The 130441-nt window shown below is 42.8% G+C and overlaps 1 protein-coding gene across 1 annotated transcript; it reads right to left on the reverse strand.

The window, feature by feature from the left end:
• Nucleotides 1–16789: 16789 nt before the first annotated feature.
• Nucleotides 16790–117135, reverse strand: cpne4a (copine IVa). The gene is made up of 16 exons (XM_030749479.1): nucleotides 116969–117135; nucleotides 96665–96856; nucleotides 73682–73861; nucleotides 68150–68221; nucleotides 64114–64188; nucleotides 61146–61229; nucleotides 59699–59788; nucleotides 52045–52143; nucleotides 43235–43321; nucleotides 41100–41159; nucleotides 31316–31449; nucleotides 30113–30167; nucleotides 28821–28872; nucleotides 23834–23967; nucleotides 22203–22439; nucleotides 16790–17896 (listed from the first exon to the last, which is right to left on the reverse strand). Exons 2-16 carry the CDS (start codon nucleotides 96833–96835, stop codon nucleotides 17765–17767), a joined length of 1662 nt encoding a protein of 553 aa, XP_030605339.1. The 5' UTR covers nucleotides 96836–96856; nucleotides 116969–117135; the 3' UTR covers nucleotides 16790–17764.
• Between the last annotated feature and the right edge of the window lie 13306 nt (nucleotides 117136–130441).

Genomic DNA, 130441 nt, shown 5'->3' on the forward strand with positions numbered 1-130441 from the left:
TTTCCCTCTCTGTGTGTCAGCAGTGGTGGTGGCGTTTAGCTGCATATGATAATGAGTTTCCTCTGAGGAACACTGAGCTGTCAGTCAGCCTGACTCTCATCCTGTTCCAGCATCAGCAGCTGCCAGCAAACACCACACCGTTCACCTCATCACAGCTGAAAACATTCATGTCATCTCCAGAGAAAGAGAAAGTCTGTGGACCCCAAGTTTGCATATTTTTCCTTGATTTCAGAATATTTCCCAGCACTGATCCTTGAAACATGAACCGTGTTTACTCGCGGTGATTCCCATCCCCGTACTTCAGCTGGGAAAGAAAGTGATACCAGCAATCATTAAAGGCTTACTGTAAACTGTTCTTGCAAAGTCATCTGGATATGATGATAAAAACAACAGCTAAAAACATTTAGTGGACATGACAGGACAAACAATTTTACCCAGATTTTTATTTTTAAATGATCAGCAGCAGATATTAAATTAGTCATCTTTTTTAAAAAATTCAATTCAATTTGATTGATATAGCACCAAATCACAACACACAGTTGTCTCAAGGAGCTTTATACTGTAAGGTAAAGACCCTACAATAATAGAGAGTAAACCCAACAATCAGATGACCCCTTATGAAAAAGCACCTGGTGACAGTGGGAAGGAAAAACTCCTTTTTAAGAGGAAGAAACCTCCAGCAGAACCAGACTCAGGGAGGGGCAGTCATCTGCTGAGACCGGCTGTGGGTGAGGCGGAGAGAGACAGGACAAAAGACACTGTGGAAGAGATTAATAATAACTAATGATTAAACGCAGAGTGGGGTATAAACACAGAGAGTGTTTTGACTGCTGATTTCAGGGTCGCCACAGCAGAACCATCAGCAGAACCTCATTCTTGATGATTTGTATATTTGATTTGTCAAAGCTCTGATGTCCTTCCTGACACAGTCCTCTCCATTTACCCCAGCTATGGACAGTCATTTTAATATTTGGACAGTTTACCAAGAATGAAATACCAAATCCAAAATGTTTATTTTGTTCAGCCATATTTATTATAATGAAGAACTAAAGCAGAAACATTATTTTATCATCACTGATCACTTCACACCAGTGTTCAGTTGTTCATACCCCCTCTAAGGTCTGACAGACAAACCACAAAAATGCTCCAGATTTGTTTTTTTTTTTCCTGCAAGCTGTTATGAAGCGGGAAAAAGTTATCAAATCCAAACAAATGCTTTATCTTGTTCTATCAAATGATGCTGTTGAAACAAATTATTATGCCTTTGGGTACAACATGCCACCTTTACAATTTACTATAAAATCATGTGTGTCTTCAGATGCACACATTCACAAAAACTGGCAGAGAACTCTGCCAAGGTTTGAGTCTCAACTTATAAAATCCTAGAATCAATCTGCACTTACATGTAAACAGCATTTGCTTCTCACACTGTTCTAAAGAACTGCACAGTGAATACTAAGTGCATCCAATGATCATCCTGCTCTGTGTGTGAGGGCTTCAATAATTTTGCTGCATGAATTCTGAGGTGAAACTAAAAAGTCATTAGCAGAGCTCTCTCCATTATTGCTTTGTGCATCTAAAGCCATTAAAAATGCATATGAAGTTAAAGTGAACAAATTACATTGGGCCCTAAATGCCTAAATTTTAATCTGCAATCAAAACTCAGTAAGACTAAAGTAGAAATCAGTGTTTAGCTTTACTTTCATGACATTCACATCAGTCATTTCTTCATCTGAAACCACTCATGTAAGCATGTGTTAAACAAGGTTTTCAGACTGACAGAGGTCCCATTAAGAGGACGCAGCTGTTGTGATGGAATATTTCAATTTCTTTTAGCTAAAATAGACCTTTCAACGTAAAATACATGTTTAAAACAAACAAGAACTGCTGTGATTAATGAAAGTGTAAAATAAATGTAGAAATTAGGATAAGATTCAGCCCCATTTCATAACAGAAAACCCTTCGGCAGACATATCAGCCCAACAGAGCACTTCGCTCTCAAACTGCTGGCTTACTTGTGGTTCCTCGGATACTTAAGAGTAGAATGGGAGGCAGAGCCTTCAGCTTTCAGGCCCCTCTTCTGTGGAACCAGCTCCCAGCTTGGATTCAGGAGACAGACACCCTCTCTATTTTTAAGATTAGGCTTAAAACTTAAATCAAGCTTATAGTTAGAACTGGATCAGGTGACCCTGAACCATCTCTTAGTTATGCTGCTATAGACCTAGGCTGCTGGGGGGTTCCCATGATGTACTGTTTCCTTTCACATCTGTTCACTCTGTTTATACACCACACTACATTTAATCATTAGCATGTCTTTTGTCCTGTCTCTCTCCCCCCTTTAATACCCATGCTGGATATAACTGATCATGGTGACCATGGGCCTGTAGTCTTGCCTTGGTCATTGAGTTTTTATTGTTGTTTGCTTATGAACCCTTTGCTCAGCTGTTTCAAAATAAATAAATGATAACAATAACAAATTGTGTTTTTTTTCTGGGTTTTTTTTAATCTTTACTATTAAATTCAGAATCTAGTGAGTAAAATTTGCAGTGGTGCTAAAAGGCGGCTGTATGAGTCAGCCAACAAACCTTTGAAGGAACATGCTGTCATGGTCCTGGGCCGTCTGCCCAGCGTTTTGTGTTTGGTTTTATTTTCCCTGAGTTTTGTTATTTCCCAGTTTGTTTTGATACTCTTGTTCCCTTCGTCTCTGTCTCCCCTGCTGCATGGTCTTGTCTGTTTTGTCATTTTGTCTTGACCCTGACCTCCTGTGTTTTCTTATTGAGTTTTATTTCTAGTGTTGTGACTAGTCTTCGTCTCTGTCCCGTGTCTGTGTGCCAGTCCCCTGTATTTAGTCTGCGTGTACTTTGGTTAGTCACTTCCTGTTTTATTTTGCCAGTCTTGCGTTCCCTGTGTTTTGTATTTAGTTTTGCTTCCCCTGTGTTATTAGTTTCATTTGCTTCACCTGCTGTGCCCTGCTGTTTTCTCTTGCCCTGATTACCTCTTGTGTATTTAAGCCCTCAGTTTTCTTTTGCCCTTTGTTGTGTTGTCATCATTGCTCCCTATTCTGTGTGTCTCCCTGTTCCTCCCCAGTTTTGGTCTAGCGTCTGTCCCAGTGTAGGTTCGTTTTTGTTTTCTGCTTCATCAGCCAAATAAACCACTTTAAGTTTACCCTCTGCTGGGTCCTGCATTTTGGGTCTAACCCCTCCAGCCACACAGCCCGACATAACACATATTCATGCCATATGTATACCTTATGTAAATTTACTTCACTGAGAAATTTGTTTTAGACTAGAAGATAAACATAACTGATTAAAATACACAAGTACATAATGTTTGGTTTCAGCCAAGAGCAGTTTGTTCAGGTATGTCTCTAACAGATTATCCATAACAGACGCAAGTACTCCGTCTCGGCTGGAGACTATATAAATGATAGAAATGGAGGCTTCGAGGTCATCTGAATATCCAGCTGTTGAAATTCTCTGTTTTGTATATGATGTAACCAAGATTGATAAGCTGTGACTATATGAAACTGTAAGCTGAAAAAGAATGGGCCAGCACTTCATGTCATATTCAAACGCATGGCATGTAGTCCTGGCCCGGATTAATCTGTAAAACTGTTTGAAATGGCTCAATTAAATTTAATAATTGGACTCCTTATTCTGTTGTTTGTGTCATTCCTGTTTGATAAACGAACACGCAGAAACCTAAAGGCTTAAGCAGCAACACTCTTATTATTTACATTCCTTCACCTTATATCAGTATGTTCATTTTAACCCTTCAGTTTTTTTTAATGACATATGCTCCACAGTACTGAAGACTGTGGTGTAGTCTCATTCTGGTGTGCTTCAGCGGCAGTTGCATCTCTGCTCTTTTCTCATTAGATTAACTGAAACACAGAGAAATGCTCCCAAAAGGATGAGTGTCAGATTATTTCCTGAAGTGTTTGCTGTCCCCTGAGAGCTTCACTGGAATGAATCCTGTAAAACTCTGACTATAACGTGTAAAATGAACGACTGAGGGACTTGTGTATTTGTACTCTGTCGGTGTGATGTCATTGTTTGGAGTGCCGGTCATTCTGTTTATAGCATAGAGCAGCACGCTAGCTTCCAATTGGCTGCTCCTCATTAACCTCCTCCTTAGTGTGGAGCTTCTTCCTGCACATGTGTGCTGAGGTAATTAAAGACCTGCTGAACCTGTTTTAATTAAACTGTTTAAATAAAGACCTCTGTAGGTCAGAGTGTTTCTGAGAGGCAACATGTAGAGAATCAGCAGCTGAAGGTCCTGACATTAATCAGCAGAGGGAAATTTCTGCTGAGTCATGACAGGAATGAACAACCAACTTTAATTTGGAAAGTTTAATCAAACCTTAATCCATAATTTTCAGGTTTTTAGTGGTACAGTTTGTGAAATACAACAACCTTCTCTCAGACTGCAATGTGTACAAGCTGAAGGTCTCAAGTCACTCCCCTGTTATACTCTGCAGTGGGGTTCCTCAGGGTTCAGTAGTGGGCAGTGTTAATTTCGTTGACGAACTATTTTCTTCATGGTTTTCGTCAACGGCCCTTTTTTTCATGACCATAACGAGACGATAACTGAATAAAAACTACCTAAAAGGATAAAAATATTGAAATTAATTGAATCTTTCGTCAACGAATGAAAACGAGACGAAAATTCTTGGCGGGGACTAAATCCAATTAGAACTTATTTAATTTTGTGAAGGTAGGAAAACATCCAATCAAACGCACAGTTGCACAAATTTGCTCTAAACCCGGGAAGGACAAACTAGCCTGTGAGTTTTCTTTAATACCCATAAAAGTTATGTAAACAATATCAGCAGGGAGAAAGAGAAGAGCCGATGTAGGGACTCATTTGTCCTTTGATACCGTGACAAACAAAACGATGTTTAAGGTTTTTACCCGAGATAGTCGCCCCACATGGTTTACACATCTGCAAACCAGTCACCCAGATCTCCATGCAAAGTTCAGTATTTTAATGTCATGCAGGGTAAAGTGTTTTTCCCAGTTTAGCGTTTGTGTTTAGAGAAAATCTCCACACCGCGGTGGATTAGCCTTTCCTAATCGTAGTCCTGAACACTGCCCTGTACCTTTCAGAGCGTCCTGCTGTAAAACGCTTTATAGTAAAACTAGACTAAAAACTAAAACTATTCAGATGACTAAATTATGACTAAAACTAAATTACATTTTTGCCAAAAGACTAGTATGAATAAAACTAAATAAAAATTTGCTGTCAGAATTAACACTGGTAGTGAGACCTTTGATGGTTTGTGATTGTATAAATAATCTGCAGCTCCAAAATGGGAGTGGGCCTGTCCAATTTAGTTAAATTACAACAGAGATTCAATAGTAAAAATAAAAATAAATCACTTTATGGACCTAATGTACTGTACTTTCAGGTGTTACCTACATGAGGATGAAAAAAGCAATGCAAATATGATGTAGTTTAACTGCCAGAAAGCTACTAAAAAATGTGGTTAAACTGCACATTTAACTATGCTGTAAGAGTGGACTTTGTTAATACATTTCCTGAATTACAGAATCTCAGTTGTTCCATCAAAACTATGTTTTTATTCACTTAAACTTTCCTCTGTGTGTAAAAAAATTAAATAAAAGCAGTGATGGACAGAATTAATAAACTATATACTGAGCTTCATCAGAGCTGAGGGAGAGTGTCAGTCCTGCAGAGAAATGGAATGTGAAATATCAGATTTCAGCTTTATATGGAACAAACAGTCTGACAGTCTCAGGAAGTCCACTAATTAGTTTCTCCTCTAAGTTAAGATGACAGTTTCGAAGCTCACAGCTCTGCAGCTCCATTATATTTAAAATTTACTGAAACTTTGAATGCGAAGGGTCAAATAAGAAAACGAAAACAGCAACAACAAAAAAACCCTTTAAAACTTTCCTGCATCTAATATGACAAAACCTGCCTGTTAGAAATGAAAATGTGGACATAAATGAATTTTATGTCCTCATTTTCAATTCTAAATCAATCAAATCCCTGTTGTAGTTACAGAAAGGCTTTGTTAATTGATGCAATGAAATATGAATTTCATATTTTTTGTTTGTTTTTCCATCTAATCTAAGAGAAAATAAATTTGTGTTGAAAGAAATTTGATGCACTGGTTTGACTCATATTTATCTGATAGACTCCAGTTTCTCCAGTTTAGACAAGACCATAATGTGCAAAATGTCGTATTTCATAGGACATGAAAATATTTAAGAAGATCTTGTCAGGAGAGTGATTAGATCAAGTGAGAAGAAGAGTTTTTTCATAATATGAATGATGTCTCAGCTTTCTTTTGTTTTTAATGTTGTCATGGATCGGTGTGCTGTGGCTTTGTTTTTCTGTTTTCTTCATTTCAGGGGGTTGGCAGGCTGTTTTCTCCTCCTCTTTGGGCGGGGCTGGAGGCTGCAGGCTCTGCACACCTGTAGTGAGTCATTCATCAGGATGATATTTAAGGGTCTGCTCTGGCCTCCTGTCCTTGCCAGAGTGTCTGCAAATGCCCGGGGTAAAATGTCTTCATCAACCCTCTAAACACCAGCAGTTCTATGAGGACTGTTTTTGTGCTTGAGTTTGGTACTGGACGCTCTGTGCGTAACCGTGGAGTGTTGTTCATTTTCTCTGCAGAAATCATCTCGTTCCCTAGCCTGCCTGCCTGCCTGCCTGCCCTCCTGAAGAAAACATCACACTGCTCCAGCCATCTGCCTCCCCTCAGGACTTTGTCATATTGCTCCCCACGTAAGCCTCCTCCTCTGCATTCCCCCCCCCAAATTCCTTTCATGTAATGCTTACTACAGTCCCTAACGCATCTCTCCCTCTCCCTCTGTCTAGACCGACCCCTCGGCAGTCACACCCCCTCCCGCAGTTTCTTAAGAGTTGGTGTACAGTGTTAAGAGAACCTCTGAGAGTCATCCCTTGGTTTATGGTGTTTTTAGTGATAATAAATTGCGTAACCCACTATAGTCTTGCCTCAGTCCGTGTCTGCAATTGGGTCCTCCTTTGCTGCACACCTGGTTGTGAAAAATGTACCATTTTTACCACTTATCTGTTTAGATGGCCTTTTACTGACAGATAACCGTATTTTTAGGTATGTACTATAAAATGTATAAACTACAGTGTAATAGGTGACATGTGCAGTGTTCTTATTGAGGTGTCAGTTGCTCTTATATTCATGCACATATTTTGCAGGTACCCTAAGACAGCCCAAACGCATCATTAGTGTTAATATGGACCCTACAATCTACTGAAAAAGCGCTTTTAATGCCCATCGGCTCCATGATGTCCTGCTTTGACTGCCTGGGGTCAAGCCTGATTTGCATGTATGTAACTGCTTGCAGGGCTTTTATATATTGTTTGCATGTAGAAACATTCACATGCAAAATAATATGACTGAGACAGTGTGTGTTTTTGTCATGATAAAACTCCCACAAAGTAATATGTTGCTGTGATGATACAATCACAAGAAAGGATATAGCAAATGCATAAAGTTGATATCACTTGTTAATAATTTCATGACTCCATATTAAAAAAAAATGTTTTCAGTCTCCCAAGGTTGTACAGTATCAACACTATTGAGTAAATCTGATGGAAGTAGTGTGACTAAAAATACTCTTATTAAAGGTCTTTAGAGCCTTCGCAAAGAGATAAAAAGTGGATTTAATTACCAAGGACAAAACACAAAAACGGTTGAGTTATCTATTTGGAATTTGCAGGGGGGAAAGTACAATCTATTGGCTGTCAAAGATGTTTTTTTTTTCTTGTCCACAGGTAAGGCTCTTATTTCACACATTAAAAGGTGACAGTGTAATGCAAATGATGTGCATTGGTGAGCAGCAAGCACTGACATAGTAAAAGTAACAATCACCAATGTCCTCCTAAGCAAAGGAAAATACAAGTTATTTCAAAGGAGTATTTTAATGCTAGCAGTTGCAAATTATCTTCTACCCGTTAGTTTATTGTCCTCTCTAAAAGGACAATAAACTAACTTCACACCCATGGAACACATGGAGAGGGATGTTTGTGAGAAGGGTTGGAAATCGTGGTCTGTGGGGGCTGGGACAACTGTTTGCATGGAAGACTGGGTTGAATGCTAATAACGTCACATTGAGTTTGAATGTACCATGTTCTGCACCTCCATCGTTGAGGCCAGGGTTATTATAGTTAACGAAAACGAACGAAATAACGAAAACTGAAATTGAAAAAACATTGTCGTTAACTGAAATAAATAAAAACTATAATTAAAAGGAAAAAACGATAACTAATTAAAACTGAATTGTGAGTTTACAAAACTAACTAAAACTAACTGAAATAATCGATAAACTTACTTTCATTTACTTGTTTTTTTGGGGGGTTTTTTAAGCCTTGTGGATTGATATGAAATCATTGTTTCCGCTCTCCGAGTTTAAGCTGGGAGCGCCACAGGACAACTGTGTGAGTGCGCATGTGCGTGCGCTCACCGCGCTGGTCCGCAAAGTAATGGCTGCGGTCTGCCGAGTCCCGTATGGAGGTTCTTTGAGTACAAACACCTGCACACGACCACAAGGTAATTAACACTCACAATCCAGCTACACAAGCATAAATGCGGACATGAGGTCGGCAACTTCTGTAGGTTGTGTACAGAGGCCGCAAAGACCCTGCAGGTTTAATTAGCGAGCATCTAACCAAGCTAGCTCCAAAACAGAAGCAGCTTCAGGTGGTGAGAACATCAGGATGCAGCTGGATTTGAGCTTTGACTCCTTCAAAGAGTTTGTTTTTGTTTAACACCACATGTAGGCGTTATTAATCTGCTGCACTGATGCTGAACTTTATTGTGGAGTTTATTGTAGAATTTATTGAGTTTGGGAGTTCATGTTTTTCTTTGTTTCTCCCTGTTGATGCTCATGTGTGTCCTTAATATTACACAAATTTAGCATGTCTTGTGAACAGTTGGTTGTTGACTATATTTCTTTAAACTGTATCTTTTGTCAAGTTTTCATTACACAATAGTCACTTTTGCGCCTTGAATCTTGCACCTGATCAGGTATGAAAATACTAAAACTAATACTGAAACTAACTGAAACTAACTAAAACTAAGCATGAAACCAAAAATAAAAACTAATAAAAACGAGCAAAACCACTCTGAAAACTAATTAAAACTAACTGAATTAGAGAAAAAAAAGTAAAAACTAACTAAAACTAAACTATAATGTAAAATCCAAAACTATTATAACCCTGGTTGAGGCTGCTACATGGAGCTGTGGCTGCAAGGTGATTGGTGCCTGTTGCGGTAGTAATCCTTGAACCAGATGGTGGACACCAGAGGTGAAGGGAGGCATCAAACTTAAGAAGTCCCATTAAGCTTGGCTACCCTGCGGGACTCTGGAGGCAGCTGATGGGTACTGGCAGGCCAAGGCAGTGGACGGAGCAAAAGTGTAGGAGGAGTTCAGTGAGACCATCGAAAAAGAATTTTGGTCTGTCTCGAAGTGATTCTGGCAAACCATCAGGCAACTCAAGAGAGGAAAGCAGTGCTCTACTCACACAGTTTATAGTGCAGGTGGAGCATTGCTGACTTCAACTGAGGATAAGTCTGGGCAGAGGAAGGAATACTTCAAGAACCTCCTTAATCCCGCTGACAAGTCTTCTGTAGAGTAAGCAGTTTCTGGGGACGAGGGAGACGACTCACCCATCATCCAAGATGAGGTCACAGGTAGTTAAGCAACTCCTTGGTGGCAGGGCCCCTGGGGTGGGTTAGATTCGCACTGAGTTCCTGAAGGCTCTGGATGTTGTAGAGCTGCCTTGGTTGACACGCCTCTGCAATGTTGCGTGGAGATCTGGAGTGGTGCATCTAGATTGGCAGACTGGGGTGGTGTTTCCATTTTCAACAAGGGGGACTGCAGGGTGTACTCAAACTATCACTCCAACTGCACTCCTCATCATCCCTGGGAAGGTCTATGGTGCTGGAAAGGTGAGTTCATCTGTTAATCGAACCTCAGATTCAAGAGGAACAATGCGGTTTACATTCTGGTCATGGAACTTTAGACCAGCTCTTTATCGTCTCAAGGATATTCGAGTGTGCGTGGCAGTTTGTCTGTTAGATAAATTAAAAAAACTTATTAAACACCAGGATTCACAGATCAGACTCCGGCAAGGGTCTTTGATTTCTTGCAAGAAATAGGAGCAAATGATATCGGCATCCTCAGTGAGCCCCTCTCTCTGAGCCACTCTTATACACATGGTATACAGGAAGGAGCATAGGCGATAGACAAAGTAACAGAAACACTTTAACGTCTGCAAGGGTTCCGCTTCAGTGCAGCCCCTAAAGGTCTTCGTCTCAAATGGACGAAGACCTTTAGACCTTTACTGTAGCTAAAACTAAACACATGACACTAATATAACCTTTCACATCTATCAAACTTCTTGGTGACTAAGTACACACACATGAACCTCAGACAGGTCAAAGGTAGGTTTCCATACAGTGTTTAGACTTCTGTTTTACACTTCTAGTTATTTCAAAAGGAACGCACTCTGTACAAAAAGGTCATACAAAGGTTTTCCTCTTCATGTAGGCATAATACAGTTGTTTCAATGAGCGTATATACATGAGCACAATTCTTATAAAGAGCTTATTTTTCCAACATTGTCCATTCAGTCAATGGAGATGGTTTCATTATTTTGTGGCCGTTATGTTATGCAATCAAAATTTTCATCATAAGTTCAAGGAGAGTATTTTTTAATTGCCAGTTTTGGTATGTAATTAAAATTTTTAATGACAGGTGTTACTATCTTTAGGAATTTGAACTAATGGTAACATGGTACACAGAGTGTTAATGTGGCTGACATGTTTTCTAAGTGAACTGTTTTCATACATCAGCTTGGTGTTAAACATGTTAAAGTCTGTCTGCGTTTAATCAGGTAGATCGTTTGCCTCCATGTTCATACTGGGATGTTTGAGTCTTGCTTCTTTGAACCTCCACACTGAGCAGCTTCATGTTTCTTGTGTTCACGGTGACAGCAGCTTTGTGTTGAGTCAGTGGCATCTTGCTGCTTTTCTTTTGTCCTGCTGACAGAACTAATGGCCTCTTTTCATCTTTCTCCTCCTCCCATGAACCGGTCACGCCTCCAAACAAACCGCCGAGTGGTTTAATTACTGCTGCCATCATTGTTTGGGATCCACACAGAGGATGTTGGGACAGCTGGGAAATTCTCCTTCATTTCCCCTTTACTTTCACAGGGTCTCACACTTCGACACACAGTGGGAGACTATATAAATACATGCCAACCTCTTACAAAGGAAAATAATAATAGAATGTCAAAGAAATATTAATGTGTTCAGCATGACTTGAAAAGCCGCTGTTGTTGATGAGCATTCTGTACCTCATGCATGTAGTTGGTTAGTGAACTGAGCATCGCCCAATAAAGCAATCACATACACAAAACTGTCCTGCATTATTATGTTGCACTATTTTATGTACAGTGGCTGAGAGACCAGTGCATAAGACCACAGCAGATAATCTGCCTCTATCTCTATATCTCCATATCCCTAATATCCTCCTCCGTCACACCAGCTCTCTGCATGTCCTCCTTCACTACATCCATGAACCTCTTCTGTGGTCTTCCTATTTTCCTCCTGTTTGGCAGCTACATCTTAAAATCCTTCATGTACTCCCAGTGCCTGAGTAAATGGGAGGGTTGTGTCAGGAAGGGCATCCGGCATAAAATCTATGCTAAACCAAACATGTGGATCCATCTGCTCTGGAAATAAGGGAGCGGCCTAAAGTGCCTTCTTTCATTAGAGTCAATTCAGACTGAATAAAAAGTTCCTGATACATTAAAAAAGTTACATCAAGCACATTCAAACAATGTGCTTGATTGTCACTAATAATAAGACACACAGCGCTTACTGATAAAACTTTTATTATCGTAAGTCAGTTTTTCATTGTTTTGCACACAATACTGCATGTTAACACAACAATAAGTCATGTGACTCAACACCCGTCCTCCACCAGAAACCAGTGTCATTAATAACCACAAATTTTTAATCAGTAAAATATAAAGGCGTCACTGCAGCAGCTCGAGCTAATATTCCTTATAAGAAGGCAATATGTAAAACATAAGGAATTTTACATTAAGCTCAGTTCTTAATATTACAGCTTGTGTACGACGTGGTGATAGTGGGGTGGGAATTTGCTAATTAAAAGGTCTTAACTGAGCAAATACCATAGAATTACAACAATACAATAATATGGGTTTAAATATAACATTAATATCAAATTAGAGTCAAGCGGTTTAGAGTTTAACAGAGTTTATCAGCCATGATTCATGATTATTACACAGAAACAAGTGTTTCCAGGGGAACAGTCACAGCGTGCCTAATGAAGTTTTTACATTAGTCTTTAAAACAATAATGTTTCAAAAATAAATGTTTCATTCCATTATAACTTGGTAATTATGGATTTGAACTTCTAATATTAAAAAATTAGATTTTAAAAGTATCGGGTTTAAGTAACCCAAAAAATATACATAAACTTATATTACTTCATCATTATCAGTTTATTAACTCATTAATATCCCCATATTATCATTTTTTAATCCATATTTTGCTGCTATTTAATTATCAGGAGGTTAACATATTTTTGCCAAAATATTACAAACCTATTTCCTACTATTACCCTCTGTTTCTCGCACAAACGTTATACTTTGTAGTAGTCTTTGGAATTACAGGTGGTGGTCATACAATTAGAATATCAAGAAAAAGTTGATTTATTTAAGTAATTCTATTCAAAACGTGAAACTTGTATATTATATTCATTCATTACACACAGACTGATACATTTCAAATGTTTATTTCTTTTAATTTTGATGATTATAACTGACAACTAATGAAAACCCCAAATTCAGGATCTCAGAAAATGAGAATATTGTGAAAAGGTTCAATATTGAAGACACCTGGTGCAACACTCTAATCAGCTAATTAACTCCAAAGGCCTTTAAATGCAAAGGCCTTTAAATGGTCTCTCAGTCTAGTTCTGTAGGCTACACAATCATGGAGAAGACTGCTGACTTGACAGTTGTCCAAAAGATGACCTTTGACACCTTGCACAAGGAGGGCAAGACACAAAAGGTCATTACTAAAGAGGCTGGCTGTTCACAGAGCTCTGTGTCCAAGCACATTAATGGAGACGCGAAGGGAAGGAAAAAATGTGGTAGAAAAAAGTGTAGAAGCAATAGTGATAACTGCACCCTGGAGAGGACTGTGGAACAAAACCCACTCAAAAATGTGGGGGAGATTCACAAAGAGTGGACTGCAGCTGGAGTCTTCAAGAACCACCACACACAGACGTATGCAGACATGGGTTTCAGCTGTCGCAGTCCTCGTGTCGAGCAGCTCTTGAACAAGAGACGGCGTCAAAAGCGTCTCGCCTGGACTAAAGACAAAAAGGACTGGACTGCTGCTGAGTGCTCCAATGTTATGTTCTCTGATCAAAGTCAATTTAGCATTTCCTCTGGAAATCAAGGTCCCAGAGTCTGGAGGAAGAGAGGAGAGGCACAGAATCCATGTTGGCTGAGGTCCAGTGTAAAGTTTCCACAGTCAGTGATGGTTTGGGGTGCCATGTCATCTGCTGGTGTTGGTCCACTGTGTTTTCTGAGGTCCAAGGTCAACGCAGCCGTCTATCAGGAAGTTTTAGAGCACTTCATGCTTCCTGCTGCTGACCAACTTTATGGAGATGCAGATTTCATTTTCCAACAGGACTTGGCACCTGCACACAGTACCAAAGCTACCAGTACCTGCTTTAAGGACCAGGGTATCCCTGTTCTTAATTGGCCAGCAAACTCACCTGACTTTAAACCCCATAGATAATCTATGGGCTATTGTGAAGAGGAAGATGCAACACACCAGACCCAACAATTCAGAAGAGCTGAAGGCCACTATCAGAGCAACCTGGGCTCTCATAACACCTGAGCAGTGCCACAGATTGATCGACTCTGTGCCACACCGCATTGCTGCAGTAATCCAGGCAAAAGGAGCACCAACTAAGTACTGAGTGCTGTAGATGTTAATACTTTTCATGTTCATACTTTTCACTTGGCCAACATTTCTAAAAATCCTTTTTTTGTATTGGTCTTAAGTAATACTCTAATTTATGAGATACTGAGTTTGGGGTTTTCATTAGTTGTCAGTTATAATCATCAAAATTAAAAGAAATGAACATTTGAAATATATCAGTCTGTGTGTAATGAATGAATATAACAAGTTTCACTTTTTGAATGGAATTACTGAAATAAATCAACTTTTTCATGATATTCTAATTTTATTACCAGGACCTGTATATCATGAAATTATTACCCAATAAATACCATGTTGTTCATGAGCTGTAATATAAAGACAAACATGCTAAATGAACTTGAAAGATGTGTGTGTAAAAATGAAGGTTTACTGATCACATGTGACTGCTTGGCTAATAAACACTTGCAGCCGCCCTCTGAACTTCACAAACTAAAACCAAGAAGCACACTGACGATACCCTACAAAGGACTGAAATTACATGTGAATGTTCCAGTTACTTAATAAAAGAAAACGAGCCTTTTTCTGACATGAAGACAAGTGGACAGGTGTTGTGACACAATGTGACCAAAATCTATCACCATAATCTATAAATTTCTTCAAAGACACTCAGTTTGTGCTTTTCAATCTACTCACACATTTTCATTTACATGTGAACATGCTTGAGAGTAGAACAGCCCCATCACTGGGCACATTGTAAACATCATTATTACTCATATTATTCACTACCAGGAAACAGAAACCACAAGGACTGCAGAGTCCTGCATGGAGATTTGCATGCAAAACAACAGTTCATGCATCTGCCTCAACTTTGGATAAAAACTGTGGAGGATGCAGACGTCTGTGAAGGCAGCTTGCTTGTTCATCTGGCAGAGATCAAAATGCTTTACAACATACGAACCTTACGAAATTTAGCAAAATCTCGATAAACTCTTATAAAAACAAACCAGGTGGGGGTGGGGTGGGGTCATACATTCTTTCAGCAACTGTTTCCCCGCCTGTCATGCTGTCTGCGGGGAAGCAGCGTTTAATTGGTCAGAGTTGCTCGTTTGTGTGCTTTTCCATTTAAAATACTCCTGAACACTACGCTCCGCTCAGCCTTTGTAGACCCTGCATGCACAGCGGATGCTAAAGGTGCTACGGTTAGCATTTTTAGGCATGAAAGTTGAGATGTGATGAATTCCTTCCTGACCTTTGATGCTAGACTTCCATCACAGGAATTTTCCCTTTGGGACTAACCCAGTTCTTCCACCATTTTTCACTTGTTCCTCTGCAGGTCTAAATTAAGTTTCAGAAGGTTCCAGCTTTTACTTTGTTAAAGAATGTTTTAGGGTGGCTTGCTGAACACTGTTTGGCTTTTTTTGTTCAACAATACAAAACCAAAGAATGCCAACCAAGTCCAGGTCTTTTCAAACATTTTTGCTGTCATTATTTTACATTGCTATATGCCCAAAAAGATAAGTCAATGAATTCACTGAATCTTCACAGAAATTAGTGAATGAAAGTTTGTTGAAAAGTTCCTTTTTGAACTCTCTGCTGTCCATGCGGTGATCATGCCATGGGGGATTTAAAGCAACAAAAACTACCCAACGACTGTGATGACGTCCGAACTGTCGGCTCCACCATTCATGTCCTGGTCACTGTATAAAGTGGCACCTCAAACTGTCCACGAGAAAGCTTGGTGATGCAGTGACAGGACCAACGCTTTTGCTAAACAGGCAACAGGTAATCATTTTGTTTAATACTAGTTAGTGTACACAACAGGGAAAGATCATGCTATTCTCTATATTCACTGGACAATGTGTTAGCTTTCTCCTTTTGAGACTGTTCCCTATCACAAATGATAGGAAATCACAAATGATGACAGCGTAATCTATCACTCCACCTTAAAAAACCTATATGATAATTTGACTGATCTCCTCTTCAAGGTCGTGTCCCTGGGCTACTTTTAGATGGCTCCCTGGAAGTCACGCTTTACCCATTTGCAGTTGTGTTTCTGTGATGCATGCTGAGTCTTCTCTAGTGTGCCAAAAAAGCATTCAGCATGAATTTCATTTTAGTCGTAAGGAGACAGATCTGAGAGTAGGGCCGTGTTGAGCACCAATTGTGTTGGCAGATCAAACTTAGCAAAGGGATGCACCATAGTTTAGGTGGTCTTTGTCTCTGATAACCCACAACTTACAATAGAATGCTGGACAGACAGACCCTGACAAACAAATTCAAAGTACAGAAAACAGAACACGTAAGCCCGCCTGCACTGCTGGCCTGATGCGGCGTCTGTGGGCTTGGACACTGTGGACTCTGAGACTGAACTGTAGTCAGACACCCACCCCTCAGTGCCATAAAAAGCTGGTTAATTTGACAAAAAAAAGTTGGTAGTTGTTTTCTGCATGACTTTCAGGTCCATGGTGAAATCACAGGTCTGAATATGAATGTTGTTAGGACAGGACGTCCAGAGAGCGATCTAGAGACAACAGCAGTAACGGAGGAGGTGCAGAGATGCACAGAGAGTTGACCCTGAAGAAGAGATTGGTCAGACTTAATAAATCAGGTATATTGTTTATTCATTTTTTTTATTTATTTATTTTTTTGTTCTGGCAGTCAAAGAACTTTTTGAATCCACGGCATGCTACACAACTCTAACCTCCACTACAGCTCTGCATGAGTTTTCTTTATATCCTCAACCAAATGCTGATGTGAACACAAAACACAAAAGGTCATTTAAAGCCAACATATTTGAAACATGTTAGCCTTTAAGGCTAATAAGAATTATAACTTCAATGTCAAGATAAACAGTGGTAACAGATATTTACAGCAGCTCTAAAGTCTGACAGCAAGACTCGGCCTTTGGTTCCTTGCTCATCCCATATCTGACAATTTCCCCCCATGAGAGCATACTAACTAAAACTTGTGTCATCCAAAGCTACAGTGGGGAGTGGAGGTCTTTACAGCTACACAACAAGCTTCAGTTATATTTCACCCTTTTTGACCCAAGCACAGCCAGACCTGACCCCACCAGACCCGAGGTACCCACAATGCAGTTGACCTGGACCGACACTAAGACAGAGAAGACAACCACCAGCAGCAGGATGGTTGATTACACTGATCAACCAACAACAAAGAGCAGCAATGTGAGAAGAATATTCCACCAGCTAATGGAAACTAAATAATTAGTAGACCTGCCTCAGACTGAAAGTCCCCTTTCTTCCTATTGCACACAAAATAAAAGCAGGTATAAATAAAAACTTGACTTTGGGCCATGATTTGCATAAAAGTGGAACAAGCAGCTGATGCCAGCAAGTTTTCTATTAACTTGAGAACAGCTCCACTTTTCCTTTAACTTCTACTCCTACCTGGATTAAAACACATCTTTTTTTTCCCAGGCAGTAAACGTGGTGATGGATGATGGCACCCTCGGGTAGAAGACAGTATCAGTATAACAACACCTGACCCGATTTAGACTGGTAGAATTTAGAACCAGCGCCTTGGTCCCCCAAGACTAAGTCGACATATGAAGACTTCTACAGCAGAAGCTGATGTTGTTTGCCCACTTTGGGTGCTGGGGTCTAAAGTGAACCACGTTTTAATGATAAAACACTGTGTGTAGCACCTTCATCATCCGCATTAACAATGAACAAAAGACAGTAAACATTTTTCTCAGTCCAGGAGAGGTTGTGCTGTCCAGGGGCAGCTGTGGCAGTAGGCTCATGGGCCAAACGGCCTGGAAGACTGGTACTCGCTGGGCACTTTGGGCTTGATGCCCTTGCTGTTGTAGTAGTCAACCACCTGGTTGGGCACTTCTGCTAGCACGCTCTTAGCCAGAGCAGCTGGAGATGCCTGAGGAGGAGAGAGAAGAAGCATCAGTAATGCAGTGCAAATACACAGGCTGCAGAGGGAAGTGTTGGTCTTTTAACATTTAAGACATAGTACATGTCATGGTTCTGGGTTTAGGACCCAGTGTTTTCTGGTTTTGGATTTTCAGGTTCTGTTTTGTTGCTGTTTGTTTGAATTCTGAGTTCAGTTCTGTGTCATGGTTTTTGCCTTTACCTGACAGGTTACAATTTTTTCTTTTTTTCTTTTTTAAGCAATTTTTTCCACACATCATTTGGAAACTGCAAAATTATTTCAAATGCAAAATCGACACCCTGATGGTTTGTTGAAAATTAGAATCTGGAATAAAATGATGGTTCAGCCACACTACAGTAAAAACAAGCAGCAACCTCTTTGTTACTATTAAAAATTGGTGGTTTCCCAGCCGGAAAAAGGTGGAGTGCCCACTCCGGGTCAGGGAAGAGTTGCTGCCCCAGGTGAAGGAGTTTAAGTATCTCAGGGTCTTTTTCATGAGTGAGGACGCCTCACGCTTCTTCCTGATCAATGTATTCTGGCCATGTCCTACTGGGAGGAGGACCTGGGGCAGACCCAGGACACGCTGGAGAGATTATATCTCTCAGCTGGCCTGGGAACAGCTCAATTTTCCACTGGATAAGTTGGAGGAGGTGGTTGGAGAGAGAGAGGTCTGTGTTTCTCTCCTTCAGCTGCCTCCCCTGCAACCCCCAGATAAGTGGAAGAAGATGGATGGATGGATGCTGTCTAATTATAAACACAGACAGACTGCCAACACATTGCAATCAATCTGAGTCAGTCTGCACCGATGAGCACTCATTTGCACTAGGAAATTCAACTCAACTGGTTGCCAACTGACTCCATCTTATTGCTGTGTTATTGCAGTCTTGATGCACCCGAGTTGCTTTGAAGATGTTAACTGACGGTGAGTGGTTGCACGCCTGGTCCCCATCTTTGAAGCAACCATTTCAAAGGCAACGAGACAGCAAATTAATTGCACACAGTCTCAATCATCTTGGTCGTGCAGTGGTTTCCAGCTGCTGTTTCCCGCAGTGTGACTGCAGCATTAAAGAGCTCAAACAGCAGCTCGAACCATAAACAAACCTTACCCTTGAATACATGTACAGTTATACTGCAGATGAAATTGAATCTGATGTTCTATTTTGTGGAAGGCAGAACAACTTAAAACATGGTTTTAAAATTTCATTTCAGTGTCTTCCCCTTGGGAAAAATCCCAGACGGCAGCGGTAATTGTTGGAAGGAGCGTCAGTCACAGCTGCTCGTCTCTGCCTCGTTCTGCTGCTGTCAAATGAAAATTGCTTCTTATGGGCCAAAGACAGAAACTCGCATTCATCACACAGATTAAACACGGGAGGAAAAAAATGTACCCGGCATCTGTAAAGTTAGTCCAAACTGTGCAGATAAATCTCGCAATACTGTACTGTCAGAGCACTCAGACTTGGAAAAGACTGAACATTCATTTGAGTGAAATAAAGAATTTTCCACTTGAGATTGGCTGGCAGATTGCCATCCCATTTCCCTTCTTATAGTGTGAAAACTGATTTTTTTCAATAACTTCACAGCCTCTCATCTTGTCCTTCTCCACTTCCAATACGCTCTGATCATAAATTTAAAATCACTTCCTCCTCTCCTCTTCTTGGTTTATTGCTTTCCCATCACTTCCCCGTCATCCACTGTTATTTTAGGGTCACACGCAATTATATTTAAACACAGCATCCACTATCAACAAGAGAGTTTTCAAATTAACACACCATCTGGTGCCCATATAGAGAGGTTTTTAGCTGCTGAACAACAGAGAAAGTGTTTATAATAATTTATACTGCACTGCTTGAAAGAACACAAAAAATGCTTCACAATAACAAACAACAGATTCAAGCATGATTACAAATGCATGTGGGAAAAAAAGCTAAATTACAAAGTGAGGTTAATGGAAGAGTGCAGGTTTGTGAACAACAGGGAAGATGTAAGAAAAAATAGAGTTACAGTGCATTTTTATTTCTTACTACATAAATAATATGTTGCAGTTAAAAATATATGTAATGTCAAATTGTATTTTTATTATAGTAGATTTTTCAGCCGTTCTGCTGGAGATTTGCTGCTGTGCTTGGGATCATTGTCCTGTAGATGACCCAGTTTAGGCCAAGCTTTAGCTGTGGGACAGACGGCCTCATGTTTCCATGAGCAATTACAGTAACTTTTTTTTTTTAACCAACTCCAAACACAGTTGCAAGCTGGCTGGTGTGGTGTTCATCATGTTGTTATATCTCTATAAAAAAAACAAGCTGTCAGCCTGTGTCACCGTCCCCAGTGTGTTATTAATATGCATTTTGCTTGGATCTTACTGTCATGGTTGTGGGTTTATGACCTAGTGTTTTTAGTTTTAGGCTTTCATTTTTCACTTTATATTGTTTAATGTTACTCTTTGATTCCTAGTTTATTGTGTTTTTGCAGTTTTGAATTTTTGTCTTTTTCTGCTAATTCCTGGTTGGTTTCATTGTTTCTATCCTCAGGCTCCTTAATCCTGTTTCAGTTCTCAGGCTTCCCGTGTTCCCGGTTCTGTTTGGTGTTTTATTGTTTCTGGTTTGTTCTCCTGTTAAGTTAATTTAGACCTGGTCTCTGTTCATTGTGCTGCAGTTTTAAGGCCTCCTCTTGTGTTTAGTTACCTGTTATGATCTTTTAACAGCATAATAACATATTTCCCACACTTTTTGTAGCACTGGGCCCAATTGCTGACCATTTCTGTTCAATATTATACCTTTGATGCTGAGCAATTCTGTATGCTGAATAATTATTATTTACATATTGCAACTGGCTTATTTACTAGTCTGTAATTAGGTGCATAAATCACGTATTTCCTAAAAAGCCTATGCCCTCTAGATTGGATATGGCATGCATTGATACTTGTCCCACTCTCCTCAATATTATAGACATGACATAGTTTTACTATGTGTATCATGCTGAAATACAGCTTTATATCCATGAAGCCAGATGACACACATCAATTAGTTAAACTGCAAGAATGTCTTAAAGACATTAAGGCCTGGATGACCTCTAATTTCCTGCTTCTAAATTCAGATAAAACTGAAGTTCTTGTACTCAGCCCCACAAATCTTAGAAACATGGTGTCTAACCAGATACTTACTCTGGATGGCATTACTTTGGCCTCCAGTAACACTGTGAGAAATCTTGGAGTCATTTTTGACCAGGATATGTCCTTCAATGCACATATTCAACAAATATGTAGGACCGCTTTTTTGCATTTGTGCAATATTTCTAAAATTAGAAACATCCTTTCTCAAACTGATGCTGAAAAGCTAATTCATGCATTTATTACTTCTAGGCTGGACTATTGTAATTCATTATTATCAGGCTGTCCTAAAAGCTCCCTGAAAAGCCTTCAGCTGATCCAAAATGCTGCAGCTAGAGTACTGACAGGGACTAGAAAGAGAGAGCAGATTTCTCCCATATTGGCTTCTCTTCATTGGCTTCCTGTTAAATCTAGAATAGAATTTAAAATCCTCCTCCTCACATACAAGGTCTTGAATAATCAGGCCCCATCTTATCTCAAAGACCTCATAGTACTGTATCACCCCAATAGAGCACTTTGCTCTCAGACTGCTGGCTTACTTGTGGTTCCTAGGATACTTAAGAGTAGAATGGGAGGCAGAGCCTTCAGCTTTCAGGCCCCTCTTCTGAGGAACCAGCTCCCAGCTTGGATTCAGGAGACAGACACCCTCTCTATTTTTAAGATTAGGCTGACTATTGGGTTTTCTCTGTAATTATTGTAGGGTCTTTACCTTACAGTGTAAAGTGCCTTAAAGCGACTGTTTGTTGTGAGTTGGTGCTGTATAAATAAAATTGAATTGAAACAGCTGAAACAGTAATGCAACCCTCCAGCATTAATAACGGTTAAGTTCAGGGGACAATGAAGTGGCATGAAGGGGGCCCCAAATCAAACCTTGCCTAGGGCCCCTTCAAGGCTTGGGCCGGCTCTGCTGCTGTGCACTATGGAACAACATCTACGGTGGACTTAGCTTTAGACAGGATTGCACAGAGTCCTGTGGAAGCTTTCTTTTACACATTATCCTAATAAAAATATACCACACAAAGATGTAACTTGGCAGGAGTTACACATGGTCACATTAGCCACTTACACTGCTATAGTTAACAAGCACATTCAGTGTGTGAGTATGATATTGATCTGACTGCAGGATGGTTTCCATTCTTCGTCATGTTTTGTTTCCATTGCTCAAACTCTTTTGAATTATGATGGACTCACGTGTTTGAAGTTGCGGAAAGGGACAAACTGAACGATGTCCCGGAGGACGGGTTCTCCTTTGGGTGACCGCAGGATCCCGTCGTCACCGTCCAGCATCTGCATGTCACTGAAGTCAGCGTTCCCGACCCCGACGATGATGATGGACATGGGGAGGTGGGAAGCCTGAACAATGGCCTCCCTCGTGTCGGCCATGTCGGTGATGACGCCGTCTGTCAGGATCAGCAGGATGAAGTATTGCTGGAGGATTGCACATGAAGAGAGCCAGTCAAACTAGCTTCTCTCACCGCAAGTCGTTATTCAGCCAGTTTGTTTCAGTGAGTTTAAATCTAGCTGCCCAGATGGGTTTTAAGAGAAGCAGTGGCAGCATTTCAAAACATATTCCGCTTCCAGATTTGACTATAAACTTTAGCCAAACATCAGACCAAAAAGAATCAAGTAATGAAAGTATATATATACATTTTTTATGGTTAATTTATGTTTTCTGGGAGAGTGTGGCAGAAGTGGTACACGATTGTGTGACTGAAAGTGGATGAAGAGAAACTGGAGAAGAAATCCCAGCAGAGTTATTATTGCAGCCTCGTTAGTGACTGAACTGGTGTCTCAAAAGCCCTTTCTTCCCATTTCTAATTGCGCAGTCTTTTAACACTCCTCTGCAAGGAGTGTTTGTCAAATAAGTTTGGTTCATTTTATTATTATTAGGTTTATTTTATTTGAAGATCAAACAATGAGTGAAAGTATTGAATTTCCAGCTTGCCCGCTTCACTGGCAGCCTTTCCCTGAGCTCAGTGTTTTGATCTGGGTAGCTAAGGGGTTAGAGGAGCGAGGCTTTGAAGTGTAGTTTCTGGTTGCAGTTAAGGAAGCCGGCTTTCTTTCCTCAGACGTCAAATCCAATCATTTTGTCAAATCCATCAACGTGAGATGGATTTGACAAGCTGAAAGTGAGAGCTGTCTCACTTTCAGCTCGTAAATGGTAAATGGACTGGTACTTATATAGCGTCTTTCTATTCAGTTTGAGCACCCAAAGTGCTTTAAACAGCAAGTCTCACTCACCCCATCACACACATTCATATAGTGCTATCTATACCTAAACACTTCTATCCAACATTCACACACACTCACACTCTGATGGATGCATCAGAACTCGGGGTTCAGTATCTTCCCAAGATCGCTTCAAGACATGGATTGATCCACTGATTGGTAGACGACCTGCTCTACCACCTGAGCCACAGCCGCCCGTGGTGGGAACTCTTTTGCACCATCTTAGAAGTAGCGGGGTTAATGTTTTAAACGGGCGTTCTTTTTCCTAAACCTAACCAACAGGTTTTGGTGCTTAAGGCTAACTAAGCATCAGTCAAATAAAGGAAAACAGTTGACTGTTGGCAGTCTCATTTTACACAACCATCACCCCTACAGCCTCCATATGCAGATTTGGTCGCTTTTTAAAACTGGACTGTGCTCTTAGGGGCAAATATCGTTGTGGCTGGGTTGTCATGCACATCCCTGAGATACTAGCACCTTTAACTTCTGGGCAGGATTTGACGGCCCGAGAAAGAAAACAGGGGTCAGTGCAAAAGCAAAAATCTTTCCTGCCTCAACGTTTTATTAAAATGTGAAGGTAAACCCTGTCTCACCATGGCCTCTTTGGTGTGGACCTCCTGTGAGGCAGACTTGGCGACCTTCTGGATGATGGGGGCAATGTTGGTGGGGCCATAGAGCTGCAGCTTTGGTAGGCAGGCCTGGTAGGCCTCTACCACACCCTGGATGCCTGGCAGGACACAAAAACACAAGTTTTAATCAGAGGCAGTGTTCTGAGGTTTCACAGCTGCTGGTTTGTTCCTAAAAACTAGAATCAGGCAAATTCAGGTCTGTCGGGTGTAAGAAAGGACTGTCAGGTTATGGCAAGATTTGCAAAAAAAAAAAAGGGGGGGGGGGCGTCCATGTGTTACCACTTGTTCTCATTAACTTTTTCAAATTTGTCTAAGATTTTTGACTGAGATAAGCGACCAATGACATCCTGACAGTAAATCAACTCTGAGCACAGGTCAGCAGTTTATAACCAGAACAAGCTGCTGGTTGATGGACATGTTTGTTTTATTACAAGAACTGGTGATAATGGGTGTTGGTTGAAAAAAGTCTTTATGTGTAGGTTTCAGTGGCATTAACCATGGATAGTTTCCCTCTTCATAACACCTGCGTGGTGGTGAGCTTTTTGCAATAACTCCTCCTGGGGTTAAAAAAGTAAGGCGTAGTTGGGAGCATGGTTGCTTTAATGGGCAGTTCTGCCACTGGCAGGCAGTTGCTGTAGATCACTGTCTGCTTCATAAGCTTTGATATTTCAAATTGAACAATTTGGTGGTTATCAGTCACCTCACAGCAAAAAGATTCTGGGTTTGAATCTCCCTCCTTCACTCCAAAGACGTGCATGTTCAGTTAACTGGTGGTCCTGAACTGGTTGTTAAGAAAATGACTGGATCAATGGATGAACTGGACCTCTGGATGATGTTTGTGATGTTGGAGGCTTTTTGAGCATTTTTAATGCAATTATCTGACTAATAATATGACTGCTGGCTGCTTCATTGGACTAACAGACCGTCCAAGACGGCTGAGCTCCAGTTTGGTGAGAGAATTTGAGGATTTTGGATGTTACTGAGCGCTAATCAGCAGGTAACTGTGTCTGAGTGACGCACCTGTACAGTCTATGGATGAAGTTTGCTAACCATGTTTGCTAACATTAGCTGCACCTTCTTGACTAAATATGGTCACTTTCTGCTCCAATAAAACAAAACAAAACAACAACAAGGAGACAACACTGAGACCAGTGAGGTCCTTTTGATGCCTCAACATTGATTCTTCAATATGTGATGTCACGGTGCTTGTGTCCATCTTTCATATACAGTCTATAGTCTTAAGGCGTACTTGAAATCTAAATCTTTAGATTTTTTTCAGCCATAAATTCTAAGCAAAGCACATCCTGGTCCCCAGCTGATCACTTGCAGTTGTTCACTTATGTTTTATGTACAGTTTTCATCTGATCTTAATCTGTTCCTTTTGACAGCTTTTTTAAAAATTGTTTATGCATCGCTTTCATTTTTGCGTGTCCTGATTTTTTTAATGTTTAACTTAACTTTAACTCTTTTATTATCATTTATTTAATATTCTGACTGATTTGTGTTTTGCAGTTTTGTTTCATGTTTCCTGCTCGGCCTCTCTTAACATTGTGTATTGTCTTGTTGCTGGTTACTTATGGTTTTCTGGTTACTTTTAGTGCTCATTAACAGGATGCTGTGTCTACAGTGTCTCTCCCTCTGTGGACACACAGTGTGGACACACAGTGGAAAGTGTCATATGGAGGTGTCATGCCCGAAGCTTGTTTGCAGTTCTTCCACCCCACTTCTTTTGCATCAGGATACTACTGGACGTGTGGTCTGAGCTTCTTTCATCCCACTCCTTTTTACTTGAGCTTTCATCTGCTGTAAGTGATTACACTCCAATCTATATTTATCACATGCTGACAAGCTCAGCTCATCTCAGTGATAGAAATCAGACCCATCAAATGTATTCTGTGAAGTGAATTTTCAGCATTATATTTTAAACCTGTCAGTAAATTTATTTAAATTGAGTTTTCTAATTAAATGGACAGTCCGGCATGCATTAACCATGTTCTGCATGACTTCACACAGCAGGGGGGGGGGGCTGCAGAGAGAGAAACCTGTTGTTCATTAATTACATAATCTTAATAATCATGATCTTTATACATTTAATGCTGTGAGTGTCTTCTTCAGTTTAGTCTTGGTTATATGAGGTTTCTGAGGCCTCATGGCCTCTCTGGGTGCTCTCAGAGGCATCCCAGCATGCCCGGAGGCAACACTGATGTGATTTACTATCTGAAGGTCACTGGGAAGACACACTCAGACTTAATTAAGAACGTCGGGGTTGAAGTGTCTCTGAGCTGATCAATGACCTTTCACAGCCAAGAGGGTGAGAGACCTTTATTTAAACACTTTCTCTCAATCTCTCACCCAAACAAACAAGAGGAAAACAGGAACAGGAAATAGCCGTGAAGCCAGAGCATAAACTACAGCTGTCAACATCTGCAAGGCAGCTTAAAGCAACAGCTCACATGCAGTTCCTCACATTTCCATCTGAAGAAACAGTTAAAACATGACATCTGTCCATCTTTGAGCTGTTGGGAACTTTTTCTTCTTTTGATGCAGATGGTAAACTGGTTTCTTCTCTTTGTGCTAAGCTAAGTCTAACCTGCTCCCTGATTCTCCACAATTAGCTTTATCGACCCTCAGGCAACCAAGCTGTTTATAACATCCATGACTTTTTCAATGGCTCTATTTGTTTATCATACCTGATCTGTCCTTTGTCTGTCACAGATATTCTAAAATGCCTTTTCATCCATCCAACCATTCAACTCCATTCAATTTGATTTATGTAGCACCAAATCCCAACAAACAAACAAATAAACAAACAAACAGACCCTTTTGCAACACAAAAACAACAGACTGAATAACAGATGGACATACAGTACTGTGCAAAAGTCTGGAGTCACCCATCATTTCTTTATATGTTGCTATGAAATTAAATGTTACTTATATAGCACCAAATGAGTCGCCTCAGGGCACTTTATATTGTAGGGTGAAGCCCCTACAATAATTACAGAGAAAACCAATAACCAAAACCCCCTATGAGCAAACACCCCCACAGAAACCTCCAGCAGACACAACCTTCCACAGCAGCTCCTGTAACACACCGAGAAGCCGACAAACTGATGGCAGGAAACATTTTCATGATTAAAACTATCAGAGCGGCACAAAGACTGGACCGAGGTCGTGTGAATGTTACCTGCTAATTCATGCTGAGATGGCTCCTGTGGAAAAGGTGTGTTGTTCTGAAACGCAGGTGTTACTTTTTGGAGGATTTGTTATTGAAAATATGTCATTTTTTGAAAAAAGGAGGCACAGCGGTTAATTCACGCTGCCGCTGTCACTATTGACATGAGCCACAAAGAGGTACACGGTTCATGGTTAACTAATTTAATTTCAAAGCTTTATGATTCACTCTTGTTTTAGGATAACTTTCCACTTCAATCATAAATGAGCACAGAAACATTCTTTAATCTCTGACCAACTTTTTTTTCCTGCTTTCAAATTCAGAAATGAATATTTCAAACATTTAGATGAGGTCAGATATCAGCTGTGAATCCTCAGAGTTCCTGTTTAAGGTTTTAATTCATAAATGCCTGTTGGCCTGTTGGAATATTTGCAGCCTCTGGGCAAATATTCTTTCACTCATTAAATATTGATCAAGGCAAAGAGCCTGGAAAGAGGAGAAAAAGGGGAAAATCTGAATTTTCACATCTTCATTCAGCTGAACCTCTTTTTTCAACACCAGATATGGCAAGATGAATTAAAAAAAATGGGGGGATAAAAATCTGTGAAACCACATGAACCACATGAACCACATGAACCACGGGGGCCAGCAGAATAGGAGACAAATATAGAAGAGAAGTAAAGATTTCTGGTTTCTACATCCCTGCTTCCTGCCTGATCACTACCACTGCTTTAATGGTATTGATCGGGGCTGAGCTCTGATTGGCTCACGGCTCCACTGTCTATGTTCTGACCTCCACGAGTGTTTTTCCACCTGGAGGACGATTCCTACAATTTCAGCCTTTTCAGTGGCCGAGGCCTCGGCTGGCGACCCACTGGTTGACCAGCTGGTGAGCAGCGGTGTCTGGCCATCGTGTTTGTTGCAGCAGTAAGTTTCACATTTCCTTTATTGTCACTGTACAATATGCAGTGAAATTTATTACACTGCTGCTTAAAAACAGCTTTCCTCGTAAGTATAAAGTAAAAGTAATAAAAGAAGAAGGTGGATAAAAAAAAGAAACTAAACAAACATTAATAAAGTAAATAAATAAAATCTCTTACACACAGCCAGTAATTTCAAACTGCCAACATATGCTTTAAAAATAATATAAACTTCATTGTTTAGGTGGCTTCATAGTAACATTCAGGATGCTCAATGTGCTGCTTCATCTGCAGCTTCACCTGGTGACAGCCAGCATTTTTGTACCCCAGGGTCACCAATCCTGTGTAGGCTGTGTCATTGAGGCCTAACACAGCTTGGTTGAGGGTTACTGCAGGTCAGCACTCTGCTCCTGGGTGCACATACTAACAGTCCAATCAGAACCTGCTTAAACAAGAAGATGGCACGGCACAAACACAATTTAAAGCAATCCGATGCTCGTTGGATTATTTCCACCCTGCTCTTTTTCACAGACTAATTTCTCTTTCTATATGCCTTCTATGATCACTTCACCACTACAATGCAAAACAAAAGAAAAAGAAGAAGCCTCTGTACAGTTTAGGAACTAAAATATGCCCTACAGGAGACACAGCACTGTGAATCACTTCCTCCTGCACCTGATCCACCGTCAGCCAATCATCAGAAGCTCCAGATCAGCGGCCTCGTCGCCATCAAACTAATTCTCACATCAAACGTTTCCTCCACTCCAGCTTCTGAGGCTCGCTGTCAAATATTTGAGTCGTTTTTCTCTCTTTTTTTTTTTTTTAATTTTCAAAGACAGCAGGAAATCAAAGTGCCTACCTGCACACTCCGGGTTCTCCTCATTAAAATTCACTGCAAAGTCGTGGGAGACCTGGAGAGGAGAGAGAGGAAAAGGGGGAGGGAGAGGAAATCTGTTTAATCTCTGCAACCAAAAAAAAAAAAAAAACAACCTACAGGAAAACTCCAACAATGAAATCTCTCCACCTTCATCTCTCTTCATCTTTTCCTGCTCTTCTTCTTAACATCTAAGCTGAGTAGTTGCCTGCCTCCCCCCTCTCAGCACACTCACAGGACAGGTGAGTTTCTACTCTGACAGGTGAGGCAACACGGGGGGAAATGAAAGCTTTAAACTTTGTAAAGCAAACTGAAGCCACAGAGAAGCTTCAGTTCCAGCGCAGAGATCACAGATCCACCCCGGCAGTGTGTCAGGGCGTCTCTCTGTTTTTACTCTTTGCAGCAGAAACACGTGTAGTCTGTACAGCACGCAGTGCTGCACCGGGTTACAGCATCGGGGAGACGTTTCACTTGTTCCCATGTTTGTCAGAATCTGTGACAGCTGATTTAAAAGCTGAATTCATTCTATTTTGAAAAATGACTTGAGAGGTTTATGTTAAAAGGTGCATCTGCTTGGCATCAATTCAAACACTATTTGTTATTTTTATTTTGCCTTTATTCTTATGAAATGCTGCCGATGTTTGATTGTTCTCTGGGAGTCCTGTCATACCTCTTTGTATTTGTGTCCCTGACACCCGTCAGCCACTTTCTGCTGCTCCATTATTCACAGAGTCACCACAGCAGGTAACTCCATGTTTGATTTGGCAGATACCCTACCGGGCACAACAACGGCTCTGTGTCACCCCCCAGGATCGAACCAGGGAGCGTTTACTTGTGAGGCAAATGTGTAAACCCCCACACATGAAGCCACTTAAGGAAAATCTCTTAGTTTGTGCTAAAAGCTCCTGATCACATTAGAAAAAGTGGCATTCTATTGCTGATTAATTCAACTTTGTGTAAGCTGAACACTATTAAATATTCTTCTTGATTAATCTTCCCCCTTGTGCATTGCAGCTGAGTATTTTTAGGGGACTGACTCTGAATGGAGCTAATCAGTACTTTGGAAGCTGATTTGAATGCAGCGTCAGACCGGCAGCCAAAGGCCGCTGCATGGGACCGCAGAAAGGAAGTGAGGGGGCGGGCGGAGAAACTATTCAGCCAGCAGCACCCCAAGGCGAACAAAGCCAAGGAGGTGGGAAGGTAATCACAGGGTCAGCCTCACCCTCTGCAGACAGAGTGCATGCTGGGAGAGCCAGCGGGCGCAGCTGTAAAATTACCTTGTAGTCAGGAGGGATCCGAGCTCCGAAGCCAAATGCAGGGAACATTTTGTCACTGAAAGAAAAAAAGACAGGAAAAAAAGTGAAGGTTAAAAAAAAAAACAGAAAAGAGACGCCAGAGGAGGTTTCTGATTGGCTACTTAAGCACAAAGCAAAGAAATGAGTGCTGATAGTCTGAGAGCGATTACTTCCTGTTTGGTTCAAAGGAAGGTAAGGCAGAGGTGAGTTTTCAGGTTTATTTTGGAAAAATCATAATGATGTTAGGAATCTCTGGAGATGACTCATTGCTTGAAGGTGAAATATTTGTGTGTGTGTGTGTGTGTGTGTGTGTGTGTGTGTGTGTGTGTGTGTGTGTGTGTGTGTGTGTGTGTGTGTGTGTGTGTGTGTGTGTGTGTTTTCATGAATGAAATCAAATCAATGTGTTCTCTCTTTGCTTTAAGAGTTAGATGTTTGATCTGCTGACATTGTTAGCATAGCTTCGCTGATAGGGAATGAGGAAGAGCACCACTCTGCACCAAGACGTCTGTAACATCACAGATCCTTCAGCCATCCAATCAGTCCACCTAGTTACTTCTCCTGGATGCCCCTCCCAGCCATGCTTTGCACATATTGCAGCATTCAGTTTGTTAACAGCATTAATAGATGCTGAGGGAGATGAAAAGAGCAGTTAGTCAGTTTTAGTTGGGTTGGTGATGTCCATATTATTGATCAGATCATTGCATTAAAAATGCTCCAAAAGGCTCCAACAGCACAAACGTCTAGTTCAGGGACTCCAGTTAGCTGAGGTGAAGCCAAGTAGACAGCTAGCAGCTACAGCTGCCTGTATCGCCACCCACCTGTCAGTCAAAGAGGCCACGCCCCTAATAATGCAAACTTTAAGCCTTAATCCAATTTAAACAGGTGTTATTAAAAAAAAATACATACAGCTGTTATGAAGGGGGGGGATAATTACAGAGACCAAAGCAGCTTTTGTATCAGGCTCTAAACATGTTTATTTCTGCTGTAAAGTTTTAACATGGGAGTCTGTGGGGACTGACTGACTGATGGCGCCTCTGCTGGACTGCAGGGGAACTGCAGGTTTTTGGCACTTTAAGTGGTAAGAGTGTAACCAGGTGAAATAAGTATAAATATAAGTATATAAAAATAAGTATATTATCCCTTTAATGAATGGAGCTTTGTGATTGGTTGTTGAGTTGAACCAACCTGTCGTAGTCCTGGCAGATTTCTCCCACTGCCACCAGAGCCTTCAGGTACTCGTTGGGTTGGTACGGGTGGATGTAGTGCAGGGAACAGCTGTTACGAGGATCTCCATTTGATGCCGTGAAGTCGATGGCGACCTGCACAGACAACAACCAATCAGGGATCAGAACCTGATTGGTGCATATCCAGCTGTAAAGTTAAGTTCTGGTTGAGTTAAATGGAGAGGGACCCACAGAGAAACACATGTGGACAAACCACATAAGAGCTGGGTTGAAAAGACATAACAGTATATGTGTATCTTATATAAATTCATGTTGTTAAATCCCATTTGCATTGGTGCCATTTCAGAGACAGATGCTTAGAATTCAACATGATTACTGAAATGATCAGATACCACTGTATGTATTAGATTTTTATTGGTTATTCGTGTGAAGTAAGCCTTTGAGGTTGAGGGTTAAAAGATCATGCTACATAAAAGGACGATACAGAACCTGAAACACTGACCATCGTTATGTTTTGCTCAGTTTGGGCCTCAGAGGACACTCGTGAAAAAAATAATTAGTGCACTGATGAAGTGTGAGCTTCCAGAGGAGCAGGTAGTGAATGCTTTTAGTTAACCTTCCTCTGAATCAAACAGATTTACTGGTTTGCTTTTACTGTTTTTCTTCAATGTTCTTTCTATTGTCTCATTGTTTTCTTTTTTTATTTGCTGTGTGTGCAGTGTTTTTCCTTTCATTAGTTTCATTCTGTGTGCTTGCTTGTTTTTTTTCTTATTGTTTTCTCATTTGTTTGAATGTGTGCTCTGTAAAGCAGTTTGGTGCCGTCGGGTTTGAAATGTGCTGTATAAATACATTTGCCTCGCGCTGCCTTGACGGCAGCGGCTCAGCTCGAGAAGAACAGAAGCATTTATGTTCAGAAAGCTGCAGAAAGAGCTCAGAGAGATGTCAGAAGGTTTAAATAATTAATGAGTCGGTGATGATGGCTGCAGACCCTGGAAGATCACCACTGGGCCATAAATGACCACGAAGAAACGCAAAATGACTCGACTGCAAACACACCCCGCCAGATTTCAAATCAGACCCACAGATATGAGCACATATAAAACAGGCAAATGCTGGATCTTGCTGGATAAATGTGTTGAAACAAGTCCTAAAAATAAAGAAATGATATCAAACAAAAAGAGTTAGTAATAGTGACATGAGCCATAAGAGGTTTATAGGGTACACTTTATATAAGATGCCCACCCCGCGCCTCAGTGAGGTTAAGAAGCATGTGGTCATGGCCCAGTGTTGTATAAACTTATAATGTGCATGTTGTAATGTTCTAAAGTACACCGTGCATGTGTTTTTCATGGACACTTCTTGGATTTTTTTTTCATACCACTTACGAGCGAGGAACCAAATATGGCAACTTTTATTTTTTATGTGAAAATTAAACATTTTAAAAAATGTCACAAAAGTAAAAAAGTAATGTCGTCCAGTGAAACTCTAAGGTTGAAATTTTGAATTTCAGATTATTTCACTGAGTGCCCTCAGGGTTAAAAACAGCTCAAATAAAGAGAAAACTGCTCATTAAGAAAAGGTGGGGCCACTAAGTCAAAGATTTCCATTATTAAGAACTGCTGCTGTGAGGAAAGCGCTACCTAAATACACAGCTATTTACCAGCCATTAAGAAAATTCATTCACAAGGTAAGACCAGCTTGACCTTTATTGATTTGGATTATATTATATTTGGTCAGATCTTTAATTTCTGACACACACACACACACACACACACACACACACACACACACACACACACACACACACACACACCCCAGCAACAACAACAAAGTTACCTTAAAACAAAAAAAAAAAGTAAAATGACCATAAACCCATGCATACATGCATTTCTCCATGAGGACACTGGGAAAAGGAGAGTGGAATATACCCGGCTGGTTACGTTATGGATCTGGGAAGACTGTAAAATAATGTCCCTGGCTGCATAATATATTTGGCTTATTGATAACAGGATTTCCTCTGATTGGACTTGGGGGATACCTGATTTATTGTGAAATTTGGAAGTGGAGGTGCGTGCAGGGCAGTACAGACTCAGACTCATCTGCTGGAGCTGACCCGCAGGTTGGATGCGAGTCTTGAGGCTCGCAGGCGGAAGGATTAAATCTTGGAGAAATGTCTGTACCTGTGCGCCGAGAAAGGAACCAAGAAATTCGGATGATTGGAGTTTTCACCATTGAGAGTTTCTAGCAAGACTGCAAGGCTGTCAGCCAATTAATCAGTAACAGCCTGTACCAAAACAATTGTATTTATCTGGAATTTGGCCCCCCAGCCTGGCCTTGGACAGCTGGGAATCTCATTCTCTCCTGGAAGTTATGTAAACAGATGCTCTGTTCACCCCACCATCCCCTGTGTGAACCGGTATCCTAGTGACTGATGAACATTATTCCACCTCTTATCAGTAACTGTTCAGTCGAGGACAGTCGGGAAGGCTCCACAGTATCCTGAACTCACTCGCCTCAGCCGGCTCCCTTCCCCTTGCCTTCTTTCCCTCCCCCTCCCTGCCCATGTACCTGCCCAACCTACCCCTAACCTGCCACAACCCCTGACCCTTCCTACTGCTTTTCCCTGCCTTGAATATGCACTTACTATGCTATGCAGAGGTTTATTTGCAACCTTGTTTTGCGCCCTGTGGGGCTCTGTGGGCCCGCTTGGGGCATAGTACAAGATGAATTTTTTTCACCTCATCTACCCCTTCGTGTGTTCACTATTTTTAATCTTTTTTAACAGCGGTGCCTCTTGGTGATGGCAGCAAGGCCACAAACACATGTCTCCCTGCGTTTGTCTGGTTTGTTTGTCTTTTCTTGGATGAGTGTTCTGTTAACTATCATTTTCCCCATTGTGGGATCAATAAAGTGTCATTCATTCATCCATGTGACCGAAAAAGGAGACACAGCCCACCCAAAAATACACAGAAAAGGACCACAGACACATTAAAAACAAAAGGCCCAAGAATCCACAGCGTTCACAGGACCATCACAGGCCAAAACAAGACTTTCTTCCACTGCCCACTCCTTCATTTTCATCAGGCTTTTTCTGGTGACAGTCTAACCAAAAACTGTGCCAAATTATTGTTCCCCACAGCAACTGCCTCACTGCCACTGCTACCCCAGACCGATGACTGTGACACCTGACTCATCAGGAGGTAGTCAGCTAATGTTAGCTAAGTATCCTTGAATTATTGATCCATCCTGATCAAGAATACTGTTTTGTTACCCTTTCATCCTGGTGGCAGTTTAGAGGTGCAGAGCTTTCCAAGTTACATGGAAGCAGCTGTGAAGTGTGCACTGTAAACCCAGATTTTGATTCCACTTAAAAATACTGAGTTCATATTACTTAAAATTGCCTAGAATGTGAACATTACTTGTTAATGCTGAGTAGACTGTACTTTTGATGGTCTATCTTATTGTAATCATGTGTTTGAGTTCAAACAACTTAATATCATCAAGTGTTGCACCTGCTAAAAATCTACTTTATACCAGTTTAAACAGACTAGATTAATGAGCAGCAGCATGGTGGCATGATGGTCAGCACTGCTGCCTCACAGGTAGAATACCATCTAGAAGGTCTGTGTTCAAGTCTGCCTTGGCCCGGGCCTCTCACTGTGTGGAGTTTGAAATAGTAGATATTTGGTTTTTGTTCACAACTCTCTCTTGTACAGTTTTTTATTGTTCCATGGACAAATATTATTTGTAAATGTTAATGTACCAGCGTTCAGCAGGGCTGAGTTTTATCATGTTTGTTTGTTTACCAAATTTAAACAGACACAGTTCAACACTGTAAAAAATATTTGTATGACCAGGCAGCACGGTGGCGTGGTGGTTAGCACTACTGCCTCACAGCTAGAATAGATATCTAATAGTCTGGGTTCGATTCCACCTTGGGCCGGGCCTCTTGCTGTGTGGATTTTGTATGTTCTTCTTGTGTGGGTTTTCTCCCACAATCTGAAGACGTGCAGTTACTGGGTTAGGTTAATTGTTCACTGTAAATTGCCCACAGGTGTGAATGGTTGTCTGTTAGCCCTGCAACAGGTTGGTGACTTGTACAGGGTGTATTCTGCATCTTACTGCCCTGTCAGCTGGGCATGAAAAGGATAGGGGAATTCAAAAGACATTTTATTTTTCATGAACTATAAAAGATAAGTTTGGTCAATTAGGACATACAATTTAGTTCAATTGGAAATGGAGTAGTGCTTACTGAACAGGCTGAGTTACATAAATGGGTGGTGATTGCTTAAACTAAGTATCTTCAGTTACTGAAACTCTGTTATTAGTACATTCAACTTAGATCTTTCATTCCATTCCAAAATGTCTCGAGTACACTGAACATAGACCCCTGCACTTATTCAACTGTTTCATTACTTAAAAAATTAGGGCAATGAGATACCTTGTTTTTTTTAAGTAGATTCAACTTATCCGGGTTTACAGTGTGGCTGTGGGTGCTGTGAACGGATCACACGTGACCACAACTGAACCGACTCTAAACATTTGTGCTTTGAAACAGATGAAAAATTACCAGGCGAGTCCTGCAGTTCTGTGGAGGCTGTGCTGTGTTTTACTGTTGTTTCTGCTTCCAGGTCTCTACGCTGATCATACAACTGAACACTAGAGATGTTTTTGGCATCTATTTTATTAGATAATAAATGAGGAAAAATAGTCTAGCCTAAAAATAAGAACATTTATTTTATTTTGAACAACAAAACACGCAGGCAGAGCTCACAGACACAAACAAGCTGTTAATGCTGATAACCAGTCGAAGGAAAACACGGGGAGCAAAAAGTAATCCAAGACACAGAAAGACAGCAGGAACAAACACTCAGCTGTGTAGGTGTGAAATCCTGCGGAAAAGAAAGTTTTCACAGGATTCATCCTTAAAAAAACTGAGTCGCACAGCAGCACGTTTGGACAAAACCAAACTCAGCATATCAGCACAAACGCCTCAGACCAGATGTCAGCACGGTGGAGGGATGAGGATTTGGGCGTGTTTTGTGGCCATGGCACATGTAGAGTTAAATGTGAGGCAGCTGAGATGTACATCCAGCACCAGTCAACAGTTCGGACACACCTTCTCATTCAGTGTTTCTTTTTTTTTCCTACATTGTAAATTAATAGTGAAGTCATCCAGACTATGAAGGAACACATAAAGAATCATGTAGTAAACTTTAAAGTGTTAAACAAACCAGAACATGTTTTAGATTTTCAGCTTTGCTCACTCTCTGTGTTCTCTGTCAGCTTCATGAGGTCATCACCTGAAACGGTTCTCCAACAGTCTTGAAGGAGTTCTCAGAGGTGCTGAGCACTTGTTGGCTGCTTTGCCTTCACTCTGCCGTCCAACTCATCCCAAACATCTCAGTTGGGTTTAGATCAGGTGATTGTGGAGGTCAGGTCATCTGACGCAGCCCTCCATCAGCCTCTTTCTTGGTCAAATATCCCTTACAGAGCCTGGAGTGTGTTTGGGGTCATTGTCCTGTTGAAGAACAAATGATGGTTCCACTAAGCTGTAACCAGACGGATGGCACGTTGCTGCAGAATGCTGTGGTAGCCGTGCTGGTTAAGTGAGCCTTGGATTTTGAATAAATACCAACAGTGTCACCAGCAGAGCACCCCCATACATCACACTTCCTCCTCCATACTTCACAGTGGGAAAGCTCAAGTTTGAACTCATCAGACCAAAGGACAGATTTAAACGGGTCTGATGTTCGTTCCTTGTGTTCCTCGGTCTAAGCCGTTCTCTTCCTCTGGTTGTTCTTCCTCAGAAGTGGCTTCTTTGCAGCAGTTTGACCATAAAGTCCAGATTCACGCAGTCTTCTCTGAACAGTTGATGCTGAGATGTATGTGCTAGTTGAACTCTGTGAAGCCTTTAGGTGGACTCTTATCTGGGGTGCTGTTAACTTTCTGAGGCCTCTAACTCTGATGAACTGATCCTGTTACAGAGGGAACTCTTGGTCTTCTTTCCTGGGGCGGTCCTGATGAGAGCCAGTTTCATCATAATGTTTGAAGGTCTTTGTGAGAGCACTCAAGGAAACTTTCAAAGTTCTTGAAATTTTTCAGATTGACTGATCTTCATTTCTTAAAATAATGATGGACTGTTGTTTTTCTTTACTTAGTTGAGCCGTTCTTGCCATAATATGGATTAGAGCATTACTCACATGTGGCTCTTCACTGTATACCAACTCTACCTCTTCAAAACACGACTGATGGTCTCAAACACATTGAGAGGGCAACAAATTCAAGAAATTAAATCTTGACAGGCACAGCTGTTACTGAAACCTATTCCAGGTGACTGCCTCATAAAGCTGATGAGAAAAGGCCAACATGTGCAAAGCTGCCATCCAAGCAAGAGGTGCCTATTCTGAAGAACCTGAAATATTAAACCGTAAACTGGTTTGTTTACTAAATTATTCCATATGGATTTCTTCATAGTTTGGATGACTTTAGTATTAATCTACAATGCAGACAATTTTTAAATAATGAAAAACCACTGAAAGATTAGATTCAGCTCACTGTACACAACGAAATGATGGTTCCAGATCACTCATCCAGAGCCGAGCATCTGCACTCATGCAGCCAGAGACCAGCGCTGCCGTTAGGCAATGTGGTTTAAGTGTCTTGGCCAAGGACACAATGCAGCACAGGGACAGAGGCTTGAACCTGCAACCTTCCAGCTGCAAGGCGAGTGCCTACCCACTGCACCACTGCCACGAAGGTGTGTCCAAACCTTTGACTGGTACTGTAGTTTTTCACAGGACTACATAGTTTCCTGTGAAAACTTTTTTTCACACAACTGTAAACAGACAAAGGAAAGACAGGACAATAAGCGCACACACACACACACACACACACACACTGAGGGCTAATTAGAGAAGAAGAGACAGGCTGGGAACGAGCTGCAACATAAACAAGGCAATCACAAGAGGGAAATAAAACTCAAAGCAAGAAACGAGAAACCATTAAATACGCTGCCCTCTTGGCCAGGTCTCTTTGAAAAAAGAGATTTTAATCTCAGCGAGACTTTTACCTGGATAAATGAAAGTGTAAAACAGGAAATAACAGGTGAATCCAACTAAATACAGAGACAAGAAAACTCCCACCTCAGGGAGGTGAGAACAACGGCGTAAAGACAGCAACCCAAACAGCAATAACATCACAAAACTGAAAAAGCCTCACAGGAATAATAAAACCAACACGAGAATCCAAAGTTCCAACACAGAAACCTTAAATATGTTAACTGAGAAACAGAAACAGGAAACCAGGATCCAAACTGGGAACCGTGACACGACAGCCCGCCCCGCTCTGGTTGTTGCAGCTCATTCATTTTTTTTTGCAACTTCCTGTCACGAAGGTGGAAAGAGAGGAGCGCTGCGCCGGCTGGAGGTGAGTACCTGTGTCACATCTTAAAACTCAACAATTAGCCGACATTGCACTTGAATAAAGCAATATTTTGATAATATTGAATATTCATAACTCGTGCACATGACAACAGCAACACTTAAAATGTCAAGTCAACAACAAGTTGTGCACCTTGCTGCTGAAAAGAACTCAGGAGAGTCACAAAGAAACCACAAACTTGTGGATAATAAGGACGGCGAGAGCACAGCAGCAGCAGTCAGAGTGTGAAGCGGCTGATTGTTCCCAGCGTTCCCGGATCACTGAAATATGTCAAATGTGCCCGTCACACATGGCGTCTTCCTCCACGACACGGTGACTGTGTAAACAAAGAGTTTCCACAGTCACCGCGAGCCTGCAGTCTCCTCCGGAGAAAACCAACAAAGTGCTGATTCGACACACTGCTGCAGAGAAGAGAACACACCTCACTCCTGCCTCACTCTGGCTCCCATTCAGCTCCCTCACTTATTTATATGTTAAGTGAGTGTGTGACAACTCATTTCAAACACACACAGACACCTCAGAGAGGAAGCGCTCGTCTTCTCCTGAGCGGCTCGCAGGCTGCAGAGAACAGCCGAGACTGTGATGATGAAACATTTAAAGTTTGAAGCAGACGCTGAAGGAGGCGCCGCAGCTTTCTTACATGTTTACATGTGTTAACAGCAGCACGACGTCGTGTTTGAGTCTCTGAAGATGTTTAAGGGACTGAAGTCAGTTCTCCTCTGATTTATACAAACATGCAAGAAGGAAACAAAGGAGGAAAAACGTGTTTTCTGTGTTTGGTGTGGATGTGTTGTTCCTCTGTTTGTGGGTGTGAATGGAGATTTTAATCTTCACCCCAGGGCCTGAAACAATACGACACACTCAGACACCTTTATGGTAAAACTGGACGTGCTGAGCAAACTGAGCCAAATCCAAGACAGCCAGATCCTGAAAACCAGGCTGAACCATCACAGTTATCCCTCCAATCAGAGCTGGTAAGACAGTTAGTTCATTTACTTAAAGCACATATTTGTGTTTGGTTATTAATTATGCGTTTAAATGTTTACTTTCTCTGAAACAGTTAAAACCTCTGTGGTTTCCCCACGTTCAGCCTAAGACCTTCTAGCATGCACTGCAGCTCGATGCTTTTAACACTGTTTTTGTATGTTATGACTTCATCTCAGGAGGCTGCAGGACCAACAGCAGCACAAACAGAAGTACCCTTCGGCACACCGACGGTAAACAGCTGCAAGTTGTAAACAACCGTCTGCAAAGCTGTGGACCAACACACAGCCATGCCTGTCCCTGAGGTTACACAACAAATAGTGTTCATACTACTGCAATTCAGAAAGCAGCTGCATTCTTTCTGCTAATATGACCTTTGACTAATTTGGTTACTTGGTTGCGATCTGACAGCTGCACAATGGCCATTTTAAAAAATCTAAACAACATATTTATGCCACTTATGGACATCTGCGTGTGACTTCTGTGCTGCTTTCTTCTCTGGACTCTGATACAAACCTGAAGCCTGCTGCAGTTTGCTCACTGTCTTTATCACTTAGCTCAGTATGGTGAGAAAGGACCGCAGAGTGAGAGGTCTCCTCGTGAGTCAAACGCAAGAACATTTAGTTTATTTAATGGCTGAAAGAAGAACTTCAGACTTTTCTTCTGTGTGAACTTTCTCTTTCTGGAAGGTTCAAGAAGGACATTGTACCAAAAACCACAGATCATTATGAAGCCAGCGCACTGGTCACATAGATATTTCTGATTTTTATGATTGGATAGAAAAGTATTAAAGAGCTTTATACGTAAAATTCCATCTTTTTCAAGACCTCGATGAACCTGAAATCCAGCCTCCTTCAAACCTGCAGACCTGAGGGTTCATTATCAGCACCTCTGAAACTCTCCTCGGTCATTCAGACCGGTTTCACTGGTGAGAGCCCAGTGAGAGCCCAGTGAGAGCCCAGTGAGGTGATAACTGGGACACAGAGGCTCCTGAATGTGTTGCCTTGGTTACTGTTTCCATGGTAACAACAGAGATGCTTCAAGAACTGAGAACATACCAGAGGACAGAAAAAAGAAGGAGGGTGACGACCCGGATACAACCTGAGTGTGTGTGTGTGTGTGTGTGTGTGTGTGTGTGTGTGTGTGTGTGTGTGTGTGTGTGTGTGTGTGTGTGTGTGTGTGTGTGTGTGTGTGCGTGCGTGCGTGTGTGTGTGTGTTTATGTTTGTGAGGATCAATCACAGTTTTAGACCCAAAGAGGACTTTTTACATCGGTCTTCACTTTGAGATGGTCTTTGTTGTTTGGGCCCAAGTTAAGGGTCGTGTGTGTGTGTGTGTGTGTGTGTGCGCGCGCTCTCACAGTGAACTGGATCTGACAGCCTCCCATGATGTAATCCAGGAACGAGTGCATCTTGATGATCTGCAGACAGAAAAACAGCCACTTTAAATATTTAAAGGTTGCAACATCACTTCACACACTTTCACTGACACTTCATCATCTTTCATCAGCTGTTTGTGCGCCAGCTGATTAGCAGCATCCCGTTACACTGACACAGGTGAACAACCTTTGTGTGTGACCCAGCTGTAATTGAGTTTCTCATCTTATTATTGTGCAATCATCCTGATATAATTTCATTTCAGCAAAGTGATTCAGAGAAACACAACCAGCATCCTTAAACCCTCACAGTTTTATCTGAACATGTTTGATGATTTTGATTGAAAATATATCGAGTGATGAATGAGAGCAGGAGGAGCTGTTTGTGAGGACCTAGACTGATGCGTGACTTGTCTCTTGTTTCAGAAGCTCCTCCTCCCTGCCCTCCTGTGGTTACCTGCTCCTGTTCGTTTCACCTGCATCTAATTGCCTCCTGTGTGTATTTCAGCCGTGTATCTACCTCAGTCCTCTGCCAGATCATTTTAACTGTGCGTGGACCTTCCAGCTACCCTGTGTTTTAGCTCCAGGGTTTCACTTGAATAGTCCAAAAAAATTTTAAATTACCTTTTCATAAACATTTACCTTGATGGAAAATCTGTGATGCTCAGAGAATTCCTTCACACTATGTTTCTTAATAAAGTTAATGACAATGACTGCACAAAGAGTCTCTCGGGTCTTTTCCACCTGTAGTTTCTTCTTTAGAAAAATGAAAAACAAAGTTGGAATTTTAAAGAAAAAGGCACAAAGTGATTTGAACATAATGATGATGGTCTGGTGGCTTCAGTCATCTTTTATACCATATAAAGTCCATGATTTATTTCTACATGTGATCTGAAGTGAGAGAATCATCTTCTGCATGAGCTGAGGGCAGGCCAGTTTTGAAACCCCGCAGCCCTCCAGTGGACCTACCACCTGCCGATGGCGATGGGGTCCGGTGCACTGGCTCATCAAAGGTGGAGGTCGGCACTGGCAGACACTTTATAGGAGAGCTCTACAATCAGACCCTGGGGGGGTGAATTCATGGTGCAACATCCTGTGAATGCATGAATGATTTCTGTCCTCATGCACAACCTTTGGGATTCTTTACAGCAGATTTTTACTATGAAATCTGCTGTTTAAACCACAGACTCAGCTTTAATCACCAGCACTGAACATGAAATTTGAGTCAGTTTGAAGCAGAACTTCAAATTTGTTGTGCAGGATTCACTTATCCATGTGCAAGGATCTGCACATGGATAAGTGAAAGGGGATGGCCATGCAGAGGAGATCAGATAAATTTGCAGAACTTTCTGAACGCTCCTTGTAAAACAGAAGGAAAAGGACACTGAGTCATGTCCATGAACCTTGCCACACACCAGGATAACACACGGTAACACGTTCAATTTACACACAAATAGCAGCGGCTCAGAAGATTCAAAAACCCATTTTGCAGGGGTCCTCATTTCGCTTCTGACTGGCGTCTGAGTGCAGCCTCGGTTCTTCTGACAGACTGAGATCCCTTCGTGTCTCTGCAGCTGGATTAGCTTTAAATATCCGCTGAAGCAGGATGGATGGAAGGCTGTTGCCTGCCGTCGGCTCCTGGATCCGGCCTCTAAACGGACCTGTTCTTAAAGCATTTGGTCTCATTTCCTCTTCCATCGATCAAGTGTAAATTACCTCGCAGCTTTGGAGCAGCAGTAATTTGTTTCTGTGTTGTATTACACCTCATTCTGCGGCATTCTTTTCCAATGGCTGTTAAATCACTTTGAAGTAGGAGCTCTTCACATGTGGAGTGGCATCAGGCTAAATGTTATCTGGCTTTCCTTGAGCGGCAGTATTCCCCAGACTACCCTCGCTCTATCTGAACCCCATTCAGTGTTGTCTGGCAGGAAATGTCAGGTAAGTCAGCCTGTTCAGTGCTACATAATTGGTTCTTCTAAGAGTCTGTCAGGCAGAAGCCACCATCAGCTGCCAAGAAAAACAAGACAGGCAGCGAGGAAAAGAAAACGGAGGAATTTTTTCAGCCTTAAATTGTTTAAGTCAGAAATTACAGAGCAGAAAAACGTGTAGATGTCAGTCACCTTGCACTGGTTCAGAATAACTATCCCAGAGTTCTTGTAGTTCTTCTTCTTGACTTTGTATTTGGGATTTATGCACTGCCACTGCACCTGCAACACACAGAGACAAAAAAGGTCATTTTCACCTCAAATTTTAAAAAGGCAACCTGAGTAAATGCAGTTTTTAAATGATGATTTCCTTTATTAAGAGAAAAAGTTATCCAAACCTGCCTGTCCTGTGTGAAAAAGTCATGTTTCAGTTCAAGCTCACGAAACACCCCAGCAAGCCCACCTCTGAACGGCTCAGAGAAACAAACCCAAACGAGGCTTTAGGAGCGGCCTCGTCAAAGTCTGGACTTAAATCAGATCTTAAACAGGCATTCATGCTGGAAAACCCTCCAGTGCCGCTGAATTAAAACAATTCTGCAAGGAAGAGTGTGGCTGTAAACGCAGCAGAAGTCAGAGCATCACGCGGCGGCACCCAGCAGCTTATATCAGCATGATTATTAAGATTCCTTTAACGCTGTTTCGTGTTGACTCGGTGTGCGATCAGATAATTATTTGTTGAGTTTTAAATAAACTCGGCTCAAGTTAACAGACACCAGCAGCTGCTGCTGCTGCTTCTTCCAGGTGAACCACTATTCCTCCTCAGGTAAATCAGAGTGTGAGTTTCATAATGTTACACACACGTCTGTGTCTTGGCTGCGTGGGATGAACGGCAGTTTGTTGATGGAAGCAAACAGCCTTCAGCCGCCGCTCCCGATCACCTGCTCAGGTGACTTCGTAACAGAAGCCTCCAGGTGCCTCCGCGGTGAGACGATAACAGTTCATTCAAACAGCGTTAGTAAGCCATCAATCATCCTCATTTTAATGTCAAATCAATAACTGCTGTAACACAGGGTTTACTCCACAGGGTAAATATAACAAGCTGAACATTTCAGCATGTAGCTGCTGCAGCTTTTGTTCATAGGAGGAAACCTGTTGAATCAATCACAGTTCAGGTGAGGAAACACGAAAACCTACTGAGACTCAACCGAGCAGCAGGCTTGTTCTCCTGTTTCCTCCTGGATGTCCTTTACTGTGTGAGCTCACTGCTGCAGCTGCAACTCAAACAATAACTGCTAAACGTAAAAATGTCTGACATTTGATTCAAACATCTGTTTGAGCACACATTACGACCATTCTCAGTATGTTTGTAAGCTTAAAAGTCAAACCCTGCACATGCTAATGAGAAAGGAAACTGATTTAATCTATTAAAGTATTGCACATTTCCTCTATCACAGAATATTAATAATCAGAAAAAATATTAATTACGTGAGGCAAGGTATCTAAATAAATAACTTAAAGTCAAAAACGTGCTTCCAAAGAGTTCAACAATGTCCAACATCAAGTTCAGACGTGATCTGGTCAGACTGAATCGCCCTCTTTGGCACAGGCGTTAATGTGACTCAGCAGTCAGGTTGTGTTATTTAACATTACTCTAAACTTTAGTTTCACACTGTGTGTGAACTGCATGCAGCAGCACTCTGCAGAGCACACACACACACACACACACACACACACACACAAGGTGCAGACTACCGTATTTTTCGGACTATACGTCGCTCCGGAGTATAGGTCGCACCAGCCAAAAAATGCATAATAAAGAAGAAAAAAACATATATAGGTCGCACTGGACTATAAGTCGCACTTTTTTTGGGGGGGGGGGGGGGGGGGGGGGGTTGATAGAATCAGAGACTCAGAGCAGAAATTCCATCTTGAACGGCAATTTAAAATAATAATGGATTAAAGAACAGGACGAACACGGTTACACCTACGTTATGCTAACGTAGCACATTCAGCTACATGACGCACAACGAACACGTGTTCGGTATGTTAACGTTGTAAACACACTTCCAAAGTCGGCGATATTCACAACAAAGGTCGTCTTTATTAACAGAAAAACGGCTGCTGTAGGCCACAGCCACGCCAACCACAACTACAACAGCGGAACAGCAACACACACACAGGCAAGCTCTCGGTCTTTTTCTCTCTCTCCATGCTGCCGTCACGAACCTCCCGAACAGTCCGAAATCCCACAACATCAACACGCTCTCTAACTAAGAGAATCGCTACAGTATGTTAACGTAACATTAAGTTATTCAGATAACCATAGCATAAAGAACATACTAACAAGTTAACCAAACCATCAATCCATTGAATTCTTCATCCTCGGTGTCACTTCTAAACAATTCCGTACACTCCGTAGACGAAGCGCCGCTTCCTCTTCTGTGTCACGTTAGTCAGACTCGTCGTCAGCTGCAGTTCCAATTATTCCAGCCTTTCTGAATCCCAACAGGATGGTTTGTCACTGAAGCCCATGTTTTCTTGATCCATCCAATGACTTCCAGGAAAGTTGGGTGGCGCATTCTCCCAGTTGCCGTTAAGCTGTGCTCTCCATCCATCATCCACTGCGCCCACAGGTTACGCAAGACTGCCTTAAAGCTCCGGTTCACGGAGATGTCAAGTGGCTGGAGTATTTTGGTTCATGTGTTATAAATGTCACATATACGTCGCTCCGGAGTATAGGTCGCACCCCCAGCCAAACTATGAAAAAAAGTGCGACTTATACTCCGGAAAATACGGTACATCTCGTATTTTGGGAAAACCTCATTGCTTTGAGTGTCTGGAGCTTCAGAGACCACCATAACCCTGATGACTGAGAACCTGCACGGACACATGCACTGATTTGATATTTGTGCTTAAAAAAATGATCTACTCTTTTCCAATCACTAAAGACCTAAATAATCAATTTAAGCTTCTTAAAACGTGAACTTGAGATTTTAATGGGACAAGGGGATCAATGCATTACTAGTTTTATGAATAATAATAATTAATAGCATTTAATGACTCTCTCCCTTTGAGCTGAAGATTTGTGGACTCTTGAACAGCAGTTTTTGACATGTTTTTATATAAATGTATTTACTTTGGTTTCCATTATCTGTGTTGATTCTCTTCTCAGCCAACATGTTCACACCCCATGCTGTTTACTGGTTGAAGGAAAGTGAAGGAAACTGTAGTGTCCAGCTTTAAATGACTTCTCCAGGGCCGTGAACATCTGCACTGAGAAGAGCAGACTGACACAGAAACATCTCAAAAATGTTTTCTGGTGCAGGACGGAGAGTGTCCTGATGCATCTTATAGTGGGGCTCCAGAGCACCTGGAGTCTTAAAAATACACACAAGATGCCTTTTGGCATCGGGGCTGTGAAACATCAGGTTTATGGCAATGAGACGCTCCCATATGATAACTCACAGACACTTGTAAAGGATAACTACATGCAATGTGCCGGTGTCACAGTTAATGTTATGAAGGGACATATTTGAACCCAAAGCACTGTCTTTTTCTAAATCTAACCAAGTTGTTTCAGTGCCTGAACTTAACCAGATACTTTGTTCTGTTAGTGGCTTTCCATTTTTATGATCACAGATCAGTGATACCATATCTATAAGCTGTGTAATTTTTAAGTCTTAAATCTTATTGATAAAATTGTAGCTCTAATCCAGTTTTCTCTGGGCCCCTCCCTGATCGGACCAGGATCGACACGTTTAGCCGCATGTTCTCCTTGAATCGTGGGCTTCATAGATAATTGGCAAAGTTTCTGGGGAAAACTTGGTCTTGTTAGGAGAGACGGCATCCATCCCACTTTGGATGGAGCAGCTCTCATTTCTAGAAATCTGGCAGAATTTACCACCAAAACGTGACTACCCAGGGTTGAGACCAGGAAGCAGAGTTGCAGTCTTACACGCCTCTCTGCAGCTTCTTGATCAACATATTATCAGGTCTTGGCTGTGTGGCAGGCAGAGCTGGACCCAAATGTAGGACACAGAGGCAAACAAACTTAGTGGTGAAGCCAGCGACCGCATACATATGCCGCTTTGCGGTGCGGGCGGCGCAGGTTCGCGTCCGGACCCATCGCCAATTTGCCCGCATGTCTTCCCCTGTATCTTTCCCCCATTTCCTGTCTCTCTCCACTGTCACAAAAAGCCGCTGTGGCCAAAAATGCAAAAAAAAAACTTAAACTCAAAGTGCAGCTTTAATGCTGAGTCTTCATTTAATATCCAAAACACAAAATATCAAAATCCCAGAGTCAAGGCGGTACTGGAGACATCAACACAACGGTACACACAGCTTGCAGGGAACATAGACAACAAGGTGACAATGAACTAAGGAATACTGAGACTTAAATACACACACACCAGGTAATCAAGGAGAGTGAGACAGCTGGGGAGGATGAGGCACAGGTGAGCAGAATCACAACAAACAAGACACAGGAAATGAAACTCAAAGCAAAGCACAAAGACTGCTGCCTCACAGAAAAAACAGGATGTGATAACAAAACAGGGAAGACACTGACAAGACTTGAACAGAGGGGGCTGGACACAAGGGGGGGGGGGACTCTAAAAAAATGGAACCAGAAAAACTATGTACACCAAGGAGAAAACACATGAAACCATATCAACATTAAATAAACCAGGGACTGCTACGAATAACAAATAACTAAACTAAAGCACTAAGAAATTAGAACAGCTTCCTGGGGAGGTACAGCTTTAAGGTGCATGAGGCCTGTTAGACAGAAGCATTAACCACAGTCCCTGCAAGCAAAACACAATCCTTCAGCTCCCCAAACAAGACCGCTGAGGATTCGCTCCGACTCCATCGCTCATACCCATGGAGACCAGGTGACTCATGGCGGTTAAGACTCTAGTTGTGTCGGGATGGAGGATGGATGAGAGGAACAGAGAGCTCCCTGGAGGCCTCAGCTCAGGGGGGTTTCTTGTTTCTGTGTCACTGGTCAGGAGGAAGCTGTCAACTGAGGAAGGAGGCCAATAAGTTAAAAAAAAAAGGGTAAAAAGCAGAGGAAGAGAGTGGAGGTTTCCACACGGGACTGAAGGCACTGCTCTTTCTGCTTTCTCTGTATGAGTTTAACAAGTTCTCCTCCTGTCCTGTGGCAATGAAGAAGATTTCTGTTTCCAAAAACAACTCAGGAATTTTCTTTCTTGATGCAGTGCATTCATACCTTAGCTAGTAAAACTACAGCATAACAGTGAGACCAGAATTTAGTTACCTTTTTTTAATTGTGACAACTATGGGGGCTGAAAAGACTGTATGAACCAACACTTAAGAGCTACGAGAACGCTGGTATAGAGAGTCTGTGGTGTTTGTGGAAAGCATGTTTAAAAGCAGTTAGTGAATCATATCCTGATGTGATGTAGTGTCATCTAAAGACTAAAGACAGAATATTATGCAGCTGAACAGCTGATCTCAAAGCAAGGCAACATCAGCTCATGGCTCAGTCGTCTATGCATCCAATCCAAACTGAATACAAGGCTTCACACCTTTAAGCCACTCTAGCCTGTCCACAGTCTGCTTTGCAGCCCACCACCCAGCTCCTCCTCTTCATGCTGTCTGTGAGTTACTCAGTATTTTATGCTTAATATTGGGCATGCTGTCAAATATAAATTACTGTCAGTGGAAATACTCCTCTTTTGTTTTCAGTGGTTTGGACTGTATTGCTGAGACTCAAACAGCGATATCAGATTCTTTTTGAAAAAAGGTAACTGATGGCTGGGTTAATGAAGACAGGATGGTCAGACAGGATCATTAAGCTGAAGATGTTCAGCTCCTTGTCAATGATAATGAGACAGAGTGTGGCTCTGCTGAGGATTCCTCAGCTCTCGGATTTCTCATGTGTTTTCCACTATGTGTTGTCATCTTCTGGGAGCATCCAGAGAAAACCCACCACCAAAGTGTTTGTAAGCAGAATGGAGTTAACGGACAATCAGAGAGCACTTTAATTAGCGGTTGACTCGTTTCTGCAGCAGACTTTCTGTTCGACAGCTGTGTATTCATTAGCTATCGGGGTAATCACTTCACACCGGCTGCCTAAATAACCTCGGCAGCGCTTCAGTCCCGGAGGAGCACGTTACAAGGGTGGTCTCGCTGCTAATTGGCCCTTTTATGGAGAACCTGGTGCTGCAGGACCCGATAAAGATCAGGTCGTTTTGGCTTCAGCCTGCTGGGTTCTAATGTGTTTAGCTCGAGGGAGGGTAACGCAGGTCCAGAAGCTGGTTGAGATTCTATGAGATGCCCTGAAGGCTCTATTGAGCCGTCTGTTGGACACTTCAGTTTAACTATTGCAATCAATGACTTCACAAACAAAGTACAAACATAAAACTCAGATTTTAGTTTGTACTACTTTAGTAAAAACACCCACATGAGACACACTATAAATCACATTATGTTAGATTCAGCTCATTGTCATTGTGTGCGCAAGGCACACAACAAAATGATAGTTCCAGATCACTCATCCAGAGGCGAGCATCTGTGGTCATGCAGCCAGAGACTGTTAGGCAATGTGGTTTAAGTGTCTTGCCCAAGGACACAACGCAGCGCAGGGACAGGGGCTCAAACCAGCAACCCTCCGGCTGCAAGGCAAACACCTACCCACTGCGCCACTGCCACTAATTATAATAAGTTAATTGTTATAACTCATCATTTATAGGTCAGGCTGTTTTTCCCATTTTATCCAGTATAGATAAAGTTACTTCATTATTAATTTATCCATTTGCTAATTGGGCAACTGGAGTATCTGCATGTCTGCACGTTCCCACCATGAAGCATGAAGGAGGAGCTGTGAAAGTGCAGCAACACTATGCAGAGTAACACCATCCCATCGGGTCTCAGCTGAGCAGGACCGCCATTAATTTTTCAGTACAATGAGCCAAAACGCCTCCAGACTCTTGACGGCAGTTTGACCAAGAAGCAGAACGATGGCGAGCTGCATCAGAACCTACACCCAGCTGACGTGGTCTGGTGACCTGATGAAGCTGACTGAAGGATGGAGAGTTAAAAAAAAATCTGAGAAAAGGGACGACTCTGAAAAATCAAGCTTCATTTGTTTGTAAATGCCATATAATGAGTTACATGGATCTTCTGATGGGTGGGATTTCTATAGTTTTCTTTCCCCATAAATGGATAATCTATACCTAGATAGCTGATGTTATTTTGAGGAATTGATATTTAGGAGGATATTGTCAGGAAAATGCCTGGAAAGCTCAGGAAGGGCATCTGGCATAAATCCATCTGCTGTGTCAAACCCTTGTGGATTAAATAAGCAGCTCAAGTCTGGAAAATGTAACATCTTCAAAATGCAGCGTTACCAGCTGTTCCACCTCTGGAAAAGTCACAACTAAAATTTATTAGTAGTGAGTTACAAAAGACTTCCTTGGAAATGTTACTGGAATTTAGAAATAAATACCAACTGCATATGAGGAACTTACAAACTTGGAACTTGGAAAGTTTGAAAGAAATTAGAGAAATAAAAAAATCATCAGTTCTTCCCACCCTAAAATAATCAAAATCCTCCTTACAGCAGCAGATGCACTGAATCCAGAGCACGGGCTTTCACACATTCACTGATTCCCCTTATAAACTGCCAAATACAGTATATAAGATGCTTGAAGGCTGCCTCGTTGTCTCTTGGAGTGTCTGTGAGTGAATGTGTCTTACTGTGTAACTGCAGTGGTTTGTCACAGTGTGTGAGCTGTGGTGTCGCTCAGTCTGACTCTCACTGAGCCATTAAATTGATTGAATAGCTGAAGGAGAAACAGGGTGAACGGATACCTGCCTCTCAGGGAGCTTTCTCCTTCAGGACGGTGTTTCACTGCCAGAGGAGTCAAACTGCCTCCAACCACACAGCAACACTTTTTACCTGCAAATTAAATATTAACGGGATCTACTGTAGCTGCTCCAACAGCAGGAAAACTGCATGAGAGCTGCTTTAGAAGTTTCTAAATGCACAGTGTCATATGACCAGGAGCTACAAATCAGGCATCAAACATTAAACCCACCTGCCGAGTCCTCTGGATTCCACTGTGCTCTAAAGGTGTCTGTGGTGTGTCTGTGGTGTAAGGTGTCTGTGGTGTAAGGCATTAGCTCCCATAGAATGAACTGGTTTTTCCAGCACATCCAACAGGTGCTTGCTTGGATTAAGGTCTGAGGAAAACACTTCCTGAACAATGAATGGAGCATTATCCTGCTGAAAGAGGCCCCTGCCATCAAGGAAGGCGTGTCTGTGGTCTGCAGCGAGGACCACAGCAGCTCCTTCCCAGCAGGAAAAAAGATCTGACTCATTAGGAACCTTCATCAGTCTGTCTGAGAGTGATCGCAGTCGCTTCGTGATCACAAGCTGTCACTCAGAGGTTCAGAGTGGTGCACGCTCAGACTCTGGGCCACCAGCTGTTTGCAGCAACTATTTGTGATGTGAAAAAATTCACTGCAATCAGCAGGTGACCACCAATGTTTTTGTTTTTTTCCTGGCCACATGAAGGTTGCCGTCTTTTTTTATAGTGCGATTGAGCCGTTATTAGCACAGGCTCCACAGGCTGTGGCTCAGACCCCCAGTATCCCCAGCCCCACTCCCAGGTTGGGTTCAGTGGTGGGGACCCCATGAAGCCTGTCCCTGGAGAGGTGACAGTGTAGTTGCACAACTCTGCATTATTCAAAGGTTAATATCATTAATCAGAAATGGGACTGGTTTTCCTTTTTAAATCCTCCATCTGGGTTTACAACAGAAACAGTCAGTGGACGTCACACTTCAAATACTCACTCTCAGAAAACAGAACGCTCAATATGAATTATTCCTTTAATAGATGCGCATTAAAGTCAGCAAACACAACTCCATTTAAAACACACTAACGCACACCGGAAACAAACACACCAGTGTGTGTGAACGTTATTTTGCAGCTTCTGCTGCTGCTCAGAGACAAATACTTCAGAGGACAGCAGCTCACCTGTCGACCGTCGATGGCTCCTCTCATCTCTTTGAACGTGGCCTCGAACTCACCGATGTAGTCATGCTTCCCATTTGAGTCCCAGTCCCATACGGTGCACTGAGCGGACAAAAAAACAGAAACACATTCAATCTGAATGATCCGAGATCAGATTCCACCTTCATTACGTCCCAGTCTGATGTTTACAGTAATAAGTTTCATTAACAGGGATCAGGTTATGCCCCGATGCCTCTGTTTGTCCTCAGACTTTGTGTGCTGGTATTGAAGACAAAGCTCATTTACCAAAATAACCCTCAAAGCTTCTCTCCTTTAATTAATTGGAGGCTTTGCCTTGAATTGAGGGAGATTTTTTTTGTTGTTTTGTTCTTGTTGTTTTTAGGTCGCAGCTTGTTCAGCAAATTCAAACAAGGAAAACACTGAGCCCAGAGCTGAAGTATGAGCTGACAAAGGTTTGTAGACAACTCCAGCTGGCTGTGTTCTTCATAAGAGGGAAGGTTTGTCACAGCCTCTACACCAAGTATCACACATTAGCATATTTCTGGCTTGTTTTTCCTGTTAATGTGTCGACCTGTTCTCTCTGGGGGACCAAATGTTAGTCTGGTGCAACCGTTAAAAACCACAAACATTCAAAATGTTTGTTTTCAATTGAACTGAAAGGTCAGGGTTCAGGTTGCCAGTGATCCGGTGGATGTTAAAGCTCCAGTCTAGTTTGCCCCTTTCAAAGTTTGCTGTCCTCGAGCAAAGAAGCTCCTGATTCAGCTGCATTTTGTGGGAAGATGCAAAGAAAAATACGTGTTGTTGACATACTGAAATTACTCTTATTTGAACACCTGCCAAACGGCTTATAATGTCAAGGTTCTGCCAAAGAAAACTGCCAAATATTCATAATGAAAAATCTGCTTCAAGGGAATTCCCAAAGAATCCCCCATCAGGGAGCTTAGTTCATGAACTATGAAGATACCTGACCACATATTAAAGGAGGACTACAGCAGAAAAACAGAAGGTGTAGAAGACAGAAAGATATTCAGGAGAATTCATCCATGTTTCCATCTGAATTATATGAGCTAATTCTGAGACACTGCAACTGTAAAACAAAAGAAACGTTGACTTAAACACAAAGTTAAATTTAACAGATGCCGCAGCGGTTTGGTGATATGATGAAAACAGACGCTCATGCTCATTAATATGTAAATCTGGAGCGTCACTGTTAGGATATGAAATAAAAATGAGGATGTGTCGAGCCCGAGCTAAACCGCACTGTCCTGCACTTCAAAGAGAAGCCCAGCTGGAGGCTCTGTCCACACGATGAGTCCTCCCAGCGGAGCGAGTGGACAGCTCCGACTGGCAGCACCAGGACCAGAACGAGCAACAGGAAGTAAACGAAAAGAGACGGAGGACTGAATCCAGGACAGTTTGACAGCGCTCATGAAAAATAGATCGGAGGAGGTGAAGAGGAGCGCTGACAGTCTGTGAGCTGGAGAGGAAGAGCACGACTGCATGAATTTACAAACACACACACACACACACACACACACACACACACACACACACACACACACACACACACACACACACACAGTGAGAGAGTCTCCTGTTCCAGTTCTACTCTGCTGGTTTAATCTTTTCATATATTCATGCAGGAGAACAAGTGGGCCATTTATGGTGCATCCATCTATCTTTGTGAGGACCAATTAGAGTTCTATGAGGACAAACAGAAGGAAAAGTCAATTGTTTTATGAGTGCATATTCAGAGGGATTACACTGAAACTTTCATGTAAACCTGGAAATATTCACAGTTTGAGGATTTTATAAAGTTCTGACATGTAAAATGTCTCAAACTGAAGCAGATTAGTGGTGTTAATCATGATTGCTACAAAGGTCAGACCTGCTTCAGTTGCTTGCTTCCACTGAACCAGCATTCAGGTGACTACTACTGCAGCTGTTGTTCACCATGTGCCTCAAGTTTCCAGCAGAAAGCTGCTGCCTAATACCAGATTTATGGATCCTTTAGTGCTCTGGCTGGATCTTTGGTAAGATTTGATATCTTTATAAGATCCCTGTCATACAGTGAATGTAATGAAAAAATTGCATGAATCTTAGTGTATGTAGGCACCTTAGACCTGCTGAGCAAGCTGAAGCACGTGGACTCAAAGGTTCAGCCAGTGCATCAAATAGAGCCATTTTGTTGTATATGCAAATCAGAGGGGACCAGAATGGACACCATCTGAACCTCAGCTATGCCTAAAAGTACTGTAACATCATGAGCAGAATCAGTGATGGGGGGGAGGGTGCTGCATTCGAAGGCAAAGGACTTGGAAGTCCAAACAGACCTACAGGGGAAGTCCGAGCTGATGTGTGAGATTGAGAGATCCCATGACATATAGTCTGGACCGGACTTTATTCCACTGTAGCGTTGTCTGAGTGAGTGACAGTTCTTTCGCATTTGTGTTGGGTTTTTAACACTAAAACGTGTGGTTGTGTTCCCCGAGTCAGGTTGGGTTAGGTTGGGTTGGGTTGGGTTAGGTTAGGTTAAGGTAAGGTTAGGTTGGGTTAGGTTAGGTTAGGTTGGGTTGGGTTAGGTTGGGTTAAGGTTAGGTTAGGTTAGGTTAAGGTTAGGTTAGGTTAGGTTAGGTTAGGTTAGGTTAGGTTAGGTTAGGTTAGGTTAGGTTAGGTTTGTTTGGGTTGGGTTAGGTTAGGTTAGGTTGGGTTAAGGTTAGGTTGGGTTAGGTTAGGTTGGGTTAAGGTGATGCCCTGGGATGAACATTTTGATCAGGCAGACCAAAAATGGGTACCACCATCATCATCAGATCAGGAACATCCTCAGAAACAAGGACAAACACTCCTGTGGGCTCAGCACATTTCACCGTGGATGACTGTGGAAAAGTCTGATGGATCCTGGTGAGGGATTGGTGTTAGAAACACAAGGAGAGCAACAGGACAGGGTGAAAGATACCATAGTAGAGCAAACCCACACAGAGATTCAAGCACGAGCCAAAAGAAGTAACTCCCCATCCTTCAGAGAGATGCTCCACCCTCTGTTTTGATCTTCCTGGAGAAGAATTCATGGCAGCAGATAATGAGCCAAAACATTCATTAAAGCTTTGAAGAACTACTTGACTTTGGTAAAAACATGTGTCCATGTTTACTGAAGGGTTGGGGCACGAACATCTGGAGTCAAGTGTGAATAAATCTGCATCTGTTTTTATATGCAAGCATTGCTGGGAGTGATTATCTCTGGATGTAAATTTGTGCATGTATGCGTGTGTCCTTCCCTCCTCATTATACTGAACATCAGGAGCAGCAGCAGAGATGGCAGCAGCTGTGTAAAAGCCTCCTCTTCACACAAATTAGCAGAGCCATGCGGGATTAAAGGGAAGAAAAGGGATTGCAGTGGCTTTCTATTCATCCACCTGAGAAGCAGCACGCTGAGAGTTTTAATGAGCTGTCACACTCACAGCTTCATTCACTCAGCTACATTAGCAGCTCAGAGGATTCATCACCGAAACCCTCAAACCTGTGATGTTCTGTCTCACCTTTAACGTCAGTAATCAGGAGCCGGTGTCACATAACGCTGATGCGGGGAGCCTTTGGAAGCTGTGACTGCTCAGCGCTTCCTTTCTTAGCCTGCTGATATTAAATGTTTTGCTCTTAAGTTTGGAGTTCACAGGTGACTTTTTTTCCCTTTCTTCAGCATTTTTGATCATTTGCTACTTTATTGTTGCTTTTATGTTTGAGATACATAAAAGGAATCATACTGTGATTCTTCTGTGCACCTCAGGAGCTTTCAGTGTTTAAAATTCAACATCCATATTAACAGTAATGTAGATTTAATTATTTCATTTTTGTTCCTATTTGTTAAAAACAATTTTTTTTACTATGAAAATAGAGCAGACAATGTCCAAATAATCATAGAGTTATTAAGACTTTGGCTCCAGTAATAAACAATACTGTGCAAAAGTCTTTAGCCGCCTCTCACAGCTTAATAAGTGCAGCAGTTTATGGAACTATGTGCAAACATACATAGAAACACAGCATAAAAGGCAAAAACAGAGTTTGAATCTTGTCATGCTGAAAAATGAAGCTGCTGCCGATCAGATCTTTGGTGATGATGGTGCACGGAGGATCAAAACCTGATGGTGCTTTTCTGAGGTCATGAGGTCATCAGTTTTGATCTCCAACACAACCGGCTGAGGTGCAGCCCAAACCATGACACTCACTGTTGGACCTCTCCTGACCTCCTTTGTACACACTGATGAGGATTTAAACCAATCAGCCTGTCCTCTTTGTTTCCCTTCCTTTAGAATGGCTTCCTGATAGCTGCCCTTCCACTGAGACCATTTCTGGTGAGGCTTCAGTGAAGAGCAGATGAATCAGCTGAAGGTCCAGATGCATCTCTCAGGTCCTGTTTCAGGTCTTTGCTGGATTTGTTCCTGTTTCTGAAGAGCAGGACTTTCAGGTCTTGTTCCTCTGCTGTACTTTTAGGCCTCACACTTCTTCTTCTGTCCTCCATGTGTCCAGTTTCCTCAGATTTTTTGAAGCACACTGCTAAGTTTGCAGCTGACACCTCTCTGGGAATCACCTTGTTGGTGCAAAAATCCTATTTTATGCTGTCAGACTGTGCTATCGTTAACATTTTTCATAGATTCAATAGAAGGAACCAGTAAAATGATGTGCTTCTGTGGCAGGCTGTAAAAAAGTGCCTAAAGGTACAATTTAAAACTGGTTCTTTGCTAAGTTTTCTGTTGTGTGCCGACACAGCGCCGGTTGATCCCTCGAGTTAGGAGCCTTTTTATGCTTGAATGATTCATACATCAATGTGAAGCAGAAAAAAAAATGATGATTTGATCTTAGAGCTCAGCCTGTCACAATGGCACCGTGTGTTTGAACCACTGCCTGCTGTGTGTCTCCAACCTGATGCCTGTTCTTCTGTCTTTTGGCTAAAGAGACTAAAAAGTAATTAGCAGGAAATTAGGTCGATCAGTGAGCTGTTGTGTGCCTGCATCATACTGTTAACCTACCAGCCCCAGTACCTTCCCACTCTAGCTGTACAGCAAACAATGACAGCAGTGAACTTTCAGATATCTCTGAGCTTCGTCCCTGTGTTTGGAGCTATGAGATACTGAAGCTCTGTGTAACCTGCTCTTGTCCCGTGAACCTCCCTCACCTCCGTCCTCATGTCTCAGAAACAACCTCCCCGTTGGAAAAATTAAAAAATAAAAACATTAATATCAGAGCGGTGTTTTAATTTGAGAGGTTTTCTCCTCTGTGATGGATGTGAAGCTGCAGTAACTGGCCTCTGTGTTAAATTAGCTTCCATAAGCAGCAGGTCTTCACCCTGAAGCAGAGCAATATGCGCATGAAGAATACAGCCTGCTTCAATCTGCTAAAGCCGCTGATGACAGTTATTAATCACCTTTATTTGTCTCACTTCAGGAAACCACTAAGTGACACCCAGCAGCTGCAAAGTCTGCTTCAGTCTGATCCCCATTTAATAAAGTCCTTCACAATTCATCCCTATTCATTTACCACGCGCAGCTTTAACCTGACATCCAAAGTTTCCCTGATGAAAATGTCCCCATATTATAGATAACAAACCTCCATTCAGGCAGGATTTATATCAGCAGGTGATTTTTAATATTACCTGTCCTGTTTGCTGATGTGAGTGTGTGTGAGTTATTCTCAGCTCCTCACCAGCAGTAAGGATTACAGCTCAGAGTACCTCCTGTGTCTTTATGGCTCCAGGGATTAGTGGCAGATTGTGTATGTTTGCTGACTTATTTTTGCATTTTTTATGTATTTTTGTTGATCAATCTTAGTGTGATTTACTAGTGCAAAAACTATTCTGGTGCTTATTTGCATGTTTTGTTTTTTTTTAACTCCTGTGTGTGCTGAACCTCTGTATCAGACGTGGTAACAAAAAACTAGATGCCTAATCTGAACTTACTGGCTCTCTTCCTAATTCAAATAAATGAAATGGAGCACACGAGGCGCCATCATTGAAGGGTTCAGCATCGTGTCCAAACAAGTGAGGACAGCAGGAGCTGACGGAGATTAAACTGCCAGCCCTGAAATCAGCAGAAAGCCCGCTGTACCACCTGAGCCACAGTTCCCTCTGCTTGTCTTAACTGGACCATCATTATGTCCAGCAGTAATTTCTAAAGCCACAGTTATAATATTTGCTTATCTGTGATTGGAGGGAACACCTTAAGGAGACACTGTGCTTATAAAAACGCTCTAGCTTGTAATTCTATACGTCATCCATGTTACTCACTCAGTGCCTGCAGGCACAGAGAGGCAGAAGCCCCTCCCACATGATTTCTGGATTGTGATTGTATGTTCAAAAAAAAAGAAAAAGGAGGGAGGTAATACTCAGGGAGGAAAATTATCTAATGTTGTAAATTTAGTTTATATATATATAAATAAATGTACATGAAAACTCACAGAATAACAGGTTCAAACATCTCACCAAGGAGGCGTCCAGGTAGCATCTTAGTCAGATGCTGACTCTCCACTGGCTCGTATCAGTGTGGAAGAGCAGAGGCTCTACTCTGATTTTATGAGATTAAAATCAGAAATTGACTTCAAAAACTACAAGATGTAAACTTTAACATTATACCACGTTACAAAATTGCATTACAGGTTTACAAGTCTAGTAATAAAAGTCCTCCTGGAGATTTTCTGCAGGGATTCACATGGAAAACAAATTTCTGGATGTATGGAATAATATCAAACTCTGGAAACACGGGCTGCCCTCAGGTCCCTCCATCAGTCTGCAAATTCATCATTTCCTCTGATCCGTTTCACCTCCGGACTTCCTGCTGTCCTGCTGCTGATCATTTCACCAGAGGTCACTGACTCCCTCAGACCTCATCTCTGTGCTGCTGACAGGGGGTCCAACCTCTGGCTCTTGTGACTGATTGAAGGGAATTCGGGTCAAAATCAGCAGATAGTGAATAGCGGATAGGATGAGTGATGATGGATGCGTTCCTCTGGGGTCCCTCAGCTGTCAGGTGAAAACCTCCCATCTCTGGGACAAATTTGTTGGTCCTGTTTCTGAGCTGTTCTGACGGATGCTGCAGGTCCAGGTTAAAAAGAACAGAAAATATCCAAAGACGCACGGAGGCTCACTCTTCCGCTTCACTAAAAAGAAAAGTTTTGATTCACTGCTGTCAAAGGCTTGACTGGCTCCTGCAGCCAATCAGACGCCCGCATTTAGACTGGAGCCACAACATCCATCGACTGACACAAGAGACACAAGATTGTGTGTGCTTGTAAATTGTGAGGACACAAAGGGTGTGTAACAGGTCACAGTAAAGGGACAAAACCTGACCTTTGGTTGTTTTCAGAGCAGGTGATTTACTGCCAAACAGGAGAGCTTCTACTACTTTACACCTTTGACCTTTCTTAAAATGATGCTCTTTTGACTTTCAGAGGGAGGAAACTGTCTGCACAGTATTTGGTTTTAAAGCTTTTGTTAAAGTTGCCAGGAAGTGAACACAAGTCAGTGTAAGGTCTCTGGAAGAGATCTAAATGGCACAGTGGTTAGCGCTCTCAGCTCACAGTGAGAAGTTGCTGGTTCAAATCCTGGCAGCAATCTTTCTGCATTGAGTTTGCATGTTCTCGTGTGTGTGTGTGTGTGTGTGTGTGTGTGTACCTGCAGTTTGCGTTCATGGTCTCCGCTGCAGAGCGAGTTGAGGGAAACTTTGAAGGTTTTCCACACAGGATTGAGGTTATTCATGACGGTCTGAGAGAGACAGACAAATACAAGGTCAGGCCTAAAAACAGCTGCTGCTGCGTCTCAGTGGAGCTCGCGCAGAAAGAAGCTGCTCTCAGTCACGTTACAGTCCTTAATGTAAGCTGAGGAAAGTGGCACCAACTCTGAGGGGAGCGGCTGGCTAAAAAGAATAATTTTCCTCTTTTTCCTGGAAATGTGTGTTGTGTCTCTGTGGGTCGTGCTAACAAACACACTCTGCCTGTGTTGCAGATCATAGCTGCAGTCTACAGACAGCTTTCATTTGAGCTGCTTTTTAATTCACTGTTAAGCTTGTTCATCGGGTCGTTTCTTAAAGGAGTCTTTTTGGTATTTTTACCTGTGATGATTTTGTTCACTGTCTCAGTGGCTCCGCCTCCTCGCTGCGTGTCAGAGAGGCTGGAAAGCCATTAAATCAGGGTCATCTTTACTGCTGTTGTGTAATCAAAATGATCTTTTAATACACTTTGTTCGCACACATGGTTCATTTAACAGGTGGCCCACGCCTAATTTTAGTCATAGATGTAAGAGAAAAAGTTTTGCTTCTGCTCCTAACTGATTGGTGGAAACGCTGTCACTGAAATGGCCCACAGCTAGCCAATCAGCTGAAGCCTGCTCACAGCTGACTTTCTGCCTCATAATAACTGTACAGAGGATGAAACAGCTGTCAACATGTTGCTTCAACAACAAAAACAAAAAACAACAAACGGAGCTAAATTTGATAGAAGACGGGAGGATAGAATCAGAGAGGATGTCCCTCCATGTGGTGACAGGAATCCCAGCTGTGCAACTACAGCTAACGAACCTGCAGCTTTGATAAATTACTGCTGCTGTTCTGGAGTTGGTGTTTCTCCAAGAGCTACAGTAACACTCAGAGCTCCACAAAAACACTGCTATAACTTACCAGAGTTTATTTTAAAAAAAAAGGAGAATCGGAGGCAGAGCTCTGTGTGTGTGTGAGTGTGTGTGTGTGTGTGTGTGTGTGTGTGTGTGTGTGTGTGTGTGTGTGTGTGTGTGTGTGTGTGTGTGTGTGTGTGTGTGTGTGTGTTCAGTTGTCCCAGTGTATGCTTTTTCCTAACATTTTATTCTCCTTAATCCCAACAGGCAGGTGGTGGAAAGTGCAAAGTTGGCATGACCCAAAGCAGACACACTGATGGAAGTACAGCAGGCTGAAAATCAGATCATATACCTGCTGGGAATATTCACCAAGCAGCTCATCAATCTAAGCAAAGCTGCAGATCCGCTGAGACTCATAATTTAACATTTTACATGAAGAACAACGTAACTTCTAATGGTTGTATCTGTGTAAGTAGAGGACCTGAGTGTTTGTGTGTAAATGTCCTGTGTGTACCTCGGTTCTGTAGACGAGCTGCAGGGTGGCGTCATCGTTCAGTCTGTGGATCTCCAGAAACGGATCCGATTTACTGAAGAAGTCCTAAAAATTACACACAGTTTACACCAAATAAGACGTTGACATTAACACGAATAAAGATACACAATCAGGGCATTCAGTCTGATCATGAGGCAGCGCCCCCTGGTGTTTATACACACGTGCTTGCTGTTTGTTTCCCTGTGAAAGCTGCACAGACTGTATATAAAAGATGGATGGAGCCACCAGATGGTTTGTGGACATTTTGATTTGGGCATTTTCGCTGTCATCATGTCGGTTTGCTGGAGCCAATTAGCTGTACAGCTAATTAGCTGTACAACAAGACATGTTATCTTCAGATAAGTGCATTTAAATGCTTCAGAAGGCACCAACAACACAACAGAGGTCTAGCATCAGGATCCACCTGTCAGTCAGTGAGGCCACGCCCACAAAACACAAATAATGGTTTTGATTTCAGTGTTGTTTTAAAATCTTTTGTTATTATTATTGTTGTTGTTGTTGTTGTTGTAGTAATATGCAGATCCAGTGCTGGAAAAACGATGCACAGCTGAACTAAATCACAGAAGACGAAGACAAGCTTATTACAAGAGACTCGACACACAAGGGAGGAACACTGAGGGAGGAATAAAGTATGACTAGGAACAAACTAAATAGACTAAAAGGAAAATATGGAACCACATAAATCCTGAACGACCCCGGAACCAAAGAGAATCCTTAACTAACAAAGTCAAAGCTCGGAAAGGCCGGGTCAGCTGACCCAGTACCAGGAAATCCTCATGTTTCTGTCTCTCTGTCTTCCTGTCTCTTTGGGTCATTTTCTGTTTTACTTTGATAGTTGGTTTGGACTTCCTGTCTGTGTGATGGTACTGATTCCTTATTGTTGATCTCGTGTTGTTGGCCTGCTTTAACACTGAGGTCTGCATGTCAGAATTATTAATGGCTTAAAGATGTATGTTGGGAGGTGCTGATGTTATAGAAATGCTTTTAAAGCTTGTTAACGGAGGGCATTATTTTAGACTGTAAATGCAAATGCTGCATCATACTTTCACTTAATAAGTACAGAAACGTCAGTGACGAGCACAAAGACTCACAGACACGTGTGATGTTTACCTTCCAGTCATTAATCTGCTGCTGTGATCTTGTTCAGAGATGCTGTGGTTGCACTTTGATTTGATTGGATGTGTGATGTGTGATACAATGAAAGGCTACAACTAAAGCTGTATAAATGTAAGTGCTGCATAACTCAGGAGCAACATCCAGAGAAGCCACCACTGAAGCACCGGGACCTGCAGTTCCTCTGGGGTCCAGCAGAGGCGCCAGCAGTGAGTCAGTGCCCACAGACTCCCGTGTTGAAACTTTAGAGGAGAAATAAACATGTTTACAGCCTCTTACAGAAACTGTTTGGCCTGTTTGGACACTTTCCTCCTTCAGCTCTGAGTGGGGCGAATTTTCTTCTAACTCTTCCGCCTGAATAACTCAGTGAGGTATGTGGCCACTTGAAGGGTTTTCCAGCTCAGGCAGGTGGAGCATCAGGTAAGCTCATCCAACACTTCAAATCCTCAAATTGGCTGTCTTCGGTTGCTGTGTCCTGTTGTGTGTGTGATGTGTGTGTGCTTTTTAAATGCAGTTATCTGATAAATGTTACCGTCTGCTGCAGGGTTCAGACCATCCAAGAAGACTGTGTTCGGTTTTGGTGAACTTTTATTTTAGGATTAGATTTTATTCTAGATTTGTTTTTACTCTATTACTTAGCACTAATTAGCACCTGCACATCACACCCATACTAATGCAGCTTGCTAAGTAAGCTAACTAGCATTAGTTAATGACTTCACCCTCTTGAGGCTTCAACACAGCAGCAGTGTTAATTTTAACAGCAAATTTTGATTTAGTTTTAGTCATAGTCTTTTGATGAATCATAATTTAGTTTGAATCATAATTTAGTCATCTGAATAGTTTTAGTTTTCGTCGACTAATTAGTGTAAGAATATAATCGACTAAATCTACAGTCTATTCAGTCGACTAAAATATAAAGGGTGTAAAATGTAAATGCTTTTTCTTCAGTTCCCTTGAATTAGTCATTATACACACGTACACAAAATTAAACATTTATTAAAAGTTATATAATAAAGTTATTATAATATTGTTAATGCTTGAAAGACAATACAGACACAAACATATTGAACAACATCTTTATTTACCCGACCTTGTTTGAGCATAACAATAAAATATTGATGAGTAGGCCTGCACTGCTTAAAAAATTCACAGGTTAGTTTGGCCCTCCCAGGTTTAGAGCAACTGTACATTTGATTGAATGTTTCTCCCAACCTGTCCCGCCAGTTCTGATTGGATGTGGTCCCCACCAAGCATTTTCGTCTCATTTTCATTCGTTGATGAACGTGTCAATTAATTTCATTATTGTTTTTATCATTTCAGGTCGTTTTTATTTAGTTATCGTCTCGTTTTCGTCATGAAATAAGGGGTCGTTTACAAAAACTATGATGAAAATAGTTCGTCAACAAAACTAAAACTGCACAGCAGCAGCCAAAACACTGAAGCTTTGTCTTCATAATTTGAGTCCATTAACTTCACTGTTAATGAAAGGTAACAAAGCTTTGCCACAGATTTGGTATTGATTTTGGATTAATGAGTCAGGACCATGTAGATGTTTAGACATGGATGGGTGGCTGAAGGGGCCGGTCAGGCACAGGCCCGGGGCCCAAAGGACCCTCTGCTGGAAGCAGCAGTTAACAGTTCTTCAAATGACCACAAAGAGATGGGAAATGTATACCCAAAATCACTGAAAAGAACTGAAAAGTAACATTCATTATGTTGCTGAATAAAAATAAACATGAGACAGACAGATTTTTAGTGGAGGGGGGCAGCGATGAGGGGTAACTGGGAGTCTTTGGGTGACAGATGCTGTCTTTACCTTATCGTCCAGCTTCCTGGCGCTGAAGGAGAGCTCGATGTAGTCATCGTTGCCCGTCAGCTCCTCTGCTGTGATCTGAAAACACACACACACACACACATTTCTTTGATAAGGGGCTCATTGTAAAGCAAGGGCACCGCCATTAGCTCCACAACAAACACTGAATATTCAGATCAGATTCCTTGAGATCAAACGAGCCAACCTGCTCAGGGAGCTCCTCCGGAACAATGAGCAACTTTTAGCTTCAAAGTCCGTGCAAATGTAAAGCAAAGGGCTCAAAGTGCTCAGTCAGGTTAACGGGAAAACTGAGGGCACTGCTGCAGAAGAAAAAGCACAAGGGGAACAAAAACTCTGCAGACACATTCGTCTTTTAACGATGTTCTCCTGTTTAAATATCTACAGAGACACAAGAAAACTTCTGCAGGTTAAAGCCATTACTTCCAGCCATTCCTGATGGCGGCAGTGTTGTCTCACTGTTCCGCTGTCTGAACTGAGATGCAGTTACACAGAAGTGTGTCTGTTTGGCCTGTCGTCACAGTCACACAATCACACCCTCACAACAGCAGAGGGTTTTGATGACCGCAGGCACAGAAAAGCTAGAGGCAGCTTCAGGTTCTAAGAAATTAAACAAAGTGTATAAACCTGCGTTCCTTCTGATCACCAGCAGGGGGCGACTCCAATGGTTGTATAAAAGTCTGTCTTTTGATCTGTGACCTCTCGTATAAGTTAACTGTCTCAATCGCTAGTTCTGTGTGGAGTTTGCACGTTCTCCCCGTGTCTGCGTGGGTTTCCTCCCACAGTCCAAAGACATGCACTTACTGGGGTTAGGTTAGTTGGTCACTCTAAATTGCCCACAGTTGTGAATGTGAGTGTGAATGGTTGTCTGTTTCTCTGTGTTGGTCTTGCGACAGGCTGGCGACCTGTACAGGGTGTACCCTGCCTCTCGCCCTATGTCAGCTGGCTCCAGCCCCCCCGCAACCTTGAACAGGATAAGCGGAAGAGAATGGATGGCAACATATCTCAGCATGTAGCACTTCCCTCATTAAGTGCTGCAGTAATTTCATAGTTTGTCCACCAGAGCGACTCCAACTCAATCGTTTACGATACAGCTGATCAGACAGTGGGCGGGCTCAATTGATGTCATGGTCTCAGGGTTTTGTGGGGTTTTTGAGTTTTAGATTCCTGTTTGGTTTTCATTATTATTCCACTCGTATTAATCTTTGGTTTTTGTTGTAGTTTTGAATCTTGGCTCCAGTTTGACTGACGTGGAGTTTTACCCAGAGTTCCTGTTTGTGCCTCGTGTGTGTTGGTCTTCATGTCCGGGTATTAGTTGTCTTTTGGTCACTCGCATAGCCAGGCTTTCTAAAACATCCAGTCAGTGATGATGATGATGTTAACGCTCTCTGCTTCAGTCTCTGTGCACACTCGCATGAAAAGGAGTGTTTGGTGGTGATTTTTCCTCTTCTTCTCAGCACCTGCTTCAGTCAGACACATTATCAGAGGAACTGGTGATAAAGATCCAAAAAGTAAAATGGCAAAGGACAGCACTGGTCCTGCAAGCAATCTGATTCAATTCAATTTTATTTCTATAGCACCAGTTCATAAACACTGTCACCCCCAGGTGCTGTGCACTGGAAGGTGAAGACCCTCCCACATTAGAGAGAAAACCCCAATCTGAGCACAGTCTGCTCCAGACCAGGTGATGTGTTCCCACGGTGAGTTAGCCAGCTAAGAAGAGAGTCACTGACTTTAACATGGCTCACTAACCTTATAATCGTGCTTCACAGCATTGCCCATGCTTTCCTTTGAAGGTTAGCTTCCTACAGTGTTCCCGTTTTTCCCTCCTCAGTGACTGTCTGCACCACCTTTGCTGTCTCCACCTGTCTGAGCCATTTTCACCTGCTGATGATTCAGAGTATGTAAAGCCGTCTGTTCCCTCCTTTCTCTGTCGGAGTCTCCGGGTTCCTGTCTGCTGCCCGTGCTTTCTGTGCTCTGCTGGATTTTCTGGGATTTGTTTATTTTCAGATAAGCCAATAAAAAGTTTGCCTTCATTTTCCGCTGGCTGCCCTCATGCGCTGCACTTGAGTCCTGTCCTCCACACACACTGACATTAAGTTCCCAGCTGGCACAGCCTCTGAATACTAAGGTTTTACATATCAACACATGACTTATTACACCGTGTCATTATTTAATAAAAATGAAGGCAAATTGCAGAAGCAGTCTATGAAAAACCAAGCACAACTTTACTCCTTCCATAGGAATTAAACAGGAACGTAGCAGCCAGGTGCTGATCATCAACAATGATCCAGAGACGAGGGAAACATCCAGTACAGGAGCCAAGCTTCCCAGGAGTGGACGTCCCAGCACATTCACCCCAAGCTCCGACTGTGCACCACAGACTCTACAGGCCTCAGTTAACATGTTAAAGGTTAAAGTTCATGACCAAGGCATTCTGGAGTCACATGTGAGGCCGTCTGTCCCACAGCTAAAGCTTGGACCAAACTGGGTCACCAACAGGACGATGATCCCAAGCACAGCAGCAAAAGAATGAAGGCGCTGCAGCGGCCCGTCAGAGTCCAGACTGCTGTGGTGGCACCTTCAGAGAGCTGTGCATTAATGAACACTGCAAACCTCCCTGAGCTGAAGCAGCGCTGTGAAGGAGAGTGGGCCAAAATTCCTCCACAACAATGTGAGAGACTGATGAACCATCACTGCAACTCACTGCTGCTAAACGAGGTTCCTCGGATGTGTACTTTCTTTTTCACATGGCTGTAAAAATCAGAATCAGCATCAACCCTAAAAGTCTGTCAGGCTCTCTTTGGCATTTTCACTGCCAGAAATCCAGCTGTAAACATGGAAAAGAACATAATCCCCGCAAAATTCATCAAGAATACATATTATATGGTACATAACCATAAGAACAGCTGAGCAAATTTAATCCACTTTCACAGACTGAAAGCTTCACAATGTTCTGGGCAGCATGAAATGTGTTTAATAACTAATTAAGAAAAGAGGCACATTTACGCACAGCGTCCCGGACCTGAGACGAGCTAACGAGGCCTCCAACTGACCGAACAACTCATCAAATCAATGCCTTGAAAAATGAGCGATCTCTAACCTGATGTACATTTATCATAAATGTCACGATGTCTGTTTTCCTGCTGGATCCCTGACACGTTTACACGGTGCAGAGATGATGATGGATGATGTGCAGACACAGATCACACATGGACAGAGGCCACATCACTTCACACGTGCAGATACGAGCTGAAATAAAGAATCTGAAGGAGGAGAGCAGAAGATGAACGGAAAGATGGAAATCAAACAGGAAAAAAACAAGTCGAGTAAGCAGGAAAAGGTGAGAAGGTAAAAAGGAGAACGTAAAGGAAAACGTACAGAAAAGGAAGGAATTAAAAAAACTGCTGTAAATTGGAAACAAACACACCAGAAGAAGAAAATAAAAGCTTTAATTTTTTTTGTAACTGCGGCTTCTTCCTGCACAGAAATCCCTTCAAAATAATCCCCATGAAGCATTTCATGTGTGCACAGAGGTGAAGAGGAACATCAGAGGGAGATTTTCCAGTTGTGAATTTGAGGATAAATGAAAGAGTAAATCTGTCTGAGAAGCAGACGCCGTTCCCGTCCTCTGAGGGAAAAAAAAAACAACCTAAAATCCGGTCGGTCCAGCTCAGACGATCTCCGTTATCAGAGCCGTGACCCCGGCACCACAGCACCAGCGCAAATCCCGGTCTCTGCCTGATGGAGGTTTTAATGTCTGAGAGTCACAAACTGTGAACGGCACAAAAACAAAGTTTGACACAAAGAGAAACCGGCTGACGGAGCTCTGCAGACGGCTGAGAGAAACACGGACGCTGAAGGCTTCAGGGAGCCTCCTCAGCTGAGCTGAGCGACTTTGGTTGGGGGGGGGGGGGGGGGGGCTCTGAGAGACGTTACGGTGAGAAACATGAAATAAACCAAAGTCAGGAATCAGAGTTAGAGGAGGGGGGATGAGTAGAGGGGAGAGAGCGCTGCTCACCGTGATGATGGCTTTCCCCACCGTGCCTCCTGGTCTGAGCAGAGCTTTAGACAGTTTCCTCTGGGAGATGATCTGTGTGCACACACACACACAAAACCCAGGTTAACACACACACACAGCCCACCAGTCTCACCTCACAGAGCGAAGACATTTTAGACTGTAAACATCACATTTTCTAGAGAGCAGTCATTTTTGCAAAGCAATTAAATTTTTAGTAAATCATGGCATTTTCTATAAAAATGGAAAAAAGAATGTTTAGAAATGTCTGCAGATTTTTTTTCAGAAAGTCAGCATTCAGCATTATAAAAGATAAAAAGAGGGAATTTTTGTTAAGTACTGAAATTTTAATCCAGCATATTTTTTGAAAATGATGGAGAATTTTTGTAAAGTGTGTAACTGAGCATTGGCATAGACCACACAAACACCAGCAGGCAGATGGCCGGTCATCAGTCTTTTCCTCAAAGTGACGACATTTCTAGGAAACTAGGAAAACTTTGAAAAACATTTCATGTGCAGTAGAAACTTCAGAATGTGAGTTGATTGGTATTCTTGTATCCTGCTGTACAATGTCAGACTGTTTAAAGTGTTTAAACGTTTTTAGATATTATAACTGCTCTGCTTGTTTCTGGGTCTGTACACCTGAAGAGGCACAAGCTGATGCATGTTGGTGAAACGCCTCGAGCGTTACGGGGCTACATCTCAGTTCTCTTTGTGGCCAAACAACTTAGTGCTGCTTACAGGAACATGCTGTCCATGATGAATTTCAGTCTGGGTTTTGACACATGCACTCCACAGAAAGCGTTCTGTCTAATGACCTTTTAATGGCATCTGGTGCAAGAGACTGCTCAGTCTTAGTATTACCTCTGTTCTACATTAACACAGTTTATCATCAGATTCTGATTAAGAGGCTACATAAATGGTAGAGCATTTCAGGTGAAGACATACTGAAGGTTCACGGTCTCCGTCTGAGGTTTGTACTGAATTCCTCCACTTTGTCCCGTGGTGTCCCACAGGGCTCAGTTCTTGGGCCCCTCTTATTCACTTTATATCTGACAGTAGGTGGGGTTGACAGATTATTTAGTTTTAAATGTAGTTTTCACTTATTTGCTGATGATATCCACACTGACTACATTAATACTGTCAGGGAGTGGACAGTAAAAAATTTTCTGCAGCTCAACACTAATAAGATGAAGGTTCTTTTAATTTAAGGCACTTGTCCTCTGCTGTTCATGTTAGCATATGTGGGTTACCTTTGCTCATTCCTGGGTTAAACGTCTGTCCAAATCCTGCTTTTTCCCCAGTAAATTTACATCTGTGGTTTGTAAAGAGGATTTGGAGATGTTCGTTCATGCTTTTATCTATTCCCATATCGACTTCTAAAATTCTCTGTTTTCTTCGCTCAGTAAATCTGTCCTGGATCGCCTGAATTCAAAATGCTACCACTAGGCTGCCTACTGGATTAAATGGTCCCATCACCCCACTTTAAATGCTACAGGGAGCCAGCCCCTACACCGGTATTCAGGATCCACTTTAAAACCCTCAGACTCAGGTTTCTTCAAGCTCACTCTTCATTCCTCTCACTCAGGTCAAACAGTCTAAACCTAATGTTTGTATCATCACCTGTTTAAGGTCAGCTGTGGTTGCCTCTGCGGTTCACCTGAGGTTTGCTGATTCTGTGGAGCCCTTGAAAAAACCAGCTAAAGACAGACCTGTTTGAGCATGTTTTGTTACTCTTGTTACTTCTTCACTTCATTCAGTTATTTCCATCTGCAGTATTTTATATTTGCAGTATGACTCTGACTGCTCTGACCTTTTAAAGACTTCAGATTCTCTGGTTGGATTCAATGTTTTTTTTTTTTCTTCATGACTTGAGGACAGGTGCTGGTCAGGACGTGCTAAGCCGTTAACAGATTCTTTAATACACTTAAATACTCCTGAACCTTGTTTCCTCTTCAGTTCCAAGATTAAAAAACTCTCCTGCTGTGCAGAATCAAACCTGTGCTATCAGCGGGATAAAAAAGAAGCTGTTTTACTTCATTATGGAGCAAAATCTCTCCCCTCTGCCACCTCGTATGCCAGGATTTTCTGACTGCTTCTTCTAGGCCTGTTAAAAACCTGCGGTGCTCCGTCAGCCATCTGGCTGCGGAACGAGCTGGCAGAACTGACGCTGCTGGCAGAAACAAAGATGATGGTGAGGAGGAGGCTTTTCCCGACTTTCATCCGAGCTGATTGTTTCATCACCCACTTGGCTCCCGGTCCTCATCTTCTTCAGCTAAGCATGTTAATACTCTTCCAGCACATTTTTTACTTCCCCTGCAGGAAACTGAAAACAGTCGGAAGGAAATCCACAACAAGGCTCAGCTGACAGACTTCCCAACTTCAGTTCTTAATGAAACCTACAGCAGGTGGAAAATCTGTCTGTTCATCTGGTTCTTTAACTCTTCAAACAATACATTGATTTTCTTACACGACATTATCTGTGGATTTATCTTTTCATTACATAAGACCTGAAATTATGTGATTTTAATAATAGATTCTGTGTCTGGAGCTCAAATCCAAAACATTTCCCACCAACAGAAAGCTCTGTTGAAGTTTCAACACAAACTTTGGTAATGAAAGCAGATGGCTGCCTGTTGCCACTCTGTTATCTGACTGGCATTTACTCACAGTTGGCAGAAGTTTCTTTAGAAATGAAGAGAAGCTCTGCAGTCTCTGTGAACAAAGAAAATTGTCTTCTACAGAACAAATCTCAAAGAAAAATGAGGACTCTCTGTGCCACTGAATACAGCCGGCCATCAGACTGAAATAACCTGAACGCATCCTCCACAGGGACCACACAGTAACACTGCATTTAGCTGCTGAGCTTCCAGTCACACTGACACATGCAGACAAGCTGGCGGACGAATGTGTTTGTAATTAAATCAGAAAGCTCATTTATTTGTTTTCCATCAGTCTCATTTAAAACAGACGTTTGAAGTGATTCATGTGTATTAGATTAATTTTACTGCTGAAGGATGCAACACATATGCCTCCTCAGCCCCGCTCTCCCACTCCCAGCTTCAACTGTGAACAACAGCAGCTAATGCTAGCTTAGAGCCCACTAATCACAAAGGTCAAAAACCCTGATGCAGACACCAACGCAGGCTCTTCATGAAGAGGAGCAAACAAAGCATCTAGCAGCAATGTGAGCAAGCTAAGGTTAGCCAGGTATACTGGGTATCAAGCAGTACAGTGGCAGGTAAGCTAATGTTAGTAGGAGGAGGTCAGTTTTATAAAATGAAGCCACTCTGAACCACAGACAATATAAAACAGGGGTATTCAACTCCAGGCCTTGAGGGCCGGTGTCCTGCAGGTTTTTGATGTGTCCCTGATCCAACACACCTGAATCAAATGGCTGAATTACCTCCTCAGTATGCAGTCAAGTTCTCCAGAGACCTGCTAATGACTTCTTCTCAGGTGTGTTGAAGCAGAGACACATCTAAAACCTGCAGGACACCGGCCCTCAAGGCCTGGAGTTGAATACCCCTGGTATAAAAGATGGAAGCAGCTCCTGGGTCTGAAAAATGAAGATGAAGTGCCTTCAACCTGCATTCTTTTTAATGGCCACCAGGGGCCGTCTCCTGTGATTGCAAACAGTCCTGTAGATGTCCACAGGAAAAGGAAGTCAGTGAGGGCCTTCCTGATGCTAATCAATGTCTGGGCTCAGTCACTCATTTCAGGTCATACAGATTAAAACATGGAGTGAGTTCTGTAAATGTCAGTTACTCTAAGGGTCAGAAAGGATTATCCAGGATATGCAACCTGCTTTTTCACAGTCAGACTCGCTCGTCACGAGCAGACTCAAAACACCAAGATGGCCACAGTGAAAACGCTCATTTCATGGCTTCATAATGGGACTTAACAAGCCAATGGGGGATGTTACACTGGGTGTCTGAACAAACAGGCTGTTGACCGGTCATCATTCTAGTCACAGTGACTGTCTAGGTTTAAGATCCCCTTCATTAAAGGGGCGTCTACACTGGAAGTAGCAACAGGTGAAATAACTGCAGGTGATGTGAACTGCCAGGTTTTGAGTTGAACTGTGAGGCAAGCAATTGAAGTGACTCCCAATTAGAGGGAAGGGGGATGCTGATTGGCATATGAGGGTTACCTAGACAACCAGAGCCTGGAATTTCCACTAGCAACAACTTGGAAATCCATCATTTTATACGTGCAGTGGGCTCAACGCTAAACATTGATGAAATGATGCTTACTGAGAACCTACAGCACCTTTACAAGCATCTGTATGCTGTGAATGAGAGCTTCATCTCACTGTTACCATGACTGTAACCAAACTACAGGGAGGAGCAGAGGCGTCATGGTCCAATAAACCACACAGCAGCCATATTACTGTCAGATCATTGCATTAAAGATGCTCCAAAAGGCTCCAACAACACAAACACAATCCAGAGGTCCAGTTCAGGGACTCCAGTTGAGGTGAAGCCTAGCAGACAGCTAGCAGCTACAGCCAACCACCTGTGAGTAAGAGAGGCCCCGCCCCTAATAATGCAAACTTTAAGCCTTAATCCAATTTAAACAGGTGACTTATGAAAACATTCTCCCCCCAGGAAATTATCAGCAGGCTGTAAACATGTTTATTTCTGCTGTCAGTTGGACATTTTACTATGGGAGTCTATGCGAATGACTCACTGCCTCATGTGGACATTAGAGGAACTGCAGGTTTTCAGCAACCTACGAGTTAAAGCACATGAAATTAAAAGTTCAGAGGTTCTGTTTCAGTTTGTAAGTAATAAATATGTCTTTAATATCTCTGTTTTACCACATTGGAGGAATTCCAAAGTGGGTACTTTCATTTTCAGCCTCGTTGGTTGCTGCCTGGTTATCACACCTTCATGTGATGACAGGCTGGTAAAGATTCTTATTTAAGAAAGCTTAAAGCACATTTTGTGCCTCGAGCAGACAAATAATGATTTTTTTTAATGTCAGATTTTTTTTTAACTTTTTCATGTCTGCTGCATTCAGGCTCTGATGGAGCCTCTGAAAAGCTGCTGGCTGCCAGAAATACGGCACACAATTAGCTTTTCAGCCGGGAAAGAAAAGAGCAAACTTTTCTCTGTTTGCTGATGTTTTTCTGAAGTTTTGATCCATTAGCAGAAGCTTTGGAAGTTTTTCAGGGTTACAAACTTCACTCAAAACAAAAAGAGCCGTTTAAACGTTCAGCTGAGGTGAGTCTGATGATTGACAGCTTCCCAATGTTTCCCTGTGAAAGCACAGACACACACAGCACAGTCGTCCTCTGGCAGTCTCGCTCCTCAGTTTCGTGGCACTCGAGCTTGTTTATTTCTGAACTTATTTGTTTTCACTCTTAGATGTCAGATGTGTGGAAAAAGAGAAACTTCAGTTTTCAGCAAACTGTTTCAGGAAAGTTTCGTAAATGCAAGTAAGACCCCCTGATGGGAGGCATGGAGTTAAATAAAGACGATAAACAATAAAGGGTGTCTGGTGAGACCTTCAGAAATGTGGCAGGCTCACCTGTCCCAGCGTGCACTCCACTGATCCCAGGAAGATCGCCTCCTTCAGGCCGTTGTGGCTGCTGTTGATGTCGTACAGCTCGAAGCGCAGACGCTGCACCTCTTCAAAATAAAAGTCCAGCGTGAACACCTTTGAGTAGGTGGGGTTGACGCAGCTGCGGATCACCTCCGTCCGGTCCACCTGCAGGTGACACAGAGCACGAAACAACACGAGTTTTAGCTCGATGACGATCATCTAAATGTTTATTGCAAAGACAACCATTAACTGTATGAACATAAATTAAATTCATATGTGAAAGCTAGTCCACGGTGCAACCAAAAAGTTCAACCTTTCATACCTGTTGTGCACAAACACGTGTGATTATTAACTTCCCTCAGTTTTCCTAAGCACTCAGCATCGTCCACTGTTTATGCTGGGATCATCACAGGTGACCTGAGAACAGCAGTCGTCACATAGAGCCACACTCGTGATCAGGAGCATGTTCGCCATCAGTTCACCTCAGGGTGTCTCAGGGGAACACAACCTGAACTGTGCAGTGATCGTGATGTGTGCGTCAGCCGCATCTGGCTCTCTGTGACTTTCTCAGTGCAGTTTTCACAGTGAAGGAGGAGTCTGATGGATTTAACTGGACCTGCAGGTGCAGTTCACCTGGCTGGTACAGAGCCGCATCACTGCACCAGGTGATGATTTTGAAGGGCGGGGCTTACTGGCTCAGGCACAGAATTTTTGTAATCCCACCTGTGCGCTTACTTTTTTTTTTTTTTAGGATGGGAGGGGTTTAACATTATTTAATTATTCAACCTAAATTATACTCGTGGTGAAAACTCTTCAGTGAAGCATCATGGGAGGTTAATAAAAATAGGAAGTGGGGACCGGGGCTTTTATTAACAGGAAAAAAATCTGAATTTTTGAGATAATATTTTAGAAAACCTCAGATATTAAAGCGCCAGTTCTTTAGAAGACAAAGAAAACATTTTAAAGAAAACAAACGATGTGGTTCCTTGACTGAAAAACACTGTAATTCCACGTTTTTCCTCATAAATTTGTGACTTTAATCTCACATTATTTCATTTTTTTCACATGAAAGAATGTTTTAAATTAGATTTTGTCTTCACAATGTTAACCTCTCCTTCAGCGCCTTTATTTTGAAATGCTGCCTCCTACAACCCGAACATGCTGCTGTACTTTTTAGTTGCTGCGGTGTTAAAGGAATATTTGGAATTTAAAATGCTTTTAAATGATTTTTATCGTGCAAGTAGCAAACTTAATTTTAACTGAATTCAAAGGGATGCTGAACAATATTAACCACAAACAGCAGCAGCACTTCTAAATGTGTCAGTTTTACTCATTTCTAGATCCGTGATCAGATTTGTGAACATCTCAGAGCTGTACTGGTACCACACAGGCCTTAGTTTTGATGACCTGCTTAATTTACTTGTAAATAAACTGCAGACACTGCTGTCCACACGCACTGACGTGTATTACCGAATAAAAAGTCCACATTTCCCACGGTGTAGAAAATGTTCCAGATGGATGGCACAGGTCTGCAGATCAGGACGGGAGATCTGCTCCACAAGTCAGAAAAGAGAAGTGAATGCGGTCTGAAAGTGATGAAGTCCTAAATTAGCAGCGAGCTGCTGAGAAGCTGCATGCAGTCGAAGTGTTTGCCCAACAGTCAGAGTCGTCCTCGTCTCCTCGTTTTAACGGACAGATGGTGTTCAGGCTGGAGCTCCTCGCCTTAATTGGATGATTCAAGTTTGTCTGAATCAGCTAAAAAGAAATCCAGCATGGAGTGTCAAAGGAAACCCGACCGCCTGCGAATCCTTCCCGCCATTTCCTCCGAGTTTCTAAACTTTCTCTGTTTCTGTTTGTGAACGGATGAAAGGGCTCCGCCGGCTCAAAAACGTCTGAAAACAGGAAGTCGTCCCACAGATTCACTCAGCAGTTTGATCTGATAACAAAAGAAAGGTCCCGATGATCCACAGTTACGGCGCCTCTCATTAGAAACAGATGCATCCAAGCATCTGTCAAGGGTTTTTATTTCCTCTCTAAAACAAATGAGCAGTTTATGATAAAGAGAAGGTGTCAGCACAAAGCAGAAGGTCCCCCTCTGATCATAGACCTTTCACTGGAAAGAGTATGAACTGTAAGAGATGAAGAGCAGATTCCTCATTAATGGGACTCAAACATCTCACCACAAAGAAACACAGGTGATAAAATCAGAATTTGAAGACAAACTGAATCCCCCACATCTCATATCTGCACCTGCAGCACGATCTAAGGAATGAAAATGAATAAATGTATAATTGTCCACAGACAGGTGAGGCTGTGGAAGCTGCTGTGACAGCAAAGCTGAAAAATAAAGATAGAGAGAATAAATGGTCTCCAAAGACCCAACCAGGGTGTAAACCCAGCTGAAGGGGGACAACAGGACCAGGACAGACCCACCCGCAATACTGGCAGAACATCTGGGAGGAAGTCATGCAACACCAACACCAAGTGGCTGATAGAAGTGAGAGCAGACAACAACCTCCCACAGCAAGAAGCAGTCACCAAAGCTGGACCTGACGTGACCCACGCCTGCTGGCTGAAGACCTGACAGCACAAACAGGTACTGACTCAATGGCCAACAGGACATGAAGGATCCCCAACACCTTAGACTGTCCCCTCAGGCATCATAGCAGCCCCCCCATAATGCTCATTCAGGAACTAAGGGGCAGTCACGTCTGCAGGGACAGCATTTCTGTTTCTTTATAGATAAGATAAGCGGAAGAAAGTGGATCGATGGATAATAAATTCTGTAATGTTATACAGTACTAATCACATAATCACCACACACTATGAACAATATAATGTAGAACCCCTTTTCTCAACCCTTAGCATCTGCTCTGTCACTCAGTTGTAGAAACGGTCAGTGTGCAGATAAGAATCACACTTGCAATAGTAAGATAGTGTAATGGAGGCAGAGCATGGTCCAGTGTCCAGGATGCATCTGACAGTGGGACAGCTTAGTCCTGTTCTCTAATGATGAAGGCACATCTCACAAATGAATCCATAAATGTGGGAAATAATGTTCTTAATATTAACACTAAGAGACATTAGATTATTACTGGGATAGCAGGAGCATGTTAGGAAAAGAGCTGTGGTGTTCACAAAACCTCTCAGCTGCAAATACTGGAAACACAATAGTGTGTGGAGTAGCTTAAATTTCCCTGCTAAGCTGCAAACATGCTCTTAAAGTCCAAATCCTTAATCACGTGGATCCCGTTCCCATGCCAGGCGTGGAAAGTCACGTCCACTCCAGTAAAATTATTTATGAAGCACCTTTCAAGATAATTATCACAATATCACCAATCAAAGCAGAGACAGTGATGTGACATCATTTTATGGGAAAGGACAATAATGAGTTCTCTGGTTTCTGGTATGACGGCACCTGTTTGACGTTGCTACTGTCGGTCCGGCAGGTGTGAAGAGGAAGTTTTGTGATGTCACTGAAGCTCTTTGCACTACAAAATGCTTCCTGAATAGTTGTGGTGTGTGGGTTGGGGGTTGTGTGTGTTTGCAGGTGGTCGCGCTGCAAAAATCCGGCCCATGTCTGTTTTCTTACTGATGTGTTTTTAATGTACAGAGTTACAAAATAAAGTAAGAGCACAAAAAAAGTATAAAGGTAAAAAGAAAGTAATCGAGCATTGTTGCTTCCACATCCTCAACAGGAGGATAACGGCACATCTCCATACATACGCTCGTTTTTATCAACACTCGTTTTCTTCATTTCAGCTGATCTGACTGTGAGCTGTGACCCGAGGTCGACCTGAGAACCATGAAACAGGTGCTACTTTGATTTCTGTCTTTTTATTTCTCGGGCAATTTACAGTTTTTTTTAAAAATATCTGTAAGAAGTGTAACTTCTATCAAAAACAAACAAAAAAACATTTTTTGGTGAAGATGATGAATTAATAATAACTGTGAAGTAAAACTGTAAAAATCTATCAGGCGTTTGGATTTGTTGCAGCATAAATGCCACAGTCACACTTTTTATTCACATTTATTCTGAAGCTGCAAACAAGCAAACTGACAATCGACAAAATTGAGCCAAAAATCAAACCAAAGTTGTTTCAATAGAAATTCTGTTGAAGAAGCATAAAGTCTCCAGGTAAATGCACAAAATATGAAAGAAGAAATTCACTTCTTTGTGTTTCCAGCAGGGAGAAACCAATTTTTCTGTTATTTAGACATTAAAGGGAACGACTGGTACGTGTGTGTGTGTGTGTATGTGCGTGTGAGTGTGAGTGTGTATACATGAGTGTGTGACTGGTGCATGCGAATGTGCGTGCGTGTGTATGTGCGTGTGTGTACATGAGGGAATGACTGGTACGTGTGTGTGTGTGTGTACGTGCGTGCTTGTGAGAGTGTGTGTGTGTGGACAGCTGGGCCTGGGTTGGTGGCTTGCCAAGCCTTGGCACCGGTGGGACACGGAGGGTGGGAGTTACCCCTCCCTACCGCTCCACGCTGCTCCCCACTGGTTGTCACTGCCGCCCCTGGGGTGTGGGTGCCCGTGGGTCCCGGGATGTGTGGCCGGATGTCTCGGCATGGTCTTTGGCCTGCTCCCTTGGCGGCCGTGGCCTGGGGGTGGCTTGGGCCTCTTTGGCGCGTGGGGGGGCTCTGCCGGGTGTCGGGCTGCTCTCGGGCGCTTGGGGCCTCGGGGGCCGCATGCCTGGCTCGTGCTGGGGGTGCCGGCCTGCCGGGGGGGGTGGGCTGCCCGTCGCCTCTGGCTCTCTGGACTCTAGCCCCTGGATTGTGGGGGTTCCGTCTATAGCCTCCCTCCTTCCTCTTCTGGGGAGTGTACGCGGTTGCCATCGGGATGTGTGGCCCCAAGTCTTCTGAGCTCCTGTGCTGTGGATGGCCTGGGTCCCCTGGGTCCTTCCCTATCTGCCTCTGGATCGCGGGGGGCATGGTTGCAGTTTCTCGCCCTCATTATCGAATACATTGCATGACAAAGACGCATACACACACATTACTACAAACAATAAACTTGTGTGTGTGTATGTGTGTATATGTAGGTGCATATGGGTGTGTGTATGGATGTGTGTGTGTGTGTGTGTGTGTGTGAGTATATCAACCCCTTTTATTTTTTTTATTTATTTTTTTTCTCTCTATCTCCTTTCTCTCCCCCCCCCCCCCCCCCCCCCCCCCCTTTCTCCCCCCCCACCTCTTGTTCTTGCCCCTTCCTTGTTGCCTGTCAGACTTGGCATGAATAACTAAATAAAAAGATAAATAAATAAAAATAAAATTGCAAACATTAACAAGAAGAGCCTATAGGAAACATATAGAGCTGTTCTTGTCAAAGCAAATATGTTTGGTACATCAGTGCATTCGGATCATCATTCCGATTGTGAAAGATGCCAGACATGACAGGCTAAAAAAAAAAAAAGACATTAAAGCTGTTTGATTTCTGCCTTCAGCAGCAGCAGCAGCACTGATACAGCTCCTGTCCTCTCCTGAGGATCATTAAAGCTCCACCTGATCACAAACAGACTCACAGGAGGCTGCGGGTTATTTTAACAAGTGTGAAGGGAGCAGAGACGATTTCACATCCAACAACAACAACGGGACAAAACAGCTCGTACAACAGATTAGAAAAACACTGAGTTCCTGATTGGTCCACGTGCTGCTTTAGCCGACGCAGATGCTGCAGCAAAGACAAGCAGGCCTCCATTCTTCAGAGACATGCTCCACCTCTCTGCTTTGAGACTGCAGTGGGACAACGTCCTCAAATATTGTGCTCAATGCAACTTTTTCATGGATTTTCATGCAGCTTTGCTACACAACATGCACCCAACATCATCACAGCCGAGTCATTATACTCACACTCAGGTGTACAGCATATATACCTGGACATGTGACATTAGGCAGAGCTCCTTTGAGTTAATAATATCACTAAAACATTAAATCAACATCTGGAATTTTCTTTGAGCCAACTAACAGCACTGACGCAGCCTCAGGTCCAGCTTCTATGGGCCAGATGTTGTAATATTTGGGGCAAATCTGACCCTAACTAACAGTATATCAAACCAGTGTGTGTTCTGGGTCTCCCCCACGGCCTCCTCCTGGTAGCAGACATCACCTACGAGGAGTCCAGGAGGCATCCTAGCCAGAACCACCTCAACTGACTCCTTTCACTGTGGAGGATTAATGAAGAGGAGACGTGAAAAACAACATCTGGGATTCTAGAAGAACGTTTAGTTGAGTTGTAGCAGCAACTCCAACCTCCAGCTTTCACCTGAACCAAGCCAAGGACACGTGGAGATGAACAGAGGAGGTATCATCATATCACAGTACACTCTAACTGCTATAATTATGATGTCCTGCTCCAGTTTATTGGGCCCTATCACACAGTGTGGCTAGCAGTGAAATCATAACACTGCTGAACTTATGTATAGATAAGATAGATTTTTTCACAAACAAACTTAAATCTTTTTTAACAGCGGCACAAAAAGCCTTTGAAATGAGCTGCATTTGTCTGTAAATGTGTCTGTAAATAGATCTCACTGAAACCAGGCATTTCCAAAGGCTTCACAGTGTTTCTTCCTCCTGTCTCACTACAAAGAGTGTTCAGGAGCCTTGAAACAGTCGCGTCTATTATAAGATCACTGCGTATTGTTTTAATGCTCTTCCATGTTCGTATACTTTTCTCACATCTTTTGTATGCTTTTCACGGCTCCTCTAATGAAGCAGCGCCAAAAATACAAAATATAAAAATAAAGTCTGGTATTAATGCACACTCATATATATATATATATATATATATATATATATATATATATATATATATATATATATATTGTGGGGGTTGTGTGAAAGAGAAGTGTGAAGATCCAAAGTTAAAACTACAATTTCACAAAAACACAGCTGCCTCTGTTATTAATTAGATAGTTAACGAAGACAAAGACTAACAGGCTGAAGGACGTCCCTCCTTCATTTACACAGAAATTATTTCTGCTCTTTATCAGATAATCTGCAAGCCTTTATTCCTTCAGGGATTGTGATCATTTCCGGTACACTATCACCACATCACCAATAACTATACATGTATTTAAATACACCACCACATCCTCATGAGGCACTTTATTATTAACCCCCCCCCCCCCCCCCCCCCCCCCCCCCCCCCCCCCCCGGATGCCCACCAGGGGTAATCCTTATTTCTCTTTTCTGAGCTGCAGGGTTTCTGTCATATCTCAGGCCTGAAGCACTGAGTGTGCATCAGAATTTAGTGAGGGTGATCTCAGCCTGGAAAAACCCACTACCTACTCCAGCCTTTATTGAGATATACTGAGGTGTCAAACCTCGTCATTAAGGGTACAGAGAAGGTCGTTAAATGTCGTCTTTATGGTGAAAAGAGTTAAAGAACAGGTTTGATTTTTTTTTTCATGTTCTGTATTGAGCCTGTCTTTGGCTCGCTCTGGCTGTGTTGGATGTCTTCCTGTTTTACTTTGATAGTTGATTTTTATGGTGTCCCTTAATTTCCTGTCCTACTCTTCCCACCGATTCCCTAATTGTTTCCACCTGTGTCTTTCTTCCTTCTCACTTGTCTATGGAAGCTTGTTTCCACCACTAAAAGAAACTAAAATCCGTAACTTGAAATTTCAAATTATTTTGATCTATTATTTTCTCGACATTTCGAGTTACGTATCTCAAATTATTTGCATTAAAAACTCGAAATTTCGACTTAGCGCTGCCAATCAGGAAGCTCCGTGATCCGTACATCATTTCCTTGTTAACCAGAAGCAGGAAGCTGAAGGTATCAGCTGTCCAACAGATCAACATGAAGACATTGATTCCGTACCTTTGATACACCTGTTTTTTGCTAGAAGACATTTTGACCGTTGACGGTCAAAAACATGCCAACAATTTGTTCATGTTTGCTAAAAACTGCTAGCTCACCGATACTGTCGCTACCACATTTTGAGTGCGCATGCGCTGTCGGCATTTGCTTCCAGGTAACAAGGAAATTACCTGGTAGCGCTAAGCTGAAATTTCAGGTTATTAAGATGAAACTTTCCTCACTGGCTTTCACCACTGAGTGGAAGTTAAACACAGATATAATTCACTCAAATGATCCCTAAGGGTTTGGTTTATTTCAGCATTTCATTTGTTCCTGAGCAAATCATTTTGGCCGAAATTAAAGTTAAGCTTCATAACAGGATGGTTTTATTTATTGTTAATGTCTAACTAGAGAACTGTCAGTATATTTGAAAATGAATCATTCCCTCATCTGTATTCCTTGATGTAGGAACGTGCTGTTTTAACAGCTTATTTTCAATTAAAAGCTGACATTAAATTTTATAAAAGGAGCTTCGGCTCCATTTTAACAGCTTCTTTCCCACAGCTGTGTTTCATACTGTCATGGCTGGTAGCTACGCTGAGGTGAGGCCAGGCGACGCTGATATGAAGGTTGGAGCGTCCAACTTCACAGTCGCTCACTTCCAGCCTTTGCGGTTTTCGTGGGCAGTGAAGGATGCAGCTCAGGTACAGTTTCTGTCTGATTATTTGTAACGGCCTTCAGGGGGCGACCCTGTGGTTAAACAAAGGCTTCTGGTTGTATAGATGTCTTTGGGAAGGTGGCCCTCAGATCTGTTGCTCTGTGCAGGTTCACGGGTGTGGTTATGTCCTCCGTTTATACTTCTTTTATCCTGTCTATGCTTGAGTTCCCTTTGTTTTTGTGTTTTTCTGTGATTGCCTGCCCTGCTAGTACCGGGCTGAATTCCTTGTTGCCTTCAGATTTGCCTTCATTCATAATGGCAGAGCTTCAACATGATGCTGGAAACAGATCTTTGGTCCACGGTGACATGACAGCATTACAAAATTGCTGCAGATTTATCAGCTGCATCCATGATGTGAATCTCCTGAAATCTTTGTTTCATGGAGCTCTTTCCTTCTGGAAGCAGCCGTCAGAAGATGGTACACTGTGGTCACAGAGGGATGAACATGGTCAGCAGTAATATTCAGAGAGGCTGTAGGGTTTAAATGATGCTCAGTTGGTACTAAGGGGCCCAAAATGTGCCAAGAAAATATCCCCCACACCATCACACTGGCAGGAGCCTGAACAATTAATACAAGGCAGGATGGATCCATGCTTTCATGTTGTGTACATCAAATTCTGACCCTGATTCTGATTTCAGGAGTCTGTGTGAACTGTAGCCCCAGTTTCCCATTCTTAGAGAGGTACCCGGTGTGCTGCAAAATCATTTAAATCACCTTCCTTCCCCATTCTGCTCAGTTTGAACTTCAGCAGCAATTTTCAGGACCTAGAAGAGGAGCTCAGTCAACTCACAACTCGTACAGTAAAATTTCAGATGATGATGAAGAGCTACAAATAATTGAAATGCAAAGGAAAGTGATTTGCATCTAAAAACCAAAGCTCGTACTGTTTCTCTTTAGGTCTGCATTTCATATTTTCAGTCAAAAGATTGGAAAACCGGCTGCATCTGAAAAACAAGAAGTAACCTCTTTATCCTGATCAGTTCAGCTCTGCTGAGACAAAGGGAGCGTATGACAACAAATAATTCTTCAGACTCTTATGTGACACCAAGAAAAGGGAGAAAAAATCCTCCTGCCTGCACTTTAACCTCACTTCACTTCACCACATCAGACTCGGGCTGGTACAAAGACACAAACCTGAGCAGAAAGCGAAACCTTCAGAGATGAAGTGAAGACGAAAGTGGAACGAGAGGAAGAATGAAAGCGAGCCTCGGCTGCACAGAGAGGTGGAGGAGGCGGAGCTTATGTCTGCGTGGACAGCAGGCGACATTTCATCTGAATTTCAAGACAGCTAAAAATATAAACATAAAGTGGGACAACAGAAACCAGAAACCAGGTCTGACCGAGTCATAGCACACACGCTCAGAAAGCACACACTCACAGCGCCACATAAGTAAACTCCACACAGACAAACGCTGTGAGTGATCACACATCAGCCCCTGCTTGGTCTGCTGACTGTAATGTGAATGCTGCAGTCCTAAATTCAAGCTTCCTTTGGAAGAATTCGATTTTAGTTTGCAACATTTTTGTTTTCATTTTCTCAGAACTTTGTCTTCTCCGATCACTCGGCAGAAAAGGAAGGTATGAGTTTCACATCCTCGAGTGTGCCAGACCAGAACAACTACTGCATAATAATAGGGATACAAAACATTCCAACTCTTTCTTTCAGTGTAAAGAGACTTATCTACACATTTAATCCCCGCACACAGAGACTGTACGCATGCATCACACAGGCACAGATATCTTCTAATTATTACTAAGATCCAAATTATATCCTACAATTTCACTCAGCAAAACTGGAGCTCAGACTTCCTGTAACCACTTCCTGTTAGTCTGATGAAGTGCACAGCAGCCATATTATTGGTCAGATAATTGCATTAAAATGCTCCAAAAGGCTCCAACAGCACAAACACGGTCCAGAGGTCCAGTTCAGGGACTCCGGGTAGCTGAGATGAAGCCGAGCAGACAGCTAGCAGCTACATTATCATCATCTTCCTGTCAGTCAAAGGGGCCACGCCCATAATAATGCAAACTTTGAGCCTTAATCCAATTTAAAGAAGTGAAATATCTATTATTTACAATGTTTACCATGTTAAGAAAAAACAATTTAATTTTGAGTTAAAATTTCGAGTAAAAAGTTGAAAAATTATTTTGAGACTAAAGTCGTCATTTCAAGTCAAACAAATACCACAGCTGATATACCCTCTAGTAAATGGCTTGTTTAGTGAAACGACAATCAGCTTATTGTGTCTGGTGATTCTAATGTCCCCTCTGCACTGCATCAAGGTGCAACCATCGATGTCCTTGCATCTGTCCATTGCCAGTTTGTGTGTTTTCCTCCTGAGTAGAGGCCACTTTCTGCACCATCGCTTTAATGTCCTCACACTTATCACTACATTGTGTTTATGCACTAAAAGAGAAATGATTTCCTTGTTACTAAAACTAATTCTAATGTATAGTTTCACCAACTTATCTACACAAGACACTGTGGAGGGTCTAGCAGACGAAGCGTTGTTTGACGTGAAATGACAACTTTAGTCTCCACATTTTGAATGTTTTTCTCGAAAAAAGTATTTCGACTTTTTTCTCAAAATGCACAATTTAATTTTTTTCTCAATGTGGCCCTAATACGCCTAATTATTCAATTTTCAATTCAATCCAATTTTATTTATGTAGCACCAAGTCACAACAACAGTCACCTCAATGAGTTTTATATTGCAAAGAAAACCTTAACAATCACACGACCCCTTATGAGCAAGCACTTGGTGACAGTGGGAAGGAAAAACTCCCTTTAACGGGAAGAACCAGGCTCAGGGAGGGGCAGTCATCTGCTGGGACCAGTTCGGGCTGAGGGGAGAGAGACAGGACAAAAGACAAAAGGGTGTCTTTGTCCTGAATCCAAGCTGGGAGCTGGTTCCACAGAAGAGGGGCCTGAAAGCTGAAGGCTCTGCCTCCCATTTTACTCGTAGCCCCTTAACTGGCAAGGGCCCGGTGACGGGCCGTTTGTAGTCCCTTTTATATGGCAGGCTAGACCCTCCCATTTTTATTGACACGTCATTCGGCCAATCATGTAACTGGCTGCACCAAATCACCTGACAAAGCTACGTGACGCCCTCTGAGTATTATTGGCTCTGGGAAACCCATTTCTTAACATGATTGGCCGAATGAGGTGTCAGTCAAAATGGGCGGGTCTAGCCTGCCATATAAATGCACTTCATTCGGCCCGCGGACCAGACGCAGCCGATTAATAGGCTATGAAATGGGTTGTTCAGAGCCAATAATGACCAGAAGGCGTTATGTAGTTTTTGTCAGGTGATTTTTTTGCTGCCAGTTAACGGGTTAAGTATCTGAGGAACCACAAGTAAGCCAGCAGTCTGAGAGCGAAGTGCTCTGTTGGGGTGATATGGGACTATGAGGTCTTTAAGCTAAGATGGGGCCTGATTATTCAAGACCTTGTATGTGAGGAGAAGAATTTTAAATTCTATTCTAGATTTAACAGGAAGTCAATGAAGAGAAGCCAATATGGGAGAAATCTGCTCTCTCTTTCTGGTCCCTGTCAGTACTCTAGCTGCAGCATTTTGGGATCAGCTGAAGGCTTTTTTTTACAGGAAATGTCTTTAAGAACACAAATGTCATCACGTGGCAGGAAGAAGTTGCTGAAAACAGACCAAACTTCAGCCAAGAGGACATCTGAGAGGATCCATCCACAGCATGAGGTTAGTCATTGATATGTTGCCATGAAAAAGGCCTGATCCTAAGCTTAATGTCCACACTAATAAATGTTAAACTGAGGGCCAAGACAGTTTACTGGACAGTTTACTGGACAGTTTACTGGACAGTTTACTGGATGACATATTTCAGAGTATTTAATTATTTTTATTACAAGCTTGTTTGTATTGTGCTTTGCACTTGATTAGTGTCTCTTTGCAGTCATTTGGTGTCTCACTGTGGACTGTTTGTATCTGTTTGTGTCTCCCTGCACTCATTCTGTGTGTCTTTGCTGCTTTGTTGTGTGATCATCTTGAAGCTTCAGCCCTCTGTCCCTGAAGATTTCACTGACAGAGAGAGACAAGCAGAAAATGTCACAGTGCATACATTACCATTTCAGCTGTCTGAGACAAAACTCTCAAACTTACACGTCTGTCAGAGAGGACAGAAACCTGCTGCAGTCACACCTGTTTGCATCATTTTATACACCCAGCATGTAACAAATGAACAGTTTGAGCTCAAATTCAGGTTCTAGATTCATGAATAAAATGTGTATTTTTTGACAAACAGCTGCTTTAAAGACACAAGTTTGAGTTGCAGCCGTCGGAGGAAATTAAAAATAAATCCACTCACTGTCTTCTATAAATGTCCATACTGAAACCTGACAGCTGACTAAATGCAGCTCCAGCAGTGTGAGATGAAAATTAGATTAGATTTAACTGAAGGGAGAGATCAATTAAGAATTTGAGGGAGAGAGTAAAGAAGCCAGAGGGGAGGGGAGAGGGATGCCCACAGCACTAAAGATAATCCCCGGGCCAATAAAACATTTATAACCACAGCCACAGTGCAAACATTATCTATAATAAAACCACCATTACATTTTGATGACTTACTGGCATCACTGGGACCTGAACAAGCATTAAGAACTGCAGCAGAGTGCTCCAGCCTCACCCAGATTATAATCCCTGCTGACACTGAGACACTCAAAGCCCCACACAAAACCATAGAGCAGCAAGAACAACATGAATGTACATTCACCGGTCCACCCACATCAGACCTCCCTGCGCACAAGACTCCACAGAGGTGGCATCACAAAGTCTAGGCAGGAGGTGCCGTGCTGATATTTTCTAGCCTTCCCAACAGCATTCCTTCCTCAGTGTGAAATATTCCAACATTATGATGTTTATTTGTTTCTAGGCTTTTTGAAGTGTCAAGCAGCAGAAAAAGAAGTTCCAAAGCTCAAGAGGCTCCAGCAGTGAGTCAGTCCCCACAGACTCCCGTGTTAAAACTTTCCAGCAGAAATAAACATGTTTAGAACCTGATGCAGAAACTGTTTTGATCTCTGTAGCTAATTTCTTACATTATTTTCCTTTGCACAGAGAAACTAAATTATTTCACCAAAAACAAAAACTATCCATCCAACAATTCTCTTCCGCTTATCCTTTTCAGGGTTGCGGGGGGGGGGGGGTTATCCCAGCTACCATAGGGTAAGAGGCAGGATACACCATGTGGTAGGGCTAACACAGAGAGACAACCATTCACACCTATGGGCAATTTAGAGTGACCAGTTAACCTAGCCCCAGTAACCAGATGTCTTTAGAGTACCTGGAGAAAATCCACACAAATGCAGGGAGAACATGCAAATTCCACACAGAAAGGTCAGGGCCAAGATGGATTTGAACCCAGACCTTCTAGCTGCAAGGCAACAGTGCTAACCACCACGCCACCATGCTGATGAATCAAAACTTACCTGGGTGCAAATGATTAGCTCCCTTGACGCTAATAGTTGTGTGTCCTTTTTGCTGTATAACAGCCTGCAGACGCTTGTAGTTTTCAACAAGTCTCGCACATCTCCTGAGCAATTCCAGTGCAGTCTTCTTTGGTGAATCTCTCAAGCTTCTCAAGATTCGATGGTCCTCTGGCATGGACCTTGGTCTTCAGTTCACCCCACAGATTTGCAGTGGGATCCAAGTCAGAGCTTTGTGCAGGCCAGTCAGTAATGTTCACTTTGGCCTTGTGGAGGTCATTCTTCACCAGGAGCGATGCATATTTCGGGATGCCGTCATGTTGATAGACAAAGCGGCAACCCAGGCCCAATTATGCTGCTGACTGCTTGATGTTTTCTTTCAGAGATGAGTCCACTGTCAGAGGCTGTAAGAAGATCATTTGTAACCTTCGCTAATGCTGTTTCTGCACTGTGATACATTCTGAATCCTCAGTCCAGGTTGTTCTTAGCATACTTTAGTCTGGCTCGAAGGTGTCTCGTCTGCAGCTGAGTTTTTCTTGATCTGCAACCTTTCAGTCATTTCTGTGCAGCCTTCTAGTGACTATCTTGCCTAAGCCTACAATTCCCGACTTGCCTAAGTCATTCACTAGTGTCCTGGCAGTGGTTCCCGGGTTTTTATACATGTGTATCACTAGTTTTCTTTCCAGAGTCTTTGAAATCTTTCACTTCCTGCCTCTGCCAGGCTTGTTCTGCACTGCGTGCCTCTCTTTGAATTTTTTATACTTCTCACTGCAGTTCTTGACGCTTGGAAACTTTGTATATCCATCTCCTGCTTTGTGGCCATCAATAATTCTTTTTATCAAGTCTAAACAGATTTTTGATGCTTCCTCAAGTGACAGTTCAAATTCTTGCTGAAGTTTTCATACTGTGTGTAAATTGGAAGATAAACCTCAGTTTTAATGTGAGCTTACAAGCTTTGAGTATTACAGAGTTAAAGCTCAGCTCTGTTAAATTATTATATTAGTAACAATTATATTATAATAATTATATTAGAAAGATACCATAGGTTAGGAACAAAAAATCACTGTGATTGTTTAAACGGCTCGTGTATTGCAAAAACAACAGATACAAACTGCAGCGCTGAAGGGCAAACATACAGCATGAGGTGAATTAGAGCCATCCTCCCTCTCAGAGTCATAACTGGGTCAATTCAGAATGAATTAGACCTCCGGATGACAGTCCATCTAGGATAAACCAGGATCAAATCCACTGAAAATAGTAGATAGTTCAGCATACATTTAAAGGAAGAATTTGATGAAATGTAAATAATTAAAGGATAAAGTATAATTTGGACAGTTAGAGTGGAATTACTTGAGCACATATTGGATCTAATAAAGGATTTAACATTCTCTCTCACAGAGGTTCTCAGATAGGATCGTATGCAGGTGCTCATGGTGACCTGATTTAAAAAAGGGGCAGGCAGAGATTCACTTTAAAATCTCGCAGCAGTGTTTAAATTACAGAAGGAGAAATAACTGAAAAAATACAGGAGGTCATTTCAGCTGTAATTATGACTGAGGAGGGGGTGAAAAATGACCCACATATACTCCAGACTGTATTAAAATCACAGCAGGGCAGGTTATATTAAACCCATCTACCCGAGGGAAATAAATCCTGTCTCCGTGGAGCTGGAGTCCAAAATTAATTCTCCTTCTCGCTGCTTGTTGATAAGAACGCATCAAATGTTCAGGATAACCAAAACAGGGTGCTAAAAGAGGCTAAAAGCTCCCCATAGCAGCAGAGTTGGTGAGCGGTCGCTGGAGGTTTACAAAGAAACCACAAATCGCTCAAGTTTTCCTGGAGCGCTGCTCGTTTCCCAAAGAGAGCCGAAAAGGCAAATCTCTTTGAAGTGACAGCGTCTCACAGCCGCTAATGAGGAGGCTGATTTGGTTTTAATGGCGATGCCCTCACTCCGTAATCACTCCATCAGCAGCAATCACTCGCTTTGTCTTTCCACTGATGAGCTGACACATTATCAGCACTGATATCCACTGTTTTCCTGTTTACTCATCGGGGCGGTGGGGGCATTCAAATAAAGAAAATCATTAACCACTTTAGTCCAGATTTACATAAAAAAAAGAGAGAGAGATAATGATTTAAAAAGGAGATTTTCTCATTATGAAACTCCTGCTGCCGGAGAGGACAGGCGGGTCAGAAAAAGAGGTAGAAAGAGCCAGAAAACAGGCTGAGAGTTTTAACTGTGAGGAGAAGAAAAGCAGGAAGCAGCCCAAAACCTGAGGGGGTTCCCTTCATGTCAGAAAGCAGCAAAGGACTAAAACTGTGGCCTACTTACCAAACCCGACGCTCAGCGAAACTCCTGAACGCGCCCGCAAGCAGGTTCAAGCTGCACACGACTCGTGACTTCACATCAGAGTCGTGTACAGTGGACTGCTGTGAATTTGTGATGTTATATAAGCAGGATGAGACCTCCCAGGTTGCACGGATCATTGGTGCATCGTTGGGTGGCCTGCCTGCCTCTCTTCTTCTTCTCAGCATGTCACACACTGTGAAGCAGGTCCCTGATGTAATGAACTGTCAGTGGAAAAGTGAAGTGCAGAGGGAGATGTCGCTGAACACTAAAAATAAGCCGGAGACCAGGTCAGTGTAAGCACCTGTGCACACTCAGCTTCTCATCAGTTTTAGTGGGTGTGTGAACTTTTCTGATAACTTCTGCTCGATGCTCGGATGTAAAGAGAATCAGACTGAACTCACTCTGTATTTCACGCTCTCTTTAAAAGACTAATGGTTTTGTATGGGAGTGTCTCCCATACAAAACCATTGAGGATGCATTCTCATTGGTGTGCGCTGAGTGAGTTTTTGATGGTGCACCTTTAGCCTCAGCTGAGAACTCCATCTTCGCACAGGCCCGTCAGCCGGTCCAGAAACATCTGTAAACTGAACATTGTTCATCCCGGGAAACACAATAATCCAGTCAGCATCCCAGGAGAACCTCCTTCTGCTCTTACAAGCACACAAGTGGATTTCCAGCCCAGATTTCCAGCTCATGAAGCCAGAATATCTCACAAGTTCTCCCAGAAATAATTAGCTTTCGAGCACAGACTCACAAAGAGAAACTGGACCAGTGAAGCCATGCAAATATTCACCTTCGTACTATGAAAATTTAAGGGCAACAGCACTTGAAGTTTGAGGAGGTGGCACCAAATTTAGCCCTTTTTCAGTCATTTTTTCTACATAAATAAATAAATAAATACAGGATCCTCGTGGAATTTGAAGGTTTGTTAAAACCTGCAGCCAAACCAATCAGCTGATTCTGAGAGTGTGAGGTGGGACGTTTTCTCAGATTTCAATGATCTTACAAGGAATAACACACGATGAGCACCAACTTCCAGAAGCTGACGGAGGCTCTGTAACTCCTGATTCTGTCCCGCTTCAGCTGGAAAACACTGGAGATGGCACATCAGCAGCGGAGCCTGATTATTGCACTGACTGATGTGCGTTTGGTCTCTGTGACGCTAAAGCAGAATGCATAATAAAAGATCCAATTTTAAAAAGAAACTAGAGGTTTTTGACATCACATAAATGACAAAAACATTATTTTGAGTGCACTGATGTTATCACTACCGACCGAAAAGCTTACGAGCACTCAGATTTGAATATGTGCCTTCATTTCTTTTATAAGTGCTGCATCACCGGCAGTCATACGAGGCTGGAACGGCTGTTCTTAGTAAAAGTGAAGCTTTAAATTACAACTATTACAGAAGAGTGATAGTGCAGCTGTTCTTACTGTGCTGTAGCTGCTCTTTAACCATTAAAGAAGTCATTCAAAGTTTATTGCCTGCGCAGATAAACTGTGTAAAACCTTTCTGCATTAATAAGATGGACGAACCACAGCAGCGGCTATTTATATTTCGTCCAGCGGAAGCAGCTTCGTTGTGTTTACCCGATGCCTCATCCAAGCCTCCCAAAAAACAATCCAGCAGAGAATTATGTCACTTTTCTGCTTCATCATCTGTCGTGTCAATAAGGAAGCTGAGCGGCATCCAAAACGTTCCTCCAGATGGCTGCTAACAGAGAGGAGAAGAAGAGAGCCGACACAGAGGGAGATGACTGTTTTCACTCTTATTATAGCTGTCACTGAAGTAAACAGATTTCCTCCAAGATGATAACGGCCATCTGTCAAATGAGCACCTGAGTCCAGCTCCAAAACAGCACCTGATTATATACCTGAGAAACACCTACTTTAGAGTTCTGGGCCAGGTAAAAAAAAAAAACTCTGCAGGTGGCTCTGTGTTCAGATGAAGTGAAAATCTCCTCCACTCCACTTCTTTTAGAAACGGCCTTTTCATTAAAAGTCACTTGAAGTCAGATTGTCCTGTAAACATCCAGGTGGAAACTGTTGGGATTTAGGATTTAAAGGTTTTTGGAGTGAGACAGTGTAGGATCAAGTGAATAAGGCCGCAGTCGCACAGGCCTTAGAGACCCGCCCATGACCATCTGGCTAGACAAAAACATAAAGCAAACCCTCACCAGTTGCTCTGAATACTGTGAAAAGTGTGACACAGGAAATGGAGACTGTTTGCCTTCAGAGTAAAGGTTGCAATTTGTGAAATGTGTTGGCTGCAGTGCTGAGGCCCAGGTTTTACTAGTTTACTTTGAAGGTGAACAGTTTCCAGCTTGCACTTTTTCAAGTTTTACTGCCACTCTGCTAGTAGTTCAGAGTGTTTGCAGATAATTTGGCATCTTCCATGCAAACTACAGGAAATCTGGTATAGCAACCAAAGCAATCACAGGGTAGCTTTTTGGTGAAGCACCACCTCTGGAACCAATTTCACCCAGCAACTACAGCAACCTCCAGCAACCAGTCAGGAAATTCTTCCTTCAAGACCAGTGGCTGTATCACATTCAATATGACAGCTTTTAATCATTGCACACATGACATCATGTGGGAAACTTCTAGAAAAGTTAGGGATGTACACCATGATGTCACCCACTGATTCATGAAGTCCAGCCTCATAGTGTGGCCCGTGTGTCATGTTGATTTTTGGGAACACAAAGTGACCGTATGTGGACTAACAGGTGGACTACCAAAAAACTCCAAACCAAAGGATAACAGAACAGTGGCATAGCTTAGCACTCCACCTTCCTGTGCAAATATGTTCACTTTCTGCTCTAAAAAAACAAAACACAAAACATGGTGAAGGTCAAAATGTGAACATCGATGCAGCTGCGTCCATTTTTGTTATTCCCAAACCACAACCTTTTCTCAATCCTATCGTTTTTCATGCCATCGAGCACAAGAGAAAGTAAAACACCTGAAGATGAAACATTCGTGAGTGAAAAAAAACCATCAAAGTCTCAAACCAAACATGAACTGCTGACTTCCTGTCTGCGTCTCCTCCTGATTGTTTCCGCCCGTCTCGTTTTCAGTCAGCTCTCAGTGTATAAATAGTCCTGACCATCTTTTCTTTTACTGTTTCAGTGAACTGAAAGCCTGGATGGAAAAAAATATTCCTTCAGCTGAATAACAGCAAAAATGCAGCTTTTTTTATTTGGCTCCACCAGCTCTACAGAGATCCTCACTCATGGTCCTTTGTCCACATACATCCACCTTCTGGTTAAACATCTCGGTGTTTTATGGATAGGTCCTTTTAACAATTTTTTTTGCCACTAAAGGATTTAGTTCTCCACGCCTTCATCACCTCTCACCTGACTACTCCAACTACCTGTATAAAATCCCACTCTCTCAGTAGATGGTGCTCAACTTCTAGCAGTACATCAGTCCTATGCTGGCTACCTGTGAAGTTTCAAATAAAATTTAATTTTTTTTATTTGTTCTTGAAGCCCTCCATGGTTAGCTCCACAGTATATCTCAGATCTTTTAACTCTGCGTTTTGCCTCCAAGTCGCTGAGGTCATCGTCCCAGCAGCTTCTCTCGGTTCCCTGTTTACGCCTAAAAACCAGAGGCGACTCATCCTTTGCTGGCATTGCTCCCATAAGAACCCATTCAACAACAGACCATTTTAAAGCAGCTTTGAGGCAAGTCTGAGCTACCTCATGGTCTGGCTCACCGGAAAGGTTTTTTACTGCTCTTCTATTTGACTGTTTTCACTGTTTTGGTTGAATGTGGTTTTGTATGTATTCTTATTTTTCAATCTTATCCAAGAGTTTTCTTTTTATGCTATTCTATATACTATTTATCACAACTTTATCATTACTTTGACTTTTGCCTGGTATTCATTTTTTATTATGTAGCTCGTTTTATGGGAATTCTGTGTCCTGAAAGTGGATTTTTGGCTTCCAGGAATGTAAATGAGTGTGCCTGGGGAGCACTTTAGTTCAGCATCCCTTGTTTTAAAATGTGCTTTATAATCAGAATGGACTTGACTTCACACCCCCTCTCGTGTTACTCTGTGTGCTTCTCGTGTTTTCCAAAGCTCCCAGTGTTGAGTTCTGTTCTTTATTTAACCCGAGGCCCACAAAGAGGGAAAAAGCAAAGAACAAGAAAACAGTGAGACTCTGGTGAGTTTTTCGTATTTCGCTGTTTATTTGATTCTCTTCCCTCAAGGCTCACCTTATTTATTTCACCCAGCAGCTGCTCATTCACCTCTCAGCACATTTCAGACCGTTAAATACTCCTACACGACACATTTACTGTGGCTTTAGGCTTTGAAGTGAACAGCGTGAAGGCACAGAGCGAGACAAAATTAAACCAAAGGTATTTGATGGATCTTTATTCCCGCTGCAGGGACAGACAGCCGAGCAGCAGGACCGATGTCACTGTCTGCAGGTGAAAGCGCTCAGGTTCCTTTAATCAGCAGCACTGACATTAATGTGACAGGAAGCTGATAATGTCCCGAGGACAAAAAAATCAACACAGATGCTAACATCCATTCATCTCTGGGAACGATCACAACAGCCGTGGACACAAATCAGCCACACAACAAAGGCGAGGAAAATAAAAGAGGAAAAATGCCGTCATGCTTCCTGCAGAGACCGCTGGTCAGAGGAAATCAGTTTCTTTAACTCTGAATCATATATACTGTACCTGCTTCTTACTAATAACTCTAAAGCCTTAAATGGCTTCGCTCCAAATTAAATCAAGGACCTGGATGGAGACATGAACGTGAACATGAACATAACACAGCAGAGAAGTCATGACAACAGCGATGACGACAATGATGAGGATGCAACAACAAGCAGAGGAAAACTCAGGGCTTACATACAAAAGGGATACTGAGGGAAGTGGAGGCAGGAAGCAAAACAAAACACAACATACAGGGAACAGAAGACCATCAAAATAAAACAGGAAGTGACCATGACACACACGTAGACTTGACAAAACATGACAAACACAGAGGGAAACATACAGTCACTCAGACGGGACCTAAGGTGAACATGAGACAGGTAAAGAAAACTAAACTCTGGATAATAAGAACAGAGAAAAATACAGAGATGAGAAATGAACCATAACTTAAGAAACAAAGTGAAGAAAAGCTCAAGTCCAAACTGCAAAACGCTGGCTCAAACCCCAGGATCATGACAGATAGCTCGAAAAGTTCTGAATGAATCCAGATAAAACTGTGCAGGGGTGCAGAGGTCAGAGGTCATGTTAACAATCCATTAAAGTCTGGCTCACATCCACCGAGGTCTTCAAGGTCAACTTGATTTATTGATCCAAAATTGACTAAAAGGCTCATAACTCAGAAACTGTGATTCTTACATGTGTGGTGTGTGTTGTTAGTGTGTGTAGAAAGTACTGTATAAAGATTTACAACATGTCACATTTGACCTCTGACCTCCCCAACAGATTGACCTGAGGGTCAAAGTGAAAATAATGCTTTACAGAGCTATTTAAAACTACTTCTTACTGCCACTGTTTGTATTGACAGCATATAGGTAATATATATGGAGGATTATTAATATCACGCTAATTTGGACCTCTGACCTTTTCTTTCATAAAACTGCTTCAAATTCTGCTGCCTTTGTTTGTAGTGGCAACATTTAGGAAATGATGCTCTTTTATGGTGATTCTAAATATCACATATCCAAATATCATGTCACATTTGACCTCTGACCTCACTTTTACAGTTCAAGTTGACCCCAAAATGTGTTTTATTTTTAAAGAAAGTGCAGAGAGAAAGAGAATGAGCTGCCTGGGCAGAAATATCATATAATCATATGATATGATATGATATGATATGATATGATATGATATGATATGATATGATATGATATGATATGATATGATATGATATGATATGATATGATATGATAAGCTCCAGTTATTCATGTCCAGTTATGTGCAGATCAGTAATATCATCACCTGCTCCTACATAATGTTTGTGTAATCACAGTAAACATCTGAGTTTTACTGCACTGCAAACTTCATTTTTTTAGGTTTAGGCACTGAAATGACTTTGTTTAGGGTCAGGACTTGATAACGACAGGGTGAGGTTTGAATAAAGATCTCAGTTACAGTTAAAATACATCCATTTTTTTGGTTGCCATGGTAACACATTCCCCTCTTTATCTGGACAAAATGCATGCTGCAGACATGAGCTCTACTTCCTACTGAAACACAACAGTCACAAAGTCCTGCTGTCACAAAAGATTGTGACAGTTTGTGTCCACAAACACGAACAAATCGATGACCGTTTCCTGACTGTGAGACCAGGCTGCCAGGTAACAACAAACCCTAACCTTAACCCTTCTGTACCTGACTAACTTTAGCCCTAAACCCTAAAAGCTCCCAAACTGCCTGATATGTGAAGTGATTTTTGTGGCGCAGTATGATCGTTACTGACAGGTTTGACAGCGTGCAATAATATCACACCACAACTAAACCCCCAAACTAATCAAATCTAAATCAAGCTTCAGAAAGAGGCTTCAGTAAACAGGTACATCACAAAACATGGTGCAAATGGATGACTACAAGAGACCATTAAAGCCATTAGAAACCAGGGGGTCAGAGGTCAGTGTGGTTGTCGTACCTCCATCCACTGTCCATGGGACTGCATGTTGAGCACGACACAGGGGTCAGGTTTGGACAGAGCGTCCCGGTCTGAGATCCCTTTACAGGTGAGTCTTAGCTCCACTTTGGTGAGGCAGGGACTGCTGAACAAACCCAGAGAGTTGGCCGCGGACTCGTAGATGTCACTCATGGTGGAGGTGGGACAGGAAGTCTGAAGAAGAAATGCAAAAGTTCGCCAGGATTAACCACTTTCAGTGACAATTTGAAAAAGATGTGCATATTATTCATATTTGGTAGTTCAGGTCCCCCTGTGAACATTTGGCTGTCAGAGTTCAATAGAAACAATATCAAATGGCCACAAAGACATGTATGAGCTGTCTATCTGGAGTAACTTCAAAACATCATCAGCAAAGAGCAAATATCAGCGCATTTCCCACTGCAAGATCCAGTGAGCCATACCATGTTCTGAGCAGAGAAGATCCAGGCCTGTACAACCTGTTTCAGGCTGAGAAAAATGCTCTCCAGGGCAGATTCTTCTGAGCAGCCCACCAGCTGCCAGCTAAACTTACCACAAACACCATTTTTAAAATTCAGCAGCCGAGCAGAAGCAGGATGAAGAGCAGCAGACCAGTCTTCACTTAAACACTGGCATCAACAACATACAGTTTTCATGCAATCTAACATAACAACTAGCAAGTCATCAACCATGTTGGTTTCCTCCATTGTTGTGTTGTTTTGATGCATGTGGAACTGATGATGTGGTTCAGCAACATTAGCATGAGTCCAGCTGATCCTGCAGTGGAAACAGGAAGACTGAAAGAGCGGATTAGAAAGTCATTCCTTGCACCTGCCCTGAGTTCCTGCTGCAAACGGGTGATCTGAAGACCTCTGAAAGGCAGCAAGCTTTTGTTTGAAAACTTTTTTGCGGTTTTTGTAAGAAAATTTTACATCTCTTGCAGGTATGTTAAAGGTTTTTGTACAAACATTTTAAATAGTGGTGATTAGATATTTGGATTGTGCTGATTGGGCCAAACAACTGTGGTATAACTTCAAGAATGGCAAAATGGGTTCTAGCATTATATTGTGAATCTTGCAAGAGTCCAGCTGCCTCCTAAGGTAACCCCTTTTCTGACGGTAGGGGATAGGGTTCAATTATCTTAGAATGCTTCCAATAGTACAAATAAAAATTTCTGCATAGGGAGGATCAATGTAAGGGAGGCTTCAGGTTCAAGGGCTGATGCTCTCCAACAAAAACCAGAACCAGACAGTAATATCCCCAGTAGAAGTAAATCCAAACTGCAAAATAAAACTGCTATAAGCATCACAAAGTCTTGCGAGGAACTCCTTCTAGTGGTCAATTCCACTCTCTGACTAAAGCTAGCAAGCCTGCCAAGCCTGTTATGGATTTGGTGGTTTGGGTTGCTGAGCGGGTATAACCCAGCCACAGGGGTAGCTACAAGTCAGGGTACTCCTAGTGCTGGTCCCAAGCTCGGATAAATTGATAAGGAAAGTAGACAGGAGTACTGGAATGCTAGATGTACAGCAAAGGAAAAAGCTTATAGCGAGTTAAATGCGAGGTTAAACGCTAAGGAAGGAGAACAGGACCTGCATTGATTGGTTAAGCAGAGCGATTGAGCTGGAAAGGATGTGCAGCAGGTTAGAGTGATTAAGGACAGAAATGGAAATAATCTAACAAGTGAAGATGGAAGGAGTGCTTTGAGGAGCACATGAATGAAGAAAAAAGAGAGAGGAGGAAAGATGGAGGACAGTTGGTGAATGAGGAAGTGGCCATCCACACGTTAAATTACTGCAGAAAAAAAGGACAAAACAATAAGCTATTAAAAGAGCTTCAAAGGTTACAAATGTGATGGAGTATGTTGAATAAATAAAAGTAGGAGGCCCAGCAAACTGCCTTCTGTGACATCACAAAACCTACGACGAATATGTTACCACAAACCAGAGTAAAACTTCTATAAGTAATGCTAGAGAAAAAAAAAAAGAGGGAACAACCTGTTCAGAGACTCAGCTCAATCAGCTCCAGCTTTCATAAAGCTCCGGTATTAATAACAGAATGAAGCAATAATATTTTGTTGGCTTTAAAACTTCCTTTAATATTTCATTTTAAACTGATTTGTGTAGTAAAAAAAAAAACTGTTGGGACTTTTGTTGTGTTGTAGATAGAGGTTAAGTTACAGGTTTTCTCATTAATGTCCGTAGTGTCGCCTTTTGAGCACATCAGCATCTAGTGGACATGAGAGGAACTGCAGCCAAATACACTGAAGCGCTAAACATTCAGCTGCAGTAACATAAATGATTTCAGGTCATCCTCTTTCTAACAGACAGGCAGGAGAACTTTTATAATAACTTTACAAGACATTTCCCAGCATCAGAGTGATTCAATTTCATAACTGATTTGCATACTATAATTGCATGGAAATCGTCTGTCAGAGTTGGAATGAATGCAACCAACAGCCAGAGTAAGTCGCTAAAGTAGTGTTAATTAAATTGGAAGAGAGTTTATTTTATCCCTGGTGTCATTTTATTCATTACATGCATTTAATTGTATTTGATGAAATAACTCATATTCAGCTAGATGAATCTAATTATACTGTGTAGAAGAAATTACCACATTATGTTCAAAATGATGCTCACATAATTAATTCACACATCTGGACATGCTGTTTATAATAACTGACCTCTCATTGTCACGCTGCATTGACTGAGTTGTTTAAGTTAATTTGATCATAAGACAAGATGCATTTTTATTTCTATTCCTGTGAGGACCCTCATGTCCTCTCTCAAATTATTGGTGTTTTTTTTTCCCCAAAAAAATTCTAAAAGAAAAAAGTTGTCACTAAAAATGTTTTTGATTTCAGGAAATGTTGACTTTCTTCCAAATTTCTTAATTTCACTTTTTGTAATATCATATAAAACATAATCCATTTATACTCATGTTGTCCATATTTCAAAGCATTTCAATAGGTTTCACATTCAGTGCCCTTTCTTTTCCAAAATGCCTTCAGTTTCCCATCATTTTGTAAAAGACTTTCCCAAATTATCTCCAACTTGTTCTGATTGTAAAGTACTCTGATCAGGCAACATTGTGACCACTGGCAGGTGAAGTGAATAACACTGATCATCTCTTCATCATGGTACCTGTTAGTTGGTGGGATATATTTGGGAGCAAGTGAACTTTTTGTCCTCGATGTGCTAGAAACACAAAAAAAGTTCAAGCATAAAGATTTGAGTGAGGTTGATGAGGGCCCAGTTGTGATGGCTTGGCAACTGGGTCACAGCATCTGCAAAACTGCAGCTATTGTGGGGTGTCCCCAGTCTGCAGTGGTCAGTATCTATTAAAAGTGGTCCAAGGAAGGAAGGGCAGTGAACCACCAGCAGAGTCACAGGCTGCTAAGGCTCATGGATGCATGTGGGGATTGAAGGCTGGCCCGTGTAATCCAATCCAACAGACGAGCTAACGTCGCTCAAATTGCTGAAAAAGTTAATGCTGGTTCTGATAGAAAGGTGTCAGAATACACAGTGCATTGCAGTTTGTAGTGTATGGGGCTGCATAGCCACAGACCAGTCAGGGTGCCCATGCTGACCCCTGTCCACTGTCAAAAGCGGCTACAATGGGCACGTGATTGAAGAAGAAACACTAATCATCGTGGGAACCCCCCAGCACCCTATGCCTATTGCAGGATAACTAAAGGAGGGTTCAGGGTCACCTGATCCAGCCCTAACTACAAGCTTTATCAAAAAGGAAAGTTTTCAGCCTAATCTTAGAAATAGAGAGGGTGTCTGTCTCTGAATCCAAGCTGGGAGCTGGTTCCACAGAAGAGGGGCCTGAAAGCTGTGTTAGTCCCCCTTTGCTGCCAAAACCATGAAGATCCATGAAGGCCCCACCTCGCATCTTAAGGGACGTAAAGGATCTGCTGCCAACATCTTGGTGCCAGATACCACAGCACAGCTTCAGGGGTCTAGTAGAGCCTGTGCCTCGATGGGTCACAGCTGTTTTGATAGCAAAAAGGGACCAATACACCTGTTGGGCAGGTGGTCATAATGTTACACTTGATCGGTGTATGTAACTTTACCCACAATATAATATAGTTCCCTTTTGAAGGGACAGTAGTCCTTAAATCATGAAACATGAAATCCCCTCAGTTTGCAAAAACATAGCCTACCAATCCCACAAATTCACCTCAAACAGGGTCAGTTTGAAGCAGCTGGGATGAAATAACACCTCTGAGTCTGAGGTCATGTTTCTCAGCTGGAAAAGGGTGGACTGCCCACTCCAGGTTGAGATTTGAAACAGAAATTCCTCCACAGATAGTGATGCAGCTGGCAGTTTAACTGAAAAATGACATATGCACTTGGCAGTCTTGCTTTTATGTAGGAATAATAGGTACAAACAGGTGAGTTGAGTCCCCTGTTGCAAAGAGACACATCACACATGAGTTGCACTCATTGGCACAAACCGGATCAGAATGATTTTGAAGCGTTAGCAGTCTGTCTGCATTTATAAATTAGATGGTAATTGTTTGCAAATGTTTCAAAGCCACAAGGAGGTTGGTGAGGCCTCTGTAAGGTGAGGTGTTCCTAGCATGTTCTACGAGGAGGAGACGGCTTGGTAGACCCAGGAAACGCTGGAGAGGTCAAGACTCTCAGCTGGCCTGGGAGTCTTGACCTCTGTAAGGTGAGGTGTTCCTAGCATGTTCTACGAGGAGGAGACGGCTTGGTAGACCCAGGAAACGCTGGAGAGGTCAAGACTCTCAGCTGGCCTGGAAACACCTCAGCTCATGTACATATAAGGATGAAATAAATGAAAGGACTTTTTCAAGAAATAAAACTCACATATTTATGTGTAAAGCTCCTCAGTCTTTAATGAGCACTCAGATCTTTAGACCTATCGTCTCCATGGCTGATAAAAACCTCCTGGCCGATAAACTCCGCCCTGACAGGAAGCCATTTCTGCTGGGTCAGGACAGAGCGATCATATCTCCATCTTGACTCCCAACCAATCACCCCATCGCCTCCCTCCATTATCCCATCAGCAGCACTCGGGCTCATCTGATTAACCCCAGGCAGAGTGAGGTTGTGGTAACCGAAGCACACCACAGGAGGAAGTTACACTTATCTTCTAATAAAAATATAAAGTATCCTCCTCACACTGCTGGCTCAGGTTACAGCCCTGAGGAAGAATGGAAGGAAGGATGATATTTCAGAACCAGGCCACAGATCTGTTCTTTCTGTGTAGAGGGTCAAGTTTTACTGGTTCAGGTCGCCAATCGATGGATTTTATAACAGATAAATCAAGTGCTCCTTATGAGTCTTTTTATAGAGCTTTTAAGACTCTCAGCACTAAAACCATGAGGGAGATGTTTGATCTTCACTGATTGCCAAGTCGCCCTGCAAATGACAGACTGACCCATTACTGAGCCTTCCCTATCCCATTCCTAATCCAGAACCCTGATCTCACCATCATGAAGCCAGACTGAGGCTAGGGCTGCAACGATTCGTCAACATAATCAATGATGTCGACTATAAAAATTAGTCGATGTGGAATTTTAGTGTTGAAGCATAATATTCTAAAAACCACACACATGATTTTGTAACTGCAATACAGTACAGGAAGATATGGAGGCAGTATTGCCTCCATTGTCTGCCAATAACAATACTAATGAAGAAGAACGTAACGTGAAGAACGTAACGATGGTGGCGCTCCGGCACCCTGTCGCTGTGATGTCAGGCCTGGATCGGTACGTTTTAGAGAGTTAGTGCGTCACTGATACCCTGTTAATGTTTGTGCATTAATGTTTTTGTTAGTTTACCTGTTGGAAACAAGCTCTCATGGACGATGCTTGCTAAGCGCCACCATATCAGTTATGTTAGCTAACGAGTGAAGAGACAGCAAGGTGATATTAACAGGTGCGCAGGCCTGAACAGGTGAGGTCAGGTGACACATTAGTTGACTACCAAAATAATCTTTAGTTGCAGCCCTAACTGAGACTACATGAAGACAGAACACACTTTTAAAGAAAATTCAGAGAAGACTCGTAAAAAGTTCTGTTAAAAAAAAAAAGTTAAAAATACCTAAAAATAAGTTCAAAACCAACCCAAACATCTAAAACCACATCTGAAACCCAGCATGGGATTTGGTCATGACACGCTCAGCCTTCTTGAATACTCTGTTATTCCAATGACCCACACAGCAGCCATATAATTGGTCAGATAATTGCATTATAATGCCCCAAAAGGCTCCAACAGCACAAACACAGTCCAGAGGTCCAGTTCAGGGACTCCAGTTAGCTGAGGTGAGGCCTAGCAGACAGCTAGCAGCCTCAGCCGCCTGTGTCGGCTCTTTGACTGACCGGTCTTAGAGGCATCTAAGAGGAGAGCACACACCTGAAGGTTTATGGTTGGTAAAAGCTGGAGAACGTGTGTATATTCTGATAATTGTCCTCTCAAAGCTGAAATCTATTTGGGAGAATGTTTTGGGGACAGAAATCAAGTGAAGAACCGGTCTGCTGATTGCTGGTCATTTTCAGTGCAGTCACATGTTTTATTGAAAATGGCTTCAACCAGAACCCCAAAATATCAGAGTGGATGACAACAATAGAGGTCTTTGTTTCTTTGGGCAACAGCTTATAATAAATTAAAGTTACAAGAGAAGCTACTTCTCTGTTGTCACAGTGCTCAGCTCCTCCTGTCAGCCACACTCAGTGAGGATACAGCCCCAAAAGACAGACGTATCCTGTAATCCCGGAGAACTGAACAGAACTGTCACGACCTGATCTGTGCGACAGTGTTGGATTAAAACCACTGAGTTATTGTGACCTCATTTCTGTGTATTGTTTACACTGATGTCAGTGTAATAAAGAAACCTACATTGTATATTTTTTTCTTGTTTCTATTTCTTCATGTAACTGTTAAAGTTGATTTCATGTACTGCAGTGCCCTCTCTCCTGTCTTTGCTTTTAAACCAACATTTCTGATCATGGATCACCAAACCAGCTTTGACTTCACAGCTCGAAAAATCAAAGAATACATTTTATTTGAGTCCTAGAATCTGTCTTTGACACACTTTTATAAGCCATGCTATGTACAGCCGTCATTCGGTGGGCAGTGTTGCCACCTTAGTGACATTGTCGCTAGATTTAGAGGCTTTTCAGACCCCCCAGCAACTTTTTTCCAAAAAGCAACTAGCGACAAATTTAGTTACTTTTTCTGGTGAGGCTGGCGACTTTTGGAGAGCTTGGGAGAAAAGCCGGAAACCTGAAATCCTCTGCTGTCACCCTGTTTTGTGTACATACAGCTACATACAGAAGCGTCCCGTTGTACGCATCACCTGGAACACGCTTGAACGCGGGGAAGGGGGGACCCCACCCGACCTTTAGTGACCTTTGAGACAGCCGACAGCAAGGTTTCTTGGGAACAGTGGCCCAGATAAAAGAGGAGGATTGAATGTAGCGCTATCAATCGCACGGGACAAAACTGATTTATGTAATGTGGGTCCAGGCAAAGCATTAAAGTCATGAAGTTACTTCATAAAGTTCATTTGTAGTTCTAAACATTGTGTAATATATATTCATATAGCTATTATTAATGGCCCGCAGGTAAATAGTGCTCCAACCTGGCTGCCATGCAGGCCAAGACCTGTGCAGTAACCCCTGCATTGCCAATGACACACTGATCAGTGATCAGTGTGTCAGCACTTTTTACAGGGACATTTAAGCTAGCATATATATATATATATATATATATATATATATATATATAAATTTTTTTGTTTGTTTTTTCTACATGTAAATGACCAATTATGCAATTATGTCATGACATCATATAGTGACTTTATGTCTTTTGTCCTGTCTCTCTCCCCTCAGCCCCAACCAGTTGCAGCCCCTCCCTGAGCCTGGATCTGCTGGAGGTTTCTTCCTGTTAAAAGGAAGTTTTTCCTTCCCACTGTCGCCAAAGGTTTGCTCATAGGGGTCATGTTGACTGTTGGGTTTTCTCTGTAATTATTGTAGGGTCTTTACCTTATAATATAAAGCACCTTAAGGCGACTGTGTGTTGTGATTTGGTGCTATATAAGTAAAATTGAATTGAATTAAATTTTAGAACAGCCAATAGCTACTTTCCTTACTGAGGATTTGGCAACAGTGTCAGTTCGTATGTCTGGAACTTTTATTGTAAAAGAAAGGAACAGGAACATGTTAAAAGCAGGCAGTGGCAGGAATAAACTAAATAAATAAATAATGCAATGCGTTGCCTCAACTAGTTCCCTCAAAATATTTTCAGAAATATTTTCATAAGTTCTACATGTACCTTTTGATTAGTTAACTTCATTTTAGTTCACCTCTCTCACAGCATTAACATAAAAAACAGAGTTAACTCGTCACTCAGCATTGTTGGTGTCGTCGGTGGAAACGTTGCAGGAAATTTGTTACTTTGTCTTGCAAAACTGCAACAGAACAGTTTGAAGTTGACTTTGCAGGACTGAGCACATCCCTGTCTGTGCTGAGGCATGAAGAAGTCCGTGCTGCACGACTTTATCTGGATTTTACTTAGTACTAATTAGCAGGTATCTGTGACTGTGTGACACTCCCATACAGTCTATGGATCCCACACGCTAACAGAGCTAGCTAGCATTAGCAGATAACTCAACATTACAGCCTACTGTCCAAATATCCTCCAAAAAAACCCAACATGGCAGCTTCTAAAACACTAACCTTCAAACTGCAGAGCCCACAAACCAGCAGGTGACATTACAGTAGCAAGGCCACCTGTGCACACAAAGGCCCTCATCCAACACCAGCCTGAACAGTCTACTTTCATCAATAATTTCTCTTAACTGATAGCATCAAATATATTACCTACATGAAAATATTTTATATAACTTTTATAATCCAAATGTCTCAATAAAATGGTTTTATTAATACAAAAAGATCAATGTTCTTTCTTGGAAAAGTCACAATGAGAGGATTAGCATTTTGAGTCACAGGCTGAGGCGACACTTTACCTCAAAATGTGGACATGCTGCCTGTGCAGGAATATTTTGAAATTTTATGATCAATCAGATCTCATCTTACATTTTTTCAGCAATGCGGAAAGAAATTTCTATTCAGTGTCAAAGCTTTGAGATAGCAATACACCAAACACCGGTTTTTCAAAAATGTGTCACAATCAGCAAACAGATAAGACTCTAAAGATCATTATGAGATACATTTCATCCAAATCCGTTGTGATTTACACCCACGCACAGCACAGAGGAGTTGGTTATTACTGCTCTGCTTCAAAAATCTGCATGACAACCTTTCAGGTCACAGCTCACATGTTTAGATTTCAGTGCTGTGATTGGTCCACCTGCATCATCCTTCCCACTGTCACCAAGTGCTGCTCATAGGGGGTCGTTTTGACTGTTGGGTTTTCTCTGTATTATTGTAGGCTCTTTACCCACAATACAAAGCGCCTTGAGGCGACTGTTTGTTGTGATTTATATAAATAAAATTGAATTGAATCATCGACAGCTCATTTTTAGACTTGTCTGACCACGTGGCGTTTTTTACATTTTGCAAAAACACCAAATGTATTTTGAAGATATTTTGGTTTTTTTTCCTGTTATGACTGGAAAGGAAACATCTTCACTTTCAGGTAGATTTTTTTTTTTTTCAGTTTGGCTGCACACAAAACATGAAAACGCAGAAGATCCATATCACTGTTACAGACCCACTGCCTGCAATCACCTCAGGGACTCAGCTCAGAGACAGTTTATTAACTTTTTGTCACACTTTTTAAATAATTTTCCTCTCTCATGATTCCTGCATAGGGATGTGGACATCATAAATTCATGCTGCTCCAGGCATTAAATCATCAGGTGTCACACGAGTTGATCTAATGGAGCGTTTCTCTCCGTTCTCCAGATAAAACAAACCTCAGCTTCCACATTGTTTCTCTCCTTCAGTGAACCTGCCACTGTCTCCTGTTCAGCCTGTTTTAATGAGCTGCAGCTCGCAGAGACCCTGGAGAAAAAATGACCTTTGACTCTCTTCACTCAGCTCTTTTAATGCATCACCACATCTCCAGCACACACAGTGTCACCTTCACTGTCACTCGAACTCCACACAGAAAGTTTTCAGCTCCAAAGTTTTCAGCAGCTTAAACTTAATGCAGAACATCCAGCGGCTGATTCGTGTTCACGTTTCACCGTCAGGCAGCGCTGCCGGTCCAGAGGGTACAAGAGAGGCTGGAGAAAAAAAGCCTGGATTACTAAATCTAAAGAGCAAACATGTTGTTTGACTGCCTTTCTGACCTGTAAAAGCAAGACCTGCAACAGACAAACTGTTAGAAATTACTGCTGCAGAATAATTTGAGAGTAAGGTTTTTGTGAGGTCGAGGTAAAGATCACAGTTTGGCTCAAAGCTAAAGTTTCAGGTGGACTGCTAGCAGCTACCCCGACCTCCTCCCACATACACGGGCCAACCTGTCATTTTTGTGACCAGAGACAAGCTCCCAAAAACATCACTATTGTCAGCCTCTGCAGCTTTTTATCAGCAGTACAAAAATCTATATAAAAATAAGTTAAACAAGCTGTTCAATAAGCTGCTGCTTTAAAAAAAAAAAAAAAAAAAAAGATGCACTCTTATTGATTTGACTGCTTTGAAAGAGTGACTTTAAGTCTCAATCAATATATTGAGGATTAATAGACATATTTACAGCTGCAGTTTGCATAATGATGCTGTAGTTTAGCCAAAGTGAGCTGTAAATGAAGTAGCAGGTGTGCACAGATATGTGTTATCAAGCTTATTTAAATGTTGTGGAGCAAGATGTCAGTTCCACCATATACTTATCCAGGAACAGTCACATGGAGGTGTTCAAGACCTGAAATGAGACGCTGATCTTTCACCATCCATCCACGTGCTGCCTGCTGATCTTTTGCAACACTGGTAATTAGAACCATTCAGTGCATAATTTTGTATCAGCAAATCTGTGGCAGAGGTTTTTATCCCCAGGGCCTGCATGCATGCATACATCCATCCATCCATCCGTCCGTCCAAGCATCAAACCATGCATCCATCCATCCATCTTCTCCACTGTTTATGCAATTCAGGGTTGCTCAGGGCAGGAGAATATCCCAGCTGTCACTGTAAGGTTAATTGGTGATTCTAAATTGGTCCTAAGTGTGTATCTGAGAGTGTGTGTTTCATGTAATGTAAAATGAGGAGAGGACCCAAATGCAAACTCCAACACAGACTGAATCACAAAAAGCAATTTAAAGTCCAAAATGCCACAAAATCAATGAGCTGAAGGGAACGACACTGAAGCAGGCTTTAACACACAGGGGAGGGTAACAGATGCTGTGACAACAAACAAAGGAGTAACAGGAATATATATATACTCATACTCACTCACACACACACACACACACACACACACACACACACACACACACACAGACACACACACATGCACAAAGGGCTAATCAGGGGGATGAGATAGAGCTAGGAAAACAAGGAGAAACTTATCAATGACAATGAGACAAAGGAAGTACAGCTGGGGGCAAAGTACAGGAGGCAAAGGACTACAAAATAAACCAGGAAGTAACTTAACAGGGAAACACCTGACACAGAGACTTGATGAGGATATACAAGGAGCCACTGGAGAGATTAAACTAATAAATATCAGAACATGATTGAACTCAAAGCACAACAGTGATTCTAACAGAACTCAGTATGAGAATAATCATAGAAACAATAACAAAAACCTACAACAATGATTGAAACTAAAGCCAAAGAACAGACCGTGACAGCTGCACGGCCCACAGGCTCCATCCTGCCCTGATGGGCCCACGTGAGGTCAACGAGGAATTACAATTCAAATGTAAATGAGTATACAACGTGCAGTTTGTCCCATTTCAGCCACCAAATGCCTTATTGTTTCTCGCCACTTTGTTGCTTTTATTTGTCTCTATCTTATTCTTTGAACTTTTGGATTTTTAAGTTAATTTAATTTATTTCTCAAATTCAGATCAAACTGTATCTTATTCTTATGCTTTTGGACAATCTGAAGTGATATGAAAATTTTTATAATTTCTTCCTACTTCATTTATTCTGTGTTTCTATGAAGCACTTTGTAACATCAGTTTTGATAAATGCTATACAAATAAACATTGTTAATTTTATGATTATTGTAAATCTAACCAGGAACTTTTTAGTACCTAAAGCTACTTAAGACCTTTGCTGCCTAAACATAACCAGAGAGTAAGCTAAAATAAAATGAAGTGCAAAACAAAAAACCTGCAAAAGTCAACATTCCCAATGTGACGGGAAGCAGAGTCGTGTACGCCACTCTGAGCTCTGATTAACGGATCGGTTGGTTTCTGTAACGGGACCGTTATGTCTCAATGGCCGATACTGCAGCAGCTGCCAGAGGACTTCTTGCATGCAATGGACGGATACTGAAGGCATGATATTACAATGCAAGGTGAGGCTACAGAGTAAAGTGTGTAGGAAACACTGCACAGAGCAGGATGCAGTGAGTGGATAAATGAAAACAGTCTGGATGATAATGAAATGCTGCTCTAATGAACTGTGGGTCTGCCAGATGTAGGTACGTGAGTGAACATGGGAGTTAAAATGTTTGTGAGGAACATAATGATGCTTGAAAAGGCAGCTGAAACGCCACATGGACAGTTATAGAGTTGCTGGTATGTTCTTGCTTGCATGTGTAGCTCCTCATCAGTCTTCTCTGACCTGCAGACAGCAGTGAAGTCATTCTGCTCTAAATTACAGTGTGAGGTGTGCAGGTGGATGCAGCTCCAGCTGAATCCTCCCACCTGCTGAGGCTCGCTGCACGCTGACATCCAACAGCAGATTAAAGAGACGCTCGTGAAAATCACATCACACAGATCCCAGTGCAGCTGCAACACCACAACCCAGTTAATAATTCATGTCATTCAGAGGCGTGAGCTCGGCGCTCTGCTCACTGACGGCGGCGGTTTCTGAGTAACGGCGCTGGTTTCAGCTCAGCGATGAGCAAATAAAATGTTTGTGTGGAAGAATAAAAGCTATCAGCTTCATGCAGACTGCAGGGAGGACAGGCCAGAGAGGAAAACACAGTCTGCTTTACTATTTCATGGACCCAGAGAGGTGATTCAGGGTCAGTTTGTCCCAAACACGACATCAGCTGCAGCCCACACTGCAGCAGAAGGAAAGTCACAATATCCTGTTACAGGCTTATTAAATATTATTATGTGTTCTCCTCAAAGGTCAACAATCCCATGAAGCACCGAAGTCACTCAGTTATTACACTTCAAGGCTCCTGATTCAAATGCTGTCAACCTGTTATCAGCTGATTCCAGCTACAGTTACTGCTTTTATTTAGAAAGTTCAGTCACTGCTAACAGTTAATCACTTCCTTCTGCTTTCATGTTTCCACATGTGGCGGTTCTTGAGGCGCTTCGTTCAGCTCTCTCCACAGGCTCTCTCCTCAGTTTCTGAAAGGTTAAGAAGAACCTGCTGCAGGTGGAGAACCACTAAGCTGAGCTCAGAGCAGAACAAACATCACTGACCGCAGAACGAGACTGTGGAGCTGGAACCTGCAGTGGGCTCATTCAGCAATCTGACTTCTTTTGAGTCTGTCATCAGAAAGAATGGCTTCCAGACCCAGAAGCTGCATCAGTACATACATATGCAGGCAGACGCTGCTCCGTGCTGCGGTGCAGGTGCGCAGGTTTAACACTTTAACCCTTTCCTTCCTACATTGCCCTCTTCTGGACTCAGGCTGCATAAAAGCAAGCATGGCATTTACAGTCAGTGTCTACACTTGATGCCTCAGAATCAGCTGATTTCTTTTGAACATTATCTTTAGTATGTTTAATGAAGCCATGCAAAATTTGACCATGTTTTCAGCGTACAAAGTGATGGGTCTAAATGTGGAATTTTAATGAATTTTCCAGCATTTTGATCCTTCACAACTTTAGAATTCCAGGGAAATATCCTCATTTAAGCTCTGCTCAAAACTGCACCCACATCAGTTTTACACCCAAGCTAAAAATCACTTTTCATGTCTGGCTGAGTTTCAGTGGAGTATTTTTTGTTTTATGGCTGTGATTTACTTTTATTTACAATGTTAACTGGTTGGAAATCAAATTCGATCACAATTTGAAAAATAATGAGAGGAAGAAAAATTTTAAAAACTCATTTTAAAATTCTCCCAGGTGGCTCTCATCCACAGCTTAATCATTATTCCAGGTGCAGATATAACACTGAGTTAGGAGTCTTTTTATGCTTGAATGATTCATGTGTCAGAGCGAAGTGGAAAACAAATCAAACTAAACAGTCAGGTATAAGGACTGGGCTGAAAATAAGTGAAAAAGCAGCTGATGTCCAAAGAAAACTCTGAAAGAACTGTTGCTCAAGAGCACTTTGAAAAACTAGAAGGGCACTCAGTAGAGCACATACTTCACCCGGTAAAGAATCCTTTTACAAAATCCTGGATCCACATCATGATCTGGATCACCACCAAAATCTAATCAACTGTTCCTTATACTATCCTCAGCAACTTCAGAAATTTTCATCAATATCTGTTCATAATTGTCCGAGTCGTCCCACTAACAGACAGACCGATGCAAACAAAAACATAACCTCCCTCCACTTATCGGTGGGCGCGGTAACTACAGGAAAGTCTGGCTCCTTGGATGAGGGGTGGCTGAAAACTTTTGCACAGTACCATAAATTGCCCAAAGTTTTTTGTCTCATCCGGAAACTAAATCGCTGAGAGTTGCTGGTAAATCTCAGGGATGAGCGAGTAAGGACAGAGAGACAGGAGCTCGACTGAAGTGAGCGACTTTAATTGGAGTGAATTGGAATGAGTGAACCTTCGTGGTGCTCAATATTTGGCTCCTGTGATTCATGACTGCAGTGCATTATTCTGCATTCAGGGCAGGATGCAAAAACAGGACAGCTGCTTGGAGTTCATGCATTATTCACTGTTACCTCTGTGTTCACACGGCTTAAACAACCCAGATCAGCTCCAGTCATCGTGTTCCTTATTTGCAGCAGTTTGTCTCCAAGAGCAGCACAACGCAAACAAACTTATGGCTGCTTAGAAATCGACTGGATTGGTGTTAATGTGGGATTTATTCAGTGTTGGAGCCTTTTTAACAAGTTTGCTGACAGCTCTGTAGCACTCGGCATCACCAGCCTGAATCTAAATGTTATGAGATTCACTCTGAGCCTTTGAAGTTTAAGACAAAGTGTCAATAATTCATTGAAATACCTGAATGAATTACATTTTAATTCACAACTACAGGTGAAAAAAAAGTAGGAAGGAAACAAAAATAAGATGACAAATCATCACCAGCACAGGAAGCTCTGTGATTGGCTGATTGTTATTGAAATGCATTTTTTAGTCATTAACTTTTTAACACCAAAAGCTGCAGTTCCTCTAATGTTCACTAGGGGCTCCAGCAGCGAGTCGGTCCCCACAGACTCCCAAAAGCTTCATAGCAGAAATAAATATGTTTACAGCCTGATACAAAACACTGTGTGGTCTCATAGGAATGCACCCAATTCAATTAAGACTTAAAGTTTGCATTATTAGAGGCGTGGCCTCTTTGACTGACAGGTGGATGGTGACACAGGCGGCTGTAGCTGCTAGCTGTCTGCTCGGCTTCACCTCAGCTAAGTGGAGTCCCTGAACTGGACCGCTGGACCTGGAGCCTGCTGGAACAGGTCTGCACGTTGTATACTCATTTACATCTGTTGGACCCTTTTGGAGCATTTTTGAAGCAGTTATCTGACCAATAATACGACTGCTGTGGCTTCATTGGACTAGCAGACCATCCAAGAAGGCTGAGCTCCAACTTTGGTGAGAGAAATTCTTGAATTTTAGTTGGTCACTCTCAGCTCCCAAAGGGGAAAAAAAAAAAAAACATTATGACAGACCCAGAAGCTAAAACTGGGACTTCAAGTCTAAGTCCATCTTTCATCTACAGTCTGTGTTTTTTCTGTACTGAAGAGAAAAAAGAGGCTATCAGGCATTGCACTCTTCACTGCTCTGTACTACAGTACCCATGAGCAGCTGTTGCTATGGCGAGGGCTCCATCCCAAGCCGTGAGATCTGAGGCTCTGTTGGTCTTTGAGTGAACAGCACCGTGTGATCAGCTGATTTCTTCCACTCAGTCACAGCCTCCTCGGTCAGAGTGCCTCATTGTCATTCTCACCTGCTGTATGAATAACACGATGCTCTGTGAAGCTGTGAAAAACTGGGTACGTCATAGGCTCTACAGAGAGTCACTGTAAAATTATACTGAAGGGTCAGAATATAGTGAGGGATGACCCACAGACTCCTGTCCCACTGCCGAAAATACTCCCTGAGAACATGGATTAACCCCCCTCCCAACAAAAGACCAGCCGTTCCTGCTGTTGGCATCGCTACACGAACATGAAAATATGTGGAAAACTAAAAGCATTTCAATCTCTTGATAAACTGCTCAAATCATACAATAAAAAAACATATTATTGAAATTACACTGATTTAGCCGTTCTGTGTGTTGTGTAAATGGAAGTCTTTTGGACTCTCAGCATTTACTTGAATTTCATTCAAAGAAAAGTCCGATATCATGCAATAGTTTCATGTATCATGTAATGTGAGATCAGATATGTGGCCCATTAACTGAAGTGAACTAACGCCCCTGTTTTAGTGCATTACAAAGAAAGCCTTGCTAATATTATGTTCACTTCCTATGAGGGAGCTGACAGACCCAAATCAGTTGTTTCATGTATGTGACACCACCAGCAGGTGGCAGTAATGCATGTGACTTCACAATAATTATATAATAATAATTATGTAACAGAAGGGCTACACTGCAGCAACGGTGGAGATTTCATGGCTTAATGCTTTGCTAGCAGAATCATTGAATCTGCACCCTAAAAGCAGACGACACATACTTTATGCTATAACAGTTTGTCTTTGCAGAGCGCGCTTCATGTTTACCGACACTGCCCCCTGGTGACAGCACATAGCTACAACAGCCTGCACTTTAAAGTGCTCATTTTATGTAAATTCCACCTTCACAAAGTTGATTATTTTGTGTGACATTATTTGCCTTTTGTCACAGCCAAGTGTGAAGCGGCTGGGTGAATTTACCCCTCGATCTACTTTTCTACCCTATGGTAGCTTTGGGTAGTAACCAGAAGAACAATCAGCAGAAATGAGGCCCCCCAGGGCTGCCTGGGCTCAGCCTTTGGCAAAGGGTGCGGAGCTTGTTTGTTTGGGAGCAGCTCAGAGTAGAGCCGCTCCTCCTCCACATTGAAGGGAGCCAGTTGAGGTGGTTCAGCTTCTGACCAGGATGCCACTGAGGTCAGGAATTTTGAGCATGTCCCAATGGGAAGAGGCCCTGGGGCAGACCCGGGCCACAGTGGAGAGATTATGAGAATACCTCTGTGCTGCTCCAACTGCTTTTTTTTTTTTTTTTTTTTTTGTAAATAAAAATTTGTAGAAATCCGAGGTCAAACTGGAAAAACCACCGGCAGTAATGTAGGCGAAACTCACTGACCTACTCCTCTGAACCAGTGTTAATTTCATTGACGAAATATTTTCGTCAAAGTTTTCGTCAACGACCCTTTTTTTCATGACGATAACGAGACGATAACCAAATAAAAACTACCTAAAATGATAAAAACTATAACAAAATCAATTGACACTTTCGTCAACGAATGAAAACGAGATGAAAATGCTTGGCGGGGACGAAATCCAATCAGAACTTATTGAATTTTGTGACAGAGCAGGAGAAGTTAGGAAAACATCCAATTAAACGCACAGGTGCGCAAATTTTCTCTAAACCCGGGAAGACCAAACTAGCCTGTGATTTGTCTTTACTTCCGATAGAACTAAGTTATGTAAACAATGTCAGCAGGGAGAAAGAGAAGAGCCGATGTATGGACACATTTGTCCTTCGATGCAAAACAAAACGATCAGTGGCAGCTCCAGAAATGTTTTTCTGCAGGTGCTGGGGCGGGGGGGGGGGGGGGGCTAAGCATTTTACTGAGGGTGCTATGATGAAGGATCATTTGTTCTTTCAGTTCTCAACACCCACAGACACAAGCTATTTTCTTGAGGGTGCTACGAGGTCCTATGACTTTTCCAGGGGGAGCTATAGCACCTCCTAGCACCCCCCTGGCGCCGCCACTGAAAACAATGTGTCAACCATGTGGGGCGACTATCTCGGGTAAAAACACGACAAATGTAAACAACCAGTCACCCAGATCTCCATGCAAAGGTCAGCATTTTAATGTCATGCAGGGTAAAGTGTTTTTCCCAGCTTAGCGTTTGCGTTTAGAGAAAATCTCCACACCGCGGTGGATCAGCCTTTCCTAATCGTAGTCCTGAACACTGCCCTGTACCTTTCAGAGCGTCCTGCTGTAAAACGCTCCTATTATCTCAGTAAGGTGTGTTAATGATCAGGTGTGTGGGAAGCAGGTGAAACGCTAACGTTAATGTTATTAATAATATTCCATAACTTTGAATAAATGTTTAATTTTTTCTAAGTGTGTATAATGACTAATTCAAGGGAACTGAAGAAAAAGCATTTACATTTTACACCCTTTATATTTTAGTCGACTAAATCGACTGTAGATTTAGTCGACTGTATTCTTATGATAATTTCATCGACTAAAACTAAAACTATTCAGATACAAAATTATGACTAAAACTAAATCAAAATTTGCTGTCAAAATGAACACTGCTCCGAACAACATTTTGCTTGATGATCTGGTTTTCATGCTTTCTCACATGCCGAAAGCAGAACATCGTCAAATCATATCAGCCTGAAGATCACCAAGAAATGAATGAAATGCACTCCAGCCAACACTCAGAGCGAAGCATCAGCTTTACGGCTTCTCCAGCCTGTAAGTACAACTTAAAACGTAGTTTAGAAATAAGATTAGAAAAAATTAATTTGGAACTTTGAACTTTTCTCATCCTGAAAAAATAATAAAATAAATCCTGAGGATGTGAGCTCAGTGGAAGCTGCGGCCCCGAGGCCCCGTGAGGCGTTCACTGGCACTGTAACCAGATATTTTTAGCTGAATTTAATGTCTGATTATGCAGCTGCAGCACACATTTATCTGCTCGTGTTTCACAGGTTTTTACATCCCCGAGCATTTCATCGCTGTTCTTCATCTCATCACCTCCGTGCTGCGAATCAGCGGAACTTCAAAGAAAATCTTAAAGTTTCCTCTCAAGGTCCTCACCGTCCGCTCACACCGCAAAACACAGAAATCAGGCTGATAGATTTTTCTTCCGGCTTGAGCAATATCATGTCCACAGAGCACCACAAACTATCACAAAGATACACGAAAGAAGCAAAAACCTGACCACAAAATAATGTGCTCGTGAGGTCATCAGCGCAGGAGCAGAGAGATTAGAAGGTGCTGCTGTGTAACCTGCTCCAACAACACCGAGCAGGCAGAAGATTCACACAACAAACCACGAGAGAAACCTGCACGACACACACGCCTGCAAATCATCTGAATGAAACCCACGCAGAAAACATCAACATGCTATAAAATATGTTAAAGAATAAATGATAACTAATGGTTTATTGATCAAATGAGAAATTCCCTTCTTCTTCTTCTTCTTAAATGTTAATAACTGATCACTCTGTGTATGCCATTCATATTTTAAATAATTATCCATCTTATCGATTAATGAACCAAACACACAGTGACTGAGGATAAACTCTTCTCGGTGTTTTCTATTAAAGGCTTCAGCCTCACTGCGCTCTGATGAGTCAGAGCTAATAAAGCTTTTCCTCATTATCCAAATATTGGTAAAAAAAAAAAAAAAAAGTCCACAGAGAGCTCTCTGTGGGATCATAAATCAATAGCTGTGATGCTCCCTCAGCCGGAGCGAACATCTCAAAAAGAAAGAAAACCTGCGAAATATTTCAAAATAAAAGCCCGCTCCTTTCATGTCCACAGCACTCAGTAAATAGTCCCATTCTGCCTCATTTCCAGATATCTGAAAAGCATTCGGCCAATAGGAGCGCTCCAAAATTTACACTGGAACAATTCAAACGTTTTTTAAGCAATTTGATGCAAAAACTGGCACTTTAAAATGAGCACAAACTAAAAACATGATAAGAAGAAAATGAAAGTGAATGATTTGACTCTGAGGTCCTCAGAGTCACGGAGGGAGGGAGTCCACAGTCTGAGCTTTGATTCCATCGCCTCTCATGAAGATTACAGAGTGCAAACAAAATAAAAGAGAAATGTGAGTAAATCCTCAGGAAGGTGAAGCTCAGAGTTTCTGCGCTTGTTTTTACCTGATCAGATGTTCGTGGAGAAGAAGCAGCTCCAGAGCGAGAAAAGCATCCGAAAGTTTCCTCTCTCAGCTCAGACGGACTGAACTGAGATCAGCTGCGCGCACGGACGCACGGCTTCACCATCCTCCTCCTCCTCCTCGGTTTCCTCCTCCTCTTCCTCCTTCTGTGGCTGCTGGAGAGCCTTTCCAGCTTCCAGCCACCTCTCCCAGTTTTATAGCGGGGGAAGCCTCACACACACTCACACACACGCACACACCGGCTGAGCGGAGGGAGCGGGCTGCAGCGCCCCCTGCAGGCGTCGCACAGGCAGCACAGGCACAGCTAGAAAGGGGGGCTCAAGGGTCCACAGTGGAGACAGGCAGCACTTCAACTTCAAGATTCCAACACCAGTGGCAGTCCGAGGGTGCTCTGGGACTTTTCCCCCCTGGTGGTTCAAATTCCAGATGTTTTTCAATCCATCTCAGTCCATTCAAGGGTGGAAATGCTATTTTTCCAGTACATGTCAGTCCAGGAATTCGAACCAGCACCCTCTCACACACACACACACACACACACACACACACACACACACACACACACACACACACACACACACACACACACACAGCATCTGTGACAAACTGCACTCTTCGCCTCTAGCCACTCACTCCCCGAACCACCAGATGTCAGTGTGATGCTGACTGCGAGGAGGAGGGAGGCGAGGGGAGCAGGCTGCAGCTTTCTGAGGCTTCTTCCTGCCACCAAAGATTTCAACACTCTTTGTATCTTTTAAATTTATTTCATTGATCATTGTGGGCCTGTTTTGTTCACCTTTAGTTTTATTTTTGGTTAAATTTGTCTGGTTTTGGCCACTTTGGTTTTTATTTTAATAACTTTTTCTTTTTTTTCTTTTCTTATTTTTATTGCCACTTTACACCTCTGTTCACTCACTTTCTTTCCTCTTTTTGTATTTTTTGTGACTTTTTACAATTTTTGTCTAATTTTGCTCAGCTTCTCTTTTTTGGTCATTTCGTTTTTATTTTAGTCACTTTTGTCTGAATTTTGGTCTCTTTGGTTTAATTAAATTCAATTCAGTGTTATTTATATAGCAGCAAGTCACAACAAACAGTCACCTCAAGGCACTTTATATTTTAAGGTAGAGACCCTACAATGATACAGAGAAAATCCAACAATCAAATGGTCACCTATGAGCAGCACTTGGTGACAGCAGGAAGGAAAAACTGCCTTTTAACAGGAAGAAACCTGCAGTAGAACCAGGCCAGGGAGACCGGACAAAAGACACTGAGCCAGAGATTAATAATAACTAATGATTAAAAGCAGAGTGGAGTTAAACAGAGTGAAAAGAGTGAGTGGGTTTATTTCTAGTTTATCTAGTTGGGTTTTTTTGTTTGTTTGTTTGTTTTTTTGGGGTGGGGGGGTCACCTTTTCAGTCCATCCATCCATCTATTCTCTTCCGCTCATCCGGGGCCGGGTCGCGGGGGCAGGAGCCTAAGAAGAGAAGCCCAGGCTTCCCTCTCCACAGCCACCTCCTCCAGCTCATCCGGAGGGACCCCAAGGCATTCCCAGGCCACCCGAGAGATATAATCTCTCCAGCGTGTCCTGGGTCTACCATGGGGCCTCCTCCCGCTGGGACATGCCCAGAACACCTCACCCAGGAGGCATCCTAATCAGATGCCCGAGCCACCTCAGCTGGCTCCTTTCAATGTGGAGGAGCAGCGACTCTACTCTGAGCCCCTCCCGATGACAGCACTCCTCACCTTATCTCTAAGGGAGAGGCCAGCCACCCTTCGAAGGAAACTCATTTCTGCCGCTTGTATTTGCGATCTTATTCTTTCGGTCACTACCCAAAGCTCATGACCATAGGTGAGGGTAGGAACGTAGATCGACCGGTAAATCGAGAGCTTTGCTTTTACACTAAGCTCCCTCTTCACCACGACAGACCGGTGCAGCGTCTGCATCACTGCAGAAGCAGCCCCGATCCGTCTGTCGATCTCCCGCTCCCTTCTCCCCTTCTCCCGTCACTCGTGAACAAGACCCCAAGATAGTTGAACTCCTCCACTTGGGGCAAGAACTCCTCCCTGAGCCGGAGAGGGCACTCCACCCTTTTCTGGCTGAGGACTATGGCCTCAGACTTAGAGGTGCTGATTCTCATGCCAGCCGCTTCACACTCGGCTGCGAACCGTTCCACTGGGAGCTGGAGGCCACCCCTGATGAAGCCAACAGGACCGCATCATCTGCAAAGAGCAGAGATGAGACTCTGAGGCTACGCCTAGAAATTCTGTCCATAAAAATTATGAACAGAATCGGTGACAAAGGGCAGCCCTGACGGAGTCCAACACCCACAGGAAATGAAGCGACTTATTACCGGCTATACGGACCAAGTTCACACTGTGGTTGTACAGAGACTGAATGGCCCACAACAACGGGCCAGACACCCCATACTCCCGCAGGACCTCCCACAGGATACCTGAGGGACACGGTTGAAGGCCTTCTCCAAGTCCACAAAGCACATGCAGACTGGTTGGGCAAATCCCATGCCCACTCAACTATCCTTGAGAGGATAAAGAGCTGATCCAGCATTCCGCAACCAGGACAAAAACCGCACTGTTCTTCCTGGATCCGAGGTTCGACTAACGGGCGGACCCTCCTTTCCAGCACCCTGGCATAGACCTTACTGGGGAGGCTGAGGAGTGTGATCCCCCGAAAGTTGGAGCACACCCTCCGGTCTCCATTCTTAAAGGTGGGGACCACCACCCCAGTCTGCCAATCCAATGGCACTGCCCCAGAATTCCACATGATGTTGCAGAGGCGTGTCAACCAAGACAGCCCTACAACATCCAGAGCCTTCAGGAACTCAGGGCGAATCTCGTCCACCCCAGGGGCCCTGGCACCAACGAGTTGTTTAACTGCCTCAGTGACCTCACCCCCAGTGATGGTCAAGTCATCTCCCTTGTCCCCAGACTCTGCTTCCACTACAGAAGGCGTGTCAGTGGGATTCAGGAGGTCCTCGAAGTATTCCTTCCACTGTCTGACTATAGCTGCCCAGCTCAAACCTCTAATCTGTCTAAATTCCCTTTCCTGCTCCGCGGGATGGAAGGAAACAGAAGTCAGTGTAATAAAACTTAAACTGCAGAAGACCACAATGCTTGCTGATGATTTCATATTTGATTCCCTGCTAAATTCATGGAATGAAACAGTCACAAAGTGTAAACTTGGTGAGCTCTCAAAAATTTTGAGGTGGTGTGCTTACAACTCGGAGTTTGAGCCCAATACGGAGGATGATGGTTTTAAAATATGGAGACCAAAAGGATTAACAACCTACTACTCCGGGGGCTTTTTCAAGTTTTGAGACCCTGCAGAAAAAAACATGGATTAGCACAGAATGACTTTTACAGATATTTGCAAGTTAGACACCACTTCCATCAAAACTTGAAAGTAACCTTTGAAAAGACGGATTTAGGCTTTTTGCAGATATTCCTGATGTTCAAACCACAGAACAACACTATATCTAGGCCAGGGGTCGGCAACCCGTGGCTCCGGAGCCGCATGCGGCTCATTCAGACTTAATCTGCGGCTCTGTGCGGTTCACAGAAGTAAATTATAAGTATCCAATTGAAGTGCATTTTATTTTTGTCAGTTCGGTTTTTGTTGTAGTTTTAAATTGGAACATTATTGTGATCTTGAAATATTAAAATAAAATCATTTTATTTATTTATTTATTATACTTTCTCAATATATGCGTCACTCGCGGTAGCCGCTACCAGCTTCCGCTAGTATTTGCGGCTCTCACTGTTTTGTTTTCCGTGGAAACCGGGTTCAAATGGCTCTTTCCGTATTACAGGTTGCCGACCCCTGACCTAGGCTATACAAACGAGTCCAGCAAAGCAAACAGGACAGCTCTGAAAGCATAAAGAAAAAGTGGGAAAATGAGGGAAATATGACTCTCAAAGGAGAGTTTGGACTAAAATATGCCAACTACAATGGACAACAACAGGGTTTAACACATGGCAAGAATTCAGTTGGAGGAATATAATTCGATATTTCCAAAAACGCCACCTAGGTAGCAGAGATGCATGTTGGAGTCAGTCTGGGACCAGGGGTGTCAGGTAATAACCAACTACTGGGACCAGATATGTGAACATGTTAATAGTATATTTGGAGTTAAAATTCCCTTCAAATGTGAACCAGTGTACTTGGCTGATGTTCCTGTGTCCAAACGGAGCGATGGAGATAAAAGACTATTGAACGTGATACTTGTTGGAAGGAAGAAAGCCATCACTAGAAAATGGTGGAAGGTGGAGCTCCTACCATTGAAGACATATTACATAAACATATTACACAAAATATATGCCATGGAAAAGTTGTCTTTTTCCCTCAGGATGCAAAAGGATATGTTTTATGAAATGTGGACCAAATGGACTGAGTGTGTGAAACCCCTTCAGACAGATTTCCTTTAAGAATGTAGTTCAGGACTCAAAATTTTGACTTGTGATGGATGGTACGCTTCCTTTGATTGCTGTATGTTGATGTTCATTTGATTTCATTCACTGAAAATATATTTTAAAAAAAAAAGCAGTCCAGACATGCGAGTGCACCGTGTGAACAGAATTTACACATAAACACAAATGGCAGAAATGTGGTGATTATCATTTTAAAACCTGCTCTGGTGACAGGAGAGAAGGTGTTGTGTGGCTGTCTGATCAAATCATTTAGTGGTGAAATTAGTTGTTAAATATCAAATTTAAGAACAGGAGAGACAACATCCAAGTTTCAACATCTAATCGACTGATTCAAAAAGCTCACAGCTCGCACTGAGCTGCTGTAATCTGCAGCAGGCATCAGTCTGAACCTGCAGAACTAACTCCTCGAACTCCTCTCTTCTCCTGCTGGGCTAAAGGGACAGATCCTGGTTATGTCTCACTCAGGAAATGACAGCTACACACTTTTTGCTTACAAGAAAAACAGTTATGAACTCTGTCAAGATCCCGATTTTCTCTTCTTAAAACACTCGATGAACTCAAACACTCGATGAACTCAAACACTCGGGCCACCTGCTGAAATAAAACTTCCAGAAATACAAAGAAATGTTTTGTTTTAATGTCAGTGGAGACATTTTGCAAAACTTATAACAAAGAAGTGGAAAAGGGTGCAAATGAAACAATATATATACGTTTTATTGGTTAACACTCCTCATATTAAATACAGTACCAGTCAAAAGTTTGGCATTTTAAAGCCAATATGTCATTTCATTGTAATTCAGACTGAAATATTATAAATCTCACAGAATTGAAACTATAAACTGAAGCTCAATAAAAGCATCTGTCACAACAGCTGCTGACACAGTTAACACGTATAAATCAGTTCTTAATGACAGTTTGCAGACAGGTGAGTGCTGATAAATAAAGCTGGATGAATTATGAGCAATAAGCCTATTAAATGTCTTTTTATCAAAGCACATATGTTGCTGCAGCAGGGATGCCCAAACTCGCAGCCCGTGGGCCGCTTCCGGCCCCGCCCCCATCTGGTCTGCAAATTGATGTCAAAAATAGCATACAGTTTGGCCCTTTAAGTTACTTTTTTGACATTTTGCCTTCCAATTAAGAGGGTTAAGCAGATGAGATAATGAGGAAGAGAAGAAGACAGAAGCAGACAGGTCAGGGCTGTGATGCAAAGGGTTTGTGATTATTCAGATTTTAACAAAGGGCTCAGTGTTCAGAGGAAGGATTTCAGTCTGAAAGAGAAATCCATCGAGCACCATCGTGTGGCTTTTCATGCCATCATCACTGACAGTGTTTATGTCATTACTCTCACTGCCAGAAGGGGGAGACAAAGCTCCTGCAGGTCTGCATTTCCAAAAAAGGAGTTCACCAAATCAGAGATTTTTAGTTCATGAAGTGAGGAAACAGAAATTTAAGAGAAGTCCTCCACTGACAGTCAAATCAATTCAGACCTTATGTTTGTTCATTTATACCTGTGCAACAACTCGACTCACCTGGACCTCTAAATGTCTCTCAGCTCTCTGCTGCTGACCTGCAAACCACATGTCCTGTGATGACAACAAGAAGAACATGTTGTTAGATGTGGGAACTTCAATTTTCATGATAATAAATGTTGGTTAAAAGTTTGGTAGCTTTTTTTACATTTTGAATGTTTGATCTTTGATCAGGACATAATTTATCAGTGAAATCAGTGCAATTTATTTAATTTCACTTCTTCAGTTTCACTTTTATCAGATATTGTGGCAAACAGTAACAACAGTCACCTCAAGATGTTTCATATTGTGAGGTAAAGACCCTACAATATTACAGAGAAAACTCCAACAATCAGTTAACCCCCCTTTATGAGGCAATCACTTTGCAACAGTGGGAAGGAAAAGCTCCCTTTTAATGGGAAGAAACCTCCCACAGAGCCAGGCTCAGGGAGGGGCAGTCATCTACTGCGACCGGTTGGGGGCGAGGAGAGGGAGACAGGACAAAAGACACACTGTGGAAGAGAGCCAGAGATTAATAATAACTAATGACTGAATGCAGAGTGGTGTAAAGAGAGTGAAAAGAGGTGAATGAAGAAGAAACATTCAGTGCATCATGGGAACCCTCCAGCAGCCTCGGCCTGTAGCAGCATAACTAAAGGCCTGCACACACAGAACAAAAAAACAAACAAAAAAAAGCATAAAATTCTGAATCTTTTGGATGCAAACTTGTCATGTAACCTATATTCACTAAATGATCACTTTTTACAGCTACTCTTCTGTATAGTTTTGTAATAACAGGAAGGAGGGAAATCAGTCTATAATTAGCTAAGACAGCTGGATCAAGTAAAGGCTTTTTAAGTAAAGGTTTAGTTACAGCATTCGTGAAAGCCTGTGGTAGCTGTCATATTCATAGAGATAAAATTATCATATTTGGTAGGAGTTCTTTGAGCAGTCTTGTAGCAAAAAAATATTGATGTTTGTTCAGAAAGATTGATTGGAGATAAAGTAAGTAAATATCAACAGTTTTTAAAGTTGCTGTACTTAATGTTATGTCTGTGGGACAACAGTGAATTATTTTGTTGCTAACGGTTAAATGGTTTTATTTTTAAAGAAACTTATAAAGTCTTTCTAGTTATTTCAAACTTTTTAGCTTTGTTATTGCAACATAACGTGTGTTTTATATATATATATATATATATAGTACCAAGGTGTAATTACTTGTCTTTAGTCCCTAAACCCCCCTCCTTTTATACAACTGGTGTCCAATCTCTTTATTAAACAATGAATACAAAGTTTTAGCAATAATCTTAGCCAATAGAATTAAATCAGTTATAGACTCCATCATTGATGAATGCCAATCTGGCTTCATGAAAAACTCCAGTACTCTCTAATAATCTTAGGCTAATTTTAGATATTCTGGATTATTCTGAACTTATACAGGACAATAGTTTAATTCTATTTTTGGACTTTCACAAAGCGTTTGACACCATAGAGCACAAATTCATGCTCACTACACTTAAAAGATTTGGTTTGGGTGAGTTTTTCAATAGAACTTTGCATGCAGAAGGTAATAGCAGCCTTAAACTTCTTTATGGTACATCTCCCAGGTTTAGCCTCCAAAGAGGGGTTCGACAGGGATGCCCGTTATCTGTATATCTGTTTTTGTTAGCAGCTGAGTTTCTAAATGTTCATGTCAGAAACAGTCCTACACAGGGATCAGTATCACAGGTCGATCTATTTCCATCTATTTCCGCCATTTTTTTTAGCTAAACCTGCTTCCTAGAATAGGCCCATAGTATCATTTAAATCATAGACATGTATACATAGACTCCGCATTGAGCGCTGACTCGTACGTCAACGTCGCCGCCATATTGGATGTGGCAAAAGCGGCCAACATAGAGGAGAGATGCTGCGCTCTGGTGCTGTGTGGAGTTTTTCGAACCATTTTACAGTCAAAACGGGATCACATGGGATTACCTTTCACAGGTAAGACTGGCGAATTGTTTTTGATCGTATTTAGCTATTCTAACATTTTGAAAACAAATTTTTTGTGCCTAAAAGTTTCCCAGTGTACCCACAGTATTCCTGACTTCGCGCCATTACCATAATTTATAGCGGAAGCCGGTATTTTACTTCCGTGTACGCTGTTGCTTATGGTTGCGTGCTTACGCACTTACTGTTCATTTAAACATTTTGACACTGCAGTTTCTTTTACCTGGCGTAAATGGTACCACATCGGAGGTGGATACATTGCAAGGATGTTTTAAAAAGTAGCGAGGACAATTCAGTAACAGTGTCTCACCCGTCACCTGTGTAAATGACATGAAATTATGTCCGGAAGTCAGCTACATCCACATTTTCAGTTAACTTGTTTTTCCCGAAGGTGTTTATGGCGAATAATCATGTAATTATAGAGGCTAGATAACCTTCAAAGCAATAAAAACAATAAAGTAAAGCTGAACTAACAAGGCAACAGTATTTTCCTTAAAGCAGCTGTAGAGCCGAGCCAGAGCATCGGCCAAGCTAAGCGCTTAGTATGGGTCATGTTAAGGGAAAGTGGTGGAGACAGCTGTTCCTGTATGGCTGATTAGGGAAATCATGTAGTGATGCGGCAGCTGTTCTGTGGAAGGTATATCACTTGTTACCGACCAGATCGCGGCTCCCAACCGTGGTAAGGAGACCCCTGGCGTATTCTTCACTCGGCTCGTAGTGGGTAACAAGCCTGCTTCTTCACAGCGGGTCAGTTTCCGCCAGGCGTAGAAAGACAGCAACTCCCCCACAAGGCTGCAATCCTAAAGGGGAAGGCTCTGCCTGTAACACACTGATCTGGATATCAGAATGTTCAGATCACTGAAACAGAAACACTGGACTGGCCGAAGGCTGTGATCGGGGCTGTCATCTTGCTAACTGTTATTTGTTTACATGTGGAAGGCACGCATTGTTAAAGCTTTGTGTAGGCTGTATGCTGTAGTCACACTATAAATAAAATAACGTAAAAAAAAAAAAAATAAGAGGCTGTACATTAAAGGATAACTTAAAACATAAAGAAAAAATACATTAATACAGCACAGTAATAGTAATACAGTAATAGTAGGTGTAGGTACTGTATGTTACAACAAAAAAAACTCAAGGTTCCCAAGGGGCTTTGTCACGTTTCGCTGGTGCAGGCAAGGCGGAGGACCCCAGTGCAGGACTCAGAGGCAAAGCTTATTTTAGCTTGGAACTTTAATTAATAAGTCTGGACAGGTGCCAGCAGTACATGTAACTAAACTTGAACATAAACATAAGCATAACTATGGACATAAGACAAGAACATAGCATGAAACATAAAGCACGCAGCTGGGCAGTGAAGACAACACTAACCCTCGGACGACAAGGACACGACCAAGAACAAAGCAAACCCAGGGGCTTAAATACATACAGAAGGTACTGGTGGGTAACAAGAAACAGCTGGGGAACACAGGGCACAGGTGAACAGAATCTACCTAATAAACAAGGGAAGCAAAACTAGACAGGACACACAGGGAGTACTAAACTATCAAACTAAAAACAGGAAGTAAACAAAGACACCAATGCAGACTTAACAGACTGACAAAAGGAGTGAGAACATGACCAACTAAACCAGACCTGGGACAAAGGAGACACTAAGAAACACAGAACTAAACCAAAGGGAACCTAAATACAAGAGGGTCATGACTTACACACACACGGGAGTATAGGGAAAACAGAACATGAGAAACCAAAACAGAAAACAAAGAAACTAAGATTCAAATACTAAACTATAACCAAAACTAGAAATAGAACAGAACTTCACAATTAGAAACCAAAACACTGGGCCACCGGCCCAGGATCATGACAGTACCCCCCCCTCAAGGGCCGGCTCCAGATGGCCCAAAACCCAAAAACAAAAAGCCACACCAGGGCGGGCGGCGGGGGACCAGGACGGAGGGCTCGAGACAAAAACAAAACAAAATCCCAAGGAGCAACAATGTCCAAAAAACAAACCAGGAACGAAACAGAAGGCGGCAGCACACGGCTGGAAAAAAGTCCAAACAAAAGAAAACACAAGTCTGGAGGCCGACCGCGCTCCCAGCGGCGGCGACGAGGACGAAGACGAGCGGGAGGCCGACCGCGCTCCCAGCGGCGGCGACGAGGACGAAGACGAGCGGGAGGCCGACCGCGCTCCCAGCGGCGGCGACGAGGACGAAGACGAGCAGGCTCAAGGTACTCAAAAGGCTCCAGACACTTGAAAGGCTCAGAAACACTAGAAGAGCCAGGGAACTTAAAGGAGCCAGGAAACTCGAAAGAGCCATGCTGCCGAACAGGAGGCCGACCGCGCTCCCAGCGGCAGCGACGAGACAGGACAGGAGGCTCGGACAGAGCGTGACTTTCCAGCACGGGTTCTGGCTGAGCAGCACACACAGGCTCTGGTGCAGGACCCTCTGGCTCAGGGCGCTCGGGCTGAGCGGAACCCTCCGGACGCTCGGACTGAGTGGGACGCACGGGCTCTGGCGCAGGACCCTCAGGACTCTCAGGACGCTCGGACTGAGCGGGACGCACGGGCTCTGGCGCAGGACCCTCAGGACTCTCAGGACGCTCGGACTGAGCGGGACGCACGGGCTCTGGCGCAGGACCCTCAGGACGCTCGGACTGAGCGGGACGCACGGGCTCTGGCGCAGGACCCTCAGGACGCTCGGACTGAGCGGGACGCACGGGCTCTGGCGCAGGACCCTCAGGACGCTCGGACTGAGCGGGACGCACGGGCTCTGGCGCAGGACCCTCAGGACGCTCGGACTGAGCGGGACGCACGGGCTCTGGCGCAGGACCCTCAGGACTCTCAGGACGCTCGGACTGAGCGGGACTCCCTGGCTGCATTGCAGGGCACGCAGCCATCTCCTCCGACGACTGGGGCTGCTTTGCAGATGGATCGGGTGAGTCTGATGGTGGTGGTGAAGACAGATGAAGTGCAGGTGCAGGCTGAGGCGGAGCAGAGGAGGGAACTAAGGGAGTGACCAAAGGGACCGAAGGGGAAGGAGCTGAGGTGATAGGAGGGAGTGAGGGGACTAAAGGAACCAAAACTGAAGGGACCGAAGCTAAGGGAAGTGGAGCTGAGGGCGCTAAAGGAACTGAAGCTGATGCTGAGAGAGCTGGGACCAAAGGGACTGGGACTGAGGCTGCAGGGGTAACCAAAACTAAAAGAGCTGACTGAGTGGGAGGCAGAGCTACAGGGGTTGACTGAGAGCTGGGGAGAGCGGAGGCCGGAGCTACAGCTGACTGGGATAGAGCGGAGGCCGGAGCTACAGCTGACTGGGATAGAGCGGAGGCCGGAGCTACAGCTGCCTTTGATAGAGGGAGAGCCACAGAGGCTGACTGAGTCCCTGCTGCTGCAGCTAACGCTGAAAACTGATACAATGGCTTGGACCTAGCTGCCCCCACCCGAGGAACAGGAACGGGTGCAGAGGTCAGCCCGTCCGTGGCTGCCCCCACCCGCGGAACAGGAACGGGTGCAGAGGTCAGCCCGTCCGTGGCTGCCCCCACCCGCGGAACAGGAACGGGTGCAGAGGTCAGCCCGTCCGTGGCTGCCCCCACCCGCGGAACAGGAACGGGTGCAGAGGTCAGCCCGTCCGTGGCTGCCCCCACCCGCGGAACAGGAACGGGTGCAGGGGAAGCTGGAGCTAAGGGAGCAGGGCGAGCAGAGGGAGCTGGAGCTAGGGGAGCAGGGCGAGCAGAGGGAGCTGGAGCTAGGGGAGCAGGGCGAGCAGAGGGAGCTGGAGCTAGGGGAGCAGGGCGAGCAGAGGGAGCTGAAGGCTCTGAGGCGGCTGATGCAGGAGCTGAAGGCTCTGATGCAAGGTGAGCGGAGGGAGCTGGGGCTAAAGGAGCTGGGGCTAAGGGAGCTGGGGCTAGGTGAGCGGAGGGAGCTGGAGCTAAGGGAGCTGAGTGAGCAGAGGGAGCTAAGGGAGCTGAGTGAGCAGAGGGAGCTAAGGGAGCTGAGTGAGCAGAGGGAGCTAAGGGAGCTGAGTGAGCAGAGGGAGCTAAGGGAGCTGAGTGAGCAGAGGGAGCTAAGGGAGCTGAGTGAGCAGAGGGAGCTAAGGGAGCTGAGTGAGCAGAGGGAGCTGGGTCAGAAGGAGCTGTCAAGGCTGGTGTGGGCATAAAGGAGCGTGGTCGTGGCTTGGGGGCTGCTGCAGCTAGCAGCTGTGACGGCTGAAGAGGAGGCTCTGAAGCTGGTGGCTGTGACTGCTGAACCAAAACTGCCCCCACCCGAGGAACATGAACGGGTGCAGAAGCGGGCCTGTCCTTGGCAGCTTCCACCCGCGGAAACAAAACGGGTGCGGGTACAGAATATCTCTCAGGGAGACTGCTCACAGTCTTGTCACTGGCCAGTTCATTAAGAACATTGTCAGCCACAGTCTTCATGCCTCGAGTCTTACCATGAAATGTTGGTGCATCCACCGACTGCACAATGTCCATAACAAAGTCCTTAACCATGGCAGGCAATGAGTCCAAAAGCCACGGAAAACTCGATACCAAGCCATGTAAACTGTGTGAAATGGCTCTCTTATTCCCTTCCTTAGGCAGTCTTTGCCATTCTTCACATAGTTCATACATATAGTCCAAAATGTCCTGCAACATCTCATTGTCCGAATTATCAGTCTTAGAATATGAAATGTCTTTATCTCTAGCTGGCACTGAAGCTGAAGTGGAGAGACCAGTGTTTACTGCCTGTTTGGAAAACTCATTTTCCTTAGTGGCCACTTTATTAGGAACAGCGACAGTAAACTCAGTCTTTGAATAAGGCAAAACAGCAGAGTTACTCACAAAGAGCCCGGTGCCGCCACACACGGGCGAGTGAGCAGAATCGTCCTGATGCTGCACAGACCGCACAGTGACGCCGAGCTGGTGCTGTGCAGTGCTTACGGGTGCGGCAGGCAAAGGCTGCTGATTCCCTCGTCGAGAGCCGCGCTTCCTCCTGCCTGTGTAAACAGGAAGCGCGGTGGTGTTAGGCTCTTCGTCCACGTCCCACATCTGAGCCAAGAATGCGGCGGGCGAAGAGCAGGTTAGTGGGGGTGGTGTGAGTGGCGTCTTCCGTTGCGAAGGGGAGGAGAAATAGCCACCCACACCTATCTCTGTAATGGCAGAGGGAGAGGTGGCAGCGGTCATGGCAGGCAGCTGCTGTGAGGAAGCTTGAGACAGAGGTGGGAGGCGGCGACGCCGAGGTTTCTTCCTCCAGCCGGGCCCTCCCAGGGCCAGGCGAGTGCCCACGTACCGTGAATCGCATTCAGAAGCGAGCCACGGCTCACACATGTCGGGCTCGAAAAAGTGGTAGTCCGCTGGGTCCATGGTGGTTGCGTCGTACTGTCACGTTTCGCTGGTGCAGGCAAGGCGGAGGACCCCAGTGCAGGACTCAGAGGCAAAGCTTATTTTAGCTTGGAACTTTAATTAATAAGTCTGGACAGGTGCCAGCAGTACATGTAACTAAACTTGAACATAAACATAAGCATAAC

The sequence above is a fragment of the Archocentrus centrarchus genome, chromosome 16 (genome assembly GCF_007364275.1).
Source record: "Archocentrus centrarchus isolate MPI-CPG fArcCen1 chromosome 16, fArcCen1, whole genome shotgun sequence".
NCBI lineage: Eukaryota > Metazoa > Chordata > Actinopteri > Cichliformes > Cichlidae > Archocentrus > Archocentrus centrarchus.

What these genes read in the sequence shown, in the direction of transcription:
- cpne4a (XM_030749479.1), bottom strand. Translation starts at nt 96,835, where the DNA reads ATGAGTGACATCTACGAGTCCGCGGCCAACTCTCTGGGTTTGTTCAGC. An exon ending in AGCTCGTCTACAGAACCGAG is followed by an intron (nt 59,789 to 61,145) that starts GTACACACAGGA and finishes TGTCTCTCTCAG; the next exon opens with ACCGTCATGAATAACCTCAA. An exon ending in ACCATGAACGCAAACTGCAG is followed by an intron (nt 52,144 to 59,698) that starts GTACACACACAC and finishes TTGTCCGCTCAG; the next exon opens with TGCACCGTATGGGACTGGGA.